This window comes from Vulpes vulpes, chromosome 3, assembly GCF_048418805.1.
Source record: "Vulpes vulpes isolate BD-2025 chromosome 3, VulVul3, whole genome shotgun sequence".
Lineage (NCBI taxonomy): Eukaryota > Metazoa > Chordata > Mammalia > Carnivora > Canidae > Vulpes > Vulpes vulpes.
Window position 1 is genome coordinate 19,856,557 of NC_132782.1, and position 144,179 is coordinate 20,000,735.

The following is a 144,179-nucleotide window of genomic DNA, read 5'->3' on the forward strand; positions in this document are numbered from 1 at the left end:
TGGTCTCTTCAGATTTCATATTTCTTCCTGATTCAGTCTTGGTAAGTTTAATGTTTTTAGGAATTTATCTCTTCCTTCTATGTTGTCAATTTGTTAGCATATAATTGTTCCTAGGGACCTTTTATGATCCTTTGTATTTCTGTGGTACTAGTTGTTGCATCTTTTTTATTTCGAATTTTGAATCTTCTTTTTTTTCTTGGTGAGTCTAACTAAAGCTTTGTCAATGTTATCTCCTCAAAGAACCAGCTCTTAGTTTTATTGTTCTTTTCTATTGTCTTTTTAGTGTCTATTTAATATATTTCTATTCATTTAAAAAAATATTTTATTTAACAGAGAAAGAAAAAGAGCAGTGGGGAGTGGCAGAGGGAGAGGGAGCAGACTCCCTGCTCAACAGGGAGCCTGAGGATGTGGGGCTCCATCCCAGGACCCTGGGATCATGACCTGAGCCAAAGGCAGACATTTAACCAACTGAGCCACCCAGGGGCCCCCATTTATTTCCATTCTGATCTTTGTTATTTAGTTCCTTCTACTAAATGTGGCTTGCCTTTGTTCTTTTTCTAGTTCCTTGAGGTGTAAAGTTACATTGTTTATTCGAGACTTTTCTTGTTTGTTGATGCAAGCATTTATCAGAATTAACTTCTCTCTTAGGACTGCTTTTGCTATGTCCCATGTTTTGCTGCATTGCATTTTCCATTTCAGTTTGTCTCAAAATGTTTCTCTTTTGATTTCTTCTTTGGCCAACTGGTTGTTCAGTGGCATGTTGTTTAATCTTCACCTAGTTCTGAATTTTTGAATTACATTTTCTGAAAAATTATCTCTTTATCAGGTTTTTAGGTTATTGTTATGGAGTTGTTATTCTACTATTTTATGTCTCTGCTAAATTTAATCCCTTCTCAACATTGTTATTTTTTTGTTACAATTTAAAAAGTTTATTGAAGTAGAATCTTATATAAGGAAAAGCACACTAACCATAACCCTTTCTTTCGATTTTTAAAAAATATCTTCCCCAGGGGTTTGTCTTTTCCTCCATTCCTTCTTCAAAAGCCAACTTTGAGCGTTGTAACTACTCTCATTTAAAAAAAAAAAAAAATCCATTTCCACTGGCATTTTCCTTTATCATTTTTTTAGTGTTCTTTGTTATTGTTTTCATAACTTTAGATTGTTAGTTCATTTTCAACCTTTCTTCTCTTCCTATTTATGAAATTCCAGCTACACACTCTATGGTCCTATTTTAGCAGGAACTCTCAGACTTTGACATCTTGGGTTTTCAAGATCTTGCACTCTTAAATAACAGTTAAATAATAGAATTCTGGTCTGTTGTTTATCTCTCAGTGTTTTTCAATTTTTAAAATGAACTTTTTTGGGTTGGGGGGGCTTCAAAAACACCATCAAGTAGAGAAAATACTCCTGTGTTAACATTTGGCAAGGATTCTTCAGCACTTTAAAGATATTATTCCCTTTTTCTTCTGACATCCATTACAAATTCATTGTCATTTTTTGGTTCTTGTTCCTCTGTTGCTCTGCTTTTAAGATGGTCTCTTGGTCTTTGGTGTTCTAAAGTATTAATGTGGTTTGTCCAGGTAGAGATTTAGACTTATGGAAACTGTTTCTTGATTTTGAGGACTCACGTCTTTATTGTAGATAATCTCCAGTCATGATCTCTTTGAAAATAATTTCTCCCATTCTTTTAGTTCTTTTCTTCTAGAATCCCTATTAGACACACATAGGAGCTTCTTAATCTAATCTGACTCACAACTTCTCTCTCTTCTATTTCCTTCATTATCTCTTCACACATTGTATGATTTTTTAAAAAAGATTTTATTTATTTTATCACGATAGACACAGAGAGAGAGAGAGAGAGAGAGAGAGAGAGAGAGGCAGAGAGAGAAGCAGGCTCCATGCAGGGAGCCCGACGTGGGACTCGATCCCTGGTCTCCAGGATTGTGCCCTGGGCCAAAGGCGGGCGCTAAACCACTGTGCCACCCAGGGATCCCCAATTTCTTCAGGTCTAATTTGAGTTTACTATTCTCTGCTTCTAGTCTACACTTAGCATACTTGCCTTTTAATTTCAACATGTATATTTTTCACTGGTAAACTTTCTAGTGATTATTTTTCAAATCTCCCTGTTCATATTTCATAGTGTCTCATTTTCTTACAGTTTTGAGTTCTTTTATTCCTTAGTCATTTTAATGTGTTTGTATTTTCTTTCAGATTATTGTTTTATTAGCTCAAGTTCTTGGTGCTCTAATCCTCCTGTTGTTTGCTAATCCTACTTTGTGGCAGTTTTGTTCGTTTGTTCCAACATACACTTATTTTTAGTCAGGCAATTTTTTCCTGATGCGACACTTGAGTATGACCTGGATTGCAGGAATGTTCACTTGTAGAAATGTTTCATTTGTCCCCAAAATTATCCTGTTAATTTTTCAGCTTGATTTCATAGATCATGTGGATGGTGCACAAGGAAACAATGGAACTCAACTGCACAGAGCAGGGGTGTTCCATTTTTCAGGGGAGACTTTCTTTTAAGATTGTATTTATTTGACAGCAAACAAGCATGAGCAGGGGAAGCAGCGGGCAGAGGGAGAGAGAGGAACAGGCTCCCCGCTGAGCAGTGGGGCTTGATCCCAGGACCTTGAGATCATGAACTGAGCAGAAGGCAGATGCTTAACTGACTGAGCCACCTGGGGCCCCCCCATGGAACACAGGCAGTAACAAGTTTTCTTTTTGTCTTTGTGCTTCCAAGGTATTCCTTTAATATAAGGGTGTAGTTTCAAAAATCAGAAAGCCCAGTATTTCTCTGCCATCCCCTGATGGGAGATAAAATCCAAGTGCCTATTGTCACTTGCTCAAACCATTGTACTGTCCCATAGGTTAAAAAAAAAAAAATCACATTGCTAAATTAAGTGGCAATTTTCATCTTCACAACCTTTGACATTTTTGTTGCATGTAAATCACTTGTTTTAAATTTTGCTTCTCGTGTCTGTGGTGGAAAACACACTTTTATTTGGGATTAGGAGATGGGTGTATATACTGATCCTGCCACTTACTGGCCGTGTGGCAGATTAAATAACAACTTTTGAGGTTGATTTCTTGTTTAAAATGAAGATGGGGCGCCTGGGTGGCTCAGCTGGTTGAGCATTCGACTCTTGGTTGTGATCCCAGGGTCGTGGGATTGAGTCTCGTGTCGGGTTCCACACTCAGTGAGGAACCTGCTTGGGATTCTCTCTCTCCTCTCTTTGCCCTTCCCCCCTATACACACTTTCTTTCTCCAAAATAAATAAATCTTAAAAATATATATAATAAAGTGAGATAATCCCATCCTCATAGGATTCAGAGGTTCTAATAAGTTAATATCTATAGAAGTATGTAATATATTGTAGAGCACCACAGAAACGAGTTATTATACTATCTGGGTTCTCTCTCTCTTATAATCATATGATAATATTCAAGACTTGATCTTCCACCTGTCTCCCATTACATCTTGTCTTTCAAATAATTCAAGATAATTCAGCCTCAGGATTTTAACAATCAACTTCTAAATTTGCTGTCAATTCTTTTTTCTTAGTAAAACCGTAGTATTATCATAGGGTTGGGATAATGATTGAGATAAATGGAGGTACCCTAGTCAATGATATACTCACTGGAAAGTATTACTACATTTTTATGTGCTTCTTGGATATTTACATTTTAAAAAATTCAGTATAATTAATATACAGTGTTTTATTAGTTTCAGTTGTACAATATGGTGATTCAACAATTCTATATATTACTGCTCATCCCGGAGAGTGTGCTCTTAATCCCCTTCACCTACTTCAACCCCCACCCCCCACCACCTCTCTGGTAAGCACCAGTTCTCTATATTTAAGTCTGTTTTTTCTTTGCCGATTTGTTTTCTCAAATTCCACGAGTGAAATCATATGGTATTTGTCCTTCACACGACTTATTTCATTTAGCATTATACCCTCTAGATCCATCCATGTTGTTGCAAATGGATGTTGCAAAAGATTTCATTCTTTTTTTACAGCTGAGTAATATTCTATTCTATTCTACACACACACACACACTACTTCACTCCATCCATTCACCTATCATCAATGACTTGGGTTGCTTCCATGACTTTGTTATTGTAAACAATGCCGCAATAAACATAGGGGTGCATATGTCTTTTTGAATTAGTGTTTTCATATTCTTTGGGTAAGTACCCAGTAGTGGAATTACTGGATCATAACCTACTTCAACTTTTTACGGAACTTCCATACTTTGTTCCATAGTTTGCCTTCCCACCAGAAGTGCAAAAGGGTTCTTTTTCCTCCACATTTTTGCCAACACTTGTTTTGATTCTTGTGTTTTTGATTTTTTTATTCTGACAGGTGTGAGGTGCTATCTCAGTGTGGTTTTGATTTGCATTTCCCTGATGATGAGTGATGTTGAGCATCTTCTCAGGTGTCTGTTGGCCATCCGGATGTCTTCTTTGGAGAAATGTCTGTTCACGTCTTCTGCCTGTTTTTTAAATGGATTATTTGCCTTTTGGGTGTTGAGTTGTAGAAGTTCTTTATGTATTTTTGGTATTATCCAAAAATGGTATATCTCATTTGCGAATATCTTCTCCCATTCAGTAGGTTGTCTTGCTTCCTTTGCAGTGCAGAAGCATTTCATTTTGATGCAGTCTCAACAGTTTATTTTTGCTTTGTTTCCTTCAACTTAGAAGACTTATCTAGAAAAATGTTGCTATGGCTGATGTCAGAGAAATTACTGTCTATGCTCTCTTCTAGGATTTTTATGGTTTTAGGTCTCTCATTTAGGGCTTTAATCCATTTTGAGTTTATTTTTTATATATAGTGTGAGAAGGTGGTCCAGTTTCATTCTTTTGCGTGCAGCTATCCAATCCAATTTTCTGAACATTTGGTGAAGAGACTGTTTTCTCCCCCACTTGTATATTCTTGCCTCTTTTGTTGTAGATTAACCAAATAACTGTGGGTTTATTTCTGGGTTCTCTACCTATGTGTCTATTTTTGTACCAATACTATATTGTTTTGATTACTATAGCCTGATAGTATATTTCTTGAAATCTGAGATTGTGGTATCTCCAGTTTTGTTCTTTTTCAAGATTGCTTTGGCTATTTGGGTTTTTTTTTTTTTTTTTTTTTTTTGTGTTCCATACAAATTTTAGTATTATTTGTTCTAGTTCTGTGAACAATGCTGTTGGTATTTTGAAAGGGATTGCATTAGACCTGTAGATTATTTGGGGCAGTATGTTAACAGTACTTGTCCAACCAGTCCATAAGCATGAAGTATCTTTCCATTTGTTTGTGTCATCTTCAATTACTTTCACTGATGTTTTATAGTTTCCACAGTACAGGTCTTTCACCTCCTTGGTTGAGTTTATTCCTAGGTACTTTACTCTTTTTGGTGCAATTAGAGATGGAATTGTTTTCTGCTACTTCATTATTAGGGTATAGAAATGCAATAATTTCTGTATGTTGATTTTGTATCCTGTGACCATACTGAATTAATTGCTTCTAGTAGCTTTTTGGTGGAGTCTGGACATTTGTATTTAATCTCCAAAATACTAATCTCCTGTCCTGCCCAAATTAGCTCCCTTTCCCAACTTATTCTTCCACCATTCCCATCTTTTAAGCTTGAAAAACGGGAGTCTTCCTCTTTTGCTTTTCATCATCTTTTAGTCTATACATTCTAAAGGTATTTCTTGCAAACTATTTCTTAGACCTATTCCTTTTGCTACCCATTGGCCCTTCTTCCCTAGCCCTTATTACAACTCATGCCTGAATAACTGCAACTTGGTAGCTGATTTTCATGTGGGCCAGCCTATTACTGTCTGTTCCTTAATCCACTTTTCTCATGTCCCTTTTCTGAAATGTCCCAGTCAACTTTGAAGACCTCTATAATCTTGACCTATTCTAGCCACACAGTATCATTTCTCATTCCCAATCTTTTTCCAGTTTCTCCATTGTCGTGTGAACATATTTCTCTAACCTCTTATCATTCCTTTCTTCTTTCAACCCCAACCTCATTCATAATTTAAGGTGAAGCTCAAATCTAATGTGGTCTGTCTCCTTTTCTGAACTTACAAAAACCTGTTTCGTAAGTTGTACACTGTGATTATTTCCTATCATATGTGTAACAAGTATGCTGTTTTTCCAAATGGATCCTACTTGAAGGTAGGATCCTGGTCTTTATTTCTACTATGGTCTCTGTAGTCCAACACCTCAGTACAAAACAGGTGTTCACTAGTACTTAACAGCCAAATTCTTCTCTTCCATGGCCTGTCATTTAGTGGGCCAATCAATGCTCATAAGTACTTCCACCAGCAAGAGAAACCTAAAATATTTTTTTATGTTAGAAATTCTAGCAAAGGGGCACCTGGGTAGCTCAGTCAGTTGAGCATCTGACTCTTTGATTTCAGCACAGTGATTTCAGCACAGGTCATAGAAGGTCATGAGATCGAGCTCTGTACTGGGCTCTTTTTTTAAAAAAAGATTTTATTCATGAGAGACACACAGAGAGAGGCAGAGACACAGGCAGAGGGAGAAGCAGGCTCCCTGTGGAGAGCCTGATGCAGGACTGGATCCCAGGACCCCAGGATTACAACCTGAACCAAAGGCAGATGCTCAACCACTGAGCCACCCAGGTGCCCCTAGTAAATATATCTTAAAAAAGAAATTCTGGTAAAAGATTGGGGTGGGGGAGAATTCTGAGAGGGTAAAATATTTTTAAATTAATATGATTTTATATATGCCTCTGATTACAGAAGCGTACAGATGTCTTTTATGCAAGTTCTTATATTACAAAACAATGTCAGTTTCAACAACAGCTATTTTTGAGGCACTCATACAGCTTCTACAAATAGGACACTTATTAATGAAAAATGATAATGGAAACATCTTTTCAAAATTGTTATCTAATGTTACCTTGTCACAAATACACTCTAGTCCATAAAAAAGAACTGCAGCCAGTTTTATTCTACCTTTAATATTATGGAAAAGATTTTAAGAGCTTTGCTTGTAATGTGTTAACTTAAGCTGTTGACAAGGATGTTTATGCATTAGCAGATTGACTCATGGTGCTGGAAGTCACCTCAGAAACCATTAGCTGAGCTGAATAAATTGAGATGTAAAATAAGTACTTTCCTAAAAATTTAGCAGTTGGGGAAAGTCAATAGTTATTGGATTAATTTTTTAAATGTCCAAATTAATTAATGCTAGGATAGTTATATTACCCCCATTTTTTCACTGATGTTAGTTAGACCCTATGACAATTTTAACAAGTACAATTTATCAAAATGGACAAAGGAACTTATTAGCTACATGTTTAAATTAAAAGATTACTAGTAGAAAAACATGAAACAATACAGTAATAATGGGTAACGCGAAAGGGTTTACTTTTGAACATAAATGTATTGACAAATTTCATTTCCTCATAAACATAATGCACTTGTTCCCAGTGGAGAAACTTACAACAAATAACTCTATCATCTTAAATTCTGCTAAGTAAACCCCATTAAATAATTATTGCTTAGATTTTGTGTCAGGCTATAGAAAATCACATCTCTAATTTACATGCTTTTAAAAAAATCAGCAAATATAATTTTAAAAGGTCCTCTTTTGGGAGAACATTCTTTTTTGGGTGGTGGTGCTGCGTCTACTTTCACAGAAAGCAAAACCTAGGATTAGTGAATAAAGTAAACCAACCTTTGACGTGACAAGTTAAAAATGAGATTTAGACTCAAATATTTTGTCAAACAATTGAGATAATGCATGATAAAGCCATGGCAACTATTTTGTGAAATTCTAGCTCAAGGAATGATCTTAAACGTAAACTTTAATACAAAATAAAGAGGCAAGGGAAAGCACTGTGACAATGACCAGGTTATACTAATGACTTCCCCTTCTCAAAAAGCCACTGGAAAAATTTTCATGTTTATTTGAGAAAAAAGATGCAGCCCACTGGCTCACTGCTGAATAACAAAACCCTTTTAGAGGGCCATGACATATTTGATATTTTACAATTAACTTTAGATTTGGTGCTTTGGACTGCTACAATACAATAAAACTGTATTTTCTTTTATTGTAGGTTCCAGTGTCACATGGCCTTTGTTATTTTAGAATATATCTTTTAGTTTTGAAACATTTTCACTGATTGTGTTTTCTATGGCAATATATATAATTGGCAACTCACCATTTACTTAAATGGTAGGATGCTTTTTCCAGAAAGGTCTTTATTCTAAATTTTATGTGTGCTTTTCTCCACATAGAAGGATGTTAACTCTCTAAGATCTTAATATTTTGCCTCAATGAACACCCATGTCTCAGTCAATTATTAGACTGGAAATACTTGTACTTTTTTTTTTTTTAAAGTGAGAATTTGTATTTAATAATAGTTTAAAGAAGAAATGATTTTCCATAACTACATCAGACACAAAATAGAACTTTCCTTCAAAAGTAACCATTATCCTATGGTCAAGGTATCTAGAAATGTCAGACTGAAAATATTTTTCTTCTAAATGTCTTTTAGAATTAATTGTCTTGATAACTGTGTTCTCTAGGCATTTTTTCCTGTGTTTCTATGCATGTGTGTATTACATAAAAGAAGGCCTAGGAGTAAACAGGGTTCTCCCATAGTTACATTCTCACAATTCTTAATGTCAAACATTAAACACTATAGTAGTCTGAGATGCAGAGTTAATAAAACTACATTTAATAGTAAGTATACACCAGAGACAAGATTATCTTTCCTGTCCTCTGAAACAAATCAATGCAAATGTGAGTTTGACCTTTTAAAATTTCACCAAATTTTGTTAGAGAAGTACATCAGATTGTCTTCATGAAATCTAATCTCACGTAATCCAGATTATGTACATTTGTTAGAATGTGTACCTTAAAGTAAAAAATTGCCATGTGATTTTTTTTTTTTTTTTGCATTTCTTTCAGATTGGCTCAATCTGAAAAAGACTGAAATACCACTTCATGTGCTCTCTAGCCTATTTCTTCACTTAGCCCTGACCACTTCTAACATAATATACAATGTACTTGGTATGTTAATTGTGTTTCCCCAACACCTTCCCACCCACCCTCTTTAGAATGTAGCTCTCCACAAAGGCAGGGATTTTTGTGTTTGGGCTACTGGTGTATCCCAAGGGCCTAGAATAATGAGCAACACACCAAGTTAGCACTCATTCACTGAATAAAACAATGTTGTACAAGAGTTCAGAGATATAACAGCACGGGGGTCGGTGAGCAAATCATGTTGCAGGCCACTTTAAGGCCTCCAGCTTTGAGAGTACAATGAGGAGTGGGCTCCAGGACTTGGGAGTAGAGACATGCTAAAAGTTGAGTCATATTTGGAGAGCACAAATGTTGTGCTTTTGTAGCTGTTGTACTGAGGATGGGCTGCAGTAGGAAGGGTGGAAGCAAGGAGACAATTACAAGGCAAATACAGTAACATGCGTGAGGAATAATGAGTGCACGGATCAAGATGATAGCACTGCGCAGGGTGAGAAGTGGTTGAATTATGGATTGTTCTGAAGGTGAAGCCAATAGCATGTCCTGATAGCCCGGAGGTAGGATATGCGAGAAAAGAGGAATCAAGGATGACAACAGAGTTGTCCTGGCTTAAGCAACTGGAAGAATGGAGCTGTCATCTGTGCCTTATGAAAGACGGCTGGAGAAGCGTACTTGAAGAGAAGGTGGGGGATGATGAAGAATCAGTGCTGGACATGTTACACTGAACTGCATTTGACATACAAGTTGGACATGTTATATTTAAGATCTTTTGTTAGGCAGTTGCCAAGAGATGCCAAAGGCTGGTGGATCTGTGTGTGGCTGTAGTTGAGGGAATGTTCCAGGCTGGGGATCATTAAAGGTTCACTGTATATGAATGGGGTTTAAGGAATGAATGCAGAGAAGAACAAGGCCTGAGCACCTTGCGGTTGAAAAATTTTTGAGAAGGAATGAATTTTATCACAGAAAGAGACTACCTGGTTCTTCTCAGGTAATAAATGTCCTGAAGGAAAAAAAACCCCGTATCATTATCAGGTGATGTTACTTTATGAAAGATAGGTAAGGACAAGCAAATTATGAACATAATTTAAAGATAGAATTTATTCTCTGATGGTTTACTCATGCAAACTGCACATAAAAGAAAGTAGTACAGTTTGTGTAACATTGCAAATATAAGGACTCAAAATGCTAGGTACAGAAGTAGTGTGACATCCTGAAAGTCAAAATGGAATTTGTGTTTATACAACTAATAATGATTTTTATTTGCTGAGTACAGACTGATTTACAATGAAAGTTTTGCTAACCTTGATAAAAGTTCATTAACCGTTTACATGACTTCTTACACCTATGTAGTTTTATTTTACAGTTGCAAGAATTCCTGTTACCAAAAAACTTTAACTTGCATAAATAATAAAATGAAAGAAAAATGTACTGAAGGACTTAGGAGAGTGAAAAATTGAGGCTTTTCCTAACCCATTCAAACTACAATAAAAAATAGCCTTCTTGCAGAATTCATATTTTGTGCCTTTGAGATCAACTCCTTAGCATAACTATGGCAAAATCACGATTAGAAATTCATTACTTTAAAATTATAAAATCAGTTAAAAATAAAAAAAAATTAGAAGTAGAATTATCAACTAAAAACGCTCACTTTTAATAAGCCAAACAATAAAAATCCTATTATCTTCATACTTAAAAGTCCTGAAATGTCATTTGTATAATTTGAATGTTTCCCAGTCTGGAACTTAGGCAGGTGGGATATTTCCTTGAATTATCAAGGATCTTCGATATAGGTTTTTTAAATGTCAGTCTCATTAGGAGATGGCACTGAGACGTTCGTAAATAGTGTAGTATAGATGCAGAACAAACTACACAACTTATTATAAATGCATTACAGATATTTACATAATGGAATCCTGCTTGAATGCCAGAAGTTGCTACTGGGTAGGACTCAACTATTTTACAAAGTTTTCTTACACACATCTACTACTTTATTTTTAACAATTTAGTCTATTTTAAAATATTGTACTGTATTTTGAACATAACTGCAGAATAAAAATAGATAATGGCACATTAGAAAACTCAGTATCCCACAGATGATTGGATAATGAGGAAAGTGTACCTACAATCATCTCATCAGAAACAAACTACATCATGGAATGTTAGTTATCCAAGCCTGCACAGTAATGACATTTTAAATTGCAATCATCTATTGGCCAGCATCACACTGAAGGCATCGTTAAACATTCAAGCAAAGACTGCTGGCATAAACTATTGAAAGAAACATACATACACACACATTCATACACTCTCTCTCATTCACTCTTGCTTCTCACATTATAATTACATTGTTCTAAAGATAGATACTGATTTTTTTCCCACGAGAAACGTTATCAAAATTTGCTACTAAAAGATGACAGTGCTTTCACAAGAATAAGTACAAGTTAGCTTGCAAGTACAAGACAATGGGGGGTAAACAGTCTTAAATTTTCTAAGTAATTTTTAGGCTTTTTCTGGCAACCATACCATACTTGATTATGCATAAACTTCTCAGTTTGTAACCTGAAATCTGCAAAAAAAGAAAACCAAAACCAAACCTAATTTCAAAAAATTATTATATCGGATAACCCTGTATCATAGATTATGTAATTTCGTATTTTATTAGCCTCAAAACATACGGTCTAAAATACTGAATTTAAGACTTGAAAAATAGTCATTTTGAAATGATAAAGGATTCCAAAATTCATGTCTACTTAAAATCTTAAAAGAAAATGCACGATTAATGATCTTGATTTAGCTTCAGAGTGTGCATAAAAGCACCGTATGTCTCTCACCATGTTTCACTCACTTAAAAAAAGTGTTCGCTAATGTTATTCCTTTTGCATAATGTGCAAAATAAAAGGCAAAAAGATTAAAAGCAAATCTCTATCTTTCTCTTGCTAGTGCTTTATGACCTTGTTATTATTACAAAGTCAATAGGGACTATGCAGAACTTTGGTATAAATGATAAACAATACTACCATCACAGCTGAGGATTAAGAGGTGGTCAAAAGAAATGGAAGTGGGAAGAGATTCAGTAACACCCCCATTTATTAAAACACCACCAAATTAAAAGTGAAATAAACCACAATGAATTATAATACAATTTACACATTGAGCACAGAAAATTAATAAATCTAACAATATTTATAAAAAAAGCAAAATCAGTCTTTTTCCAGAGACTAAAAACTGTTGTTCAGTCTATCATCAACTGCTGCTACACCAACTTTAGAGCCGAATTTAATTTCAAGTAAAAAAAAAAAAAAAAAAATTTACAACCACAGATTTCGCATAAATGGAAACTGGTCTTTCCTTGATTTCCCTTTGAAGTCACTAATGAGTATCTAAAACTGCTGCACTGCAGGTTTCTAATCAACTTCCTGAGGGCTGTGACTGGGAGGCAGGAGCCATAACAATCTGCGAAAGCGCAGGCTCTGTACTCTGGTCCGCCATCTGCGTGAGGACTGAGGTGGCCACAGCTTCGGCCTTGGAGGTTGAACTGACTCCATTGGATGTGCTGACAGAACTATGCTGTATAGCTTCTGTATGTGGACTACTTGGCACTGACAGGTCTTCTGAACTATCATCTTTATCGGCGGCTGAGTGGAAAAAAGAAAAGTTACTGTTTCTTAAAAACATCTCTAGGAATGTGTCAACAGTTTGTCAATATACAGAGTGAAAAGTTAGGCTTTTGCAAAAATTGGTTATTGAGTTAAAGTGGAATGACTGGAACTAAATAAATGAAAGGTAGCTGCAAGGAAGGAAGCAGGCAATTTCACCGCAACAGGTCAGATGAAGGTACAACCAGACACACGGAGGCATCTGTATGCCCAGTGCTTCACCGAACAGAGCTGAAGTATTTGCTAAATAGTGTTAAAATCAGGTACGAATTTAAGAGACAGCCTCTTACAGATATAATCAAACACTTATCAAGTAACACATCTAACAAAACCAGTGTGTTTGCCTACATGCTATTCTTATTGAAAGATAAAAAAATTATAACCACATGCATAAACAAAATAAATTCTTACATACAAATTACATTTTCAAATTATTCCCTCTGCATCTCCAGAACTATATTTATTCTGGCTGACTCTCCATCTACTGTAGCAATGGGTGATTACAACACCTGATTCTAATGATGCATCCACATGAGAATAAGCAATATTTAGAATCTAAATGCCACCAGCTGTTATAGCTGCATGAATTAATTGAGGTTCTAATAAAAAACTATATAAAACTCTAGACACTGCAATGGAAAAGATATTCAGAAAAGGGCTTAAGTATTTATAAAAAGCTACCAACTTTTAGGCTTGAACAATGAAATTCCTACACCTTTCTCATTTTAACAGGATAGAATCCAGTTATTTCATTTAGTGAAAAATTTGATATGTACAACACCCAAGTAGTTATAGTGTATGTAACTCATGAGATATAATGATAACACGAACCAGTAACTATAAACCCAGTGCCAAACTTAAGAGAACACTGCCAGTAACAATGATGCTTCCTAGAGAATCCTCTCATCAAAAGTAATCACCATTCTGATAGTTAACCACTCACTTAGTTTTGGTTTGAAGCTTTATCAAATGGGTGTGTGTTCCTACACAATAGCATTTGGCTTTATCTTTGAACATCCTGAAAACTGTACCATACTGGATGTATTCCTTTGTACTTTTCACTTGGCATTAAAATATTTAGTGCTTTAAAGTCATAAGCAGGCTTTCTACCAAATCTCGCAATGCATACTGGCCTGCTTACTGCACAGGTGCCTATTCTAAAAGTTAAGCATTAAAAAGACTGTGGATCCTATGCAACAGGACTTATCCCATGATCTGTAATGCAGAAGGCAAAGGGGGAAGAACCTGGCCAGCTTAACTTTAGTTCAAATAAAATTCCTCATTTTGAGAGTTTTCTGAAATACAGTACTTACAGAATTTTGACAAGTTTGCCTCAAATCGACGTATTTTTGGAAAGCAGGTTTTAAAATGTATCTTCTCTATACATCTGCTATAAATGCAAAATCACACCTCAACATAAAAGCTTGACTTCAAGATACAATTAAAAAAATCACAATAATCCTTTTAAAATTATATAAAGCAGAAAGGATACTTTTCTGATGAAACAATAACAAAGGTTCTAAAATATTTATATTTCAGTTAAACAGCCAATACAATAGTTATGTGTTCAAAGAAACCCAAACCCTGGCAATGACTGAAAAGAATACTAAAAAAAAAAAAAAAAAAAAAAAAAGGTTCTCTTTATTTCACCACTCTTCTTCCACAGGAAACAAACTGACCTTTCTCTCAATGTTAAGTTCTAGGGGATACACCAGGTTTCAAAAATAAAGAGGCTGATCTGTGACAAAAGGTATAAGTAAATATAAATACACAGTGGAGGCAAGGACTCAAAATGAAACAGTAAATTGTAATGATAAGTGCTTACCTCCAGACTTTAAGAATTAGGTAAAGCAAATCTTTAGGCTGTACAAAGCATCAGTATACAAAATATCTTTATAATGTGATATACCTGCACCTTTGTCTACTTCTAGAGGTGAGGAGAGAAAAATCACTAGTTTAAATAATAAGCACTAAAAAGATACCAGATCTTACTGCACTCTAAGAGCCATTTTCAGCCCTACTTAAAGCTACAAAACCCCCAACTGTTTGACAATTCACTCTATGAAGTTTTCTACCTAATGTTCATACATATTTTCATTAATGAAAATATAAATTCTCAATTACATTTAGGCCCAAGAAGCTTTCCTTCCTACTTATAGTTATGGAAACAAGTATAAAACCATTTTAATAATGCCCAGAGATCTACAAAATATGAATTAATGGTAGTAATAAGATCACTCTTGTGCTTATTCTTAATAGAATCCAAACATTAAAAATTTATTCCTATTTTCATTCACATTTTATACTATATCTGATTGTTAAGGTGACCAACTGTCATGGTTTTCCCCTTTCATCCTATAAGATAGGGACTTTGAGTATTAGAACTGAGACCCTATGTGTATGCTTTATACTGTCACCTTTACCTGAAGGATTTTGTAATATTCCTTAATTTTTATAAAACCTCAATTCCACAAATGCTTTAAAAGTATTAACTATTACAACTCAACACCATTAGCAACAGCTGTGTGCTACAACATGAATAGTGTCAGATATTTGTGAATCTCCCCACATTTTCTCCAAGATTTAAATATTCACTTTATCTACCTTGACCACTAAACAGAGAAGTCATATTTTTCTTCTAAGACTTCAAACTTGAGAAATTACTTTAAAATCTCTACAAAACCCAATTATCTCCCCAAGAGCTGAAGGAACTAATTTTATGCTAAAACTACACACTTTTACTTTAGTCAGTTTGTCTAGATGACTAGACAGAAAAAATGTAGGAATAACTTCAAACATCAAAAATATCTTATTCATTTCTTATAGCCCATACAATCTAGCCATAATATATATTCCCTAAAAATTTATTAATCTAGACTTTCAGGGTATTCTAAGGGTATGTATGGCACATAAATCCATACATCTAGACCTTAAAAATATCTTTATAAATTATTACTTAAAATGAAAAATTGGCTTGCCTTTCCTAAGCATATGCTGCCTTGATTACAGAGATAAAACTGTTGAGATTATCTAAGAGATTATCTAAGATTAAAAAACTGCAGATGAGATAAATTTTTAGTTGGATGTAACTGAAGAATTCATTTTCCTTCTAACTTTATAGATTCATTTGTATATTTCTTTTTGAACTATCAACATTCAAGAGAGCTCTCTTGTTAAGAAAATCATATATGCATAATGCTGAACTCAGTAGCTTCTATAGGAAATTATGTTGTTAAATCAGATGGGAGCCATAATGGCCTCATCCCCGCAGCAATCATTGTTAATACAAACCTCAAACATATTTCTATATGAGTCCAATTTACTTCACAATGTGTTTCACTATCCCGTGAAAATGACTAGATATCAAAGGACTGAGATTTATTTGCTCAAAACTGACAAAAATCAATGTTCTAAATATATATGGCAATAGAGAGTTGCTAAATCTACTGAATCTTTTAAATTAAAAAATATTGCCCATTTTGATGAAACTGCTTACAATGACTACAAGTAAAGATGGTGGCCATTAAGTTTTATCGTGAGCACCTGAGGAACTGTTTGCATCCAATACAAAATGTTTCTTTCTTTTGAATTACTGACACTGGCAAATTAAAATGAAGTGGATACATATGGTTGAAACAATCTTCACATTTACAAATATCCTGAAATATCACTAAATCATAAAAACGAAAGCTGTGGGTTATATATTATGAATGTTGCCTAATGCATCCCAGCTCTGTTATTTGTTACAAATTTGTGTACGATGGACAAAATTGGCCATTTATTCAAGAGTAACAGCTGGCTCCAATATTGTGCATCTTAACAAAAAAGAAGGACATTACAAGATGGAAAAAGCACAATTAACCTCTAAAATGCTGAAAACAGAAGAATCTCATTTTGGGGAAAACATGTAAGAGAAAATTAAAAAGCAGATAATTTAAATAGTGTTCTATTTTAGAATTTTTATGACTAAAGGACTCAATATAAAGATTCACAATAAAAATGGCACAATGCTGAGACTTAAGAAAGAACAAAAGGATCGGATACTGGAACTGGGTACTATGTATTATTAAATGAAGATAGTTAATTTTTAAAAACATTACTGAATGGAGGCTGGAACAGAAGTAGTGTTTCACTCTAAGACAAAATGTTACTCTGGAAGATAAAATACCATCAGTACTTAACAGTTTATTTTAAATTATTAACCTGTTTTGTTGATGTATAATAATCCTCAGAAAAAAAGCCAGAAATAGGAAAACTCAACTCTCTAGATTCTAAAAAGTATATTACCCATTCCATAATAATCTTGCAGAAGTTCTAATATTTAATATTAAATATTATACTCCAGTCTGTTTTTTAAATGGTAGCTTGTTCGCTCTGGCAGTATTTCACTCATGTAGCCTAAGGCTATAGGTAATGGAACATTACTCACTATGATAGCCAGATTTCTTCTGCATGGCGGTTACAGGGCAATCTTTATGAGCCAGAAGAAGCTGTTTCAGCTGTGCCACTTCATTTCTCAGCAGGGTGACTTCACTCTAGAGAAGAAACAACTTATGTACCTTAACAGCATCAGACTAAACATTTCTTACTGTTTATAACAAGTGAAAATTAAGAACATCGGATATCTTTAACAGAATATCAAGGAATAAACAAAATATACTGCTTAAATAGGTTTGTTCAGTACACATCAGTTTTCATATTTTAGCATTTATACAAAAAACTTCTATAAAAATTTAAATGAGGTAACGACATGACTGGATAACATACTTCAAAGTTTTTTACATTACCATTTGCCTTGGAACTGTTTATGTATTACAGGTTACCTGTAGAAGATACTTTACTTATGTTGCATGCTCTTTTGATTATTTGAAAAATTAGAAACATCAAGGGAGTCAGAATGAATTTTCACTGACTCTATGTACTTGAAAATGAAAAATTTATCCTAGAAACTCAATTAAGCAAGTTTCTAGTTTTCCAGAAACTATGAAAAGCCCCACAGGGGAAATCACAATAACCAAATAATCATGGATACCTAAAATGCATCAAAGTACTTACTGTCTCGGACACGGAACCAATGAAAGGAGATGTATTATTGAAATGGCTTAGTTGCCCTTGATCTAGGTAATTTGTACACATCTAAATTTAAATCTGATAAATGGTGATTTGTCCTAGTCTTTTACTTTTTAAAAAAAATTTTTATTTATTCATTTATTTTAGAGAGAGAGAGAGAGGGAGAGAGAGGGGGCACAAGTGAGGAGAGGAGCAGAGGAAGAGGGAGAGAGAAGGGGAGAGAATCCCAAGGATTCTGGCACTGAGTATGGAACCCAGCATGGGGCTCGATCCCATGACCTTGAGGATCACAACCCAAGCTGAGACCAAGAGGTGGATACCTAACTAACTAAGCCACCCAGGCACCCCTTGTCCTAGTCCTCACTAAAAGATGAGCATTTCAGCCTTTGTTTTGGATGCATATTAATCTGGTATATTCTATATAAAAGTTCCAAATTAAGAGATTTCCTTTGATTCCTTTTGGTTACCCCTAAATATTAAAGATGCAGAAATTAATGACAATTACCAATACTCAAGAGTTAGAATTAAGGGGCACCTAGGTGGCTCAGTTGGTTAAGCATCTGCCTTTGGCTCAGGTCATGATCTGGGAGTCCTAAGATGAAGCGCCGCATCAGGCTCTCTGCTTAGTGGGGAGCCTGTTTCTCCCTCTGCCCCTCTCTCTGCTTATGTGCAGTCTCTCTCTCTCACTCAAATAAATAAACTCTTTTTAAAAAGTTAGAAATAATATGAATTAATAAAATGGTTAAAAATGCTTAATTTACAAACACCTCTACTCACCTGGACTTACATTAACTTTGAGTATTCAAATTTCATCTATGAATCCAAAATTAAATAAAGAAATACAACAAGCATATGTACTTTTGTAAAAGCTCAGGCACTTTGTTTTCCATCCCTTTGTCTCTTAACAAGAAAGCTGAATATAAAATAATTTAGCAGACTAGTTTCATTAGGTCCCCTTAAGTGGTCAATGACAGAAACATAAAAATTCAGAGAATAAAAGTTAAGCAAGTCTATTGGTTCAAATAGTTCCTCGCACCCCTGTAACAACAAAATACAACAATGTATTAAAGCACAGAACAAAAAGTGATGCTCACAGTAACTCTAAACATTAAAAAAAGGTTAAATTCTGTTCACAATATTGTATTTGAGACAAGAATGGGTGTGTAGTGATCAAAAATACAAAGGGAAATTTTTAGAGTTTAGAGTTTTGCTTTAAAAAAATACGCTATTTAGAAAAAAAGCAGCTGTTTATTTCTATGGAAGACTACAGTCATTAATGTCAGTATCACTAATTACAGCTCTTTATTAGTGACATCAAAGATGAGAAAGCATGTTATGAATAATCTAATATAAATCCCAAATTTCTCCCTCTCTGCTGCGTCAGCTTGATTTTGAGATTCCTAACAAGTTTCTCTTATTAATTTCTGTGATATGAAATAGGACTGGGTATGTATTTTTAGTCCACAGTAATATTATTTTATAATCTGGTACCTGTGACCAGATTCACAGTAGTCTGAACCTATGAAAAAAATATTTAATCATTCTGACCTATACATATTGAAGTTTTATAAGTACACATTGCTGTCATTATCAAGTAAAAAAAAAAAAAAAAGATAAGTTTTCTTCTTTATCTCATCTTGCTAAGTTTTTCATTCATCTTGTCCCCAGACCCATATGCATATATGTGTGTACACTTATGGAGTATTTACTACACAGGACTGTAATTTATTTATTTGTTTGCTACCTCTGCCAGATTGGGAATTTCTCAAGAACAGGGATTATCTTGCTTTTTGTATCCCTAGACTACAGCACACAGCCTAGCACAGACTGAGTACATAGTTATATTTTAGAACCATGTAAATCTATGTCCATGAGGGTGGGGGAAAAAGTCCAAAGAAGGTGAAATTGCTTAAGTATATAAAACCAGTCAAAAAAAAAAAAAAAAAAAAAAAAAAAAAAAACCAGTCAGAGGTCCTAATTTCATTATTTAAACCAACAATCTCACCAACATAGCTTACACTATTCATTTCCTCAGACATAAAATGAAAACTGGCATATTTTACAGTATCCTCTCAATTATAGAATTTTAAAAATCACAAATGCCCTCTCTCCTATATATTCTAGACACTCAGCATAAACGATATTATGATTTATTTTGTCAAAGTAAAATATTTGTGGTAAGATAAAGCAGATGCTGAAAAAATTGTTAATGCTAATCTAAAATGAAATGTAAATTACTTTGGCAATGTCTGTATCATTGCTCCATTCCATCTCAAAGGTTAATTATATACTAACGAACAGTTTGTTTTTGTTTTTTATTACAGTTTATGTGAAGCAGATTAGGCTGATAAAATCATGACAGATTAGCCAATTGATTAATCGATGAAAGCTTTTCATGGATACTTGGCCATAGACTGAGGACCTGGTATTCCAAAAATTTATGATCTTTGATTTTCTAGTTGAACTACTACCCCCCAAAATAAATAATATTGGATAATTTCTTCTTTGGGGAGTTTCTCACTGGTAAAGGTACAGTTTTCTTTATGTTAGGTCTTTCCAAAAATCAATGATTAGGTATCAAGATTCCCATCACACAATTCCAAGGATTGTCATGGATGTAAAAATCTTACACTTGAGAAAACATTCAATTTATGTCTGTAACAATAGAAAAAGAGATAACTGGGTTCTTAATATTTTGGAAATACTTTGCCAAATGGACTCTTCTCTTACTCTCTTTAGAGTATTTTCAGACTTTGTTTAATGTCTGTCTCCTCTGCTAGACCACAAATTCTGTTAAATGCAAGGACAATGTCTTTGTCACTGTTGTATCTCCTGTGTCTAATAACATGCCCTGCACACAATAGATGCTTAATGACAGAATGAATAATAAATAACTAGCATTTGCATAGTGTAGTTATAACAGACTTCTCTATACCCTCTCTCTCATTTGATCTTCATAATAGTACTTATTCTATGAATATGACATATGGGGAAGTAAAGGCTCAAAGATTTTTAGTAAGGCCTAGTATAAAGAAGTACTAGGTCTCAGGCTCATAAGAAAATGCATCAAGTATAAGTGGCATCACTATTACCCGTTCTCCCTCTAGAGCATAGTTAAAAATCAGGGAAAAGAAGGAAGGCTGTAATAGCACAGAATACTTTTTTTTTCTTCAGGAATTAAAACCGGTGTAGCATCTTCCAATTGTCACCATTCCTTTTTATTTCAAGTGATAAATACTGAAAAATATGGTTTGGGTATCAGAAATAAAAGATTTGATCCTATTCCCTTTTGAATCAATAGAGCAATAACCAAACTTTTTCTGTATCATTAACTTATGAGTGAAAACTCCTCACGTATCCGGCTATGAGGAAATGCTTCTATTTTTTTAATTTATTGAGCTTCTACTCTACACATATTATCCACAACAAAAACTCCTAAGTTTTATATACAGACCAACTGTTAAGGGGCTACGGTTAGTAAAGAATCTACCTTTGATCACAAAGGAAACATGCTGAAATTGTAAGCTGCAAACAAAATTCCAAAATGAGTATAACTGAAAAAGCCATAAAGAGGTGAAAACTTTTTCAAGTAAAAGACAATAAAATCATGTATTACCTTGAAAAAATAATAATTTATAACCAACAGTATCCCAGTTTTGGTCTAGATTACCATGTCTCTGATGCAATTTGATGCAACTGTCTTTTTAGCAACAATTTTAGAAAGTCAAAATATAATCAATCAGTGAGTGGGCAAGAAAGTTGAATAATTAATGTTCTTTAAAACCCAATATGGGGACGCCTGGGTGGCTCAGTGGTTGAGCGCCTGCCTTCAGCCCAGGGCGCGATCCTGGAGACCTGGGAACAAGCTCCATATCAGGCTCCCTGCATGGAGTCTGCTATTCTCTGCCTATGTCTCTGCCTCTTTCTCTCTGTGTCTCTCATGAATAAACAAATAAGATCTTAAAAAAAAAAAACCCAATATGTATTTGGTAAAAATATGAACAGTTACACCTCAACACTCGTTATGATTTATCTATAATATATAAGTAACCATGGGTCATTACTGCCCACTATACAATCAGCTAAGCCTATGTCACATAAAGGATTATTAAGGAAATGTAGAATTGATGAATGTTTTCACATAAAGTAGAGTTTAATTATTTCACCGACATTCAATTTGCTTTACAAGTCATTCTGTTCTTCACAGTTAATGGTTTTGCTGTTGGCAGACTGAAATTTTTCTCCCTGAATCTATCATAAGCATGTTAACTCTTTATACTCTGAAAACAAGAATCTGTCACTTTTTTTTAAACATTTTTTAAAATCTTTATTTATTTATGATAGTCACAGAGAGAGAGAGAGAGAGGCAGAGACACAGGCAGAGGGAGAAGCAGGCTCCATGCACCGGGAGCCCGACGTGGGATTCGATCCCGGGTCTCCAGGATCGCGCCCTGGGCCAAAGGCAGGCGCCAAACCGCTGCACCACCCAGGGATCCCCGAATCTGTCATTTTTTAAAACTGTTTAATTTGATAACTAAAAAACAAAAAATAAGAATCAGATATCCACCTAAACAATAGAGAAAGTCATAATTGAAGCACACTTCCTTCCTAAACTATTCATGCCCTCAAAAGCCTCTTCATTTTCTCCTGCTACATGTCATTCCAAAATTCGATTTAGGGATTCATTCCTATATCGATTTTCATATTTACACATTTATCCATCTAATTATAAACCCTTTATTAATGAAAAAGAGCTGTGCTATTTTAGTGTACAACTATTTTTTTTGAGTAATTTATTGAGGTGACATTGCCGTGAGCTAGAATTAACCATTTTAAAGTAAACAATTCAGTTCAGTGGTGTTCAGTACATTTATAATGTTGTACAGCCACCTCCCTCAATCTGGTTATAAAACACTTCTGTCAGTCCAAAGTAAAACTCCTCACCCATTAACCAGTTTCTCCCTATTTTCTACTCACCTCCCCCTGCCACCACTAAACTGCATTTGTCTCTATGGATTTCTATTCTAGATATTTTTCTTTTTTTCTTTTTCCTTAGAGAGAGAGAGAGAGAGAGAGAGAGAGAGAGAGAGACAGACAGGAGTGGGGAGGGGCAGAGAGAGAGAGAGAGAGAGAGAGAGAGAGAGAGAGAATCTTAAGCACGCTCCACACCCAAGCGGAGCCTGATGCGGGGGGGGGGGGGGGGGGGGGGGGGGCTTGATCCCACTACCCTCAGATCATGATCTGAGCTGACATCAAGAGTTGGACATGACAGAATGAGCCACCCAGGCAACCCTCTTCTTTGTATTTCATATAAATGGAGTCATAGGTGGCTTTTTTCTGGCTTCATTTAAGCAAAATGTTCAGAGCTTCATCCATATTCTAGCATGTTCATCCACATTCACTCCTTTTTATGGTTGAATATTCTATTGTATGCATATACCATAATTTATTCATTCCTCCACTGATAGACATTTGGGCTGTTCTCAACAACTTTCCTTTTACCCCTAACAATATATTATAGGTAATTTCCCAGGTTAGTACATGATATGAACATCATTCTTTTTTTCTTTTTTTACAGAAATATTTTAAAGAATATCCTGCTAGAGGATACCTGTGTGGCTCAGTCTATTAAGCATCCGACTCTTGATTTTGGCTCAGGTTGTGACCTCAGGGTCCTGGGTTTAAGGCCCACATTAAGGCTCTGTGCTCAGGGAGGAGTCTGCCCATCCCTCTCCCTCTGCCCCTCCCCCCATGCTCACGGTCTCTCTCAATAAACAGTATCTTTAAAAAAAAAAAAAAAAAAAAAAAAAAAAAAAGAGAGCATCCCTGATAACACATCATTTCATCACCTATCTTCACATTCTGATACACAGTTCCAAAATTAATAACACTTTCTTATCTAACCATGATTCCATCATCACTTAGTGTTTTTGATTAAAAATACGGATTTTAGGGCAGCCCCAGTGGCCCAGCGGTTTGGTGCCGCCTTGGGCCTGGAGTGTGATCCTGGAGACCTGGGATCAAGTCCCGCGTGGGGCTCCCTGCATGGAGCCTGCTTCTCCCTCTGCCTCTCTCTCTGTGTCTCTCATGGATAAATAAATAAAATATTTAAAAAAAAACAAACAAACGGATTTTAGAGCCTGAGTGGATCAGTCTGTTAAGTGTCTGCCTTTGGCTTAAGTCATGATCTCAGGGTCCTGGGACTGAGCCCCATGTTGGGCTCTCCCACTCAGCATGGAGTCTGCTTCTGCTTCTCCCTCTTCCCTTCCCCTGGTGCTAAAAAATAAAATAAAAAAAAAATAATGGATTTTAATTTTGTTTATAATTTGAGGTATTAACATTACATTCAACTTTAGAGCTTAATTTAAGAATTTCTTGAATTTGATTTTTTTAGATTTCATTTATTTATTCATGAGAGACACAGAGAGAGAGAGGCAGAGGGAGAAGCAGGGTCCATGAAGGGAGCCTGACATGGGACTCGATCCCGGGTCTCCAGGTTCAGGCCCTGGGCTGAAGGTGGCACTAAACCGCTGAGCCACCCAGGCCGCCCTTGAATTTGACTTCTATTTGAAAGTTTCGTGCTTTGAAAATGATGCATTTGTTAACCTTTACCTCAAGGATGAATCTTGCCTTTATTCCTCCAATCAAGAAATTTCTACCCAGATTAGGAAACACAAAAATGTAAATATACTTTACAATAATGACATTTAATCATAGTTTGTATGGTGGAAAAAACATGAGATGAATGAAACAAAGATTACATTTATCTTGAATACTGAATTTTCCAGGGTTTTCTGAAATAACAAAGTCCTGTTGCTATTGGTAATGGGCTGCAATTAAGGAAATAACAATATCTCGTGAAAGCTGTTAATACTGCTATACCTTAGGTCAAAGCAGAAAACTGGCCCAATCTAAAGTTGAAGACTACTCTGTAAATGATACTGTACATTTCTATGCCATTGTACAGTTTTCAACCTTCTTAAACTTCCTAAAAATTACAATAAGCCAAATCACAAAGGAAAATATTGATAAATTTAAGACTTAAAATTTATGTATTTAAAAATACTTGCACTCATTCTAATTCAATTGATTTATGCAAAAAATTCTCAAAGAAGTAGGATCAACAGGTATATTCTATGGATAAGACAAATGAGGCTAACAAAGAATGACAACTAAAAAATAGCCAAGCTATTCAGAAGAATAATTTTGTTAAGAACAGAAAAGAGAAAAAGAGCTAAATCATTTTGTGAATGTAACATGAGTATCTGAAAATTTAAATGACAATACTTCATATTTTAAGAGAAACTTGGCAAAGAATAGCCATTTTTTAAGAATATAAATAAGTTAGTAACTATAACCTGTTTCATTGTATTTAAGAGGAAAAAAATCAAGTTTTTTTTACAAAGTTATAAAAATAGTTCTTGAATGAATAAGAATCTATCAGATGATAATACAATATTAAGATATCCTCATATGTATTTATTTCAAGTCTCTGATGTGATAAATCATGTTTAAATTTTTTCTAAAAAAAATAAAATAATTTTTTTTCTAAATGGTTAAAATGACTAAAAATAAATTTTGCAAGACATTTGTTCTAGAACTCATGCATCAAATATCTAAAGCACAATATAGAATCTTAAAAAAGGATTGTCTCACATATGAGACAATTTTTATAAAATTTACATTAGGTTAAGTGCTGTGTCTTATGTTAAAAACTTTTTCCTAAGAATTGAAACAGACATTTATATTGGTGACATATTTAAAGATAGATTTTTAAAAAGAGCAAGTTTCAACATCAATTATAATTATACGGAAAGATCTGTTTTTCACTGGGGATGGCTTACTCAGAAGACTGGCCAGTAACAACTACAATTCATTAACATCAATTTTCTAGTTAATGCTCATCAACTGGTTCACAAGATCTTCCTGAGAATATTCACAACATTAACAGAACAAAGAGAGGGCGCCTCGGTGGCTCAGTTAAGCAACTGCCTTCTGCTTGAGTCATGCTCTCAGGGCCCTAGGATGGAGCCCCAGTTGGACTTCCCACTCAACGGGGAGTCTGCTTCTCGCTCTGCCTTTCTTCCTTGCTCATGTTCTGTCTTTATCTCCTAAATAAAATCTTTAAGAAAAGCAAAAAACAAAACAAACAAAAAACCCACAAAAAAAATGAGGGCGCCTAGATGGCCTGCTCTGTTAAGCCTCCTATTCTTGATTTTGGCTCAGCTTCTTTCCTCCTCCTTCTGCCCCCCCCCCCCCCCCCCCCCCCCCCCCCCCCGAGCGTGTGCGCTCTCTCTCTCTCTCTCTCCTCTTGCACTAAAATAAATAAATCTTTAAACCAAACAGTAAAAATAAAAGGAAGAAAGAAAAATCAGAATGAAGAAAATAGACTTCATGCTATCTGACATAATCACTGGAAATCTTAGCAAAGACTGAACAAGAAGGAGCCTTAAAATCTGTATATCCCATGATGTTCCTAAGAAACCTATCTGAGGTGCATTTGCAGGACATTATGAAATCATTTCTACTGCCATTGGCTATATTGTACCTGTTCTGTGGATGATTAGAGCTCTTCAGTTTCCAAAACTATCAATCTGACACTTTTCCCAAGCACCTATATTCACTCCAAATAAACACAACAAAATTTATAATTCAAAGAACCAAAGAACTTTAAAATGTTACCGAAGCAACTTTACAGTTGTGATAGAGACCAAATTAGAAAAGTGAAACACCAGCCATATTTTAAATTTTAAGATTCTTTGTTTGAACTTTATACACCAGAACTTTACAAAGTTTAAGCCAAGCAGTTTTGTTACTTTTGTAGCACACAAGTGAAAACTTATATTTAGTATTTCCTCATTGTGTCAGTGTTGCAAGTTTTGTATTACTTCACCTCAGTATTCAAATAGTTTTATAAAACTATGCTTCACTACAGATCCCATACACACCCAATATTGTGTGCTAAAATGTCTAGATGGCTAAATGGGAAAAACAGGAAAGAACTAAGTTCACAATTATTAAAATTAGACAAAATATATATATATGCACCATACCTGCAGTTGACCATTTAATGAACTCAAGTCTTCTGCTTTCTTCTCTAAAGACTGAACCCACACTTTCCTTTTTTGTCGGCATCTTGAAGCTGCCGCTCTATTTCGCTCTAGAAATTTCCTCCTTTTTTCATCAGGATCTTCATTAGCTGCTCTTCTTCGACGACCACTTGTATTTTGGGTCTGTGGAGTTGTGTGAGCTGGAGAAGCCTACAGTAAACACAAATGGAAGTTTTTTATGTTTGTATCCAGTGAGAACACAGGCACAGTGAAGGGTGGCAGAAGAAAAGAGCTACTAACTTTGTTTTCTAAGTCTCACTGTATATATCAACATTTTGGGGTGACATGAAAATCACCCTGTGCTTTAACAAATTCCTTGAAATAAATAAGCACTGCTAAAATAAGATTCTAATTCACTATCATAGTGAATATATTTAAAGTCTGTATAACGTTTTCATTTATATAGAAATAATAAGAAGTTGAAAATGCAACATAAATGAACATGCATAGATCTTAAATTTTTCCAAGTGTACTTTTTAACATTACGGTATTATATAATCCTTTGAAAAATTATAAGGTACTAAAGTAAAAAATTTAATAATTTATTTAAATTCACTGTGAGAAACCATTTACTTGCTATTTTTGAAGTAAAACTTTAAAAGTAAAAATTGTAAAATTTTCTCTCAAAAACTAGTTTCTCTAAAATTGAGAAGTACAGTAGTGCCCCCTTATCAGTAGGGAATATGTATGTTCCAAGACTCCCGTGGATCCCTGAAACCACAGATAGTACCGAACCCAATATATACCATGTTTCTTCCTATGCACATATTCCTATTATAAAGCTTAATTTATAAATTATGTACAGTAAGAGATCAACAATAACTTATAATAAAATAGAACAATTATAACAATATACTCTAATAAAAGTCATGTGAATGTGGTCTCTTTTGCTTTTAAAATACTGTCTTGTACCCACACCCTTCTTCCTGTGATGGTAGGAGATACATGCCTATGTCACAATGTGAAGTAAAGTGACTGATAAAGGCATTATGACATAGTGCTAGGTTACTAGTGACCCTTCTAACAATCTGCCAGAAGGAGCTCCTTCTGGACCATAGTTGACTGTGAACAACTCAAACTGCAGAAAGCTAAACTGCAGGTAGGAGGGAACTATATAGTATGTACATATTTTGGTATACTCAGCTTTTCTTCAGTTTTTAAAATTTAGGGTCAGGGACATGTGATTATTGATGCTCATTTTCCTGGTGTCCAGATTTTAATTTTAATTGCTTCCCTTTGCCTTTCAACAGATCAGACTAGTTATCTCGGATCAGCCAGAGACAGTTTTCGGTCACTGGTAATATTATCTAGTATCTGGGATTATAGAACAGCAAGTATTTCCAAGCCTCTCTCAAATCCCAAAATTATGCCACAGAACACTTGAACTTGGGATGTAGGAAATGAACCCCTGGAAACAGTGCAAAGGAAATGGCACTTTGTGATCACAGGCTCATGACCCAAGGAAGCCTGAAGACAATCTTTTATGTATAATTATATTCCAAAATAGTGTGAATAAATAAGACTTCTATCTTCTAATCTACATAATAAGCAAAAGCCTTATATATAAGCTCAACATAAGTTCTGCAAGGAAATCATCAAACTACTTTTCACTCTACAAACTCCAAAAGACATACATTCTCATCTAATTCCTTTTCAAAATAGCTAGCATTAAAAATTCTGAGGGTAATTTAATTTATACTTTAATTGTAATAAAGATTAAGTATTAAATTAGACCAGTTCTTTTACGTACATAATTGCAAGTTAATCTTTTAGAAAAATATTTCTATGGCTTGCTTCAAGAATGGCAACCTTGAAATATTTTCTTTTCTTCATCCTCTTAACTTATTGATAATAGCAGGTTTTTTTCTTTTACTCATTTGGCTGAATAGGAAAGAACAGTTTTTAAAAAAATTGACAACTCAGTTATTACAGCAAAGGCTAATCACAAGTATTTATAAGCAGAAACCAATAAAGAGTTATATTTGTACATTTTTACAACTAACAAGGATTAAGGCTACTAAAAAGCATATAGTCCTCTCCCTTTCCCTCCTTCCACCGATTCATTCATTCCACATTATTAAAAAGAACACAGGAACTATCTTAGAAACTAGTGATATAATAGTTAACAGATAAAGTCCTGCCTTCATGAAGCTTCCATCTAATACAGTTTAAGGATATAAATAAAAGTGAGATCCAGATAAACTATAGAGTTAGTGTAAGAAAATAAATTATATATTCATTTCAAGAAAAATTATATATTCATTTATTTTAAGTTATATATTCAATTATTTTAAATAAACTTTTAAAGATGTAAAAACCACACATATAGCTTGCAGACCATATGAAGAAATTCAGAAAACATGAATTATCTCTGAATTATGACATTAAAAATAATACACTTATTTTCCTTCTCTCTTGGTCCCTAAATGGTTTAGTAGATGACTACCACAACTACATTCCACTTTATTCTAAGATCTGTGAAGGTAAAATACAGTTATTTAAAAAGTTACAATTATGAGGTAATCTAAAACTTGTGATTTACCTGTTTCTTTAATTGCAAAGTTTTGCTGTTTAATGCCAGTGGTAATATTCTTTAAGTATCCATATCTTTTATCTTGAAAGTTCTAAATAAAGTTCTAAAACACTTAATACAGTAACCCTGCCATGTAGAAATGCAGTGTAGACAAAATAGACATATCAATTATCTGATACACAGTCACAAACCAGAGATAAATGAAAAGGACCTCTAGTATTAACAGTTTCCATAAAAGCATACATATCTGCTCCTTTGGTGATGTTTCTCAAATTTTAATTCAAGTATCATTTGATTTATGTTAGTAATGTAATAAATACACACCATGTAAACATTACTCGTTGAATACAATCAACGGGAAAAAAATGATTTAAAAAGTGTCGATGTCATGTCAGGCTAACACACATGGACACCTACAGAAGCATTTATAGGGTGTTCTAATCAGCAACTTGACTATTTTATCTATTTTTGGTATCAATACTTTTACACTGAATTATCTTTTCCAAAGGTTTTTGGTACACTTTTGAATTATGACCAGAAATATTTTTTTCAAAGTATATAAAATAATCATTTAAATTACACTGTATTTGGGTTTTAAAGGATGATAACAGAGCATGAATGATAAAAACCACACACATACCGGTGTTTCTGTAGTGGATGTAGCTGGCTGTTGTAATGACTGTGGTCGAGATTCCTCTGACTGAGTTCTAACCAATCCGCTACCATGACCTTTGACAGTATCACCATTGGTAACTGGAGGATGTTGCTGGGTCAAAGCAGCTTTTAATCTCTGAAATGCAAACACCAATTTAAAATAAGAGTTCCCCCGCTTTCCATTCAAATTCAACTCCCAGCAAACTCTTTGGTTAACAAAAAAGTTAAGGAATGCGTGAATACATTTGATACCAATAGTAAGACAAACACTTGGGGGAGCTTTCTTGAGTTTTTCTGTCTGGTACTAGAGGATTTTACACTTTGCTGTTCCTAATCAATTTTAAGAAGAGTGAAAAACAAAAACACTGTTGACTGAAAATAACTAGTTCTGTTCAACTAAAATAAGCAACATAAGTTAATTATGTACACTTTTACCTATTTTCTCCCACCTCATTCCTGTATCTCCATCTTCTCAGGCTCTGCCTAGATTCTTAAGCCTAAATCTCTTCCAAATTTGGGACCAATTAATCTCTGCTTGATGGTCTGATGTCAGTGCCTATTTGGATAATGACCTGATGTTGCATTTTTTAGGCCACTATATTAAAGTCAGAATGAACCTCCTAGAATCTACAGCTAGGTTCACCTCCCTTAGGTCTTCCCTGTCTCCAGTAAGCAGATTTAGTTCCAAGTCTATCCCCTCTACTAGGTTCCATTTGCCATTAACTGAATTGCACTTGACCCACTGTCAGAGTATGAACGATCGATCTAGTGTTAGAATGAGGTCCTAAACATTTATGGCTACCTCTTAATAAAGGTACAATTTGCATAAAACTTATTATTCTACCAGCAAAAATGTATATGTGTCTTATCTCCTCAACCAGATAGTAAGGTCTTTCAAGAATAGAGACTGCCCAATCTTTCTTTGCACCCGGTTTAAGCAACTGGTACACTGATTGATTTGCTACATGGCCAAGTAACAGATGTATTTGTTAAGTGACATAAATTGGATTCTCTGACAAAAATGGCACAAGTGATATTTGGGGTAGTTTTATTATTAAAAATACATAAATATGAAATACTTAGCACAACATAATCATACTGTCTTAGAAATGAAAGGGACTTGAGAGATCTAGGACTATGATTGTTGATATTGTTTTCGTAACTGAAATGTAGTCCTTGAGCCCAAAATAAAGTTCCAGAGACAAGTGCTTTTAAAGAGGCCTCCAGATGATTTTAGTACAACTGCCTTCATTTACTCGAATTAAGAGCAACTTAGAAAACTGTACAACTGTCTTTAAATTTCTAATATCTTTGTTTTTCTCTATGCATATCTCCTTTCCATCTGTAAGAGATCCAAACCCCTTAAAAACTAAAGCATACATGAAAAAGTCACTACAACTTCCCAAGGCAATAATTATACCTAGACAAGTGTTAATGGACATTTTCTCTATACTGCTTTCATTATAGATGCTACGTATCATTTTATTTTTATTTTATTTTTAATTTTTAAAAAAATTTATTTATGATAGTCACACAGAGAGAGATGAGAGGCAGAGACACAGGCAGAGGGAGACGCAGGCTCCATGCACCGGGAGCCCGACGCGGGACTCGATCCCAGGTCTCCAGGATCGCGCCCTGGGCCAAAGGCAGGCGCCAAACCGCTGCGCCACCCAGGGATCCCTACGTATCATTTTAAAAACAAGTCAGTAGTTTAAAAAACAAGTTTTCTGGGGCACCTGGGTGGCTCAGTCAGTTAAGTGTCTGCTTTCAGCTCAGGTCACGATCCCAAGGTCCTGGGATAGAGCCCCCAAGTTGGGCTTTGTCGGACTCCCTGCTCAGTGGGGAGTCAGCTTCTCCTGCCTCTCCCCTCACTCATGTCTTCCTTCTCTCTCTCAAATAAATAAATCTTAAAAAAAAAAAGTTTACTGAAGTATAAATTACATATGGTAAAATGAAGTCTTTTTTGTGCACAGTTCTTTGAGTTTTAACAAGTGCATACAGTTGTGTAACCACCCTCTACAATCAGGATACAGAAGAGTGCTATTAACCCCCCAAATTCCCTCGCACTCCTTTCTTGTCAAAGCCTCCTCCCACCCCCAGCCCCTAAGAAACCACTTATCTGCTTTCAGATCCCAAAAGTTTTGTTTTCTCTAGGACATCATATAAATGGAAAAATACAGTATTACAGCCTTTTGAATTTGGCTTCTTTCTTTTAGCATAATACACTTGAAATTCATCCATGTTATTGGTACTTTTCCAAGGAGTTTCAACGAGGACAGTGTCCCTACTTTACAGATTAGGAAACATGAGATCATTTGCCCAAGGTCACATTAGTGGCTAAGACACAAGAAATTGAGACACCCGTAACTGCTGGGTTAATATGGACATGGATGGATTAAACTAAAGTTTGATAATGGGCCAAAGTAGTTGGCTACAACCAACAGGACTACTTAGACTAAGTGGTCAAAGAGCTCAAAATAGAAAGACAAGAGTTTAGGGATGCCTGGGTGGCTCAGTGGTTGAGCGTCTGCCTTTGGCTCAGGTCGTGATCCTGAGGTCCTGGGATCATGTCCCACATCAGGCTCCCTGTAGGGAGCCTGCCTCTCCCTCTGCCTGTCTCTCCATGTCTCTGCCTCTCTGTGTCTCTCCTGAATAAATAAAATCTTAAAAAAAAAAAAAAAAAAGACAAGGGTTTGAAAGTATAGGTCAATATAAACAGAACAAAGGAGGAAAATCAGGGAAGGTAGTCTGCATAACTGTATCTTTTAAAAACAGCGTTATACATCAAAGTTCAATAAATAGTCTACACTATTAGGCTATAGGCTTTCATTTCTGGGTATAAAATGTGTATAAATATAAGTAGTGGTTGAGATGTGAAGCTTGGTAAGTTATGTGTTGATAAAACACTTTTAAGTCCTTAGGTAGAAAACATCATAGAATTGAAGAGCATTTAAAGTTTTATAGTGAAGAGCTTAACTCTTAGAATTAATGAAATACAGTAACTGCACATAGGGGAGTCTGAAGTACATAAACATCACTCTCTTGAATAATCTTTAGTAGGGCAAGTTACTACCGTATAGAGCACTTAAAAGCAGCATCAGTATTCATTCATTATCCTCTCTTGACTGCCCTAGTGTATACAGTACTCACCTAGTGAGGAAGCTCTAATGTTTGCTTCGTGCTGTTACATTGATTACAATGGGTCTGACTTAGAAAGTGTGCCACTGGGTACAAAATTTAAGAAGAAAGATTTTCAAGGGTTAATTAACACTGCTCTGAACTGTGTGTGTGTGTGTGTGTATTTATTTTAAAGAGCAGTAAAAAAATACATGTATGCTAAAAAATTCAGAATGGGCTAGGTGAAAAAAAAGTCACTAAATAGAATTCATAAAAATTTTATAATTAATATAAGGATATCTATAATCCACCCATATATATTTGTTAGAGACATCTTAAAAAATGACAAATAGCATGGGTCAAAAATATTAATGAAAACATATATAAATACCACAGGTATTTTGGAACTAGAAGATATAATGATGATCAATTAATACAATCACCAGGTTAGAGACAGGCTAACTAAGGTCCAAAGACTGAATGAAGTTACTTCTCCAAATCAAAGAGTACGTGAGAAGAAGAGCAGGGACCCTGGTATTCTATCTGTTTACTCCGAATTCATTGAATATATCTTAAACAAAAGTTTTGCCTAACTAAAGCTTTTGCCTATATTAAGTATTCTAAGTATGTTAGCAATCAATAAGAAGAGTATCAGACATTGGTCAGTTCATTTCTCTCAATACAGAAATTTAATATAATAAAAAGATTAAGTATTCAGAGAAATTTAGTTAAGATCCAAAATGTATTCTCCAACATGTAAAATAAAACTTAAGTATAATTTTAATTTTAAACTAGAGGCATTGTTTGAAAGAAAACTAAAATATCTTTATCACTGTATTTCTAAGCAGACTAGTGTTTTAATGTTTGGAATTAACTTTTAGCAATGTAAAATTCAAGAACTATATCAAAAACTTTTTTCTTAGGTATAAACTGTGTCAAAGGATCAATAGTTACTTGTGCTGACCAATATTACTTACTCATTTTTAAGAAGTAATCTGCTAAAAATAATTTGCTATTCAAATTCTAGGTTATATTTCACACTCCTGAAAACAAATTCTATCACATCTGTCAGAACTTAGTAGGAACAAACTACTCCATCATAGTTCAAAGAAAAAACATAATGTTCTCTAGAAACAATTTATGAAAAAGTCAGATCCATATTTCATATGTGCCACAAAAGCTCATCAGAGTAATAACCCTCCTTCTCCTGGGTGTTATCCTACCATCTGCTGCTCTATTACTTATCTTTATTTTGCAACTAATTAACAGCATAATCTTCTAAATTCAGCAAGTTAATTATCATTATTGTGGTCTTTGCAGCATCATCAGTCCTCATGAAGTCTTGTCTCCCCACCCCCAGAGAACATATGAAAATGAAGTAGGTTGGGAGAGAGTCTGTTTCTTTGGAGTGGGCTCATTAGGTGTTTGCTGATTAGCCTGGCATGCAGAGGCAGGTCAGAAGAATTCTGCTGAACATGAGGTTCCATGCAGGGCCCAACTAAGTTAATGTAGGTTTCTGAACATTTGCCAAGATGCCCTCTGTCAGCTCTCAGTAGAAACCCCCCGCAGAAAACCTACTGGCTACCTACCGTGTGCAAGGATATTTCTGTTTGTCACACAAGACTTAAAGGAACGACTGTGGAGAATGCTACATAAATACTTTATTAAATCTGAACAATACTCTTAGATGATTAATATTTTCTTATTCATACAAGTTACTTTTTGATTACAAATAATACATAAGAAAGTTGTTTTATTAGAAGAGTAACACAGATGGAAAGTTAACTATGGTTTATGTGCTTAATTACAAAATTCCTAAACCTAAATTTAGTGAAGTCCACTGAAATTCTGTGGAAGACTGTAGATCCTAGGAATCTTTCTGTAGTACTAAAATTTAAAAATACTAGATAATCTTATATTTGTGGACCCCTACCTACACTTCTTTTTCTTGGCACATTCTCACTTTTACAAAGACCTAATGTTCCAAGAACAAAAAAGCTTGCTCAGGAGAAATTTCTTTAGCAAAAAAAAAAAAAAAAGGGGGGGGGGGAATCCATTTCAATATTTATAGTAGACATAGACAATGCATATCGGTCTCCCTATGAGCCGTAGGCATCTGAAAATCAGGGCCCCACAAAAACATCCCTGGCTATCTTGGAATACAAATAAGTTTCTCTTTAGCTATAGTGTGCTAGTCATTCTTAGGTATTCCAATGCCATTTCTCCTACATTTATTTTTTAAGGTATCTTCCACTATATTTCATCTTAATTTTAATGTAGTTAATAGAAAGTAGTATATTCATTTCAGGTGTACAATATAGTGATTCAACAATTCCATATATAGCTTAGTGCTCATCTAGGTAAGTGCACTCTTATCCCCTTCATCTATCTCACCACCCACCCCCTTCTCACTGGTAACCATCAATCTGTTCTTTGTAGTTAAGAGTCTGTTTGGGGGTTTGTCTTTTTTGTTTTGTTTCTTAAATTCCACATATGGCTGAGATCACACGGTATTTGTCTTTCTCTGACTGGCTTATATTGCTTAGTATTATATTATATCCTCTAGGTCCTTCATGTTGTTGGAAAAGGTAAGAGTTCATTCTTTTTTATGGTAGAATAATATTCCATTGTGTGTGTGTATACATATATACATACACACGTATGTATGTATATATATTACTTCTTTATCCATTCGTCTATTGGACACTTAGGCTGCTTCCATAATTTGGCTATTGTAACAATAATACTGCAATAAACACAGGGATGCATATCCTTTTGAATTAGGGTTTCTGTATTCTTTGGGTAAATGCCCAGTTGTGAGATTACCCTGGGTCATAGTATAGTTCTATTTTTAATTTTTTGAGGAACCTCCATACGGTCTTCCACAGTGGCTGCACCAGTTTGTATTCCTGCCAATAATGTATGAGGTTTCCCTTTTCCCCACATCCTCACCAACTTGTTTCTTGAGTTTTGGGTTTTAGCCCTTCTGTCAGGTGTGAGGTGGTATCTCACTGTGGTTTTGATTTGCATTTCCCTGATGATGAGTGATGGTAAGCATACTTTCATGTGTCTGTTTGGCCATCTGGATGTCTTCTTTGGAGAAATGTCTGTTCATGTCTTCTGCTCATTTTTTAATTGGATTATTTGTGGGGGTTTTTGGTATTGTGTAAGTTCTTGATTTATTTTGAATACTACACCTTTATTGGATATATTGTTTGCAAATATTTTCTCCCGTTCAGTACATTTTTTGTTTTGTTGTTTCTTTTGCTGTGTAGAAGCTTTAGATTTTGATATAGTTTCAATAGTTTAATTTGCTTTTGTTTCTCCCACTTCAGGAGACATACCTAGAAACATGTCATTACAGCCAATATCAGAGAAATTACTTCTTGTGCTCTCTTCTAGGATTTTTATGGCTTTAGGGCTCACATTACGATCTTTAACCCGGTACGCCTAGGTGGCTCAGTAGTTGGGCATCTGCCTTCAGCTCAGGCCATGATTCTGGAGTCCCGGGATCGAATCCCACATTGGACTCCCTGCATGGAGCCTGCTTCTCCCTCTGCCTATGTCTCTGCCTCTCTCTGTCTCTCTCTCTCTCTCTCTCTCTCTGTGTCTCTCATGAATAAATAAAATCTTAAAAAAAAATCCTTAATCCATTTTGAGTTTACTTTTTGTGTATGATGTAAGAAACTGGTCTACTTTGCTAACACCATTTGTTGAAAAGACTTTTTTCCAATGCCTCCAATGTTGAAGATTAATTTACTATATAATTGTGGGTTTACTTCTGAGCTCTCCATTCTGTTCCATTGATCTGTTTGTCTATTTTTGTGCCAGTACCATACTTTTTGATTACTACAGCTTTATGATATAACTTGAAACCTGGAATTGTGACACCTCCAGTTTTGTTCTCTTTAAAGATTGCTTTGGCTTTTTGGGGTCTTCTGTGGTTTCACACAAATTTTAGGATTGTCTGTTGTAGTCTTGTGAAAATTGCTATTGCTATTTTTGATACAGATTGCATTAAATTTGTAGATCGCTTTGGGCAGCATAGACATTTTTACCATATTGTTCTTCCAGTCCACAAGCATGGAATGTTTTTCCATTTGTTTGCATCATCTTCAATTTCTTCAATGGTTTATAGTTTTCAGAGTACAGGTCTTTCACCATTTTGGTTAAATATATTCCTAGCTATTTTATTATTTTTTTGTGTAATTGTAAAAGGGATTTTCTTAATTTCCTTCCCTTTCTGCTGCTTGTTACTTTATAGAAATGAAACCAATTTTTGTATGTTGATTTTGTATCCTGCGAACTTAATTAATTCACCAGTTCTAGTAGTTTTTTGGTGAAGTCTTTAGGTTTTTCTATATATAGGATCATGTCATCACCAAATAGTGAAAGATTTACTTCTTCCTTACTATTCTGGATGTCTTTTATTCCTTTCTCTTGTCTGACTGCTGTGACTAGGACTTCTAGTACTGTGTCAAATAAAACTTACCTTGTTCCTGACCTTAGTGGAAAAGCTGTTTTCACCATTATGATGTTAGCTGTGGATTTTCCATATAAGGGCTGTATTATGTTAAGGTATGTTCCCTCTAAGCCTACTTTGTTGGGTGTTTATCATGAATGGATGTTGTACTTTGTCATATACTTTTTCTGCATCTGTTGAAAAGATCATATGGTTTTTATCCTTTCTCTTATTGATGTAATGTATCATGTTGATTGATTTGTAAACATTACATCACCCTTGCATCCCTAGAATAAATCCCACTTGATCGTGGTGAATGACTTTTTTAAAGATTATTTATTTATTCATTCATGAGAGACACACAGAGACAGGCAGAGACATAGGCAGAGGGAGGCAGAACTTGATCCCAGAACCCCAGGATCATGACCTGAGCCAAGGGTAGACGCTCAACCACTGAACCACCCAGGTGCCTCTGAATAACTTTTTAAATGTATTGTTGGATTTGGTTTGCTAATATTTTGTTGAGGATATTTGTTCATCAGAGATAGTGACTTGTTCTTTTTTTGTGGTGTCTATCTGGTTTTGTAGCAGTGTGATACTGGCTTCCTAGAATGAATTTGGAAGTTTCCTTCCTCTTTTATTTTTTGAATAAAGTTTAAGAAGAATAGGTTTTAATTCATCCTTAAGTGTTTGGCAGAATTCATTTGTGAAGCCATCTGTCCTGGACTTTTGTTTGTTGGAAGTTATTTGATTAGTGATTCAACTTCATTGCTGGTAATCAGTCCGTTCAAATTTTGTTTCTTCCTGATTCATTTTTGGGAAGTTACACATTTCTAGGAATTCATCCATTTCTTTTAGGTTGCCCAGTTTGTTAACACATAATTTTTCATAATATTCTTACAATCTGGGAAGCCCTGGTAGTTCAGCGGTTTAGCACCTCCTTCAGCTCAAAGCATGATCCTGGGGACCTGGGATCGAGTCCCACATCAGGCTCCATGCATGGAGCCTGCTCCTCCCTCTGCCTGTCTCTCTGTATGTCTCTCCTGAATAAGTAAATGAAATCTTTAAAAAATATTTAAAAAATCTTTAAAAAATAAAGATAAAAAAAAATAAAATCTTTTTTTTTCTTACAGTCCTTTGTATTTCTGTAGTTTATGTCTCCTCTTTTGTTCCTGATTTTGTTTGAGTCCCTCCCCACCTCCTTTTTTTTTTTTTTTTTTGGATGAATCTGGCTATAGATTTATCAATTTTGTTGATCTTTTCAAAGAACTAGCTCCTGATTTCATTATTTTTTATATATTCTTTATCATTTATTTTGGCTTTAAGCTTTATAATTTCCTTTCTTCTAATGAGTTTTGTTATTTTTCTAGCTCCTTTAGGCATAAGATTAGGTTATTTGAGATTTTTCTTGCTTCTTCACAGACCAGTATTGCTATAAACTTTCCTCTTAGAATTCTGCTTCTGCTGCTTCCCAAAGATTTTGGACCAGTTTTTTGTTTGTTTGTTTTTTAAGGATTTATTTATTTTTTTCAGAGAGGGAGAGAGGCAGAGACACAGGCAGAGGGAGAAAGCAGGCTCCATGCAGGAAGCCCGACGTGGGACTCGATCCTGGGTCTCCAGGATCACACCCTGGGCTGCAGGTGGCGCTAAACTGCTGTGTCACCAGGGCTGCCCGACTTTTCATTTTCATTTGTCTCCATTTATTTTCTGACTTTCCCTTTAAATTGCTGATTGACTCATTTGTTGTTTAGTAGCATGTTTTATTTGTTCTCTTTTCAGATTTTTCCTACTGGTTGATTTCTAGTTTCACTACAATGTGGTTGAAAAGATGCACAGTATAACTGATCTTTTTGAATTTGTTGAGACTTATTTTGTGACCTAATATATGATCTATTCGGTTCCAAGTGTACTCGAAAAGTTTGTATTCTGCTATTTTAGGATGGAATATTTTGAATATGCCTATTAAAACATACGGTCTAATGTGTCATTCAAAGCCACATTTGTCTTGTTTTTTTTATCCATTCTGTCACCCTATTTCTTTTGATTGGAGCGTTTAGTCTATTTACATTCAGAGTAATTACTGATAGGTATGTATTTACTGGCCTTCTGTCATTTGTTTTGTTTTTGTAAATCTTGTTTCTTTCTCCCTTGCTCTCTTCTCTCACCATAAGTTGGCTTTCTTTTTTTTTCCAATCTATTACTGGTTTTTGATTTGTGGTTACCATTAGGTTTGTATATGACATCTTCGGAACCACATGTCATTTTAGCAGAATCACTAGTACACTATTTAGCATGGCATTGAGAGATTATGATGACATAGGTCAAATAAATCCTTAGGAGAGATGAAGAATCAAATAAGAAGGATGTTTAAATAATTTTCAAAGATTTGAAAACAACAACAAAGCAAAATCCAACTGAAGCACGAAAGAAAAAAATTTTAAGTTTTACTAAGGAAGGGTAGCAAGCAGACTGACAAAGAGAAAAATTATTTAATGTGTAACATGAATCTAAGAGATATGAGCTGGATGGAAACCGCTCATTTGGAGAGTATGGATTTGGAGTCTTATCATTAATGGAGAACAGTCATGTCCTGTGATCATTTATCTAGTCCTGCGTAGGTCATTAAGAAACCTACACATACACTGGGATCTGAATCGAGTCTCAACTTTCTTCAGGGATGATACAATTATTTCCTCATTTGTTAAGTCTTTTTTTAGCCCACAGGAACTTAATACTGTAAACTAATGACACTGACATTTAATTTAGAAAAAAACTGTAGCTATTTGGTATTTTATGTCCTAAAAGTAATTAAAATAACTTGCCACAGAGTTTAACAGGTTACCTTTGAATTTCAATTTAAAATGTTTAAGAGATCAATTTAGTCTTGTCAGTTGGAAAAGCTAAAAAAGCTAAAAGCTTTACCAATCTTCTAATACTAGACAATTTAGGAAAACCAAACCTCACTGTAAGTTTAATTAACCTTTGAAGTTATTAAAGTATTTAGGGAAGTTTGTTAGACAACTGAGTTATACCTATAGGATTTATTAAGTCTCAAATGAAGTTTAGAATGTTTTAGATTAATTGTATTTGAAGACCTTTAAAAGCAATCATTATATAATTGGATTTGTAAACTGGCCTTGAGAATTCAGGGAAGAATTAAATTTTTGAATTTGTAACTTTAATAAATCTAATGTTTTTTTGTTTTTTTTTAAAGTAGTCCCTCCAAAAAAAAAAAAGTAGTCCCTCCGGGGATCCCTGGGTGGCGCAGCGGTTTAGTGCCTGCCTTCGGCCCAGGGGTGATCCTCGAGTCCCAGATCGGGCTCCCTGCATGGAGCCTGCTTCTCCCTCTGCCTTGTGCCTCTGCCTTGTGCCTCTGCCTCTCCACGCGCCCCCCCCGTCCCCCCCCCCCCCGCACTCTAGTGAATAAATAAAACCTCAAAAAAAAAAAAAAAAAAAAGTAGTCCCTACATAATGGTTTTTGTGCACATGGGCACCAAAACCCAGAAAAAAAAAATCTCATTGATATGATATAATCCTAACTGTTGAAAAATGTAAGTAATGGCCTTCAAAGGTAAGAAGACTTTCTATGTTCACCAGAATCATTTGCAAGAAAATTTTCAAAATTTAAATTTAAACTGCTAAGTTTAAATTTAAACTAAGTTTTTTAGTACCTAAGAAATGTTTGTTAAATAAATAACAATAGAAAGAAATAATTGTTATAGAGGCTGAGACCAAATATATGAACATGAATCAAAATACAATAACCAAACTATTTTCAGGTTATTTCCTAATGTTGGTAGACTGGTTTTGTATTTATAACAATATGTAAGTATAGCTGATGATGGCATGCAAGCAATGAAAATTCTTAGTCAACAATGTTCATTTTATGTTACTAAGAGAAAATAGACTAGTAATATTTGATAAAAATATAAAACCAAAGGTGAAATGTACAGTAATTTCTGTATAACCACCACCAAAAAAACCCCAATTAATCAGAATTCCCTTAGCATACCAGGCAATTGGTAACAAATTGGTAACAAAATTGTTACCAGTTCATGTTACCTGGATAGAAATGAGCCAAACAGGTATGATATATTAGAAAACAGACAGGGCAAAAAAACAAAAACAAAACAAAACAAAAAAACAGACAGGGCAATCAAGTATACCAAAGGTGGTTAAGTTCCCAAATCACGATGTAATTAAAACAGAAATCAGTAAGATAAAAAAAAGCCTCCAGGTATTTGGAAATTATACAATATACTTTTTTATAACCCATAGCTCAAAGAAGAAATCACATATTAGAAGATAAATAATTAAATATAGCAAGTCAAAATTTGTGAATAGAAAAATTTACAGCTTTAAGTGCCTATATAGGAAAGGTAAACAGATCTAATCAATAAAATCTAAGCTTCCACTTTAAGCCAAAAAACATAGGCAAATTAAACCTGATTAAGAGAAAGGAAGTATTAGAGATAAAAGTAGCAATCAGTGATAGTACAAATATACTATTAAGAAAAATAAAGGCAGGCTACAGACTAAGAGAAAATATCTGTATGTCACAAAAGTTTTGTATTTATTATATCTAAAGAATTCCTATAACATGATAACAAGAGACAACCCAATTTAAAAAATCAGCAGTAAGATATCACAAAAAGCATCTGGAAAAATCAGAAATGCAAATTAAAACCATATGATATTGCTATAAACTCCTAAAAATGTCTACAATTAAAATGACAGATAAAACCAAATGCTGGCAAAAATGTGGGATCAACTTGAATTCCCATACTCTACTTGTGAGAATATAGACGTCTGGCAAAGGATCTGGCAGTTTTCTTACGAAGTTAAATGTGTAACTATCCTCTTACTCAGCAATTGCACTCTTCAGTAGACATACCAAATGAAAATAAACATCCACATTAAGAGTTATACAAGAATGTGTATAGCCACTTTGTTCATAAAGCTCAACACTGAAAACCATTCAAGTGTCCATCAACAAGAGAATGGATAAAGAAATTGTGGTATATTTGCACAATGGAGTATTACTCAGCAATAAAAAGCAGCAAACAATGATATATTCAACAACATGGGTAAGTCCCATAGACATATGGTTGGCTGGACAGAAGAGTATATATTAGCTCTAGAATTTCATACAAAAGGAATCAATTGCTGGCGACAAAGATCAGAACAATTGGGAAGTTGTACTGACTAGGGAGGAAAATAAACTTCCTGGGTAGATGTTAATCTTCTATACCATGATAGTAGTGTGAGTTACATTAATGCACTTATATATCAAAATTAAAGTTGGTTCATTTCAATGTATATAAATTTTACATTAAGAAAGGCCTATTAAAAGAATAATGGAGGGAATGCCTGGCTGACTCAGTGGTTTAGTGCCTGCCTTTGGCCCAGGGCGTGATTCTAAAGTCCTGGGATCGAGTCCCACATCAGTCTCCCTCTCTCTCTCTCTCTCTCTCACGAATAAATAAAATCTTAAAAAAAAAAAGAAAGAAAAAAGGAAAGAAAAAGAAGAAGAATGGAGTTGGGTAGGGAACGGTCTGAGGCACAGATAAGAATGGCAGTTATATTCCTAATAATTGAAGTTGGAGATGGGTACATGAGGGCTCATTATACCATACTGTTTACTTTGTATATGTTTGAAATTTTCCATAATGGAAAGTTGGGGGGGTGGGGAAGGAAAGACTAATTTCTGAGTCTTTCTATTTAATTAAAAAGTACAATCTTATTTACCACTTCAATTAAAATAGGCCATCACCTAAATATGGCTATTTTAACATTAGCAAAATTCTAATAAATTTAATTGGATTGTTAAATTTAAGTGTGGCAATCTGTGACTCCCCATGCTACTTTTTGGGCCTTCAACCAATGATTGTTTTCCATATATAAATTTATTAAAGTTATAGCTTTGATTTTTTTTCTAACATATAAGCACACAAAACATTTTTATTCTTCTTAATTTCCTGATGACCTAAAAGTTACTCAAGGAAGTATTAAATGTAATAGTTTCTACAAATATGGCCTACTCTTCTTACAGCCAAAAGTATTTCTTTAAATTTGAATTGTTCCTTTTGAATTAATTTGTTAGGAAAAAAAGTCCAAAAAAAAAAAAAAGTCCACTGAATATGTAAATATATTTTTAGATGCAGTGTACAACAGATCTCTTTAATTCCTACTACTCCACTCAGTTCTAATTGAATTTTTCACTAGTACAGTATGTCTATAGTAGGAAATGTAAAAAACATTCCCCATGAAGCTGTTTTGCTCTCAAGTGAAGAGGATTCATCTTGTATTTCCAAAGCTTTGAGCCAAACATGCTGTTATGCAAAAAAAAATTCCCTTTTGGGTTTTCAAAAGTTCTCTCCCCCCAATCAACGACCAGCTAATTTTCATACTTTTCAACCACTGTTCACTTAGATGTGTGTAAGTTTTACTGGCAAAGTCATCACATGCCAATTTCAGACTGATTATTTGCAATAATGGAAAACAGAGGTAAAGACTTAAAGCTTTGCAATATATTATATAATGGCTTTTAAACATGTAATTTTATATTGTTATTACAGTGCCCAGAGACAACAGGTGTCTAATAACTACTGATTTTCTAAGAATGTAGAGTTATTAATTGATGTTAAGAATTAGCCCTAAAGTAAGTTAGGATATAGAAGGGAGAATTACATGGATTAAAAACAAAAACAAAAACAAAATCAACAGCACCTTTAGGTTTTTTACCAAGGAATTTAGCATGTTTATGGAATCTGAGCTAAGAGAAACTCTAAAAATCAAAGTTTAATCTCTTTATCTTACAGATAAGGAAATAGTCTCCTCAAAGTCAAAATGGCTTAAGAGTACTAAATAGCAGTTAGGATTAAAATTAAAACACGTCTCCTAACTCCTAATCTATAGCTCATCCCTTAAACAACACCAATTTCTTAGTGTCAATACACAACCCCAAACTATGGTTTTTTTGGGATGCCTGGGTGGCTCAGTGGTTGAGTGTCTGCCTTCAGCTCAGGATGTGATGATCCCTGAGTTCCCGGATCAAGTCCCACATCGGGCTCCTGCATGGAGCCTACCTCTCCATCCTCTGCCTATGTCTGCCTCTGTGTCTCTCATGAATAAATAAAATCTTTTAAAAAAGAAAAAACTTAAATAAAAATAAAAAATTAAAAAAAAAAAGGGATCCCTGGGTGGCGCAGCGGTTTGGCGCCTGTCTTTGGCCCAGGGCGCGATCCTGGAGACCCGGGATCGAATCCCACATCGGGCTCCCGGTGCATGGAGCCTGCTTCTCCCTCTGCCTGTGTCTCTGCCTCTCTCTCTCTCTCTCTGTGACTATCATAAATAAAAAAAAAAAAAAAAAAAATTAAAAAAGAAAAAACTATGTTTTTTCTTTGTATATTATGTGTAACATTTGCTAACTTGTATATGATTTCAGAATTCTTAACATTGTTCCATAATTTGTGTCACTGTTTATGAAACCATCTGTACTGCCTTCAGATGATTACATCTAGTTTCAGCTGTAATATTCCCAGCCACCACCAGGAGGAGATTTTGTTTAAAAAGCTACAGCCAAAAAACCAAACCAACTGCAAGAGCTAGAACTTTACTCCCAAATCCATCCATTTAAGGTACCACTAACTAGTCTTTACATTTTCTGGTTCTTCTAAAGTGTGGTGCATTCCAAATTTTATAAAATGTGATCTATCTTGTATATTTGAAGCAGGCTTTAATGGAAAAACTAATTCAAAACAGGCTCAAGAAATGTACAGAACAAGTAAATCTTGCTTACCATTTTTGCTTCTGACTGTACTGGTTGAGGGGAGGAAGGACCTGGAATTCCTGGAACACTAGGCACCATGGTGACTGGTCGAACAAGCTAAAATATATTGAAAAATAATTGCTAGAGAGTATATTCAAAATGATTGTGCTATATCTGCACAATGGCTATAAAAATTTGAGAGTTCAGAACCAGAAAGCTGTAAATCTTTATTGATCTTCTGTCCTGATTTATCCTTTAAAACTTGTCAATTTCTGAGACACTTGCTTCTCCAATCTCTAATTTTCAATGTCTTTTTTTTAATCGTTTCTTCTTACAGAAACTCATAATTTTTAAACCGATGCAAAATTTCCCAAAGATCTGTCATACTGACATTTTGAATGTGAAAGGAAAAACATGTCAAAACTTGTGACAAGGAGGCAAATAACTTCACAATGAATTTTGCTCTTCTAATGCAGTTTCTAAAATACATAAAGAAAGATTTGTTTGTATATTAATATGCACATAATGACAAAGAACCTGGTTACCTCAAATAATTTCTCTAGAAATAATATGGAACAGATTTTTTTCATTTTGCATACCTTTTTAAAAAAAGCTAATATTAACATTGGTAATTAGTTATTATATAGCTACAGTAGCTCTCCTTGCATTTTAGTTTTATCATAATTATATTTAACAGGATAACTATATAATCTCAAATTCAAGGGCAAGAATGTTTCCCCCTTCAAAAATATCCTAGAAAAATAGGAAGTAGTCACCTAATATCTGAGTCCTTATAAAGTCACTCAAATAATGCATTTTGAACAGCAAGGTTCTGTTTGAAGATGATACCTCATCTTATAATTATGCCAATCAGTGCTAATTTTCAATACTTAGCAAGGCCACTTGGAAGAATGTATTAATAAAAAATATTTCATATTAATTTTAATAATTTTCCTGGGGGTATAATCTCACCAAAATGTTGGAAGTTATTGTAAATAGACTTTTAAAAATAATTTTTAGGGATCCCTGGGTGGCGCAGCGGTTTGGCGCCTGCCTTTGGCCCAGGGCGCGATCCTGGAGACCCGGGATCAAATCCCACGTCAGGCTCCCGGTGCATGGAGCCTGCTTCTCCCTCTGCCTGTGTCTCTGCCTCTATCTCTGACTATCATAAACAAATAAAAAAAAATAATAATACTTTTTAAAGGCACCTGGGTAGCTCAGTCAGTTAAGCGTCTGCCTTCAGCTCAGGTCATGATCCCACAGGTCCTGGGATCCAGCCCCACATCGGGCTCCCCGCTCAGTGGGAAACCTGCTTCTCTCCCTCTGCCTCTGCCCATTTCCCTGCTCATGTTTCTGCTCCCTCTCTCAAATAAAATCTTGAAAAAAAAATTTTTTAAGCTATATAATAAATGATTATATTGTACTGATCAGAAATAAATATCTGTAAGGTAAAAGAAAAAAACTGTCTTTTTATCATATGAAGGAGTATTAGGGCTTGGGTAAGATTTCTAGGAAGATATACATTCAGAAAGTGTTATGTTGAAATTACTTAGGTGAAAACAAAAAGTGTTTTGAAAAAAACTGTGGTAGGTGTTTTAAAAAATCCTTTTTTTTTTTTTTAAGATTTTATTCATTTATTCATGAGAGATACACAGAGAGAGGCAGAGACACAGGCAGAGGGAGAAGCAGGCTCCATGCAGGGAGCCCGACGTGGGACTCGATCCTGGGTCTCCAGGATCACGCCCTGGGCTGCAGGCGGCGCCAAACTGCTGCACCACCAGGGCTGCCCTAAAAAGTGATCTTAATGATGAAAACCTGAACACTGAAGACACATTTGAAGAAGAGTTTGAATAAAATTGTTATATGAAAAGTGAGAAAAGAAAAAGTATTTCTTACTCAAAAGAATGTGCATTTAAATATTCTCTATATTATTAAGTATTACAAGTAGGTGTTTAACTTGCCTATGACTTTCAAAATTTATATATTTATATTTAACATGCTCAAGAAACTTCTCTTTTGGATCTTACATGCTGATTTACCCTTCAAATGGTCAATTTCTCTGAGACATTTGCATTAGCAAACCGAAGGACTATCTACTGTTTTAGACTGTTTAGATTTTTACATGCCTGGGCCAGCAAAGGAATTCTGTAAACCCAACTTGACCAAGTTCAGAGAGTGTTCTTATAAACAATTCCTACAATAATCGAAGTATCATGGAGTTACTGGACATGTGTTCTAGTATAAATATCTTCTTAAAGAATAGAACTATGTGTTAATATTTTAATTCTATGAACTAGTCAAATTGAAATGGGTTAAATAAGGATAAATTTCTTAATATTAACAATTTAAGGAAAAAAATTTTTGGAAGATAGAAAAACATTTTCTAGTCAATTATGTTTCCCTTTACTGGTATATGCTACCACTAAAAGGGGAGTAAATAATACTAACTACTACTAAGTATTTTGTTGGATTCAGTTTCATAAACCAATCAAGCATCCGTAAGTGTATTTTCTGATTACAAAGATCAGTTTGGTATGAAGAAAAGATTTAGTCTAAATCTCAAACTTACTGGGACTGCAGCTGGAACATGCACATTAGAACTTGTAATTGATGCAGGAATAGCAACAGGCATGGTCTGTCCATTAGGAAGATGCAACAGAAGAGGAAATGGGCCTGGTACAGGACTAAGAAAAATAGAAGAAGGAAAATTAAAGATAAGAAATCCTTATTAGTCATCTCTAAAAATATGAATATTTTTACTATTTTTTAAAAATATATTTTAAAAATATTTTCTAACCATCACAAAGCAAATTGCAAATTTTTACTATTTTTAATTGCATCTTAAATGTATAATACATAAAGCAGTGTGGAAAAACAACAGGGGAAAAATAGGAAAAGTTAATGGATTTACTTAGGACACGCTCCAATGTTAAATGAGAAAAATTCTTATCAGAAGCTCTTGAGGGGCACCTGACTGGCCCAGTTGGTGGAGCATGCCAACTCTTGATCATGGGATTATGAGTTTGAGCCCCACACTGAATGTCAACATTACTTAAAAATAAAATCTTAATAACAAAACAAAGAAAGCTAGAGGGATATGTGTTAAGAACTGAAAATAAGAGACTGCCTTAAATTCATAAAGTTGATTTGTTTTTAAAACTAAATTTTAGTTGGGGTGCCTGAGTGGCTCATTTTGTTAAGTGTCTGACTCCCTAGATTTTGGCTCAGGTCATCATCTCAGGGTTGTGAGAGTTTAGATTCTCTTCTCCTCTCTCTGTTGTTCCCCCCTCCCCCAATTAAATTTTATATATTTGTTTTCTAATCTATTAGATAATATGAAGAAAAAAAGACAACCCAAATACTTTCCAAAAATCAAAGCATGCAGAATATGATTAACACATACCCACACATACCCCTAAGGCTACAATTTGAATAATTAAATGTCTTAAGAAAAACTGTGACAAGAAAAACTTAATTCATAAACAGTTTAATGACTAGCCCAAATCATCACTTACACGATTGGTCTGTTGGAGGATGGTGCCTGGGTGATTACAGTACTTGAGGTTGGTGAAGGTACTGCTTGCTGAATAATTACACTTGAGTCAGAACTTGTAAGCAGCACGTTGGGAACCTGTAATGATGCTGGACGAACGATAGCTGATGTGGGCTGTGCAGTTTGTGCCAATGGTACCTCCTATTTAATAATGAGATAGAGAAAGAGTAGGATTTAAAAATGTAAGTCAATCCATGACATTAGAGTGAACAGAATATAACACACTTTGAAAAGTGTCCACAGGATAAATATCCTCCCCCAAAGTAATTTCATGTTAACTTTATTTAAATAACTTAAATACAGTATAAAGAAAATTTTGGAAGTAGCTATAAAGCTTTTCAAATGCAAAGTTCATATTTTAATTTAAAGACATCAGAGTGGCTTTTTGTTTTGTTTTGTTTTTCTCAGTACAACTTGTTTTCCTATCAATCCAGAAATAGGCTGGGCAACTTGGCTATGATTCCATGAGAATTTCTGTGAAAAGTAAAAATATAATCTATTCTCATGGAATTGTAGAGCTTAAAATCCAGAGAGATTGCCTAGTCCTACTTCATCATTATACTGTAAAAACAGGAAACAGGTCCAGGGAGACTGGGTTTATGGTTGATACAAATTCAGTAATAGAAATGGTTAAAAAAATTTTAACACAATACAAATGTTTGTAAATTTCAGGTAGCTATTACTATCCCCCACTCCTGATAATTTCCCAATGTCAAAAGGGCAAGGAATACTGATTAACATCCTGAATGGAAAATAAATAATTACTAGAGTGAAATCTTTCTAAATTAAAGGAAAACACAGGGCAACCTGGGTGGCTCAGCGGTTTAGCGCTTGCTGCCTTTGGCCCAGAGCATAATCCTGGAGACCTGGAATCGAGTCCCATGTTGGGCTCCCTGCATGGAGCCTGCTTCTCCCTCTGCCTGTGTATCTGCCTTTCTCTCTGCTGCTCATGAATAAATAAAATCTTTAAAAATTAATTAATTAGAGGAAAACACAGAATCTGTGAGTTAGTCAGGACTTTAAAGATGGTTTTTCCCCCCAGTTTCACAGATTAGGAAGAGATTAAGGGCTTTACATAGAACTTCTTAACTAGTTAGAGTAAAAATTGGGTCTATTGTGTTCTTAGAATGGGTCTTTATGCTGCCTATTACCAAATCTTATTAAGCCCCTTGGAAGAAAGATCAGCTAGTACTATTGGAACTTCATTTATTCAACAGGTTTGAGAATTTATAGCATACCTTCAAAGGGCTAGGGGAAGAGACAATAAATAAGTAAAAGAAGAAAATTTCAGATAATAATATGTTACAGAGTAATACTACAGCGTAATAAATGATGAAAGATTAACTGAGGGAAGGTTAGAGTTGGCTACTTCAGAGAGCAAGTAAGGTGAGCTTCTTTGCAAAAAAAATGGTGCTGAATGAATGGATACTGAAAAAATAACAAGCGAGGGGGAGAGGGAAGCAGTACTAAGAGTAATGTCTTCGAGGTAGGAAATAACTTAGAGTATTTGATGAATGTAACACAGTGGCATGAGGTGAGGGCTGGATGAGCAGATAAGCTCAGATCAACGAGAACTTAAGAAAGGAGTATTAGTCTTTTTTTTTTCTTTTAAAGATTTATTTGAGAGAGAGAGAGAATGCACCCATGAATGGGAGATGCAGACAGAGGGAGAGGGAGAGAGAATCTTCAGCAGACTCTACGCTGACTGCAGAGCCCAACACTGGACTTGATCCTACGATCCTGAGATGAGCCTAAACCAAGAGCTGGACATCCAGCAGACTGTACCACCTAGGCACCCTTAAGAATATTTAGTTATCTTAAATGTAATGGCAAACCACTGAAATATTTTAAGCAGAAAAGTGACTCTAATGTGTTAAAAACAAAGCCATCTATAGAATATTGGAGATGGAAGCAGCAAATCCAATTAGAAGATAATTGTTACTAATCCAAGTAAAAGATGATGATGGCTTGGAGTAAGGTGGTAACACTGAAGACTGAAGATAAATTGAGGATATTTCAGAAGGTATATCTGATGTCTAAGAAGATTTGCTGTTGCTTTGGCGTAAAGAAAAAGAAGGGAGGCCCTTGAGTGGCTCAGTTGGTTGAGCATCTGACTTTGGCTTCTGTCATGATCTGGGGGTCCTGGAATTATGCCCTGCATCGGGCTCTCCACTCAGTGAGGAGTCTGCTCATTCCTCCCCTTCTTCCCCCACTTGTGCTTTCTCAAACAAATAAAATCTGAAAGAAAGAAAGAAAGAAAGAAAGAAGAAAAGAAAGAAAAAAAAGAAAAGAGAAAAGAAAAGAAAAGAAAAGAAAAGAAAAGAAAAGAAAAGAAAAGAAAAGAAAAAGATGGCACTAAGGATTCTTGGTTTGAGCAACCAGATGGGATGGAGAGAAAATTTACTGAGATAGAGAAAACTACGGAAAGAATCAAGAGCTCTGACTTAGATATATTAAATTTAAGATGTCTATTAGACATAGAAAAAGAAATGTCAAGATGGGAGCTGTAAATGAGTATGGAAATCCAGAAGATATCTTGGTTGACATAAGTTTGAGAGTCAACAGCATGTAGCTGTTTTTTTAAATTTATGGGTGTAGATGAGATCACCTAGGAAGAAAAGTGAGAAAGACAAGAGAAGGCAGCCCAGAACAGACTTTTACAAGTTGGCACAACTATGCCCTATCCAGAGAGAGGCTATAGACCTATAGACAGAAATGCAGGAAGAAGGATTACCCTAGAAAGATCTAAAATAGCAATGAAGAGGGAAAAACTGTTGAGTGTGGAGGAACTGGAAAGCTCTTTAGAAAAAAAGATATTTATATCACAGAGTTAACAGCATTTTCTATTAACTGTGATTCTGTGGAAACGATCTTTATGTCCAAAAAGAACAGGATAATACATTAAGATAATGATAAAGTGCAACCATTAAAAATTTTTCTAATGACATGGGAAAGTGTTCATTATACTACAAAAGTAAACTAGGATCAGGCTGCCTATAAAAATATTTTTTATTGTTATTTTATTTTATTTATTTATTTTTAAAGATTTTATTTATTTATGAGAGACACAGAGAAAGAGAGAGGCAGAGACACAGGTAGAGGGAGAAGCAGGCTCCATGCAGGGAGCCCGACGTGAGACTCAATCCTGGAACCCCAGGATCATGCCCTGGGCTGAAGGTGGTGCTGAGTCACCAGGCTGCCCTATTTTTTAAATGTTATTTTAAATTAGCAAGTAAACTGCCCAGCAAGAAGTCTGCTTCTCTCTCTGCCACTCCCCAAGCTGTGCTCTCTCTCAAATAAATAAAATTTTTAATTAATTTATTTATTATTTATTAAAAATTTTTTAAAAAGTAAACTATAGTTTTTGAATTTTCTTTGTATCCATTTATTCACATATATATGTACATATATATTCACTTATATATGTGAATTCTAATTACTCACTTATGAATGTGTATTTGTATAATGTTTGCATGTATCTATGAAAACTGTTTCAAAATATTGGTAATTCTTATCACTCAGTTATGGGCTAACAAGATTTTGGTTTTCTTCTTCATATTTTTCTGTATTAAAGTATTTATAATGAAACTCACTTTATAATTAGGAAATGAGGAAAACAACCGATGAAACCTCTTAGGTCAAAGCATTTATTCTTACGTAGAAAGTTACTTTTTCTACCTTACTTCTAGATCCTGTCATGACAGAAGTCCATTAATTTACAGTTTTAGAATAACATAGTATACAAAAAGAACAAGATAATACATTAAGATAATGATAAAGTACAACCATTAAAAATTTTTCTAATGACATGGGAAAGTGTTCATTATATTTCCTCTTAATTGCCATTGTCATTGCCTCTTAATTGTGCCACACGTAGCACCCCATGTATTCATTATACATGCTTATGAACAAAAAGTGATCAAGAAATACCCATGGGGACCTGGGTAGCTCAGCTGGTTAAGCATTCAACTCAAAGATTTCAGCTCAGATCATGATCTCAGGGTTGTGAGATAGAGCTCCGTGTCGGTTTCTGTGCTGGGATTGGAGACTGCTTAAGATTCTCTCTCCCTGTGCCCCTCCCCACTCCTCTCCCTCTCCACCTCTAAAAAAAAAAAAAAAGAAAGAAAGAAAGAAAAGAAATGCCCACAGTAATAGTCACATAACACACACTATAGCTCAGGGGGTCCCAAGTTACCAAGGTATTCAAGATCCAGAAATGAGGCCCTAAACCATCTACAAAAGGCTTGTACCAGAGACAGTATCATCATCTTAGTTGGTAGTACCAAAGATTCCTTGTAGAGAATGAGTAAACTACTCCTTTAGTTCCTAAAAAGCCTAAATAACCTTGGTTCAAGAATTTAGTTGTAAATAAAAAGCTGTCACTAAAAAAAAAAAAAAAAAAAAAAGCTGTCACTATTTAAAAGCAGAGAAGAATAAAATAGAAAAACCCAGAAAAATTAACTTCACTTTATAAATTCATGTAGCCTTTAAAAAAATAAATTTTATCTAAAATGACTGCTGTTTCCCCTATTATTTTTCTGCATGTAATAAAAAACAAATTATCTATAAAGGTGATGTTTTCTTTCCCTGAAATTCCTGAGTATTCCCAGGCTTTCACAAATAAGGCTATTACAACCTAATACTCAATTATGTATAACTTATCACATTAACATTTTATGTAAATGAAACATTAAACTTCACTTGGGGGTGCTGTTTTTTTTACACTAAGTTTGCATTTCTACCCAAAATACAAATTTCTAACCTTTTCATCACTGGTAGTAGACTCTGGGTGAGGTAAAGGACTATCCTGGTGAGTTGTTTCTACAACAGAGGGCTCTTCAATTTTGCTTCTTATGATAGGTGTTGCAAGAGGGGATAAATCTAGAGGCATCTAAAATGCAAACATTAAAGAAAATATCAGAAGTTCAAAAATGCCAGTCAGTATATCTAAAGTAAGAAAGCAAGAAGCATAAGCTATGATTACTACTTTGTTAGAAGTACTCTTTTAATTTCATGGTTAACATACTTTTTTAATGTCGTCTTCTGAGGCTTTCTTGAATTCATTCTCAAATGGACTTGCCAACTCATTAAATAAACCCACTTCTTCACAGTTTTTCAAGAATCTTGTTGGTGTAGGGGTCTGATCTGAAATAAATGTCAGAAGCAATCACATAGATTTAAATATGCAGGACTCTCAAATATAGCTAGTAAGTTAACAAATTAGCAGGACTGGTTCAGTCAGCTGTTAATTCTCTCTTTGGAAAGACCTCTTCCTTTAAAGCAAACAAAATTTGGTTAAGTTTTTGTTGCAATTCAAGATATTTCCTCCAACTTTATGAACCATAGAAGTATGAAAAAAGCCCTTCTTGTTCCTTAGTCCAGACCTTCTGAGTAGAGTGACCTAAGCATCTTCTACTCAGATCAACTATTATCATTATTAAGGCAGTAAGAATTTTTAAAAGTTTACATTAAAAATTATGATTGTTTAAAATACATGCAGTCTGGAGAAAACTAGGACAAGAGCATGTATATTCACTCTAGCTCAGCCCTTCCACTAGTGTTCATAATCTATTATGAAAGCAAGCTTAAGATAAAATGGAATTTTTAGTAGGTAGCCCAAAATACTACAAGGAAGAAAAAGAAGGTTAAAACAAGAGCCCTAAAACAAAAACAAACCAAAACAAAATCCTCCTTATCACTATCCATAGAAGCCAATTTTCTATTTTAATACATTTTTCAAGGTTGGAACAAGGAGCTATATTAAGAGTTATATATTTATGGAATGCTCTACCTTAATTTCTAGGCAGTAGAGGAATAGTCAACTCTACTTTCTCACGACGTGAAGTACTTTAACTATTCTTGAATATGTACTCATGCAATGTACATTAACACATGTACTGGTGATGGAATAAATGTCAATTAAGATCCATGTTGAATGAAAAATAGTATTTTTATGAATTTCTCCTTGGTCTTATTACTTTCCAGGCTATTTATTCATACTGACCAGAGCTGGGGACACATTAAAATTCTATTCATATTTTATGTATTTTAGGGCATCAAATTTGGTTTTATCAGGAATCTAGCCTAAGCTAAATAAAAGTATAAGGATGACTCCCAGTTTAAGATTTTGTAAAATTAAAATTCATATATTTGTTAAATATATGTCCCAGAATGGGCATTACTTATTGTTTCATCTTTGCCTCACATATATGTAGAGTACTAATATGCTTATTACATATAAATATATTTAATACTAAAATGACCTACTTGTCATACACACTGAATAATGTAAGCCTATCTTAAACGCTATTAGTATTACCTAAATTACTAAAGGGACTATCTTGTGTCATCATTTTACATATTAGTCTATAACATACATACCCACTAACTCTCAAAAGACTTCTAAAATTGTATTATAGTAAGGGTTCAGAGTACACATATTAGCCTAAATCCATTATAGCTGAATTAGTAAATTAAATATAAATTTGTCTCTTCTGTTCACAATCAAAGGGTTTGTCTATCTCAGCTCAACAAAAGGCTAGTGTGGTAAAGGGAGAGAAAAGTCTTAAAAATAAAATACATGTGAATAAAACACTGTTATCAGTGATTACTGGAATGACTAGGTGTGAGAAAAAAAAGTCAATATAGGCACAATTGCTTAATCATGCAGTGGCTTATGGCAATTGATCATCAAATATATACCACACACATCATGCATTATACTTATACAGTAATGTTAAATTACTAACTTCAACACGTTAGTAAAAAAATCGTCAAGTGCTGTGTTGAATGTGTTCTATTTTTTTTTTCACTGTAATAAAGGTAAACCAATAGGAAATTTCTATAAGCCAATCTTAAAATATTTTTGAGTTGAAAAGTTACAGATAATTGCTCTATGGCAGTTAAGTTTCAGACAAGCAAAGACCCTCATGCCTAGGAAAGTGAACTGTCCGGGTTGTTGTTACTTTGCTTTTTTTTTTTGGTATCAGCTCTTAATAGCTGATGTACAATATTCAAAAGAAATGCATACCTCATTCTTCTTTGCTTCCTTTTACTTATGGAATTAAAGATATGCTGAATATGCTCTTTCATTTTTCTTAGTTTTTGACAAATAACCAACTTTTTGTTCCCTCAAATTTTTTTATTACAAAAATCATGATACTGAAAGTACAGGAAAAACCCTTTGCCTCATTATCTCTCCAAAGCATTGCATATGACAATTTAATCTATTATGTTGGGTAATAATTTCAAAATACTAATAATACTCAGATTTCAGGATTATTTCCAGACTTACAAATAGTATAACCCAAACTTCAGAGGAGAAAATATTTAGGGTTGATTTTGAATACTTATGTAACTCTGTGGTTATGCCATGATAGGTTCTGAAATTTATAGAAATATATTAAGTTTTATAGAAAACGTTTTCTTATAACAATACCTATAAAATATACAAAATGCAGTAAACCTATGCATATTTTATATGTGTCCATATACATAGATGTGTGTTTATATATTTTTAAATATCAAAAAAGGGGCGACTAATATAAAGCACGAGAAGACAATAAAGAAGCATGAATTTTCTCTTTTCACATACTATGATAGATAATCATCTGCTTTATGATACTGTATGTTCATAGGATCAAACACACACAAAAAAGCACTGACTGAATTTAGGCCCCTTTATTGAGAGTATTTTTACTAACACAGATGTTTTAGTCCCAAAAGAAATATAAACAAAATTCTAGTGAACAAGTCTGCTAATTGATCTTTCTCCAACAGGAGGAGCTTGATCATTTCCTATCTTCCCACAGCATTGCAAACCAGGTGTAAAAATCTACAAGAAACATTGACTAATCATCACATTAATTCAATTATCAATTAAATGTAAACTTTGGAGATGCTATAAATGCTCCCGGGGTTCTAATTAACTTCCACAAAACATTGAAATCTACATTTGAAAACCACACAGAAAAGTGAAATGAATGGTCAGAAGGAAACATGGAAATGTAATGGGTAAAATACATGTTGCCAACATTTACTGTAAATGAAGTAACTGGAGTATCACCAGACTATATTATTTACAGAGAATACACAAAAATTGTGCACATTCCAGGTGAAATATGTATATAAGCTATTAATAAAAGCATATACTAACCAGCCACAATGACACTGTCATTACGTGCTGGACCAAATTTCAGTGTCATCTCATGTTTATGTTTATGGACAGCCAAATGATCCTCGTTGGTAAAACGCTGTGGCAAAAAGTTTTAAAATATAGTTAAGATTTTCAATTTGATCAAATAAAGTAAAATGATAAGGAAATTCATTTCCACAACATGTAAAACCACCATTAACAATGAAATAGTTTGTTAACTATAAAAGAATCTATTGTTAGTATAGATAAACATACAAGACTTCAAATAATCAGAAAAACCCATTACCCAAGAATAAGCAATACTGATGTATTATTAAGTCACATTACTCATTTAAGAGCATTTAAAAATAAAACCTGAGGCAAAGAAACTTCATATAAATTTCATCTGGACACTAAAAATAGACCACTAGTGATTTTTTTTTGCCATGTCATAGAAATATATATTTCATGGTTCAGTGATTTTTGAAGAAAGTACTGTATTTACACAGACTTCAGGTTACTTACCACTTTTAAAATGAGAGTTCTCTCATAAAAATATTACTCCTGGACAAATTAAGAAGTAAAGCAGGTTCTTTATGTTACCACATTAAAAAAAAGAATGCTTTGGTTATAATCCAGCAAAGAAATAGCAACCAATACAAAGCAGTTCATTTTAAAATAAAATTATGTCTGGACATCAACTTTTATGAGGATGCTCCTTATCAAGCAACAATTATAACTGAAAATAAGGAGCACTTAAATTTTATTTCAGAGCAATAATTATAAAATGCCAAATTAAGATATATAAGCTCTCTACCCTACCATCTTTATAAATGGGGATGTTAAAATTATAAAATATTTGAACTTGGTTCTCCCTAAACTATCATAACGGGATTCCTAGGGTGGCTGCATGGCTCAGTCAGTTAAGTATCCAACTCTTGATTTTGGCTCAGGTCACAATCTCAGGGTCATAAGACTGAATCCCGTGTTTTACGGCTCGCGCTCTGTGGGGTGAGTCTGCCTGAGAGTCTCTCTTTCTCCCCCGCCCTCTGCTCCTTCCTCAGCTCATGCACATGTTCTTAAAATAAATCTTAAAAAAAAAAAAAAAAAAGAAAACCAACAAATTCCTCCTTTTGTGGAAATATTATTCCTGGACAAATTAAGAAGTAAATCAGGTTATGTTACCACATTATAAAAAATGCTTCTTATAATCCAACAAAGAAAGAACAACCAATATGATAACAAAAGTTCATTTTAGTATAATCAAGCTCTTTCCCACTCAAGTGCTATCTTCCTACTGCTTTATCATTATAAGAATCCCTCCCAAATTTGGAATAAAAAGTAGTTGTCTTTTATAAGACTGTTGAGTAACAGCTCTTAGAGAATGGACATATGTGTAGAGTTTACAGAATAATGTAGGCATTATATCATTAGTTTCCATTAGAGTTTTAAATATATGTACATTAAATTCTACACTAAAAGTATCTTAAAGCCAGATTCACTTTATGTCCAAAGAACCTAACAATGTAGGAGGTAGTAATTGAACATTTGTGAATAAATGCATTTTGGGAGAGGTCATAATTAGTAGATAACCCGGAAAATTATCTCTTAGGAATTTATTCTACTACTATTCTCTGCTTGGAATGGTCTGACCACAAATATCCAAATCAAAGAGCAAGCACATAGGCAATTGTACCAACTGTACAAAACATGTAAAAAATGGTACCAAGATTGATCCTAAGTGAAAAGGAACAGCTATAAGGACCCTAAAAAAAAAAAAAATCACTTAGGATCATGTGAATATTATAAGAGGGAATGCAAGAAATGTGAATTTACAAAGTCTCATATATAATCTACAGATCAAATTTACCAAAATACTACTTAAAGAGATTTTTGATATATTATTGATGTACATGGATAAAATACACTGAAACTGGCACTTCATCATAGATGAGTTTAACCTTAGCTGTCAACTGAGTTAATTTATTTATCTGTAACAAGAAACTCAAAAAAGTCAAAGGCCATCTTGTCAAAAGGCAGTCACCAGGAAAAGATATATATATATATGAATGAATGAAGTTATTTTTTCAGCAAATGCTTATAAAATAGCTACTGCTACATGCCAAGATAAAATTTTTGCAGAATCTATTTGAATTGCTTTCTGAGCCAAATTAAAAAGTTCATTTTAAAAATAAATTTTGTAGAAAAATATAACGATACTATACTTTTAATAAATACATTAAATTCATAATTTATTTCTTCTAGGCAATGTACGGCACATGTCCAATGCCAACTGTTACAGATGTACACAGTATTTTGTTAAACAAGACTCTAAGTATACAGCTGAATAAACAATGGGAAAGGCAGTCAAAGGTAGGACAGGATAACCATCTCTCTTAAAAAGTTAAAAGAAAAAAAAAAGGGGGGGGAGGGTAACTTGACAGATGGGAGGGAGGTAAACCAATTGCTTTTATAATGAATTTAAGCTCTGGTATCTGAGAAATCTGTTTCTAAGGCTTGAACACTCACCAGAACTAACTTCCTAAGAAGTCAGTCATTCTGCATTTAATACATGCATTCACATCCATGATATATATATTTTTTCCTATTTAACAGACTAAATAGATACAACTAAGTTATAAAGCCACCAGGCTCAATTTACTGCTTCTTTTACTAGTTTGAAGGAAATTTATTCAACATTAGGAAGTAACACACACACATTTACACACCTCCAGTGAAACTTTAGACTAAATAAAATATCTCGTTTGTAAAAGTTTATAATGTATAAACATTCTACCAAAGAAGTGATTTTTCAATGAAAGCATCACTGAAAACAAAGATACTGCCAATAAAATAGAAGAGGTACAATATAATCTTTCATTCAATTATCTTGCTTTGTCTCTTTCACCAAATTCAATGACCCGTAACTTTAAAACAAATCCATCAACAGAACTTTCTGTAAAATACCTAATAGTGACTGAGGCATATAAAAACATTTTTAATAGCAAAAGTCAACAGCTAAAATTCTTTGTTTACACTGATTTCTATAGGTCTCTCTCCAAAATAACATTCTCAAAGTTTTAAAAAAATTTAAAATTTATCTGAAATTTTATGTCAATTGTGTGCATTAAAGCTAAAATTCAAATTTAGAATAATGTCAATACTCATGACAAAAAGTAACTTGTACTACCCACTACCAAATTGGTGATTCTAAAAATCAATTCTTATTTGAACTTTCAATTTCATAGGAAATACTATTCACAAAAAAATCTGGGAAGTATTTTTTTAACCTTTCTTGAATTTATAGAAAAATGAGTATCAAATATATCTCCAAAATATATGTCAAATCAGTCTATTTCTCTATATTGTCCACTCTTAGTACCGAGCAAAGCCACCATTACCTCTTGCCTGACAGGTCTCAGTTTCTACTCTCCATTTCCACTCTTAGTTCAGTAATGGCTTCTCACCTTACATGAATAAAGCCCACACACTTGATCACAGTCTATAAAGCTTTACAGGGTATGGACTCTTACTCTACCCGAGACAATCTCTTACCCTTATCTTTGTTGGTCACTATATACTCCAGCCACAATAGCTGTCCTTCTGTTTTTAAACACACCCAAACCATTCCCTCCTTTGAACCTTTATTGTTCCTTCAGTCTGAAAAATGTTTCCTCCAAAAGTCTGCTCCTACATTTTCACATCTTAATCCAAATGTCACCTTATCAGAGGCATTCCCTGACCAACCTATCAAAATAGCACTAATCCCAGTAACTTCCTACCTTTACCCTCGTTCAACATCTTTGGATATATCATGAAAATTAAGATCAAAATGAGATACCACTATATCCTCACTGTAATGACTAAAATTAAGAGACTATTGAGAACAATCTCACAAAGGAGAACTAAATTGATAAACTTATTACCTCACCTGACTGGAAACATTACTATACAGCTAGAGTAACCATTGTGGTACTAGCATAAAAGCTGACAGACGGATGAATGGAACAGAGAAGAAACCGCAGAAATAGACCTACACTTATACCATGATTTGATTTTTAATAAAGGAGCTGAAGCAAATTAATGGAGAAAGAAAAATCTTTTCAATAAATGATGGTGGAATATCTGAAAAACCACATGGGACAAAAATGAGCTTCGAATCCTACCTCACACGAGTATATATATATATACATATATATATATCACACGAGGGACAAAAATGAGCTTCAAATCCTACCTCACACGAGTATATATATATATACATATATATATATACACATATATATATCACACGAGTATATATATATACATACATATATATTTGTGTATATATGTATATATATACAAAAAGTAATTCAAGATGAGACAGAGGCCTAAATGAAAAAACAACTTTCAGATAAAACCAAGGAGAGTGCCTTTGTGACTTAAAGGTAGGCAAAGATTTCTTAGTCACAGAAAACAACCATAGAAGAAAAAAAAATTAATACATTAGACTTCTTTAGAATTAGATCTGCTCATCAGACGCACTTATCATGAAAATTAAGATGCAAACCACAGACAGACTTGGAGAACTTTTTGAAACTGGACTGGTATCCAGGACATAAAAAGAACTACAAGTTAGTAATTAAAAGAAAGACAATCTGAGTTTTAAAAACAGCAAAAGATTTTAAAAGATAGGTCACAAAAAATAATGCAAATGATCAATCAGCACATGAACAAGTGCTCATCTTTTCATCAAAGAAATGCAAATTAAAACCACATGATATATCAGTATACACACAATGAAAACGGCTAAAATTAGAAGACTGACAGCACCAAACGTAGGCAAATATGGCACAAGACCTCTTTATACACTCTTGGTGGAAATGTGAAGTGGTGCATCCATTTTGGGAAACAGTTTGACAATTTCTAAAAAGTAAACATATATCTAACAAATGATCCCACCACTTATTTCATTCCTATGCATTTACCCAAAAAAAAGAAAGTGTGCATCCACACCAAAGACTTGTACACAAATAGTTATACCAGCTTTATTTGTAATAAGTAAAAACTGGAAATAAGGGAAATGTTCACAATTGTATAATAGTGAAGTATTACTCCTCAACGAAAAGGAATGAACTACTCGTCAAATAACATGGGGAAATTACAAGTTAATTATAAAGAACAAAAGAAGCCAGACAAAAGTACATATGGTAGAACTCTATTCATATAAAATTCTACAAAATGCAAACTGATCTGTAAGGACATATGGCAGAGTAGTGGTTTACAAAGGCAGGAGGGAGAACAACTGGGCATAACAAAACTTTTGGGGTGATGAGTATGTTCTCTATCTTAATTATGGATTATGGCTTTATGAGCATATACATGTTAAAACTAAATTATATAAATATGTGCAGTTCATTGTATATCAATTATACCTCAATCCAAAACACCAACTAAAGAAAACAAATAAGGGGCATCTGGGTGGCTCAGTCAAGTAAAGTATCTGTCTTTGGCTCAGGGTCCTGATCCCAGAGTCTTGGGATCAAGCCCTGAGTTGGACTCCCCACTGAGGGCTTTCCCTCTTCCTCTGGTTCTCCCTCTCCCCCCACTTGTGCATTCTCACTCTCTTTCTCTCAAATAATAAATAAAATATTTAAAAATAAATAACCAATGAAACACTAATGCTTATTTATGATTTATAGTTTGAATATTTAAGTACTCTGTAATTTGTCTACACATTACATTTATTCTTTCATTTCTTGGTGTCTATAATTATTTTAAAGTTAGAATTATTACAACAGTAGATTAATAATTTAATGGCCTGTTACAAACATTGAAATATTTTTTGATATAATGTAGGAAGATTATTTCCTGCAAATGCTTTCATACCTGCTCTGAAGATGTTAGACTTAGGTACATTAAGAACATTACTGCATTAGTGATACTGTCAGAAGTAAATATTAGTTAATTTCATAAGATTTAGTAAGTAAAATAATTTTCAAACAAGATAATGTGTATCTGATTTCCAATTAAGTAATTCACAATGATTTTCAAACAATAATGGTCAAATGAAGATACTGTTAAGCTCTGGATTTTGTCTAGGTATCCATCTTTCTGTTTTAAGACTTCGAATTTTTTTTCTCCCTATTAGATTGTGTCTTTAAAAACTCAAATATGCTATTGAGGAAAAAGAATTTCTTCTCAAAATTTTTCTGGGTTATTTTTTACATTCTAACTTCAAAATTTTATAAAAAAAAATCATAGGAGAATCTTTTTGGTGACAACATAAACTATCATCAGGTTTAATGAGAAGTTACAAAATGATTTAAAGTAACTTATATATTACCTGTCCACATCCAGGGGCAGTGCATAGAAAGGGTTTGTCATCACTCATATTCCACAGGTCCTTGTACTGCCTATAATAAAACATTAAGAGATAGCTTAATGTTTGAAAGTACAGATTTTTAAACAAAGAATCATTTAAAATATAATATTATATGATTTTCACTAAGGTTATTACCTTTTACATTTCAATGTGAAATAAAATACTTTTACTGACATTTTAGCCATATTTCCTTCCATCTTTTTAAAATGAGTAGACAAATACACATAACACGTAAATTTTACACTATAGAAAAAAAAGAGAAAAAAAGTCAGGAAGCCTGGTTTATCAGGCTAAATCATTCTTATTCAGCAGTTTAAGTGAAGAAAGAATGAAATAATTTAAAAAATCACCACTTTAATACCCAAATGAAATAATGCATCTGGGCCACTATCACCAATGTTGAATTTAAGGGTTGAACATTAGGAAAAAAGGCGATTGGGAACTTTATAATGGTTTAGAGTGAACTCATAGGTCAATCTTAAATTAACATCATTAAAAGTGGGGCAGTTAGACATTATGTGCCATCTGATATGACGCAAGAGAAAGCATGAGAAATCTTCTTGGGCAGGGGTAGGGGTAGTATATGTGTGTGGACACAGTGGGAAGTCAAACCTAAATTTAATTAGGCATCCCTAGATTCAGCTACAGGAAATATAGGGGTAGAAAAACCAGCAACACTATCTGGATGCAGTCAGCCAAATTCTATAGGAAAAAGACTTGGTCACTTCAACAAATAAATAGGATGGAGAACAAAAGAAGAGAGGACGTAAGTGGAAACTGTTACAAATTAAAGGAGATTTAATAAACATACTAACCAGAGGCACCTGGGTAAGCTCAGTCAGTAAAGTGGCTGCCTTTGGCTCAGGTCATGATCCCAGAACCAGCTGAGCCAGTGTCATGCTCCCTGCTCAGCGGGGAGTCTGCTTTTCTCTTTCCCTTCCCCCTCCCCACCACTTGTGTGTTCTCTCTCAAATAAATAAAATCTTAAAAAAAAAAAAAAAAAAACCTAACCAAATGTAAATCCTTTCTGGATCCTGATTTGAACAAAATAACTATAATGAAATTTCTGAGTTAAGATTATTTTCCTATATTTGATTTAAAGTCCCCAGTCGGGACGCCTGGGTGGCTCGGTGGTTGAGTGTCTGCCTTTGACTCAGGGCGTAATCCTGGGGTCCAGGATCGAGTCCCAGATAGGGCTCCTGTGGAGAGCTTGCTTCTCCCTCTGCCTGTGTCTCTGCCTCTTCCTCTGTCTCACATGAATAAATAAGTAAAATCTTTAAAAAAATAAAAATAAAAAATAAAGCACCCAGTCATTTCTTCCAACAACTTTTAGGTTTTAATTTTGTCTTGGCTTTCTTTCTAGAAATTATATACAACAATTGTATTTGATTCAACTAAAAATCAGGTAACACTGTTCCTTTTTCAACACTGGCTTGCTAATCCTTCAAAGCAATGTTTCCCAAAGCATTTTCAACAGGGATGACAATAGCTATATAGAAAAAAAGGTATAAAATCAAACAAATTTGGGAAATGTGGAGTATTTTTTTTTGTCGGACTTTTCAGCGTCTTTAATATGTTCAAGTGAAATGACTAGATGAGCACCTAGCATATGGCATTTTTGTCACATCTGTTGGCTATTCAAAATGCTTTTTCATAGAACATCTCATGGGACTAGTTATTTAAAACTCTAGAAATCAAACCCTAAAATATGTTTGTTTGATATAGTTAAGTGTGTTTTGATGCTCAGTTTGATCATTTGAAGACATAATAGGGGCACCTGGGTGGCTCAGTTGGTGCCTGCCTTTGGCTCGGGTCTTTTTCTTGTTTTTTGTTTTGTTTTGTTTTGTTTAAGATTTTACTTATTTATTCATGAGAGACAGAGAGAAAGAGAGGCAGAGACACAGGCAGAGGGAGAAGCAGGCTCCATGCAGGGAGCCCGACATAGGACTCGATCCCGGGACTCCAGGGTCACGCCCTGGGCTGAAGGTGGCGCTAAACCGCTGAGCCACCCGGGGCTGCCCTTGGGCTCAGGTCTTGGTCTCAGGGTCCTGGGATCAAGCAAGTCAGGCTTCCCGCTCAGCTTCTCCCTCGCCCTCGCCCTCTGCCTCTGCCCCTCCCCTGGTTTGTGCTTTCTGTCTTTCAAATAAGTAAATAAAATCTTAAAAAAAAAAAAAAAAAGACATAATGGGAGTATCAGCTAAACTAATATACAGAGATTTCTTTTAAATTTATGGAAAAAATGCTGAAATATTTATCTAGAAATAACTGAGAATTTTTATAATCTAAAATATGAAAAATGGCTAACCATTCCAAATACCGCATACATACCTGGCAGAATTCACATGTAACTTGAATTTCATAAGTTGAGCAACTTATCACGTCCTCTGTTTCATGGCAAGGATACTAAAAAACAAAGTGGTTTCACACTGTTAAAAATAGTTTTGAAACACTGCTTGAAACACAGGAAATAAAAACACCTGAATAATTATACTCTTTTTAACACTGTCAACCCCAAACCTTGTCACTATTAAGAATCTTTACAGGGGAAAAAAAAAAAAAAAAAGAATCTTTACAGGGCAGCCCTGGTGGCTCAGCGGTTAGCGCTGCCTTCAGCCCAAGGCCTGATCCTGGAGACCTGGATCGAGTACCATGTTGGGCTTCCTGCATGGAGCCTGCTCCTCCCTCTGCCTGTGTCTCTGCCTCTCTCTCTCTCTCTGTGTGTGCCTCTCATGAATAAATAAATAAAATCTAAAAAAAAAAAAAAAAAAAAAAAAAGGAATCTTTATAAAGAGTAAAAATACTGCTCCTACAATATGAATACCCATATAAATGCCTTAAACACAGATATGTATATATCCAACTCAATCACAGAGGATAAAAGGAGAAAAAACATTAAATTCAGTCCTTTGGACTATGGTTGAAAGTAAAAATCCTGACCTTTGAAGTCTGATGAGAAAGAGGAGATCCAGCATTTCAGAGATCTGGAAAGTTTTTAACTTCTTAAAATATAGTCGGAGGTGATCAAGCTCTCAGTCTAATTTATCAAAATCTAATTGTCCCAAAATATAGTTGATCTATGTAAGTATCTCCCTCTTCCATACCCTTATAACTTGTTTATTTGATATTAGTTTATTTTTTTAAGATGTATTTGAGAGAGAGAGAGAGAGAGAAAGGGGCAGAGGGAGACAAGATCCAAGCAGACTCTCAGTGAGTGCAGGGCCTGATGTGGGCCTTGATTCCTTGATTTCATGACCCATGAGATCAGGACCTGAGCCAAAACTGAGTTGGATGCTTAACCAACTGAGCCACGCAGGTGCCCCTGAATATGATCTTAAAAATAAGTACGTGTTGAAACTATCCAGGTTAGTGCCCATTTTAAAAACTGCTAGGGGCACCTGGCTGGCTCTGTCCAAAGAGCATGTGACTCTCGGGGTTACAAGTCTTAGCTCCACATTGGGTTTAGAGATTACATACAAACATACATATATACATACATAATTCTCCTAATACCTCATCTTACATTAACTAAAATCCCATCCTGTGGTGAAGAGTAACTATATGTTTATTCAAATAAGATAATAATGCATAGACAAAAAATTTTCATAATTTTGCTTATACATGTGGTATTGCTCTGGACAATCTGGGAAACGTATAAATAGCCACAGTTCTGAGTCTTAGAGTTAAGGGTGAGCTGGTATAGGAGACAGAAGGTTTTTTCCCTGGTTTCCAGGAAAAACTTGTATCTGGTTCTATTCCTTGTTATCTGGGTTCTATTCTTCCATTCACATTTAACTTTGCCATGCTGTCTATGAAAAGAAGGTAAAGAATACTCGAATAAACCAAAGGAAATCTATGAAGGTTATACTTCTGTTCTTCTGTTGTTACCTATAGATGTGAGCTTAATGAGGGCAAGGAACTTATCTTTTGGGTTAACTACCTAAAACAGTGCCTACTCCACAGTAGCATGTATTCATTAAATATTAAAGAATGAATAAACAGCCATATGATTTGAACAGGTCAAAATCAGTTTACCTCAAAAAACTCTTCTAAAACTGGTAAGAAAATGTAGTTCATATTGCTATGAAAAATCAAAGCAAAATTTAAATTCAGTTAAGAAACATTTAAATACCAAATATAACCCAAGACACAAAGATGAAACAACAGTCCCTACCCTTAAGAGACTTTCAGTCTAGCAGGAGAAAGAGTACTACAGAAATATAATTTCAATTCCTTTGGTAAGAATAAGAGTTAACATACTATGAGAATACACAGGTAGTGCAAGGACCAAACTGGTAAGTTTGGTTTTCTAGAAGGCATTCTAGAAATTCCTTCTGAGGGAATTAGCCCATGGTACCCTTTTCTCTCTTATCTTTTCCACTCCCCCACAACTGCCCCCTTTCCCTATAAAAGCAGTTCCTTACCTACATATCAGCCCATTTCCTAGCTAACCAATAAAAATTCCCATTCCTTATTACTATTTTCTAAAACCTAGCTGAGGTAGTTGTAAACACAACAGTTGAAGCACCTTGAGACATAAATGATGATATTTGTTTTGGGAGGCTTAAATGCTATCTCTTCCTTAAACTGAATCTCAAGCCTCTACATCTAGGCTTATCTCTTTTTTAAAATGAAGATTTTATTTATTCGAGAGAGAGAGAGAGAGAGAGTGAGAGTACGTGTGCACACAAGCAGGGGGTGGGGCAGGAAAGCAGGAACAGGGAGCCTGATGAGGGGTTTAATCCCAGGACCCTGGGATCATGACCTGAACTGAATACAAATACTTAAGTGACTGAGCCACCCAGGCATCCATAGGCTTACAACAAGGTTGAAAAGAGGCTCTGTTCAACAATAAACTGTTGGAGAAGTCAATGACTATAGACAGAGAATTGTTAATATACCACACCACTCTGCCAAGCATCCAAACCAATACCAGTAGGAGAATCACTATCCTGAGGAATACACAAGAGGGTTCTAGGCAAAATTTAAAAGTCCTTTGTGTTCTCTAATTTCACTCTTAACTCTTCTTCTAACAGTCCTTTATCTTCCTTGCCCTCATGATCTACTACCATCAGTTTCCTCTTTTCTTCTTTCAATTAGGAAATATCTGAGTGTCCCTTCGGGCTTGGCACTCTGCCAGATGCCAGGAATGTAGCAGTGAACTAAGGTAGGTACCTGTCTTCAAGAAATTTCCAGGAAAAAAAAAAAAAAATTCCAGGACAGTGAGGGAGTTCACACCAGCTAATCAAACATGCAGTACAGACTTCTTTCCAGGTTTCTAAGACAATTCCACATGTAAACATGTATATGTTCTCCCCAAAATGTTTTTCTATTTCATTGTCCTAAGGCATTTTATTTTAGGACCCAAACTTTAAGGTATACTTTGAATTGTTTGTTACAAATAGCCAGAGCAGGATCCCTGGGTGGCTCAGCGGTGTGGTGCCTGCCTTTGGCCCGGGGTATAATCCTGGAGTCCCAGGATTGAGTCCCGCACTGGGCTCCAGGCATGGAGCCTGCTTCTCCCTCCTCCTGTGTCTCTGCCTCTCTCTCTGTGTGTCTATCATAAATAAATCTTAAAAAAAAAAAAAAAATAGAGCAATTTCCACCATTAGGTATCCCACATAAATGATCAGTCTTACATAATTCTAAAAAACCTTTAAGGCAGAAGTTCGGGATTCAGGAGGAGGTCACGTATTTCCTGATAATATGAACTAAATTCTACCTATTGAACTACGTAAGACGTAGTAAGGAACTTTAAGTTTGCTTCCATAAAAATACAGAAGAGCAAAAAGAAAAAAATAAACATCATCTAAAATCCCACCACCTACTGTTTAACATTTCACAGAGTATTGCAGTCTTATCACTGCATGGAGATATGCAGCTTTACACACTGTAAGAGCAGTGTCACAACTTTCTTTAAAATGCAACTCTCTAAATCCTGCCACATCATTAAATAGTAAGAACATGAAATATGAGAACTGGGACGCCCGGTGGCACAACGGCTGAGTGCCACCTTCAGCCCGGGGCCTGACCCTAGAGACCCAGGATCGAGTCCCGCGTCAGGCTCCCCTTGCACGTGTGTGTGTGTGTGTGTGTGTGTGTGTGTGTGTCTCTGTCTCTCTCATGAATAAATAAAATATTTAATTAAAAAAAATTAGATGCCATTTTTAATGGCTATATATTATTCTATCATACGATTATAACATATTTATTACTAATTCTCTATTAGTGAATTTTTATCATCAATAAATATTTTTGATAACAGGGGTGCTGTGGTGGCTTAGTCGGTTAAGTGTCTGCCTTTGGCTCAGGTCATGACCCTGAGATGGAGCCCTGCATTGGGCTCCCTGCCCCATGGGGAGTCTGCTTCTCCCTCTCCCCCTGCACCTTGCCCCCACGACACGCTCCACTCATGCATACTTCCTCTCTCAAATAAATAAAATCTTAAGAAAAAATATATCCTTGATAATAAATCTTTGTGCAGTATCTATAATTTTCACAGAAGAATTTCTAGAAATGAAATGAAATGACTATGTCAAGGAGGTCAGCACCTCTGTCATGTCTTCTGAGGCCAGTATGAATGCTCTGCAGTGGTGGCCTGGTGGAGCAGGTCAAGCTGGAGGCTGGCATGGAAAGGACCAAGGCCCCCACGTGGCTGCAGGGCTGTAGCACTACTGCATGCAGAATGCCTACAAGGACGTCCTGCTGCTAGGTGTTCCAGCTGGAAGCAAACCCTTTCAGGAGCCTAGATCCTGTGCCTTATTCTAAAGGCTTTTAGGGAAGTAGTCCACTGAGGAATGCACTTAAGTGCAAAGTGATGAATGACTGCTTCCAAATCTCAAGAAAACACTTTTTTCCAGCCAAATGACTTTTAGATATTTTAGACCTTTCCTGTGGTCTGGTCCTGTAGTCAAAATTCTACAGAAATTGATGAGTTTCTACTCAGATAAGAAAACTAAGAGAAGGAGTAAGCTTTAAATAATAATGACCTGATTCTTTTGGTAAAGCGCTTTTATATATAAGACAAACAAAAATGTTACCACCAAACGCAGTATTTCTATACGTGGAATATAATATTTGTTTTATTTACTAAATGTTTACATTTTGGGAAGGAAAACATTTTTGTTAAAAAACTGAATATTTGAAATTTCTTGGTCCAGAGATTTTTATACCATAGAAAAACTTCTTTTCTCATGAATTTACAGTTTTTAAATGAAGATAAGCATTTTTACAACTGGGGGAAGAATAGGTTTTATCAAATGATGTCTTGATTTTTAAAATTTTTTTTAAACATTTTATTTATCCAATTTATTAGAGACACAGAGAGAAAAGTAGAAACATAAGCAGAGGGAGAAGCAGGCTCCTTGCAAGGAGCTGGATGTGGAACATGACCCCAGGAAGGCAGTCGCTCAACCACTGAACCACCCAGGCATTCCTTCATCTTGATTTTTCTAAATGAGAAGATTGTTTTATTTTTAACACTAACATGAGAGCTGTTTCTTAGCAAACTTTTTTGGGAAGATTCATGTTATATCGGGTTTAGAATGCTTGTTGAAACAGACATGTTGTCTTAAGTTCCTCTATTTTACAGTTGTGGTCATCCTTTAAAAAATAAATATACTACATTATTTCCTATCTTTTTTTTTTTTTTAAGATTTTATTTATTTATTCATGAGAGTCAAAGAGAGAGAGAGAGAGAAAGGCAGAGACACAGGCAGAGGGAAAAGCAGGCTCCATGCAGGGAGCCCGACGTGAGACTCAATCCTTGGACCCCAGGATCATGCCCTGAGCCAAAGGCAGACACTCAACCGCTGAGCCACCCAGGCATCCCTATTTCCTATTTTAAAAAAAAATGTTTAAATGTGATCTTGAGAACACTGTAAATGATTAAAAATAATGTAAAAATACAATTTAAAATTTTTAAAATATTTTTATTTGAGAGTGCGTGTGTGAGCGCACTCCGGCGAGCATCCACACAAGTGGGAGGGGCCAGGGACGGGAGGGAGGATCTCAAGCTGACTCCACACAGAGCATGGATCCCACAACCCTGATTATGACCTGAGCTGAAATCACCAGTCCAAGGTTTAACCCACCGCACCACCCAGGTGCCCCAACCTAAATGAATTCTTAATGTCACAAGTACTTTTACTTTGATGATGTGTCTTTGATTTAATTTGGGACACTTTTAAAAGGATATTCTGTGTTTGCAATAACTTTTGATGAATTTGGAAATTCATCCAAGCAAATTAAGCAAATTTCTGCTTAATTAAAAAAAAAACAAAAAAGAAAACCAACAACAAAAAAATTACTATGGGAAAGTGAAGGCATATTTTTAAGACTTTTGATTTACACTGTTAACTGCCCTTCAATATGTAGTATTGACTTCTACTTTACCAATATTGTACAGAAAGATCTCATTTCTCAACACCCATACTAACAATTAATATTAACATTTTTTGTTTAACTGAAAAAAGACCCTAATTTTAAATTTGCAAATCCTGACACCCTAATAAGGTTATTAAACTTTTTCGTTTGTATAATGGTCATTTGTAGTTCTGAAATGCTTCCTTTGCCCATTCTATAAAAATAAAATTTTTTTTAAATTTTATTTATTTATGATAGTCATACAGAGAGAAAGAGAGAGAGGCAGAGACACAGGCAGAGGGAGAAGCAGGCTCCATGCACCGGGAGCCTGATGTGGGATTCGATCCTGGGTCTCCAGGATTGCGCCCTGGGCCAAAGGCAGGCGCCAAACCGCTGCGCCACCCAGGGATCCCTAAAAATAAAATTTTAATCTAAAATTCTCTCTTGAATATAAATAGGCTTTCTTATCACATGGATTTCTGATCATGTACCTTACTGTATTCTTGATGTAGTCCTAACTACCTAACCTACATAAGAGGTGCCAAAAGGTGACTTACTCAAGGTAAAAAATGGGACAAGAACATTTTTTTTTTTTTAAGATTTTATTTATTCATGATAGTCACACAGAGAGAGGCAGAGAGGCAGAGACACAGACACAGGCAGAGGGAGAAGCAGGCTCCATGCAGGGAGCCCGACGTGGGATTCGATCCCGGGTCTCCAGGATCGCGCCCCGGGCCAAAGGCAGGTGCCAAACCGCTGCGCCACCCAGGGATCCCGAGAACATTTTTAATGTCATACTGTGTCTGCCAGCTGGTATACCTTGCCATACACTATGTTTATCAACTGTTAAGCCTTGTTATTCTATGCCTACCAACCATACAGAAATTTTATATAAACCACCTTTTAAAAAGTAGTATAGAAAGACCCTTCAGGACTTTAAGAATTATTCAACAGACCTATTATCAAATAAAATCACACATGAGATGCCAATAAAAAAATAGTAAAGAACAAGAAGACTTCTAGGAACAATGACAAGAAGAAAATGGGAGAAATTAACTAGCAAACCATTTCTTATAGCTTAAATTAATACAAAGGCCAAGCCTCCATAAAAAACATATATAAGGGGGTGCCGCCTGGGTGGCTCAGTGGTTAAGCATCTGCCTTTGGCTCAGGTCATGATCCTGGGGTCTTGGGATCCAGCCCCACATCAGGTTCCTCGTGGGGAGCCTGCCTCTGCCTATGTCTCTGTCTATGTCCCTCTGCCTGTCTCTGCCTCTCTCTCTCATGACTAAATGAAATCTTAAAAAAATATATATATGTCTTCCTGAAAAGCAGCTTAGGGTATTGGGGAGCAAACCAGTGCAAAGTGCACGGTGAGAAAACTGTCCATGGGAATGGAGAGTGGCTGGAGGTAAGTCTAATACGGCAACTATATGAGGTGAGGAACAGAGTTGGTACTAGCCCAGCACAGGAAAACAAATCCCAGGCTGGAGAACATGTAGTTCGGGAGGAGGAGTGGGCCTGGTGGCAACAGGTGAGTCATTAAATACACACACAGGGACTGAGAGAATAAGTAGATATATCAAGGATGTATTGGGTAAAAGTAAATTCATACCACAGGTGAAGGTAATTATACAGAATGACTCTTGGTAATTAGATGAAATTTGGAGATACTGGTGTGAACTCATGACTTTCAACAGAGATATAAAGGTACAGAAATAGAGATATGAAGACAGAGAAGATAGTGAAGACAGTATGTGCATGTATATATCTGTATATATGTTCATATATTACCTTAGCTGTGTCTACTGAAGGGGAGCTGGTACACCAATACCTGCAAAGTAATATACCCACTAGGCACCCAGATCTTGATGTCTAAATACCATTCTCTACCAAAAGGTACCCGGGCTCCTTCAAGAATTGTCTGATTCCAGGGATAGGGAAGGGCAAGTACAGGATGGGCCTTGAGTGTCTTGTGCAAGAAAATAAAGAAGGACCTAGCTAAGAATCTGGCCATAAAGTGGCCGGATCTGAAACAATTTGAGAATCAAAAGAAATGATAGTTAAAAAAAAAAAAAAAAGAAAAGAAAAAAGAAATAATTATAGTAGTGAATCATATTGCAAATAAAATAGGATTTCGTTAATCCACATTGATATAAAAGAATTCAACATTCAATAAGATATCTATATCCTCTCAAAGTATCTCCTGATAAAATGTATTTTAATTATAAGAGTCTGGCAAATATCACCTTACTCAAAGGACGCAAGTTAACAAAACTAGAAGGAAAACCAATATCATGTACTCCCAATAGGATGCAACGAGAACGACACAGCATCACTTCTATGAGAGTCCTGTCAAGATACATAAACCTAAATCTAATTACGAAAAATATTATACAACCTCAAATTGAGGTAAACTCTTCAAAATAACTGGCCTTTAATCTTCTAAAGTGCTCGTCATCAAACTCAAGGGAAGATTGAAGAACTATTTCCGATTTAAAAAGATGAATGAGACATGACAACTAACTGTAATGTGAATTCTAGACTGAACTCTTTTGCTATAAAAGGACATATTGGAACAACTGGCAAACTTAAATGTGATTTGCAGATTAGATGGTAGCAATATATGAATGTTAATTTCTTGATTTTCAGGGCTGTATTGTGGTTTTGTAGGGAAAGGTCTTATTGCAGAAAATAAAGTATTTGGGGTAATGGGACATCACGCTGGCAACTCACTCTTAAAAGGTTCTGAACTATAAAATTAAAAACAGAAAAACTTACAAAAGGAGTTTATAGTAATTTGCACTATAATAATGGACTATATAACCATTATATAATTAGTGTCATTTAGTGTTTAAGAGTAGTTATGAGGAAAATACTACAAAGCATGGATTCTCTAATGATTCTCTGCTTGTTTCTGGTTTATAACTTCCATGTTATGAGATGTCAGAGTAGAAAAATCACTTCTGCTGCAAGGTTAAGAGCAAACAGAATCATGATAGAACAATGACCATACCTGAATAAAAACTTAAGAGATAATATCAGTCAATTATTTATTCTATTGGTTCCTTTTTTTTAATATAAAATGTTAATCAAGATAAGATGATTCTTTAGTTCATTATATCAGAATTTAAAATGGCATGATTCAGCTAATAAAAATATTTGCTTTTCTTCAATCTCTATCAAAAACCCGAATGGGGGGGGGAAAAAAAAAACCCCCGAATGGGGCAGCCTGGGTGGCTCAGCAGTTTAGTGCCGCCTTCAGCCCAGGGCGCGATCCTGGAGACCCTGTATCAAGTCCCACGTTGGATTCCCTGCAAGGAGCCTGCTTCTCCCTCTGCCTGTGTCTCTGCCTCTCTGTCTCTCATGAATAAATGAAATCTTAAAAAAAAAAAAAAAAAAAGTAAGAAAGAAACCAGTTCACTTCACAGAAAATAGGATGGGTAAATGAAGCTTTAAAAATGGGAGGGAGTGGGGTACCTGGCTGGCTTGGTGGGTGGAGCATATAACTCTCTCGGGGTTGTGAGTTCAAGCCCCACGTTGGGTATAGAGATTACTTAAAAATAAAATCTTAAAAAAAAAAAAAAAGGGAAGAAGCAAGTCAATTTCTGGTGACTAATTTGAAAATTTTCTAGATTCTTTAATTAAAAAGAAATTTTTTAAGTTGTTGTATTTAACTGGTAATCTATACGCCTCATGTGGGCTCAAACTCACAACTCCAGAGATCAAAAGTCGCATGCTCTTCTGACTGAGCCAGTGAGGCACCCCAAAAAATCTCTGGATTCTAAAATGTTAATTTTACTGATCCTGTAGTTAGCCATATAACTATAAATGTCATAATTTCTTACCTTTAAAGCATGTACTCAAGTTTCAAAGCAGATTTCTAAAATATGGATAACACTAAATGTTACATACAACGTATAACATTCTCAAACATTTCTAATACAAATATTTTATAAGATGTATTTGGAAAACACCTGACTGCCTATTTTGTACCTTATGCCTTGCCCTCAAAAATCAGATTAGTAAGGACAAGTAAGTATAATTCAGTGATATACAAATAATAATAAAGATATGGGACACCTGGGTGGCTCAGCGGTTAAGCATCTGCCTTCAGCTCAGGTCATGATCCTGGGGACCCAGAATCAAGTCCCACATCGGGCTCCTGGCATAGGGCCTGCTTCTCCCTCTACCTATGTCTCTGCCTCTCTGTGTCTCTCATGAGTAAATAAATAAAATCTTAAAAAAAAAAAATAAGTAAAGATATACACAGGCACAATGGGAGCATAGGGGATTAAGATTAAGGAGTATATTGGAGCTAGTCATCTCTCTTCAGCACCCATATTTCCCTCTTAGAAAGCCTGATTACCAGGGAAGGGCAATCCTATAATATCCATGACCCTGACATACCTGCCTCAGGTGAACCAGGGGAGACATCTCACCAAGTTAAGCCAATCAGATGATCTCTTCAAGAAATTTGAAAAAGAAAAAAAATCAGCTAAACAGAGGTAAGAAGCAGAGATTCCAAATCATACTCCGGACTGGTGGATATTTACTATCCTGTTCATACTGAGAAGAAATTAATGAAAACCAGAAAGGGAGTAGGCACAGAAAATAGACATGAGAAACTATGCAGCCAAGAAGAAAAGTAGTTTCTGTGATGCCTATGCTTTCTGTGACTGAATTATGCAAGTCTTCTGTATTCTGAGTATGAGCTTTTTTTTTAAACACGAATTTATCGGATTAATTTTCCAACCCCTAACTAAAACAAGTACATAGTCAAATGTGAAGAGAGGGTCTGGGAGGGCTACTACTGAAGGAAGTAATGCCTGAGTGTAGCCTCAAAGGTAGAGGCCTCAGCCAGTCAGGGATGATGTTCTCAGCAGAGAAGACAGTAAACATGTAGAATCACAATGAAGCAGAGTACATTGAGGGATCTCTAAGAACTTCTGACAGCTGAAGCATAGGATATAAGGTTAAAAGGAAGAGAGAGAAGTCCAGAAAGAGAAGCAAATCTTGAACAGCCTTTATTACCCTGACAAGGAGTTTGGATTCCACCCTCACCACCCCCATCCCACTGCTACTCTGAGGTTATAAATATAAGCCTGTGTCAAAATGTTGAGCTAAGCAAGTTTTTCACATTTTTATATGGGCGGGAGTGGGAGGAGAATAAGCAACAGGAACCATATGTGGCCCCTATAAAGTCTAAAATATTCACTATCTAGCCCTTTAAAAAAATAAGTCCGCTTAATCCTGCTGTAAAAAATGGGAAGATTTTATGTTGATTAACTAGATAAAGAGGAATTTTTGCAAGATCTAATAGAAAATGGGGAATGGACTAGAGGACAACACTATACATAAGAAAGCCAGTACAAACTACTGCTAAATTCAGAAAAGAGAATGATAATTTGCGTATCAGCAGTATCCATCAAAATGAGAGGAGAGTACTAGTTATGGAAAAAATGTTTAGGATAAGGCCTCAAATCCGTAACATTGACTCCAGACCAATGCAGGGACTGACCCCTGACTTCTACTCTGGTTTTATAGTACTCCTTAATCCCCTGGGTCTAGTTTCATGCAGGTTTTTTTTTTTTTTTCATGCAGGCTTTTAATCAGCTCTATATCAGCCTAGAATGCTCTCACTTCCCATTTATACATCTTAGTAAACACTGCTCACCTCTATCCACTCTCTACCCTGAAATTCAGATCATTCATTTACTTAGTAGTTTAGTCAATAAATACTTATTGAGTACATGCAACAGGGTAGGATAGACTCTTGGGGGTGGGGGGCACACACACAAGTGGGGATAGTAGCAAAGGAAAGAGAAGAGAGAGAAGTAAACTCCTTACTGAGCACACACAGCCAGACATGGGGCTCAATCCCACAACCCTGAGATCATGACCTGAGCTGAAATCAAAAGTTGGACACTTAGCCGACTGAGCCACCCAGGTGCCCCTGGAATTTACATTTTATGGAAAATATTTCTAACCAAATCAGGATCTGAACATTTAAGTTGGTCAAGTAGCTCAAAAATTATTCAACATATAAATATCAGTGTGCAAGAAGTTTGCCATCCTTTCCTCCTCAAGGAATTTCCTGCTTACAAATTTTTACTTTTTCAGTTGAAACAGAACTACCCTACGACCCAGCAATTGCACTACTAAGTATTTACCCCAAAGATATAAATGTTGTGATCCAAAGGGACACTTGCACCCCAATGTTTATAGCAGCAACGTCCACAATAGCCAAACTATGGAAAGAGCCCAGCTGTCCATCAACAGATAAATGGATAAAGAAGATGCAATACACACACACACACACACACACACACACACACACACACACACACACAATGGAATACTACTCAGCCATCACAAAAATGAAATCTTGCCATTTGCAAGGACATGGATAAAACTAGAGGGAAATAAGAGAAAAACAATTATATCATCTCACTCTGTGGAATTTAAAAAACAAGAGAGGATCATGGGGAAGAGAGAAAAAATAAAGATAAAATCAGAGAGAAGACAAACCGTAAGAGACTTAATCACAGGAAACAATCTGAGGATTGCTGGAGGGGAGGAGAATCAGGAGATGGGGTAATCAGATGCTGGGCATTAAGGAAGGCACTTGAAGTAATGAGCACTGGGTATTATATATGAAGAATCACTGAACTCTATTTCTGAAACTAACAATACATTATATGTTAATTGAATTTAAATTAAGAGGGAAGCCTGGGTGGCTCAGCAGTTGAGCGCCTGCCTGCCTGCCTGCCTTTGACTCAAAGTGAGAACGAGAGAGTCCCAAGAACAAGAACAAGTCCCATGTCGGGCTCCCTGCATGGAGCCTGCTTCAACCTCTACCTATGTCTATGCCTCTCGCTCTGTCCCTCTCATGAATAAATAAAATCTTAAAAAAAAAAAAAAAAAGAATTTAAATTAAGAAAAAAAATTTTTTTTAATTTAAAAGAATATATTTTTACTTTTTCAAATATGTTGTATTTTTCTAATTTCAAATAAATTTCAATTTTGTTTAGGAAATAAATTTCAAAATTTATTTTCTAAATTTTGTCAAGATTAGAAGTATATATTTACAGGTTTTGTTTTTTTTTATCTGAATCTTCAGATTCAGGTGTAACAGCATGTACTAATCTGCTTGTATATCTTACTATATCTGACAACCATGTTTTTTAAAAATTTTCTATGCCAGATCACATTTATTACATCAATATTTTCCTTCTATTTTTAGAAGCTATATCCTCAAACTTGAGACCAGAAACCACTATATTTTGTAACTCTAACATCACCACACTGGCTGACACACAGAAAATGTTCCATAAAGGTATATTTGAGAACTATATAACTTCCTATTAATATTTCTGATCAGTGTGAGTAATCTTGGAACTAAGTTTATGAATTAATCCAATCCAAAATTCAATAAATTTTGACATTTTAGTGCATATGGCCTTAAAATGGGCAGTATTTTTTGTTCAAAATATTTTTGGAATATAGAAAATACTTTGGGGCATTTGGCTGGCTCAGTCGGTAGACCATGTGACTCTTGACCTTCAGGTCATGAGTTCAAATCCCAACTGGTTGTAGAGCTTACTTAAAAAAAAAAAAAAAAAAAAAAAAAGAAGGAAAAGAAAATACTTCAAGGAGTAACTCTTGTTACTATCCTTCATAAAATTCTAGAATTGGGACTTTCATATGGGGACCCTTCACTATAGAGAATTCTCTAGTCAGTTAAGTTTAGGAGGCTCTGAGTTAAAAATTAAACAATTTAATGTTAAATCTTCAGCGTGCTTTTATAATATGTGGATATGCATTTTAGCTCCAAAAGGACATTTCCAAATTGGTGAACCTCCAATTTAAAAACAATTTTTTTCCTTTTATTTTTATTTTTTTAACAAAACACTATCAGGAAGGTAGGGCACTAGCATCCTGAGGATACTACCTAGAAGCATCTGTTGAATTCAGCAATATTTGAGACAACTGCAAAAATCAAAACCACTTTGCATTAAAAGCTTAAAATCTCTTACCTTTCTAACTGGTGGGCCATGAGGTTTATTCACTGTTGCCAGGAATCCCTCAGCTCTAATCAAGTAAGCAGTCCTTCTCAAGTCTCCATCCAAGTATCTCTAGGGCAAAGGAGAGGCAGAAAAGAGTGAACTTACTCTGTGAGATCTAAAGAAATAGGCTTGTACAGTTTAACTTCGATACAAAAATTTTTTAATGTTTACTTTATAGTTAAAAATTAGGGATGCCTGTGTGGCTCAGTGGTTGAGTGTCTGCCTTTGGCTCAGGTCCTGATCCTGGGGTCCTGGGATTGAGTTCTGCATCGGGCTCTCTGCAGGGAGCCTACTTCTCTCTCCCTCTGCCTATGTCTCTGCCCCTCTCTCTGTGTCTCTCATAAGTAAATAAAATCTTTTTAAAAAATGTGTGTGAAGTTTGCCTTCCATTTCCTTATTTTACGATACAGAAATTAAGGTTCCCTCCAAAAGTTGTAACGCTCCAGGAAGAGGTTTATCCTGTGGTCTCCTGTAACTCCTAGCAAAATGACACCTAGAGGTCTAATAGTTTTAAGGATGGAAGTACAGCAACGGTATCTCGGTGAAAGGAGAAAAATGAAGCTTTTTAATAGAAGGGAGAAGTAGCCACAGATAAAAGGTGACACAGCAGTGCATCAAAATTCTTAAGAGGAAAGAGTTTTTCATGTGTCAGTACTGCACCATACATACCATCCAGGGGGCCCAATTCAATATGCTTTTCATTTGGAAACAGCTTGATTTTTTTTTTATGCTTATATCAGTTGGATTGGGTTCAGCTATGAGGGACAGAAAACTCAAAATTAACAATGGTTTAAAAGATTCAAAAGTTTCTTTCTCTCACATACAAGCACAGGCAGTCCCAAACCATGATCATTAGTAACCCAAGCTCCTTCTATTTTGTTTTGCCATCCTCAACATGTGTCTCCTTCATGTTTAAAATAACTGCTTAAGGTCTAACCATAACATCTGCTGATCAGACAGCAGGAAGGAGAATGAGAAGATGAGCAATAGCTTCCTTTTAAGGAAACTTTTCAACAACTCACAGGAAACTTCTATTTACATTCCATACACCAGAACTTAAGTCACAACAGCTATACCTAGCTGAGAAATAAATTTTTTATTTCACCATATGCTCAGTTAAAAATTGGAGCACCTATAATAAAGAAAAAGAAGAAAATGAGTATTGGTCAACATTTGTCATCATACACTCTCATCTTAAAATGTAAGATGGTTGGGTACCCTGTAGAAATGCCTTACCATCCAGTGAAGGATGCTTTCATTTTTTTTTTTTAAGATTTTATTTATTCATGAGAGACACGGAGAGAGAGGCAGAGACACAAGCAGAGAGAGGTGCAGGCTCCATGCACCAACTCAGGACTTGATCCCAGGACTCCAGGATCACGCCCTGGGCCAAAGGCATGGTGCTAAACCACTGAGCCACCCACGGATCCCCCTGAAGAATGCTTTCAAAAATAGAAGTCCTGCCAGTGACCAAGGAGCCAGACCAGTGTCCATAAAGAACTTCTCTAAATATAAAAGGCCAATCTGTAGGTAACAGGGGAAAAGGGGGAAACCTGAAGACCAGAACACCAATGCAAAAGCAAAAAAACAAATAAGTTGTAGTTTGGGAGGATAAACTCACATATGCAGTCCACAAAACTCAGAAACTAGAACATGGAGCCATTATATTAAGTAACAGAGTGTCCAAACTGAGTATGCACAAGAATCTGGCAGAAAACCAAGTTTTCCCATTAGGAAAAGGCAGTAATCCTTGGAACAAGATGTTAAAGGGAAAGTAGACTTTCCTCTACCATTATTTAAGGACTGATTTCTCATTATTAGTCTGTGTATGAACTTGGAAGATGTCCCTATTGCAGACTGTTGAAAGAATTGCACTTTACCTTGAATAAGTCTGACTTGAAAACAGTCTTCATGTTTAAAACTTTGATGAGAATACTAGAAGCTGGAAAGGCTCTCATTTCAAAGCTGGCATCAAAATTCTGTTTTATACAGACTGTTCTTTAAAGGGAAAGGGACCTAAACAGGACAGTTAGCTATATGTATGTAAAATAGGGACTATACATGGAGCAGCAATTCAAAGGACAAATGTCTCTGTGTAAAGGTAGAGATAAGTTTCTGCAAATTGTTTCTTTCAGGGAAATGTTTATTTTTAAGTAGGGCCTCAGATTTTCCTATGGAGTGTTGTATTCTTATTTTAGCAGTTGCTCACAAAAGACCAGGAACTAACACCCTAGAAAAACAGCAAGATGGACTTCTAGTCTTCACTTCAAGTGAAAGGCAACAAGATTAAGCTAGCAAGCTGTACCTGGCCTATACAGCTAATGTTTTATGCATGCAATGTCAGATTACCATCCAGACTTTGAAAGACATTAAACAATGATCTTTGGGTTGGTTTTTTTTTTTTTTTTTTTGATAACTTGCAACACAAAGATGTAAAGAACTTCTCTTTTTTACCACTGCTACCCTACCCTAGCTACTGTATATGTACTTCTTATACAGGCGTACCTTGTTTTTTTAAGATTTACTTATTCATGAGAGACACAGAGGTAGAGACACAGGCAGAAAGAGAAGCAGGCTCCTCTCAGGGAGCCCAATGTGGGACTTGATCCCTGAACTCCAGGATCACGCCCTGAGCCAAAAGCAGAGCTCAGTTGCTGAGCCATCCAGGCATCCCATGTGTACCTTGTCTTACTGAGCTTCACTTTATTATTCTTCACAGATAGTGCACTTTTTATAAATTGAAGGTTTTTAGCAACCTTCAGTGAACTGCATTGAACAACTCTTAGTGCCATCTTTCCAACAGCATTTGTTCGTTTCATGTCTTTGTGTTACATTTTGGTAATTCTTGAAAATTTCAAACTTTTTCATTCTTATTTTATCTGTTATGGTGATCTGTGATCACTGAATTTACTATGGATAATTGTTTTAGGGCTCCACAGACTACACCCACATAAAAGTTTAACTGAGAAACGTTGGGTATGTACTAACGTTCCACCTACCAGCTCCTCCCCCATCTCTCCCTCTCTTTAGGTCTCCCGGTGCCCTGAGACACAAAAATATTGAAATCAGGCCAATTAATAATCCTACACTGGCCTCTAAATGTTTAAGGGAAAGGAAGATGGGCATATCTCTCACATTAAACCAAAAGCTAGAAATGATTAAGTTTAATGAGGAAGGCATGTTGAAAGCTGAGACAGGCCAAAAGCTGCACCACACAGGTAGTGAATGCAAGCCGTGAATGCAAAAGTAAACAACTTGATGGAAATCAAAAGTGCTATTCTAGTGAACACGCAAATGATAAATGAAACAGCTTTATAATTGAACGTTTTAGTAGTCTGAATAGGAGATCAAACCTGCTACAACATTCCCTTAAGCTAAAACCTAATCCAGACTAAAGCCCTAACTCTCTTTCTTAGAAGGCTGAGAGAGGTGAGGGCGCTACAGAGGAAAAGTTGGAGGCTATCAGAATTGGTTCATGAGGTTTAAGAAGCCACCTTCATAATTATAAAAGTATAAGGTAAGGGGGTACCTGCATAGCTCTGTCAGAGCATGCAACTCCTGATTTGGGGTCATGACTTTGAGCCCCACATTGGGTGTAGAGATTACTTTTTTTTTTTTTTAAGTACAAGATGAAGCAGCAATTGCTAATATAGAAACTGCAGCAAGTTACCTAGAATATCTAGCTAAGATCATCATTAATGAAAGTGGCTAGACTAAACAATAGATTTTCAATGTAGATGAAACAGCCATAGTTCAGAAGAAGATGCCATTTAGGACTTTCATAACTAGAGAAAAGTTCACGCCTAATTTTCAAAGCTTCAGGCTCTCTTGCTTGGGGCTAACACAGCTGGTAACTTTAAGTTGAAGCCAATGCTCCTAGATCATTCTGAAAATCTTAGTAATTAGGCTCAGTCTACTCTGTGCTCTGTAAATGGAAGAACAAAATCTGGATGACAGCATATCTTTTTACAACAGGGTTTACTGAATTTTTTAAGCCCACTCTTGATAACTGCTGCTCAGGAAAAGATTCCTTTCAAATGTTACTGCTCATTGACAATGCACTAGACACCCACAAGCTCTGATGGAGATGTATAAGATTAACGTTTCATTCTGCTAAACACACCTATTCTGCCACCCATGGATCAAGGAGTAGTTCTTTCAAGCCTTAATAGATTTTGTAGAACTGTAGTTACTGAAGATAGTGATTCCTTTGATGGATCTAGACAAAGTAAATTGAAAACCTTCTAGAAAGATGCATCATTCTAGATGCCATTAAGAGCATTTGTGATTCAAAATATCATTAACCGGAGTTTAGAAGATGCTGATGCCAACTCTTATGAATATTTTGAGGGGTTTAAGACTTCAGTGGAGGAAGTAACTACAGACACAGTGGAAACAGCAAGAGAACTAGAAGTGGAGTCTAAAGATGTGACTGAATTGCTACAATCTCACGATAAACCTTAATGGACGAGGAGATGCCTTATGAATGAGCAAAGTGATTTCTTAAGATGGAATCCACTCCTTGTTGAAATGATAGCAAAGAATTTAGAATATTAATAAAAGTAGTTGATAAAGCAGTGACTGGGTCTGAGAGGACTGACTTCAACTTTGAAAGTCCCATGACTTCATTGATGTCATATTTAAAGAAACTGCCATAGCCACCCCAATCTTCAGCAACCACCACCTGATCAGTGAAAAGCCATCAAGGGCAAAACCCTATACCAGCAAAAAGATTACAAATGGCTGAAAACTCAGATGATGGTTAGTGCTTTTCTTTAAGCAATAAAGTATTTTTAAGTTATAGTCTTTATTTTTTTAGATATAATACTAGCACAAAATTAATAGGCTATAACATAGTGAAACATAAATTTTATTTGCCCTAGGAAACCAAAAGATTCATCTGATTTGCTTTACTGTGGTCATCTGGAACCAAACCTGCCATATCTCTAAGGTATGTTTGTATGTGGATATAGTTAACCTGAGAGTAAGAGGTATGGTCTCTGCTGGAGGAGGCAAACACTGCTAATGGTATTTTGGAAAGCAGAGAACTATGCCCAAAAAACCAGAGCTCAAAAAGTACCTATTTGTGTGAGAAAAGAACTAAGTCTCTCTTGACATGGACTTAGAAGAGTCTAACATATTCAGGGGCAACTGCATAGTAGAGAATCCTAAGTGGTAGGCTTCTGGCCTTGTGGGAGGATAGGAGCTAGGCAGGAAGAGGACAGTCTTCTCAAAGCAGTGTTCAAACAGGTGTATGTATTACTTAAAGTACACTAATGCAAGGGACACCTAAGCAGGATAAGTTTAAGAAAATTTCCATATCTTTAATTTCCCTATGTTTGCTTTCCTAAGAATGATCTGCCTACTTTCCCTAAATCCTCATTCTTCCACAGTTCAAAAGAAACCCATACTTCTCACCCATAACCAAATATCATTACCATGCATTGCCCCAGGTTGTAAAACCTCCATAGAACAAAACAAGGGGATTATTTTAAAAGTTTCTTAAAACCCCTTAATCCAGGCACCACTAAACCTCAGGCTTGTGTCTTTGCCTGTCTTATAAGTATTCCTGTTAAAGCAAAGCTTTGTTTTTAAGAATGGCATTTTGCCCTGTGTTTAGGAATGTTCTGAATTCATATATATTGTTTAGAGTGATGACAGGAACAATAAAAATTCTTCATGTAATGATTGCTTCTTCCATTCTCAAAATATTGCCCAAAAATGCACTGTCCCAATAGAGTTCCATGAAATCAATAAGAAAGTTAGAAAAGTTCAATTTATATTTATTGCAGAAAAGTGTAAGTTGATCAATACTTTAAAACATTAAAATCCACTGGATTCAAATAAAAGTATGTTGAAGAAGTAGAAAAAGATTACAGATCCTAAAACAGGAAGATTATCCTGGGTTATCAAGTGGGCCTAATCTAATTATAGGAGACTTTAAGAACAGAAAACTTTCCGGCGCCTTGGTGGCTCAGGGGTTGAGCATCTTCCTTCTGCTTGGGTCATGATCCCAGGGTCCTGGGATTGAGTCTCCCATCAGGCTCCCCGCAGGGAACCTGCTTCTCCCTCTGCCTGTGTCTCTGCCTCTCTCTCTCTCTCTCTGCCTCTCTCATGAATAAATAAAAATAAAATCTTAGAAGAGAAAACTTTGTCTGGAGTCAGATTCAGCAGCATATAATTCACAGAAATTAGAAGCATGAGAGAGACTTGACATTACTGGAGTGGGCAGGACTGAAAGCCTTTTAGCTTCCATGAGCAAATACCAGCCCTGGTTGTCAGTCCACAAGGGATCTGAATTCAGCCAAAAATTTGAATAAACCTGGAAGTGGATTATCCCCCAGACATTTTAACATGGAATACAGCTCAGCCAACATTAAATTTTGGCTTTGTAAGACCCTAAGCAGAAGCCCCAGCTGAGCCTACCTGGACTTCTAACCTACAAAAACTGTGAGATAAATTTGTGTTGCTTTAAGATGCAAAGTATGTGGCAAATTGAGATGCAGCAGGAATAGGAAATAGAATGAGCAAAAATGTTAAGATACTCAGGAGGTCAGGCTTGTGTCATAAGGTTTCAGGGCCGCAATACCTTATAGACACAGAACTCTGTGCTGTAATTTCCTTCTTGTATCTTGGTCTAGAGCCACAAAATGCAAAAAGTGATCCTAGTGCAATCCTGAAGTCTTGGGAACATCATGATGGTCATAATAACAAAATTTAAACCTAAGAGCTTGAAAATCTATAACTATGAGCTAGTAGGACTATACTCCCTTTCAAAGTTAAGATATCTTAGAGTTGGGTTTTTTTTTTAGATTATTTATTTGAGAGGGTGAGAGCACAAGCCAGGGGCTAGGGAGGAGGGAGAGGGAGAAGAAGCAGACTCCCTACTGAGCTGGGAGCCAGATGTGGGGGCTTGATCCCAGAACCCTGGGATCATGACATGACCTGAGCTGACAGCTGATGCTTGACTGACCGGGCCACCCAGGCACCCCTTAATTTCTGTATTAGGAAAAATTTAAATGGTGTGATTTCACTATGATCCTAGTTCACAAGAAATAATATATCACTTTCACTGTTGTCAAAAAGAATAAAGGATAATACTATATATAAAATACATAGCACAGTATATGGCACTTACATGGTATCTATTAATTTTATTACAAGTTTTACTGTATTTTACTTTGACATTAAGTATACATTTTCCTAATGCTAATCAATCCTAATCTTACTACCTTCTTTAAAGCCCCAAACTGAGAACTACATGTTTAGTTTAACTTTTAAATAAAAGGTTTTTAATCTTTAACCCATGAATTTGATGTTATCCCATACTGTCTAGTTCATCTATGTAAGGAAATCAAATGCCTCAAAAGTGAGAAAAACAGAAGCCCAGCTTTAATGAGGAAAACAGCTTTTAATTTTGCCCCACTCACAGCAGACATGACATGTTCTTCGCACTTATCACCAATTCCCAAGAGTACAGAAGCGTTTTGACAAAATTCCTCAAAGTTGATGGCAGATATAAAGAACACCTCAGGCTTCCCAATACTGTATACATGAAAATGTGAATATGTGAATATTTAGATCAGCCCCATATACGGAGATATTCCTTAATAAAAATATCAGTTTTAAGTTAAACTTTATTTTTTAAGTGAGTCTTAATTATTCCCAGACCTCTAATCCCTGGGTGATGTAAGATAAGCAAGTTATTGTCTTACAGCTTAAAATTACAACAGAACGTTAGAAATAGACATAGGGGCACCTGGGTGGCTCCATTGGTTGGTTGGGTATCTGACTTGGTTTTGGCTCAGGTCATGATCTCAAGGGTAGGATAGAACACTATGTCAGGCTCCGTACTCAGCAGGTAGTTTACTTGAGGATTCTTTCCCCCTCTGCCTCCCTCTACTCACCTGCACGCTCTCTCCCTCTCTAAAATAAATAAATCTTTAAAAAGAACTGTACAAGACCTTGCAGATTTATGGTTATGAACATAAACAGTGCTAATACAAGGTTTTACTAATAATATCATTTTAGATTTGGTTATCTAATAATGCCCATAGCACTATTTTTCTAAAGGTAGATTAAAAAAAAAAAGCAGTAAGTACATTTTTTTACAAGATTTTATTTATTTATTCACGAGAGACCCAGAGAGAGAGGCAGAGACACAAGCAGAGGGAGAAGCAGGCTCCTCAGAGGGAGCCCAATGTGGGACTCCATCCCCAGACTGGGATCACACCCTGAGCCAAAGGCAGACACTCAACCTCTGAGCCACCCATGCGTCCCTACTTACTCCTTATTAAAAACTTATCTTTTGTAAAAGTAAAAAGAAAATAGAAATTCATAGCTCACCAAGAATTACAGTAAGTCCTAGCTATCATTGCTATTAAGAGTATATTGATATCAATTTCTCATTACGAAGAGGGCACAAATTAGATACAGTATAGGTTATGTATAATTCCCACTACAACATTAGTAAACTCCTCTCTTTCCTCCTCTCAAAGTGTATCAAAATTAAGTGAAAGAATATTACTATAGGAATAACCCTTGGGATGCCTGGGTAGCTCAATGGTTGAGCATCTGCCTTCAGCTCAGGGCATAATCCCGGGTCCAGGGATCGAGTCCCACATCCGGTTCCCTGCCAGGAGCTGCTTCTTCCTCTATGTCTCTGCCTCTCTCTGTCTCTCATGAATAAATAAATAAAATCTTTAAAAAAAAAAAAAGAGTAACCCTCAATCCAGCATATGTCAATAATCTTAAAACCTTCCTTACAAATGATAAAAGACACAGTGATTCTCAAAACTGTGATTGAGAACTGATGGTACAGTTACATTGGTTGAATAATCGTAAAAAATACAAAAGAACATTAGAAGAAGACATACGGATGGCCAAAAGACACATGAAAAGATGCTCATCGTCACTTATCAGGCAAATGAAAATCAAAACTACAATGAGGTATCACCTCACACCTGTCAGAATGACTAAAATCAAGAACACAAGAAATAATAAGTGTTGGTGAGGATGTGGTGAAAAGAGAACACCTGTGCCCTCTTCACGGGACTGCAAACTGGTGCAGCCACTGTGGAAACCTGTATAGAGGTTCCTCAAAAAGCTAAAAATAGAACTACCTTAGGATCCAGCAATTGCACTAATGGGTATTTACCCCAAGAATACAAAGACACTAATTCAAAGAGATACATGCACCTGTAAGTTTATAGCAGCATTATTTACAATGGAAGCAGCACAAGTGTCCAACAATAAATGAATGAAGATGATGTGATATAGACAGACACACAGACACAAACACCCCTCGGAATATTACCCAGCCATAAAAAAGAAGGAAATCCTGCCATTTGCAATAATATAGATGGAACCAGAGAATATTATGCTAAGTGAAATAAGTCAGAGAAAGACAAATACCATATGATTTTATTCACATGTGGAATTTAAGAAACAAAAGAAATAAGCAAACAGAAATGTGAGAGAGACAAACCAAGAAACAGACTCCTAGAGAGAACTGATGGTTACCAGAAAGGAGGGGGGGGGGGGGGGTTTGAGAAGAATGGATTTAAATAGGTGATGGGGATTAAGGCAGGCACTTGTCATTTATAATGAGAACAGGGTTATGTATGGAAGTGCTGAATCACTAAACTATATACCTGAAACTAACATATATAAACCATGACAGTCTAGCTCCTAAAACATTATATACATATTATGTACCAGAAGACGACACTAAGGAAACAACAATGCAGTCAATTTGACTATAACATACCCATTCATTTCAAAGATTACCTATATGGAAATAAATGTCATCATGAGTTTTAATAACTCATCAATCTATAGGTCAGAGAGTAGCTCTTATATTAAAGCAAACTAGCATGAAACATTCAACATGAAAGCCATGTAAAACTACATCAAATTTAAGGATTACTGTTACCAGACCGTCAGAAGTTTCAGTAATCTTTATGAGAAATAGTGAAATGACAGTAAATATATATATATAGTATCTGTCCCAGCACATGGATCACTCGTAGGCAAATAACTATAGATTGGTCTACTGAATAATTGATATGGTCTACTAAGTAAAACTGTTAAATAATGCAATTTATTTCCATTAATAATTTCTAATTAAGCAATCCTACTTTATTAATCAGCACAACTCCAAAGTTGTTGCACTCAGATTCTCTTGACAGTGTGGACTTGCTCAACATTTTGGGGAGGTAAAAATTTGGCAATAGAGAAATATTTATATCCTCTGACCTAGTAATCTCAACTGAGATTAGTATCCTACAGAAACAACTAAAAATAAAAAGATTTAAGCACAGAGATGCTCAATTCAATATAAAAATAGAAAATGAAAATTATTTTCCCTTTGGGCATTTAAATTGAGGAAAATTTAATGGTCAATGGTAAACTATCATGTAATCACTATATATTACAAAAGTTAGACAATATGGGGAAATGATAAAGCTATAAAAATAAAACATAACTGTCTCTAATGATATAATTCTGTCGCAGCTATAATTTATTTTGAAGCTATAATTTATATGCAAAAATTAGAAGGCAACAAAAATAATGAAAAGTTATTTGTCAGTAGGGCAAACTTGTAGTTGATTTCTAGTAACACTATTTTAAGTGTTCAATAAATAGAAACACACTAGCCCACACACAAGAATTAGAAAAAACCTACAAAACTAGAAGAACAAAGCTATGAAGTTGGAATGACAAAGGTTAAGGTTTAGGTTCAGGTAAGCAAACTAAAGAACATTTATGGAATTTGTAAATTAAGGTAGTATTATCAAGATAATGAGATCCACTATTAGTCAAATAACCAAAATACACTTGGTATTGTGCCAATTGGCTTTTTGCCAATTTTAAACATTCCCACCCTGTTTTCCCCTATTAATCTTGTTGAGAATCACTGTGGTAATAAGCTACTACTACTGTTGGGACTGTTTCTATTCCTTGGGTATTAAGAGAGAAAAAAATGAGAATCACTATCTTTGTTAAGATACAGAACGCAGCCATGGGTGAATAAGCCTCAGCCCAAAAACATTCTATTTACATCCCTTCTTGTTACAAAAAAATGTTTTGGGCAGCCCAGGTGGTTCAGCAGTTTAGTGCCCCCTTCAACCCAGGGCCTGATCCTGGAAACCCAGGATCGAGTCCCACATCCGGATCCCTGCATGGAGCCTGCTTCTCCCTCTGCCTGTCTCTGCCTCTCTCTCTCTCTGTCTCTCATGAATAAATAAATAAAATCTTAAAAAAAAAACATGTTTTTAATCACTCTACTACCACTGCCAAAATGCCAAGGAAAAAAAAAGCATCACTTAAACATACTTAAAAATGTAAATGAATGTTTCAAGATTGTTAAAAAGAATAAATGAAAAAGTATATATAATACGTACATAGCTATAATTATATAATACATGACACATTTATAGTAATATATGTAAAGTAATTTCAGTTATTGTTAGCCTTAAAAATCCACAAACTTCCTTAAATTTTCTGAAATTATATTTTACTCTAACTTTTTAACCCTGAGCTCAAGAAACAGAGCAAAAGAAATAAAATGTTTTGTGGGTTTTCCCTTGGATGTAAATAAGTGAATATTATCACTATATCCCTCATTAAGAATTACATTAAGAAAACATGCAGCATTTTAAGTAAGTCCTTAGTCTCATGGAATAGGTGTGAAATACTAAGTTAATGTGAAAAACTAAGTTAAACTAAAATAGTACATTTTAATAACAGTGAACAGTGTAACAAGTACTAAATGTATTAATTTCTAAGGATCAGTTGACTATCCAATTACTGTTATTCAATGAGTTTTTAAAAAGAGATTGTCAGAGAAGGATAACATTATATGGTTTCATTCATTGGGGGAATATTAAAAAAATAGGGAAAAGGATTAAAGGGGAAAGGAGAGAAAACGAGTGGGAAATATCAGAGAGGGTGACAGAACATGAGAGACTCCTAACTCTGGGAATGAACAAGGGGTAGGGGAAGGAGAGGTGGTGGAGGGGATGGGGTGACTGGGTGACGGGCACTGAGGGGGGCACTTGACGGGATGAGCACTGGGTGTTGTTTTTTTTGTTTGTTTTGTTTTGTTTTAAAGATTTTATTTTTTTATTCATGAGAGACAGAAAGAGAGAGAGGCAGAGACAGAAGCAGGCTCCATGCAGGGAGCCCGACATGGGGCTTGATCCCAGATCTCCAGGATCACACCCTGGGCTAAAGGCGGCGCTAAACCGCTGAGCCACCGGGGCTGCCCCGGTGTTATACTGGGTGTTATACTATATGTTGGCAAATCGAACTCCAATAAAAAAATATACAAAAAAAGGGGGGGGAGATTGTATTATTTGTTCAAGATGACACAGATAAAATCGACACATTTGATCTAACATAATCTAACAATTTATCAGCAGAGAACATCTAAATCATTAAAACCCAACTTTCTCAAAATACAATTTAGGTAGGAAAAAATGTAGATTATTTCTTGAGACTTAATGCTAGTTATAGGTAGTAGACATTTGATGTGTAGCATTTTTTTTTTTAAGCTTTTATTTGAGAGCGAGGAGAGAGGGAGAAGCAGGCTCCCTGCTGAGTAAGGAGTGGGGGGGGGGGCTCATCCCAGAACCTTGGGGATCATGACTCCAAGCAAAGGCAGACACCTAACCAACTGAGCCACCCAGATGCCCCTAGCATAACATTTTTAAAAATGATATTCAGATAGCTCTTAAATCCTGAATACCAAGAAAAAGCATCCCTCCAAGTTATGTTAAAGAGCTGACATAATAATCTTAATTTGTACTGTTTAAAAATATGAAACAAATACTCCAAGCAAAGAAAATACAGGAATTTCTGGATTACATATTTAATACATTATGATATAGTGCCCCAAAGATGAAATATACATTCTTATAAGGTTAAAAAGAATTTCCAGGAAATGCAATGGTATCTACAGAAGACACAGGTACCTTAAAAACACACACACACAGTTCCTGAAAGCTCCTTCCTTATTGACAAATACAAACATCTATGTTCTAAATTACAATATATTTCAAATAATTAAAAATCTAATGGCCGTAATCCTCTCGAAGCAAGATAAAACAGGTCTTCGGAAAGCAGCATACAAACAACCAAAAATTTGTAAGATTCTTATAAATTACAAAGACCAAGATTTTTGGGACGCCCGGGTGGCCCAGCGGTTGAGCACCTGCCTTCCGGCTTGGGGGCGTGACCCCGGGGTCCCGGGATGGAGTCCCAAATGGGGCTCCCTGCATGGAGCCTGCTTCTCCCTCTGCCTCTGTCTCTGCCTCCCTCTCTCTCTCTCTCAATAAATAAATAAATAAATAAATAAATAAATTTTTTTAAATAAATAAAATCTTAAAAAAAAAAAGACCAAGATTTTAATTGTTATTCAATTACTGATGACCTTAAAGATTCAAGAACACCCTTAACTAATTCTTTATCTGTAAGAGGGCATCTCTTTTTTTTTTTTTTAAACATCCTTTACAAAGATACTCTTGCAGTTCTGCAAAGTGTTTACAGCGGATTCCTCAAATCAGTGTAACAAATGTAATCACAAGAGGGAATTGCTACTGTGTTTGCCTTTCAGGTCACTTAACCGTGTAGGGCTGACTTTTGAACAAGCTTATTACCTTCAAGTTCTGGTACAACGGACCAAGGTTACATGGCTATTTAAAAACGACGCCTAGAAAGGCTATTACTTACTGACAGTGCCAGTGGTTTCTTCACACAGGACACAAAGTGCACTCAGAGAGGTACAGGTTTGTCTGGACATCAAGTGTGTATATTAAAGTCAACGCACGGTTACCGTCTCCATAATTTAAAACCCCCAAGAAATGAGGACTTTCACATTATAATTTAACTATCAGTCAACAGGGCGAAGGTCGTCCATCAGGTGTAATCCCTTTACCATATTGACGGTAGTTTTGCGCTTGGCCTCAACCAGTTTTCAACTCCCCCCCCCCCGCCCCCCAAGCGAAAGCAATTTCAGACTACCTAAGGGCACAAATGATCCCCAGCTCCTCCGCCTTCTCCTTCCTCTAGCGTCGGTTCAACGAGCTAACACAAAAAATACAGACACACACATACAGTCACTCCCTCGGCCCTGGTCCCTAGGGCATTAAAAAAAAAAAAAAAAAAAAAGGCACAGGTTATTTACCCTACAGAGGCTCTGCAGTCCGTGCGGGGAGGTTTAAAAAAAAAAGAAAAAAGAAAAGAAAATGGGGGAAAATACCAGAATCAATCTGCACCCACACCTCGGCCCCGCCCCAAAGGGAAAAAGCGGGGGGTGGCGGGAGTGTGAGGGGGCAGAAAGGACAGAACCGGCGGGGACTTCCAGCTCCCGGGCTGCCCAGGCCGTCGGTGCGGCCGCAGGCGGGGACCCCGACCCCCCCCCCCGCCAGCATCACCCACACACAGTCCCCGCACCCCCGAGTCCTGGGCGGGGAGACCCGAGCCGGCCCTCTCCCTGCAGATCCAAGGGCTGAAGGCGGGGGTCTCCCTGCGCCCCCGGGGTGCGGCGTGGGGGCGCCCTGAGACCTCCGACCTAACCGGGGAAGGGGAAGGCGAACCGGGGGGAGGGGTCTAAGAGGCGCCGTTATTCCTTTTTCCTCTTCGTTAGGAAAGCGCGCGAGCGGGGAGGGGCCGGAACGACGAACGCCAGTTCCCTATAACGGGCCCGCCCGGCCGGCCGGGCTCCCCGCCGCAGACGCCGCGCCGCCGCGCAGCTGGCGGGACGGCCTGGGTCGCCCCGAGGGCCGGGCACCGAGGCAGGAGCGCCCGAGGTGATGGGAAGCGGGGGGTGGGGACTACGCGGAGCGACGTCGCCATGTTAGCGCCTTCTGTCTCCCTCTCCCTCCGGCCGCAGCCCGGCGGCCTCCCCCCCAGCGCTACTCACCTTCCCAGGGCGCTAGTTCATGCTTCTCGCGGCCGCCCGGGAGGCCCGAGCCCAGCCGTGTTTACAAACTACCCCTGGAGGAAAGGGCTGAACCGCACTTTAAAGGCCACGGGCTCCCACAGGCTTCCGTCCTCTCTCGCGAGATCCGACTGACACCCCTTTCTCCCCGCCCCGCTCCCGGCATCCCCCCTTTCTTCTCGCGGCCCTCCCCTCCGCGCACACGCCCCTTCTTGCCTTCCTTTCGACCGAGCGCCTCCGGGTCAGGTGATGCCGTCAGCCTTCAGCGGCAGGGGGCGGGACCTGAGGAGGGAGGGGCTGGAGGGGGCGGGAACCAAAGGCCACTCGGTCGCAGACGATTGGACAAGGAGCCCAGAGGGCGGGAAGCAGTTCCGGAAGGGGGCGGGGCCGAAGGAGCCGGAGGGGAGGAGCCTCCGTAACCTGCGGAAGGCCGTGATTGGCTGGGGCTGGAGACTGGGCTGTGGATGCTGGAACAGGTGGATGTCGGGGTGGCCCAAGGGCTTGACGGTGCGCGCAGAGGACGAGGGGACCTGCGGAAGAGGCTGCGAGTGGCGGGAGAGGAGGCGCGAGGAGGCCTCCGAGCTCCGTCACGGGAGCCCGGTATTTCTGCTGCCGTCCCTTCCTGGCCCTGGGTAGGAAGGAGGGCAAAACGTTAGGCGGGCGCGCGCCTGGACCCACTTTTCTGCTGCCCTGAAATGTGAGACGGGAGGTTCCGTTGAGCTGAGATTTGGGAGAGGCGGAGTTTGCAGCAAATTGCCCCTCCCCCCCAAGGCCTCCACACGCCTGAAGCGGGAAAGAGAAGTCAGTTTTTTTTTTTTTTTTTTAAGATTTTATTTATTTATGTATAAGAGATGGAGAGAGAGGCAGAGACACAGGCAGAGGGAGAAGCAGGCTCCATGCAGGGAGCCCGACGCGGGACTCCATCCCGGCTCTCCAGTATCATGCCCTCGGGCGTCCCAAGAGAAGTCAGTTTTGCAAAAAGAAAAGAAAAGGAAAAAAAAAAAAAGCAGTTTTGCAAAAAAAAATTCAGTTTTACGAAGAAATGAAAAAGCCTTTGGATGGCATTTGTTCAAATTTTACGAAGCTATCGCTGATATTGGTTGTTCCGGCTCCTGAACGCCTGGTACCCGGAAGGATATGAAATGCAGCGCCCCCCACTATATAACTGTAAGTTGAAACAGCTCAAGGAGTTGCTTACAAGAGAAAATCTTCCTCAGGAAGGTGTATTCTATCAATTTCCCTTTACTTAGTAGTTACAGATTTTAAACGTATCACCTTTAATGCAGATAATTTCAAACTTTTAAAACATCAACTCCTTAGTAACCTTTACTGGGGACCGAAGAACACCAAATTAGAATATGGACTAGAAATGGCTCTTCTCATAATACTAGCCAGTGCTCACTGGGTTGCTACGATGACAAAGAAATGTCTGTCAAGCTTTGAAAGTAGTTGTTTAAAAAAGAGAGAAGGGAGACCATTTGATTAATTTAACTTGAGGGACAAAAGATACCATATTTACTGTTCTGCAATCGACACAGATACACTCATGAAAACACAAAGAATAGTACTGAAAATATTTCTTTTTAATGTTGCTCTATGATTCTTTATATAACTTAAATATTTCAACGTCAAGTGTGGGGATATTGATTGTTCAATAAATGGACACAATGAAAAGTATGATCAAGGGCTCCCGCAAACATTTGTTATAATGATTTTTTTAAAGTTAGATTTTCTCAGTGCCTTGGTTTTTCATGTATTATATGGCTTCTAGTCTATGACAAGTTATGAGTAAAGTTTGTGTATTAATGTAAAATGTACCCTCAAACATCCAAGTCAAAGTGAAACTGAAATTATTGGAAGTTTGTGGGATATTGTATTTGAAAAGTTAATAAATTTGCAGTTTAATAATGGTATCTGGCATAAAAGTGAAATTCTCATGGCACTGAACATTTTAGCAGGTTTCTGGCCTGTGTACACATATGTGAGCCAACTCACTCGTCTTTTAAAACTAATTTCACTGGGCAGCCCGGATGGCTCTGTGGTTTGGCGCCTGCTGTCGGCCCAGGGTATGATCCTGGAGACCCAGAATCGAGTCCCACATAGGCTCCCTGCATGGAGCCTGCTTCTCTCTCTCAGCCTGTGTCTCTGCCTCTCTTTGTCTCTGTCTCTCATAAATAAATAAATAAATAAATAAGTCTTTAAAAAAATTTTAAAAATTTAATAAATAAATAAAATCTTAAAAAAAAACAATTTCATTATTCAAGAGACCAAAAAGAAGCCAGAATATTAACACTATTCATATCCCAAATTAAAATGAAAGTACTAGTCCTATCTAGTATTAGAATTGTGGTAGTGTTTGAGTCACATAGCACAAATTATATCAGTTAAACCTCAGCAGGTCAGATTACTGACACTAAATATGATAATGGGCAGGATGTGCAATTGACAAATCACAAGTTGTTAGGTCAAGTATGTATTCACTAAAATGGTACTTCTTCACTCCATCTCTCAAAATGCCTAATTCTCTGAAAAAAAGAACTGTCAATGTTTTGGCATTTCGAGACTGCAAGTTGGTGCAGCCACTTCAGAAAACAGTGTGGAGGTTCTCAAGAAGTTAAAAACAGAGCTACCCTATGACCCAGCAATCGCATATTGGGTATTTAGCCCAAAGATACAGATGTAATGAAAGGATAGGACACTTGCACCCCAATGTTCATAGGAGCAATGTCCACAGTAGCCAAACTGTGGAAGGAGCCTCGGTGTCCACTGACGGATGGATAAAGAAGATGTGGTCTAGGGCAGCCCTGGTGGCTCAGCGATTTAGCGCTGCCTTCAGCCTGGGCATGATCCCGGAGACGCGGATCAAGGCCCACAACCGGCTCCCTGCATGGAGCCTGCTTCTCCCTCTGCCTGTGTCTCTGTCTCTGTCTCTCTGTGTCTCTCATGAATAAATAAATAAAATCTTTAAAAAAGAAGAAGAAGATGTGGTCTATATATACAATGGAATATTAACCATCAGAAAGGATGAATACCTACCATTTGCTCCGATGCAGATGGAACTGGAGGGTATTATGCTAAGTCAATTGGAGAAAGACCATCATACGGTTTCAGTAATACATGGAATATAATAAATAGTGAAAGGGAACATAAGGGAAAGGAGGGAAACTGAGTGGGGAAAAATTAGAGAGGAAGACAAACCATGAGAGATTACTAACTCTGGGAAACAAAGGGTTGCACAAGGGGAGAAAGTGGGGGGATGGGGTAACTGGGTGACCGGCACTAGAGGGCACGTGATGAGATGAACACTGGGTGTTATACTATATGTTGGCAAATTGAATTAAAATAAAATATTTTTTAAAATGTTATGGCGTTTCAAAAGAAGTTTGCGGGCAGCCCAGGTGGCTCAGTGGTTTAGCGCCGCCTTCAGCCCAGGGCCTGATCCTGGAGACCTGGATCAAGTCCCACCTCGGGCTCCCTGCATGGAGCCTGCTTCTCCTTCTGCCTGTGTCTCTGCCTCTCTCTCTCTCTCTCTCTCCCTCTCTCTCTCTGTGTCTCTCATGAATAAACAAATATAATCTTTAAAAAAAAATTTTTACATCAATTTTCTTTCTTTTTTTTTTTTTTATTTATTTATTTATGACAGTCATACAGAGAGAGAGAGAGAGGCAGAGACACAGGCAGAGGGAGAAGCAGGCTCCATGCACCGGGAGCCCGACGTGGGATTCGATCCCGGGTCTCCAGGATCGCGCCCTGGGCCAAAGGCAGGCACCAAACCGCTGCGCCACCCAGGGATCCCCTCAATTAGATTTTCTTAAAACAATTATTTTCCATTCACTTATGTCAAAAAATTGAAATTCTTTTCTCCAGTTGTGAATGAATTATTTTCAATTGACAGTAGGTTTAGTTTTAAATTTCTCCTCATCCCTACTTCTCCAGTCTGTTGTCAAGTAGCTAAATATCTACATATTGGACTACAGGAACATGTTATGTTTTTAAAGATTTTGTTTATTTATTTGAGATACAGAGTGAGAGAAATCAGAGGGAGATGGAAAAGCAGACTTGCTGCTGAGCAGAGAGCCCAATGTGGGGCTTAGTTCCAGGCCCCTGAGATCATGATCTGAGCTGAAGGCAGATGCTGAACTGATGAGCCACCCAGGCACCCTGAGGAACATGTTACTTTAAAGAAAATCTTTCAGGAGTCCTCATAGAAGAGAGAATTATTATTTAGAAATATAAATAGTACTCTGTTCTGTTGCAAGAAAGCAGTTTTAGCTACCTTTCTTTTTTAAAAAGTAAACAAATGAGAAAAAATGAAGGAGATCACAGCAAAGAAACAGGTGGAAAGGATGTAAATCTGTTCCATGTGCTTGTTGGCAACCTGGTGGTTAGAAAGTGTCTTATTTTACATATTCATAGTTCCACAACAGTTCCTTTACTATGACTTTTCCACAAATGGAGATAACATTCCGCTTAGACAAAATGAATGTAGTTCTTATTTTTGGTTCTGATCTCATGAACTTGTCTCACTATCCATATCTTCATAAAATGCTTTGCTTTTCAATTTTTTTTCCTCATTCCTCAATATCCTCTAATAGCCCTAAGATTCTCTACAACCCTAAAATTTTCTACAATCTTCTCTTCTGCAAATGCGGGAAATTTGTTCTGGATCCCTTCTTTGCCTGTCTCATCATTCCATACATGCATCTAGCCAACTTGACTCCTAAGAAAATTAGTGAGGATCTGGTAAATCTCCTTTAAGAACCCAGCATGACTTCTGAATAAAATTGGTATCCCTTAGATACAAGAGGCTATCTGAAGAAAACTATTTCTACCACAGAAATGTCCATTATTACATACTGCAAGAAACAATGGAGGCCTCTGAATGCTCTCAAAACCTTCCAAATGTCACAGAATGTGGAATTTCCACCTTGTTCAGAAGCTATTATGTGGTTGTTAATCCATTAATCTGCAATGTTTCTTCAGAATTCAACTAAAACCATGCTCCAGTGTATATACGCTTATATGTAGTATATAAATATACAGATATGTATATATGAAAAATAGGGTGAAAAGAAAGATTTAATTTGTAAGACATAGTTTCAGTTTGTAGCTAAACAAAACAGCATACTCCAGGGCATTCCTTATGTTTGGATTGGACTTAGAGAAAGCCTCTACATTTTCACAGGTATCCTCAAGATGTAGCCCAGTACAGAGTGATGAGATGGCGCTAGACATTTTAGTTGATTTTTTTGGTAGCTTCTGCCTCCTGGCAGATCTTTCCTTCCCTCTGACAACCTGGTGTTTTCCTGCAAATCCCTGAAATGGCCTATGTTGTAGTTAACCCTTCAGCATCTGGTCTCACTATGAAAATTTCCATTCAGAACATTCCAAGTACAAGGAAGGTCCTTGTCCACTTCCCACCCCGTCTTTGGGTCTCAAAAGAGTTTGTAATTAATTATGTATGGCATTATGGGGAAAAAATTAGAGAGTTCTATTTATCTTCAAATTGTACATTAGCTTATGCCAGCTTCAGTGAGACCAGTCCAAAGAGAGAGAATGGAATTTAAGGGTCTACTTTCCATCCTTCATATCAATGCCTCCTTCTACTTCTTACCCCACTCACTAGAAAAAGGGTTTATCATCATCATACTTAGCTTTCCACACACTGTTAAATTACCAATACAGGTAGATAGGACCACTCCTAGGGCAAAGAATTTTGTCTGGCATTCCAGTGTCTACCCTTGATGACTCCCCATAACTAGTCTGTCAACCTGTGGCCCACATAATACCAAAGCCATGAATTCCTTATGCCAGAAACTAAGAAAGGCCTTGTCATATGGACCCTCCTAGGCCATAGACTAATACCTTGCTCTTTCCAGTTACATTCTCATCTTGGAGACAGCCTCTTAGGTTAACTGTTAACCTAATGCTCCATTTCTATATAGTTCACTACTCATAAAATATCAATATTTATTAAGCATGCACATGCCAGGCACTGTTCTGGCCCTCCTGCTACAACTATAAACAAGACACAGTCCTAAGGAGACTTTTGTGAGAGAGGAGGGGTGTCACAACACATTTATAAACAGTAAGATAATTTAAACAGTAGTGCAATGGAGACCCAAAGCAGAAATGTGATAACATACATTATTATAAGCTTACTCCTTTTGTACAACTTTAGGGATCTTGAGAGCTAAAGATGTTTTAGATATCTCTAGAGAGGTAGATACTTTGAGCTGGACTTTAGGTAAAAGTCTTGAGAGAATAATATTGAGCTGTTCAGCATCTCAGAGATGCAGCCAAACCGTGTAAACTATTTGAGAAGGTAAACCCTGGGACTCTCCTGTAAGAGGAGCAGATCCTGGAATCTCCAAGGCTGGGAAATGCTGACTAAATACTTTTTTTAAAAGTAGCCACTGCCAACAACGGTTAGTCCTCTTAGGAGTCTCTGCCAACATCAGTTGTAGGATGTTAGCTCGTACGAATAGAACAATCAAAAGCCCTTGGATTTGTGAGTCCCAATTGATCTTAGGTCAATTCTTCTCTTCAGTAGTTAAGCTCCCTTGAAAAAGCAGCTCTAAGTTACTAACATCTGAGAGGAGATAAATTACTTGCTTCATTCAGGAAAAAGAAGTGCAGATTCTTACTAGGAATGTGAGATTTTAGAGATTATAAATAGATTGATAGCTGAAAGGATGTGACCTAGGAATAGAGGGTTACCCTCAATTTACAAAACTGATGTTTCTATAAAGTTGCAAGTGAAATGCTAATATTGGAGTCTGTTTTCTCATTGACAGATTAGATCAGTGGTTCTAATTTTTTATTTTGGGCCCGTGCACTCCATGTTAACATAAATAGCATTTTTTTGGAGAGTAACTATATTTTCCAAAACAAAAATATCACAAAAAAATAGAAGAATGGCATTGTTTTCACTTTTGTAAATAACAGTGTCACACTTAATAGTAGCTGTATCTATTTCTGTACTTGATCTGTAGCAGTATGTTGTTTGGGCTGAAGTTCTGATGACAGTCTAGCCTCATGCAGCTACGTAAGTGGAAGAGCGAAGACCTTGTGAACCCCCTGAAAGGTTCTAAGAGCCCTCAGAAGTTTTCAGACCACACTTTCAGAATCACTGGGTTAGCAATACATTCCAAAAGGGGTGGGGCAGAGAGCTGCCCAATTAATGAGTTGATAGCTTTTTAAAAGATAAGGAGCCTGAGTGAAGGCATATGGGGAATTGTATTCTAGTACATTGCCCTCAAAACTTAACGTATATACAAATCACATGCAATCCTTGCTAAAATTCAGATTCTGATTCAGAAGATTGTGTGTGAAGCTCTAGAACCTATATCTGACAAGCTCCCAAGTGATGCCAACACTGATGATCCTCGGACCTCACTTTGAGTAGCAATGCTGTAGTATATTGTGATACACACAATGCCAGAAAGCCTATAAAAGAATGTACAGGTGAGCTTCTGTGTATGTGTGGTGTGAGAAGAGAGTAGGATATGGGTGGGTGGAGGGAAAAGAAGAGTATAAACAAACTCATGCTATCTACTTTTTAAAAAAATCTATAAAAATGATACTGCTTATAAATCCTATACTATCACAAGTTTTGACTACTACTTATTAACTCTCTGTACACCAGAGCAAGCTAAGGCATAATGTTGCTATTGGCAGAGACAGAGTCCAACTGCCATGTTTGTTGAGGCAGAGGAGGATGGTAATAGCTCTGAAAAAAAATTATTGGCCCTAATAATGTAAAGAATTGGGCAGGGGCACCTGGGTGGGTCAGTTGGTTAAGCAGCTGTCTTCAGCTCAGGTCATGATCCCGGGGTCCTGGGATGGAGCCCTACATCGGGCTCTCTGCTCAGCAGGGAGCCTGCTTCTTCCTCTCCCAACTGCTCCTGCTCTCAAGTCTTTATTTCTTAAAATCTTAAGATTTGATGGACTTTGTATTTAGGTTTTAAGTCCCTATTATAAATAGAGTAATACCACAAAAGTACTAAATTAATATATGCTCAGCATGCAGAGACTTCAACAACTCATAATTTCAGATATTCAGATCGAATCCCACGTCAGGCTCCCGGTGCATGGAGCCTGCTTCTCCCTCTGCCTGTGTCTCTGCCTCTCTCTGTGTGTGTGTGTGTGACTATCATAAAAAAAAAAAAAAAAAATGTCTAAGTCCTTTGACCATTTTTAAATTGTTTTCACTGTTGAGTTTTAGGACTTCTCCATATATTGTGGATATTAATCCCTTATCACATACAGGATTTGCAAATATTTTCTTCCATTTTGTGGGTTGTCTTTTTACTCTGTTGACCGTCTTTTATTGCACAATATTGTAACTTTCATATTCAATTTATCTAAAATTTTTTCCCCTGTATCTTTGGTGTTGTATCCAAGCAATCATTGCCAAATTCAGCGTCCTGAAGGTTTTGCCGTTTTCTTCTAAAAGCTTTGTAATTTTAGGTCTTACATTTAAGTCTTTGATCCATTTTTGTTAACTTTTGTTATTAGCTAAGGGTCCAACTTCATTCTTTTGCATGTGAATAACCAGTTTTCCAGGCACCATTTGTTGAAAAGGCTATCATTTCCCCACTGAATGGTCTTGACCCTCCTGTCAAAAATTATTGGACTAGGGATGCCTGGGTGGCTCAGTGGTTGAGAGCGCCTGCCTTTGGCTCAGGGTGTGATCCCGGAGTCCCAGGATGGAGTCCCACATCTGGCTTCCTACATGGAGCCTGCCTCTCTCACTATCATGAGTAAATGAATAGAATCTCAAAAAAAAATTATCGGACTATACATGCAAGTATTTATTTCTATTTCATTGGTTTACTTTTTAAAAAAACTTATTTATTCAGGGGATCCCTGGGTGGCTCAGCGGTTTAGCGCCTGCCTCCTTGAGTCCTGCGTTGGGGTCCTGGCATGGAGCCTGCTTCTCCCTCCTCCTGTGTCTCTGCCTATCTCTGTGTGTCTATCATAAATAAATAAATAAATCTTTAAAAAAATTTATTTATTCAAGAGAGACAGAGAGAGAGAGAAGGAGAAAGAAGCAGGCTCCATGCAGGGAGCCAGACATGGGACTCGATCCTGGGTCCAGGATCAGGCCTGGGCCAAAGGCAGGTGCTAAACCACTGAGCCACCTGGGGATCCCCTATTTCATTGGTTTATTCTATCTTTATGCCACTAACACTGTTTTGATTACTGCAGCTCTGTAGGATGTTGAAATAAGGAAGTTGGTACATCATATTTTAAACTCTCTTTAGTTCTTTGATCATCTTTAAGATGACTGTTTAATAGTCTTTGTGTAGGAGATCTGCTATCAGGCCTTTTTTAGCAAGATTGTTTCTTTTCCCTTTGAATGGGCCATACTTTCCTGTTTTTTGAACATCTTGTGATTTTTTTTTGTTGCAAACTAGATGTCTGAATAATATGGTATCTCTGGCAATCAGATTACCCTCCTTCCCTAGGATTTATTTTTTATTTTATTATTATTTTTTGGTTGTACACTGTCTCTGTATCAAGGATTAGTTGATATTTAAACTTAATATTTTTTCAGGTCTTTTCTGAGCCTTTTCTTAGGTATGAGTGGTCACTTCCAAATTTTCCCAGTATATATGCAGTTACTTTTATTTTATTTATTTATTTTTTAATTTATTTTTTAATTTATTTATGATAGTCACACACACAGAGAGAGAGAGAGAGAGAGAGAGGCAGAGACACAAGCAGAGGGAGAAGCAGGCTCCATGCACCGGGAGCCCGACGTGGGATTCGATCCCGTGTTTCCAGGATCGCGCCCTGGGCCAAAGGCAGGCGCTAAACCGCTGCGCCACCCAGGGATCCCCTATGCAGTTACTTTTAAATGTCCTAGTCTTTAGCATCCAGTTCCCCAAAAGGGGAAAAAGAAAAAAGGGGGAAATGGATGCCTTTCCCTGAAGTCACTTCAGCTATAGGGGAAGGCGGTTGCAACAATAAGGGGAGGTACAGCAACAATGGCCACTCTCCTCTTTATCTACACTCCTGTAATCAGAAGTAGCAATCAGTGATCAAAGCATTGATAACCAGCATTTGGAGGACATGGTTCTTTTTGCTTACCCTGGCTCCAGAAAGCTGTATGAAGCTGCTCCAGGAAGATGGCATAGCAGCCTGCCCTGGGCCTAGGGCTGAGGGGTGGCAGCTGCTATTCTATGAAGACCTGAAATTACATTAACCCCAATTTACAGTTCAAGCCTTCTTCTGGAAGTTGCAAGCCTTCGATAGAGTCCCAATATACTTAAAATAGATTTGGACAGTACAATTGTTGTCTAGGTGGGAATCTCTCTTTCTGGTGCTTCCCACGAATACCCTTGAACTCTCTCTTTTATTCCAACTTACCACTCCTCCTATTGTGGCTTTACTCATTCCTGAGTTTGAAGCTCATAGGTTAGCTGTTGAAAAATGTGCTTGCTTGCTGTCTGCTTAGAGCTCCTTTGACCTGTCATTTCTTTTTGTCAGTAACCAGTCTTGATAACCCTCACCATTCTCTATCAGTTGGTGTTAACATTGCTGAGGAGTCATAAAACTAGGTCACAAAACTTAATACAAATTTATGGTACTACCTGGAGCTGGGTTCTTACTGTTGCTCTGCACTTCTTTTATCCTCATCTACTCCATACCCAGCATACCTTTCCTCTTTTCAAGCCTACAACGCTAAGATTATGCTTCAATTTTGTGCTTTTCAAAAATAAAATTTCTCCCAAATGAGCTTTTCCTTTTTCATGCTTTACATAAACATAGAAAATAAAGAAGTAAGGGCTTTGGAATTAAGGAAGGTCTGAATCTGGATCCTGACTTTGCCACTTATAGTTAACTAGCTGCTAATGAGATTTTCTTCCTAGAAACTCAATACTTTGTTATAGACACTTAATTACTTAATGTTGAGACTGAATAGCAAAAACCACCCCGAAACATAGTCTAACAAGGCTTCAATTCCTAAAAAGCTGACAGGATTTATTTTTAGATTTAGCTGTGTAGGACCAGCCAAGTTGGTCTTGGAAGGTAATTCTGCTCCCAGGTATCGAAATTCCTATTAGGCCTTAAAAACACAAAACCATCTTAACTATCTAAGTTTAATTAATCGTATCTCACAGAAGCTGAAAACACTCACATATTTTTCTTCTTTATAGAAGTAACCAAAAGCCCTACAAATTACAATGTGCAGAATACTGTATAAAAGAAATCTCATATAAACTGGCTCTTTTTCATAACAGGGCAACTGCTGTTGTTTCCTCTGATTTGTACAGCATCTGCCTGAATGCATATTCTTCTTTGTGATGATCTAACTTTAGGTAGGTACAAATAACAGCAAAAACTAAAGTTTTCATCTTTAATGAAATGACCTTGGAAATAATGTACATTTCCATGACACCAATAGTACAGTTTACGGAGTCACAGTAAGATACACAGAATTACATCCGTAATTAATATGAATGCCAACATTTCAAGCAGTAATTTCTGTTACATGGCAAACAAAATCAAGAAAGCAACCATCAAACAAAAGAGACCCATAGCTTCAGACAAGGCAAATCCCAGGATAGCATATGAAAACAGCTGCTGCTTCAGCGAGGGGTTTCTAAAAGAGACACAACACATATAATTGTTACTTTGAAATATTATTTGAATTCCATTGTTTGGTAAATGTTAAAAAATAATCAAATTACTAGTATGAGATCTTTGTAAACTGGCAAGTCCTGGAAAAGTATTTGCCTAGATCTCTTTTGCTTCTGCCTGTTTGATATTCCTTTCTCCTCAATCCTAATCATAGGGGGAAAAAGTAAGGAAGTGATTTCTGTATGTCAATATAAATGGTTAGTCCTCATCCATTTTGAAGGGTTCAGAGGCACTTGCTATTCCTGTGAAAGTATGTTCTATACTACTTAAGATCCGACAGTTTAGAAATAAGGTCTTAAATAAAATGGAAATTGATACTTTTAAAGACTGTGGCTAACTATAGTCCTAATATAGCTTAATAATTTAAAGTGTAGACTCTCAAGTTAGAATTAAAATTTGACACTTACTAGCTACTTGTGCAATCAGTGTAATTTCTGTGTTGCTCATTCTTCATAAATAAGCTGGAGTATATCTCCAAGGGGTACTGTGAGGGTTAAGTGAGATCATGCATGTAAAACCCTCAAAATACAAGGCAAGAAACAGAGTGGGCACTTAATACAAAGTAGTTATTATTATTTCACTAGTTTTCTAAGTTTCCAACTATGTTAAGCATGCTCTTAAAGTAGTTTATTTGGTGATAGAAAGTACCTGGCATAACCAATGATAAGGCTGCCAAAGACTGTTCCAATACCAGCACCAGAACCAGCCACTCCCACTGTTGCAGCACCTGCACCGATAAATTTGGCAGCAGTATCAATGTCTCTGCTGATTGCACTGGTCTGAAACTCCCTTTGGATTCGCTGAGACACACCATTCTGGGCCCCATTAAATACAGTAGAGCGCTAGAGAAAAGGAAATAAAGGCAAAGGTTAAATCAGTAATCACAATCAGCTATTTTAATTAGTATACTGTCAAATGTTAACTGCTTCTCTATTTTGTGATTTTGAATGGGAGGCTGTGTGGCACAATGGGAAAATCAAGAGCTTAGAATAATTGCAGCGTAGAATAGGTCTAACAAAATTTATGTCTCATTAAGGTTGTTGAAAACAGTGTATTTGAATATGCTTTTTAATAAGGTAGGCTTTTCAATAACTGCAGCTAGTATAATCTTAAATATAGGTAACTCAAGACTATAAATACATACATATATATACATATATACCTGTATATATATATTTATATACTGACTGTATTGCTGAGCCAACTCAGCCAAGTTTCTTTCATTGGCTTATCCTCTGCACTATTTTTTGGATATAAGGGTGGAAAAAGACTGCCTTCAAACCATTCACTAGTGAGGTTTCCTCCCTTTTAATTAAAACCATAAGACTTACTTGGTGGGGTTACTTAATTTCTATTATTACTGCTATTACCTCTCCAGGCCTAGCCTCTGGTCGATATAACACTGATGCAGAAATTGGTCTGTATGCAACTCTGGATCCAGCTCGGATCTATTAAAGAAAAAAAAAAAAAAAAAAACCATTCCAAATATTAAGAGTAGATAAGATTTCAATTACCCTTTTTTGTACCATGAGGTCTAAAGAAGCCCAGCAAAAAAAAAAAAAAAAAAAAAAATTATCAGAAAGCTCCTGACTTCTGTATGTTCTCCTATCTTGGCTGTTTGGTTATTCTCAGTGCACGAAAGACTTTTATTTTAAAGTTGCTAAATTAAAGTTTAAAGGGTGCTACTTCATCTATCTGCAATAACCCGAACAAAACTTCTAAGCAACTGGTTAAAAAGGAAGCATTTTTAAAATTTCAATTACCGTAACGCCACCATTCAGATCAGAAAAACCGCAATGAGCACCCCCGCACCGTCTCTGGTAGGTTTAAGGGGAGCAACAGGTTTACCAAGAGTTGCTATAAGCTGGTCGTTTAAAACAGCCCAGCGGGTCATAGGAGCCCCACAGCTCCCGAGACATTCCTCCAAGTCCATCCATCATAAAACCTAAAAAGCAGCTGAAGCGACTCCCTATCGGGGTGAGAACGGTCGCGGACACGTCTGAGCGAGGACACACTGCAGCCCAGCGTCGCTGCCCTTGAGTGTCCACTGCACTAAGGTCACGGAGAATCCCTTCGGAACCGAGACCTGATGTGTCAGACAAATGCCCCCAGCCCCTCGCTTCCCCGAAAGCCTCCATGACTGGGACCCCGGGCTCCTCCGGCACCGCCCTCCGCCCCGCGGGGCTGCGAAGTCCCTCCCCCTGCAGCAGCGAGTGTGACCTACAGACGGGGCGCGGGGACGCGCGGGGACGCCTAGGCCTCGGGCGCCCGCCTCCGGGGAGCCCCCCGACCGCGCGGCGCGGGCAGCGGGGAGGGCCCGCGGGCACCGGGGCCGCGAGGGCTTGACCTCCAGCGGGCGGCGCCCGACCGCAGGCCTCGGCGGCCCCGCCGCACCCGGGGAGGGGGCTGCCCGGGCCACGAGGAGGGCGGGCGGGGGCGAGCCGCGCAGAGCCCGGGTACGCACCAGAGCGGGGGCGCAGGCGAGCTTGGCGCAGGCCAACATGGTGCGGTCCTCGGCGCGGCGCGGCTGGCGGGCCCGGCTGACGGCGACGTGGGCTCCTGTCCCGCTTCCCTGCGGCGGAGGCAAGGTGCTTAGGGCGCGGCGCCCTCCCGGGCCTCCGGGGCGCGCCGGGGCCGCGGAAGGAGGGGGTCCCGCCCGGACGCGGCTCCGCCCGGCCCGACCCGGCCCGGCCCGGCCCTCGCGCCCTCCGCTTACCTTCCCGGCGGCGGCGGCGGCGGCGGCGGCAGAGGTCGAAGGAGCGGCGCGGGCGCGCAGGCGCGGGCGGCTCTTATCCGCGGCGCGGCACCCGGATGGAGGAGGCGGGCGGCGGGGCGGGGGCCCCGCGCTCAAGGTCACTTTGTAACAACTTTATTGGCAACCGGCTCGGGCGGACAGCGGCGGGCGCGAGCAGCGCGGGCTGGCGGCGGCGGAAACCCGGCAGCCCCGGGGCTCCGCGGTTAGCGCCGCCTGATCCTGGGACCCGGGTTCGAGTCCCGCGTCGGGCTCCTCCCTCCGCTCGGGTCTCGGCCTCTCTCTCTCTCTCTCCCTCTCTGCGTCTCTAATAAATAAATAAAATCTTAAAAAAAAAAAAAAAAAAAAAAGAGGAAACGGAAACCCGGCCCCGGCAGAGAGGACTCAACAGCAGCTGATTTCCCCCGTGACCTGAGCTGCCCTCGACGGCCCCTCTCCTGGTCATTGTCCCTGCGAGCCTGGGGAGGGAGTTGAGGCTCTGCTTGACCAGGAGTCAGGGCCCAGGAAAAACCAAAAACAGAAAAGGGGCAGCCCCGATGGCCCAGCAGTTTAGCACCTGCCTTCGGCCTGGGGCGTGATCCTGGGGACCCGAGATCGAGTCCCACGTCGGGCTCCCTGCATGGAGCCTGCTTCTCTCTCTGCCTCTCTGTGTGTGTGTGTGTGTGTGTGCGCGTCTCTCATAAATAAGTAAATTTTAAAAAAGGAAAAAAAAAAGAAGTCAGGGTCCCCAGCAAAGCGAGCACCTTTCTCTAAAGGGATCTGGAAAAATATCCCAGAGGTATGGCTTCTCCTTTGAGTAACCGAGGACCTGACCGAAAACTGCTGGGACAAAGGAATGAGCACTTGAATTGATCAGAGGGTTTTGTGACTTTTTTTTTTTTTTAAGATTTTATTTATTTATTCATGAGGAACACACACAGAGGCAGAGACATGGGAAGAAAGAGAAGGAGGCTCCCTGCAGGGAGCCCCATGCGGGACTCGATCCCCGGACCCGGGGCCACCTGGGCCCAAGGCAGGTGTTCAACCGCTGAGCCCCTCAGCGATCCCGAGTTTTGTGACTTTTTGGGCACAAAGTTGCCTCTTGGTAAAGTGAGGGAGGTAATTTTTCCTCCAGTTCTGTGCTTGGAAGAGTATCTTTGGCGGGACTTAAGAAGGTCTGAGTATTTTCAAGACCTACCCGACTTTGACACCTGGTTTTTTAGTAACTTTGGACAAGTCATTTTGCTTGATGAATACAGAAATGTCTCAGAAAAAAATAAAAAAATAAAAATAAAAAAGGCTTTTACCGAACTTCTGGTAGACCTGCAAATTCTGTACATTTTACTTAGTAGTTCTTAGTAGTTCCACTGGAAGTGATACGAGTCACCATGGATGATTAAACACCCAATATGCCCAGTTGAAGGGCTAGCAGGGGACTGAAATCCCACCCACTTGGCCTAGAGCCTCGGCATGGGACAACGTCCTACCCGGAAGATCACCCTTTTTCTAGTTAGCACAAAGGTGTGGTATTATCTAGTGGCAACCTTGGGAAGAACCTCTCAGAACTGAAACATGAAGAATGAATAAGAATTTGTCCCTGATCCAACTTCAAATGCAAATGGTTCAAAATCATGTGAAAGCTAATCATTTTAGGCTCAAACTTTAGCCCATAAAATAGACATAATTCACTTGAATTCACATGTGCAGTTCGAAGAGAGATTATTTTCTCAAGTACTCAGTTCTTACCTGAAGTATGTAATGTCCTGTGATGTCTAAAGTAGACTAAATAATGTCCTGCGTTCATCAGCATTCTCCAGAGAACCAGAACCAGTAGGAGATAGCCTAATTATTGATTTATCTGTTTATTTATTATGAAGAATTAGAACATGTGGCTATGGAAGCCGAGAAGCCCGAGGATCTGCTGTCTCCAAGCTGGAGACCCAGGAAAGCCAGTGATATGATTCAAAGTCGGAAGGCCTGAGAACTAGGGAGGCAAACAGTGTAATTCCCAGTCTCATCATCCCAGAGATGAGATGAGATGTTCTAACTCAACAATGAGATGGGGAAAAAGGGACAAATTCTTTCTTCCTCTGTCTTTTAATTTTTTAAAAAGATTTTATTTATTTATTCATGAGAGACAGAGACAGAGAGGCAGAGACACAGGCAGAGGGAGAAGCAGGCTCTGTGTAGGGAGGCTGACATGGGACTCGATCCCAAGACTCCAGGATCAGGCCCTGGGCTGAAGGCGGTGCTAAACTGCTGAGCCGCCCAGGCTGCCTTTCCTCTGCCTTTTGTTCTATTCAGACCCTCAATGGATTGGATGATGCCCACCCACACTGGGTGGTAAAGTCTACTTTACCAAGTCCACTGATTCAAAAGCTAGTCTCATCCAGAAACACTCAGAGATAATATTAAATTTAGGTACCCCATGGCCAGTCAAGTTGACCCAAAATTAACCACCACACATCCTATACTTCACTAATAGATCTTTATAAGTGAAAAAGTATACTAATTGGATTTGTGTACAGAGATGGTTTAAGGAAAGTTCTTCTCTCTTCAGCCATAAATCAGTAGCAGTAACTGTTGAATAGGAAGAGGAGGCAGGAGAGAAGCTGGGATCCCTAAGAGGATCACTTCCAGGGTGCACATGGGCTAGGTACCTATGACAGGGAGAGGTGCAGTCTAAGTCCAGGCTTTCACTGTTAGTATGTCAATAAGCAGGTGAACTGGCCTAGAAGAGGAGACAATTCTATCAGAGTTTAAATATTTACAAAGAATATTAGATGTTCAAAGAACAGATGGTGCTACCTGGGAGAATGGCTTGTGTGTGTGTGTGTGTGTGTGTGTGTGTGTGTGTGTGTGTGTAACAAAGTGGATCTTGAGTGACACCAACCCATGTTGATAGAGGCTAGATATTTGTGAAGAAGTTTGAAGAAAAATGGCATCTTCTGAGAGGAGTAAAGTGAGACCATAAAGATGTACTGGGGACTTCTTTTGAAATATTCAGTTCTGTCTATGTTTTTTTCTTTTTTTTTTCTCTATGTTTTTTTCTTAAATAGTAGAGACAATCATCTTTTTTGAAAATAAGATTTTATTTATTCATTTATTTGAAAGAGAGAGTGGGTGTGCACATGCACATGTGCCAGCAGGAGTGCAAGTGGGAGGAGGGGGACAAGCAGACTCCACACTGAGCTTGGAGCCCATTGAGGGATGGATCTCACAGCCTTTAGAACACAACCTGAGCCAAAATCAAGAGTCAGATGCTCAATTGACTGAATCACCCAGGCACCTGGGACATGATCATCTTCAGTGATGACATCATAGTTTGGTAGTATCTGATAAACCTGAGTGAAGATGGCATGGAGAAGAAAGGAATGGGGTGGTAAAGAAAAGTATGGAAAATCCTATCCCGATGTAAATGCAACATTGCGATGTGACTTTGCCACTCATCGAGCAATGGAGTCTATTTCCCTTCTTAAATCTGGGCTAATCTTATGACTTGCTTTAACCCAGAGAAGTGACACTGTGTGACTTATGGACTAGAAAGAGGTCTCCTTGTTTTCATTTTCTCCTTGGAAGCCAACCATCATATCCGGAAACATGAGTTAGACAACATGAGTGATAAGAAACCTTCTGGACAGAAAAAAAAAAAGTCTCATAAAAGAGAACTGAGGTGCCCTGGATACATGAATGAGGCCATGTTGGGTTCTCTAGCTTTAATCAAGTCTTCCTGGCCAATACTACATGGAATAGAAGTGAGTCTTGACTAAATTCCTGACTCACAGAATCAAGAGCAATGAAAGGTTATTGTTTGACGCTACTAAGTTTTAGGATGGTTTTTTACACAGCAAGATAACTGAGACAGAAGATATTCTCCTCAAAATATCCACTCTTCCTTTGAGACCTGTGTGGAGGCAGCAGCATCTTTTTTTTTTTTTTTTTTTTTTAGTAATCTCTATGTCGAACATGGGTCTCGAATCCATGACTCTGAGATCAAGAGCTTCATGCTCCACCAACTGAGTCAGCCAGGTGCCCCTTTTTTACTTTTTAAAGTAAACATTTTTTTTAAATAATCAGGAGGCAGCATCATCATAATGTAGGCAGTTTCAGTTCAGAATTCCAGGCATAACTCAGAGCAAAACAGATAGAAGCACATGTCTTGTGCACTGACTCCTCTTCCCTTGAAATTTGGGGTGGAGTAGGGTTGTTATTGTTAAAACAATTGTAAGGCAGCTCTAACTGGGAAACATGGAAAGATGCTTGATTTGTCTGCTTTTGAAAGTTTTCATTTTAACAGCCTGTAAAGTTTTCACCAGCCTTTTCACATCAGTGTGATTTTAAAAAATGTATTATTTGTGGAAATCAAAATCAGAAATGTGAATTAAAAATATTCTGGGCTTTGTTATAAAACTATTTCGCTTTTATTATTAAAAAATTAGTTTCAAAAAAGAAAGAAAAAAATTAGTTTCATATAGGGGCGCCTGGGTGGCTCAGTCGGTTAGGTATCTGCCTTCAGATCAGGTCATGATCTCAGGGTCTTGGGATCGAGCCCAAAGTTGGTCTCTGCAAAGTCAGGGATTTCTCCCTCTTCTCTGCCTCTGCCCCTCCCCCTGCTTATGCTCTCCTTCACTCAAATAAATAAAATCTTTAAAAAAATAAAAATTTTGTTTCATATTATTGGCCTTAATTTGCTATCAATTTGTCTTTTTTATGAAAATAAACCTCTAAACCTGTGCTAATTCTGTAGGATCATTCAATCGAGATGAGCTCCAAATAAATACTGTGTCTCCTCTTTGAACATAGTGAGTATACAAGAAAATGTGAGTTTACATTATAATTGGGGTATATGAAAAATTTAACTATGGTATATAAAAAATTAGAGAAAAATACAAATTAGTAACTGTTTTAGGACAAAGTTGTGTGGTGTGTGATAAGGGAAATAGCTTAAGAAAAGAGATTGGCCTGTTTAGAAAGTGCCTCACTGAGACTGACTTGAGCATGGATGAAAGAGATGGGGTGATTCATTTAGAAAACATTTCTTGGGGGGCACCTTGGTGGCGCAGTTGGTTAAACATCTGCCTTTGTCTCAGGTCATGATCCCAGGGTCCTGGGATCGAGCCATGCATCAGGCTCCCTGCCCAGCAAGGAGTCTGCTTCTTCTTCTCCTTCTGTCCCTCCCTGCTCATGCTCACATTATCGCTCTCTCAAATAAAGAAAAATTTTTAATAAAAAACAAAAGAAAGAAAAATGTTTCTTGGTGTCCCTTATATAAAACCTAACACTCCCAAGTCTGCCTAGACTAATCACTTTCTGGTGCAGAAATTTGTCCTTAATCTTCATTTTTTTACTTTGCTAATTATTTAGTTGCTTTCATGCCATCTAGTATAATGGAATAGATTATTAACTAAATGCTTCCAAAGATGTAGTCAGGAATTAAAAGTAAAGATATCTTTATGACCTTTCAGAGGTCCTGACTCAGGTCCAGGCTGAAATTTATATCAAAGAATTACATGAAAACAATATACTAATATAATAAATATTATTCCATTCTTTTTTCTCTGGTAAAACATGCTAGTAATTGAGAAAAAAAACAATTTTATGTCACAGTTGACAATTAATATACAAAGAGTGTTTACATTAGAAGAAAATGAATACGTATGTGGCTATGAGATCAAGTCTCTTTGTTACCTCTTGTCCATCAGGCACAGCATAGGGAATATAGTCAATAATATCATAATAATGTGTGGTGACATTGTGGTGGTGACAACACTTACTGTGGTGAGCCCTGAGGAATGTATAGACTTGTCAAATCACTATGTTGTACACCTGAAACTAATATAAAATTGTAGGTCAACTGTACTTTAATAATAAAGTAAGTTACCCATTTTTCACTTAATTTGTGGCAGGTACAGCTAGTTGCCTATCCAACATATGTTCTCCCTTTCTTTCTTAGTTACAGAACCCCATTCAGGGTTAAAAAATACTGAACTTCCCAAGTTTCCTTACAGTTAAGAATGATCAGTGATATGTGAGTTAAAGTTACTTGGTATTGACTCTAAGAATGCATGCAAAGCGTATAGATCTAACTGGCTCATTTTTTTTTCCTTTCCCCCCCTTTTTTTTCCTGCTTGGAAGATGGATCTGGTGTCTGGTGGTAAAGCAACAATCTTGCACCCATGAGTACAGAAACCAAACATTAAGGATGGAGAAGTTGGAAACCAAAAGAGATTGAGTTCTTAAACTTTTTTTTTTTTGAGTAGTTAGAGCTATTAACTATTTATGGATTCCATGTTTTACAAGAAAAAGCCTCTATTTGTTTACGCCACTGAAGTCCGTCTTCTATTACATGTAGCTGAACACAACACAAACTGAGATATAATGCTATGGATCTACATCTCTGGTGCTTTTTGGTCTTTGATCTGTGATTACAGCAGAAATAGCCGTGACAGAATTTTCATTAACTTGGATCTGTTTTTTTTCCATATTCCATGGTATGTCTGATAGGGACCAACCAGCAGAAAGAACCATTTTAGTAATTTGAACAAAGAAAATGTAATGTAGAGATTGTTAATCAATAAAAGGTATCTACTAAGAAGGATAGAGTAGATTCTAATTGTCAGAATAGCTACTACCCTTGGCTGAGGAAGAGTGAACAAAAAGGAAGAATTTAGAAATTTAGAGGAGAGGATATGGCTGTCACAGGCACAGAGCCCACTTGTGGTAAAGGAACTTGCTGGAGACACCAGTCACAAGTGAACCAGAAGACTGCTGAAGTGAACATAACCAGACCTCTCTTGCAAAGCAACCCATGGTCTCCGACCAGAAGAAAGAAAAGTCATTTCCTCCAGCTCTGCCCCTGCAGGATCTTTCCATTGCCCTCTCTTGGGAAGGCCTAACATTTTGCCAGTTATCAAAGCAGAAATGCCTGCAGGGTCCAGCTCTAGATAAGGAAGTAAAGCAAAGAAGGACGCATTTGTAGCTGAGAAGTCATAAGTTAATAACTGGCACAGATGGTAAGATTCTCAAGGGCAAGGATTAGGTCTAATTCATATTTATGTCTCCCATAGCACTTAAGAGAGTGTTAAACATGGTAGTCACTCAATAAATTTTTGCTCAACACATAAGGGCTTAGTATATACAAAGTAATATGAAATAATTTTTTTTTCTCTTTTGACGAAGATGTTAGTCTCTTTGGACAAATTAGGATGACCTCTAGAATGCCTTTTCTTTCTAGTATTGCAAAATTCAATCTAAGAGAAACTGAAGAATATTTTTTGATTTGTGACATGAGTTTGTTCAAACATTTTTATGTGCTTTTGAAGGACTCTGTGTTTATAATCTCATGTGCTTAATGAATTCATTGAAAAACCAAAACATTAAAGCCCTTTACTGATCCATTCTCTGATACAACTTAATATTGGCAGGAATGGAACATAAACTGAGGCAAGTTGTGAAGTAGGCAATGTCTGTCTGCAGTTCCCTTCCACTTCTTTTTTCATTGCCTTTGGTCCATTCAGAGAAACTTGCTCTTTCTGCAAGCACCTGGTATCCTCATAGTGACAAGTGACTATGCAAGTTTCTCCATGGCAGCACCTACTGAAGCCATCTCTCTCCAGGCAGTGTCCAGCTTCTGAACCCTTATCCACGGAAAATATTAATCTTTTAGTGCTTGCTTCAGTAGCACATATACCAGCATTATAATGATAGAGAAGATTAACACGGTCCCTATGCAAGGACAACACATAAACTCAAATATTCCATATTTTTACACTATACTAGCATTTACCTCAGAAGGTAGGTAGGGCAGGGGTGGTGGTGGATGTCAATGCATCTAAAAAGTTAATGCATCTAAGAAGTGGAATTACAAACGCATTTCCTATATTTAAAAACTAGAAGTTTCATAGATGGTTACCCATGGGAGAAGAAATAGGTTGGAGGGAATAATAATAGAAGCTAGACTTCTTTGAATATACTTTGCTTTGTAGATTTGACTTTGGAATTATGCAAACCATTTATGAACGTAAAGTTTTAAAAAATCCTTAAATAATTGAAAGTAAGTGAAATAGATAAATTTAACTGTGCCTAGCTGATATCATAAGTACATAGGGTAAATACAAAGAGTTTCTATAGCTGGATAAAAAGATAGCACCTTGATCACTCCACTTTATGTGTGCTGGTCTCTTTGCTATTCCTCCAACACGCCAACCATATTCCACCTCAGAGGGCTGCACGTTGATTCTTTTAGCATGGACCACCTCTCGCTGTATATTCAATTGGTTTAGGAGTCTACTTTGTTCAAGTCTTTGCTCAAGTCTCCTCTTAAAAGAGGCCTTTCTGAATCCCTTACATATCTTTATATTTCTTTATAACACTTAATGCTACTACCATTATTTGTTTGACTTTCTCATCAGTCTCTAAGTCCATGGCTGCAAGGACCTTATTTTGTTCATTCCTATAGACCACAGAGTCTAGAACACCCTTGGCCCATTAATAGAGACTCAGTAAATTTTGAGCAATGAAGTTGGGGAAGGAAGGGAGAAACTGTTAACTTTTTCTTCACATACCACTGTATTTATTTGAGAAGTTACCATAAGTGGGAATTTCTTTAACATTTTAAAACCCGTAAGTTAGGAAAGTTTTAATAATTCACAATTATTGGGCACCTTTCATGGCTGAGCATCTGCCTTAGGCTGAGGTTGTGATCCCAGTGTCCTGGGATTGAGTCTCCCTGGGGAGCCTGCTTCTCTCTCTGCCTATGTCTCTGCCTCTGTGTCTCTCACGAATAAAGAAATAAAATCTTAAAAAAAAAATCACAATCATTGATAGAATGCATTACATCATCCAGTCTGTGGTATTTGCATTAATTAACCCAAAGGGAAGCATTATTATTATTATGTTTTAAATATTTTATTTTTTAGTAATCTCCAGACGCAACATGGGACTTGAATTTACAACCCTGAGATCAGGAGTCACATGCTCTACTGACTGAATCAGCCAAGTGTCCCAAGGAAGCATTATTAAATGTTGACTTTTAGTTCTTGGTGATGGGCTTGGAGATAGCCTGACACAATGCTTTTTAAATTATACATGACTTTAATCTGTCAATGGAAGGCTATCCCTGTTTTAGTTTTTTTTGTGTGTGTGTGCCTGTTTTAGTTTTTTTTTTTAAAGTTTATTTAGAGTGTATGTGCATGCACAAGTGAGTGGGTGGAGGAGTAGAGGGAGAGAATCTCAAGCAGACTTCCCATAGAACCTGGGGGTCCATCTTCCAACCCATGAGCTCATGACCTCAGTAAAATCACCAGTCGGGCTCTTAACTGACCGAGTCGTCCAGGTGCCCCAGACTATCTCTGTTTTAAAGCACTATATATATGTGCACATGCGTATACCTCATCTATATCTTGGCTAGAGTTTTTTGTGATTATAAGGCATTATGTCAATTTCAGCTACTTTTAAGATAATCAATTACATGTCCTATTCTCCTTTAAGAAATTAAATCCATCTGTATTCAATGGACCCAGATATTCAGCTTAGTGTTAAGAGATAAGAAGTTTCGCAACACTAACAAGATGTTTGAGAGGACTCTTGCTTGTCAAACTTTTCTGCTATTCTAGCCCTAGTCTTTAAGGGCCATATTCCTAGTCCTAGTGCTGTGTGATATACATAGGGTCTTACATCAATTTTGGGAAGTTTAGGGTTTTCATACGGTACAAGTGTACCATGCTAAGTAATACTTCATTTTCTTTTGACTTTTGGATTATCATGACTCTGTGCAGCCCAGTAAGACTCATTTCAGCATTCTTTCCCTCCAAAACAGAAAAGAATTTGTGTTTGTGGTAGTTGGCCCAGTGGTAGCAACCACAGGAAACTAATATAGTCAAATTCTTGTCTGATTCCAGTCACAGGTTATCAACCTGGAGGGACAAATCAAAGATGGGGTGAGGACTTAATTTTGGAATTCAGGCAGCTGAACTGACTGGCATTGTATGGGATGGGTCATTCATAATAGATCTCAGTTTAGTACAAGGCCACGAAGATAAGCAGCAGCAGGGGTGTGCTCTGACAAATGATGGCATGATCTCCAAGAGCATAGGAGGTATACTAGACTAGTTGGCTGGCTAGGTCATAGGACCAGGTCCATTCAGGCCACCCAAAATATGGGAGGATAGGAAAAGATCCAGGTGAATGAACAGAAGTGTATCAGAAGGGAAGATTGATATCTCTGGACAGGTAGATACCAGAAGCTGATGTATAATATTGCTGAAATGCTGTTGAGCATAAAGCAACGGAATACTTTCAGAACCACACTGACTTCTAGGAGAAGAGCTAGGAATATCTCTCTAGGTTGGCCTCCATGTTGCTCTTAGGGTATAAAACCCTGTAGGAAGAGGGCAGCTAGAAGAGAGTCATCAACGATAGGGTGTTAGCCAGAATGGGAACAGAGGGAGCGCCAAGAAATGTGAGGCAGTGTCAGTCCAATGATGAATTAGTTTCATTGATAGCTCACTAGAGTGTAAAAGTCATAGGCTTCTATATTCACATTTCTTGACTATTCAGGTCTTGTCCAGGCACTTACTGGGCAGCAGGTCCCATGTATTCCTTTCTTTTCTTCCCCCACTGAAATCCTATTTAGGTCACTGTCTTACTAGTGAGTCTACTCTTACCTAGTCTACTTGTCTTCATTGCTTCTTCAGATTCATGTGTCATACATTCAACAAGCATTTTATTAATTTATTATACACAATTGTGAGACTATTTTCCAAAGAGATTTCTTTGGTGAAAACTCTAGAATAGGGCAGCCCAGGTGGCTCAGCAGTTTAGCGCCACCTTCAGCCCGAGGCGTGATCCTGGAAACCCAGGCTCCCTGCACAGAGCCTGCTTCTCCCTCGGCCCATGTCTGTGTCTCTGCCTCTCTCTATCTGTCTGTCTGTCTCTCTCTCTCAAATAGTATTGGGCAAATTTGATAACTACATGTGAAATAGTTGGACTCTTTACCTTATACCATGTACAAACATTAACTCAGAATGGATTAAAGACCTAAATGTAAGATCTAAAACATAAAACTTTTAGGAGAAAACATAAGGGAAAATCTTTATGATACTGGATCTTTAATGAATAAATAAATAAGTAAAATCTTAAAAAAAAGAAAACTCTAGAATAAAATACATACTAATTAATGTAAAATTAAAAGCATTAAAAAAAAATAAAAGCATTTTTTCCCCCTGCCCTCTTGCCAGTCTGCTATTAAAGCCCTCTGGTCTAGCCAAAACAGGCCACTTCCCATCCTCCAAAAACGATCACATAAAACGTTCTTTGTATTTTTGGCTGCTTTGGTCTGGCAAAGTTCACAGAGACCTCTTAAGTCTTCAGTTACCCCTTACATATAATAGCAAAATATATGTTATCCAAATACAGCTGAAGCTTAAAAACAAAACAAATCAGGGTGAGAGATTGTGGGGTAGGTGGAAGGTTAAGAATTAGGATCAAGTCTTCTTAACCGTCTCTGTTTGCTATTGCTACTGCCAGATTATCTGGACAAACAGCATTACCCTTGAGATCTGCTAATTTCTTCCCACGCTGCAATTCTGCTTCAGCTTTTTTTTATTTAATTTGGCCCTCTAGCTTGCCAAATATCAACCGTTGGCCTACTTGTCCCATGCTTCAACAGCCAATCAACTTTCTCTTAAAAACAGGAAAAATACCCCACTAGAGCTACCTTTTAAAAATTATGTGAGTAATATGTGAACACAGACTTAACAAAATAATCTTAAAAATATAAAATTATATAGAGCAAAAACTGTAGCTCTTATATATTATCCTCCCCAAATTATTTTCCTTCCCAGAAGTAATTAGTACTAACAATATAGTGTAGGAGTGCCTGGTTGGTTCACTCGGTAAAACATGTGATTTTTGACCTCCGGGTCACAAGTTTGAGCTCCACATTGGGTGTGGAACCTACTTCAAAAAAAAAAAAAAAAAAAGGATGGTATACTATATATATATATCCAGATCTTTCACTATGTTTTTACATGAAAGTGTATGAATATAGTTTAAAATTTTAGTAAAAATTTATGTCTTCTTTTTTTTTTTTAACAAATAGTATTGGGCAAATTTGATAACTAAATGTGAAATAGTTGGACTCTTAACCTTATACCATGTACAAACATTAACTCAGAATGGATTAAAGACCTAAATGTAAAATCTAAAACTATAAAACTTTTAGGAGAAAACATAAGGGAAAATTTTTATGATACTGGATTTGGCAATGACTTCGTGCATATGGCACCAAAAGCACAGGCAACAAGAGAAAAAAATAGGTAAATTGGACTTCATCAAAATTTAAAATTTTTGTGCATCAAAGGACACTGTCAAGAGAGTGAAAAGGTACCCCACAAAATGGAAGAAAATATTTACAAATCACATATTTGTAAAGGGATTAATATCTAGAATATGTAAAGAACTCTTACAACTACAGGATGAAAAATCCCAAACAACCCAATTAAAAAATGGACAAAGGAATAGGTGTTTCTCCAAACAAGATATACAAATGGTCAATAAGCATGTGAAAAGTTGTGCGACATCACCAGTCACAAGGCAAATGCAAATCAAATGACATACAACCTCACATCTATTAGAATGGCTATTATTTTAAAAAAGGAAAATAACAACTGTTGGCAAAAATGTAGAAAAACCAGACTCCTTGTGCATTGCTGGTAGGAATGTGACTTGGTGCAGCTGTTGATGAAGACAGTGTGATGGATCCTCAAGTTAAACAGATAATTATATGATCAGCAATTCCACTTCTAGGTAGAAGAATTTCAAAAGAATTGAAAGCAGGTACTCAAGCAGACAACTTGTGCACTAGTGCTCACAGCAGCATTATTCACAATAGCCAAAAGGAGGAAACAACACAAATGTCCACCAATAAATGAGTGGATAAGCAAAATGCAGTATACACACAAAATGGGATATTATTCAGCCTTAAGATGGAATGAAATTCTGATATGTGCTAAAAGATGGATGAATCTTGGAAACATGCTAAGTGAAATAATGCCAAAGGATAAATATCGTACAATTCTATTTATGTGCTATTCTTATTTATTTTTAAAAAATTTTATCTAGGGCAGCCCAGGTGGCGCAGTGGTTTAGCACCGCCTGCGGCCCAGGGCGTGATCCTGGAGATCCTGGATCGGGTCCGCATCAGGCTCCCTGCATGGAGCCTGCTTCTCCCTCTGCCTGTGCCTCTGCCTCTCTCTCTCTCTGTCTCTATGAATAAATAAATAAAATCTTAAAAAAAATAAAGATTTTATCTATTTATTTGAAAAAGAGCAAGAGTGAGAAATCACAGAGGGTGAGGGAGAAGCAGGCTCCCCACTGAGCAGAGAGCCCAACGTCGTCGGCTCCATCCCTGGGACCCTGGGATCATGACCCACGACAAAGGCAGGTGCTTAGCTGACTGTGCCACCCAGGCACCCATATGTTGTATTTAGAGTAGGCAAATTTATAGAGACAGAAAATAGGATAGAGGCTAGCAGGAGCTGAGTGGAGGGAAAATGGGGAATTATTGTTTAATGGGTACAGAGTTTCTGTTTCAGATGCTGAAAAGTTCTGGAAATGGATAGTGATGATGGTTGTAGACATGTGAATGTACTTACTGTTGCTTAAAAATGATACACTTAAAAATGTTTAAAATGGGGGGTGTCTCTCAAATAAAATCTTTTAAAAATGATTAAAATGGTAAATTACACATATATTTTTCCATAATAAAAAACAAACAAGTTGTACTTTGATTTTTCAAAAAAATGTATGTATTAGTAGTATTTCAATTTCAGTAAACACATAGCTACTTCAATCTTTTAAAAATAATCCTTAAGGGGATCTCTGGGTGGTTCAGCGGTTTAGTGCCTGCCTTCCGCCCAGGGTGTGATCTTGGAGTCCTGGGATCAAGTCCCCAAGTTGGGCTCCCTGCATGGAGCCTGCTTCTCCCTCTGCCTGTGTCTCTGCCCCTCTCTCTCTCTCTCTCTGTCTCTCATGAATAAATAAAATCTTAAAAAAAATAATCCTTAAAGCTTTATAATGGAAATTTCAAACACATTAATAAGTAAAGAGAATTGTATATTGATTCCCACCCATCACCCAACTTCAACAGTTAGCACATGGTCATTCTCATATCCTTTATTCTTCCTCTCAACCACTTCTTTCCCTGTCTACTCCATATGATTTTGAAACAAATTTCAAAAGTCATAACATTTATTTATTTTTAAAGATTCATTTAAAACATTTTAAAAGATTTTATTCATTTATTTGACAGAGTACACAAGGAGGGGGAGTCGGGGAGGGAGAAGCAAGCTTCCCACTGAGCAGAAGCCCTATGTGGGGCTGGATCCCCAGACACTGGGATCATGACCTGAGCTGAAGGCAGACACTTAACTGACTGAGCCACCCAGGTGCCCCCAGAAGTCTTAACATTTAAATTATGAATGTTTAGGTGTGAGTTTCTATAAGGACTCTTTCATGAAAAACATAAGCACAGTACCATTATTATACCTTAAGTATCTAACAATAATTTCTCAATATCACCAAATTATGCATCCAGTGTTCAGATATTCCTGATTGTTTCATAATATTAACAGCTGGTTGGTTAAAGTGAAGAATCTGTATAAGTTCTATGCATTGTAATTAGTTAAACAATGTCTTTTAAGTCTGTTTTAACCTGTAGATTCTCCTTCACTCTTCTTTCAGATTTATTAGTTGAAGAAACTTGGTTGTTTAGCATATAGAATTTTCTACATTCTGGATTTTGCTAACTTTATCCTCATGGTGTCATTTAACATGTTCATCCGAACTCTATACTTCCTATAAATTGATAGATGGATCTAAAGCCTTGGTCAGCTTTTTTTCTTCTTAAAATATCTTTTACAGGTGGTGTTGGGTACTTCTTATGTGCTCCATTTAGGAGATACATAATGTCTGGCTGTCTTTTTTCTGATATTAAAAAAATTGATCAATGTGGGTGCCTGAGTGGCTCAGTTGGTTGGGCGTTTGCCTTTGGCTCAGGTCATGGTCCCAGGGTCCTGGGATCTAGTCCTACGTTGGGCTCCTTGCTCAGTGAGGAGTCTGCTTCTCTCTCTGCCCTTCCTCCCTGCTTGTGATCTCTCTTTCTCACTCATTCTTTCTCTCTCAAATAAAATCTTTAAAAAAAATTGATCATTGAGGTCAGCCTGATTTATCTATTAAAAGTTTCCCATCAGCTTTTTACTTGATGATTTTAGCAGTCATTTATGATTATTTCTGAGATCCATTATTCCTTAGGATTGAAGTATGACAATATTCTTTTTCTATCATTTCTTATTCATTTTTTAGCTCAAATTATTCTATAAAGAAGAGCTTTCCCATATCATCTATTTTTATTTCCTTATATTACAGTTAGGATAGACAAGACGGAATAAATAGTTGATTTTTTCTCTTTATTTACAGATTTCAGAATAATGAGTTATATATAATTTAAATCATCAGGAAATGAATACCAAGTGATTTATCCTGTAGATTAAAAGTGGGTGCTGTATCTTTAGGGAAATCTGAATGATTTTCTGTTTTTGAAAGAAGCCTGGATTAGGTGATTTGAGGTCCCTTTGAGCTCTTACAGCTCATAATTTTTCTTCCTCATGAAAAACATTTATGCCTTAATTTTCAATTTAAAAAAGAATTAGTTAATATAGTCCAGTGGTCTTTAGAGAGTAGACGTTCCTTTAACATGTAGCATAATTTGCCAAATAATTTGCATTAATTTCGTGGGTTGGTCTCAAATACTAGTTATCAGATTTTTTTTTTTCCAAGAGAGGGAGAGGGAGAGGGAGAGGGAGAGAGAGAGAGAAAGAGTAGAGGGGAGGGGCAGAAGGAGGGGGAGAGAGACAATCTTAAGCAGACTCCATGCTCAGTGCAGAGGCTGAGATCATGACCCTGAGCCAAAATCAAGAGTCGGACACTTCACCGACTGGACCACTCAGCTGCTCCTACCAGATATTTTTTGAGGGGACTACTTCAGTGTCTTCTCAAATTTTTGTATAAAATATTTAAACCTAGATTGTTAAACTTTAAATATTGCAAAAAGAGAGCAGAAAATATTATTCTTCTGTCCTGATTCACCAATTTTTACCATTTTCTATACTTTTTCATATTCTTATTCTGTCTGTAGATATGCACACACAGAGCATATGTATAGAGTTGTCTATAGTCATAGACATCTATTATCTATATGTGCATGCACACATAGTACACATTTTTCTGAACTACTTGAGAGTAGGTTGCATGCATCATGCCCCTTAATATTTCTATGTATATTTCTTAAGAATAAGAAGATGAGATGCTCTATATACAAATATTACATCATTATGCTATACACCTGAGACTAATATAATGTTAAATGTCAACTATACAACCATGAAGATAGATTCTGTCATCACAGTTTACCTATCAAATTCAGGAAATTTAACTCTGATAAAATATTTTTATTCAATCTGCAGTCCACATTCTAATTTCATCAGTTGTCCCAGTAAGGTCCTTTATAGAATTTTGTCCCTCTAATACAGGATCCAGTCCAGAATTACATATTGCACTTAGTTGTGTCTCATAACCTGTTATAATCCAGAATATTTCTTATTCCTTCTTTGTCTCTCATGACATTGACAATTTTAAGGACTACAGGTTAACCTCACTCTTTTTCACTACTATAATCATACACATTGTTTAGTTCTCAGTCATAAGTCATAAATTGCTAATTTAAGCAAGAGATGAATTTCATTGAAAAGGTTTTTGGGAGCTCCTAGAATTTCAAATAATCTCAATAAAAATATTTTACTTTGCAAATATAAATCAAATAATATTGTTTACATGAAAAAATGATAAATGATACTTTATTAAGCACTTATAATGTGCTAGACACTCTCCGTATCACATTAAATCCCTGGGTGGTGCAGCGGTTTAGCGCCGCAGGGCAGGGCGTGATACTGGAGACCCGGGACCAAGTCCCACGTTGGGCTGCCTGCATGCAGCCTGCTTCTCCCTCTGCCTGTGTCTCTGCCTTTCTCTCTCTCTCTCTCTGTGTCTCTAATAAATAAATAAATAAATAAATCTTAAAAAAAAAAGTTTAAAAAAATAAAATAGCTCCATCAGGTAAGTTTCTTTCAAATACTCTTTTTTTTAAAAAAAAAGATTTTATTTATTTATTCACGAGAGATACAGAGGCACAGGAAGAGGTGGAAGAAGGGTCCCCACAAGGAGCCCCATGTGGGACTCGATCCTGGACCCTGGGATCCTACCCTGAGCCAAAGGCAGATGCTCAACTGCTGAGCCACCCAGGGAACCCCTTTTAAATACTCTTAACTCCCAGTTTAACAATGAGGGTAAGTGGATGGCCCAAGGATACACAATTTATTAGGCACGAAGAGTTCAAAGTGAAGTTTTGTCTGACACTAAAGTCCATCCTTTTTCTATCCCACACTTTTATTTTTTTATTTTTATTTTTATTTTTTTATCCCACACTTTTAAAAGGCAGCATAACTTGAAAATTTTCTTATATTTGCTTGAAAATAAATGATTTGTGATAATCTGATTCATTAAGTATTGCTTCAGCTAATATATAAGATACATATGCTGAAAAACATATATACTTTAATAGCTTTTATCATCCTTAAAAATACTTCACAGACATGACCTAATGTGAGAAGAGCTGACCAGAAAATCTTCAGCATGCACATCAAAATGTACCCACTTGGGGGCACCCACAATGCAGCTTTTCTGCCTGTTTTCCTGCCCAGAAGCTTTAAGCCCTGCAGAGCTGGAGTGGAGCCAGCTGATGAATTTAGTCTGCTTTCCAGGACCCAGCCAGCCAGATCTGATGTCTCAAGAAATAGCCTTCTGTATCTCCAACTTTGCAGAATATCTCACTTAGCATGTTGCCCACACAATAAACTATTATGTGCTATTTAAAACATTAATAATGAGTGCATTCGCTATAGGCCAAATGTGCTAGATATGTTAGTAAGATTTAATAACCAAGAACCAAAAATAATTTGCTGATTAAAAATGATATATTTGTCCGAAGAAGTTTTTGGATTATTGTTATGCCCAAATCAGGAACATAATCATTAACTAGCAGGGATAAAAAATGTGTCATACAATAAAGCTAAGTGTTTTATTTTTTAAAAAGATTTTATTTATTTATTCCTGAGAGACACACTGAGAGAGGCAGAGACATAGGCAGAGGGAGAAGCAGGCTCCCTGTGGGGAGCCTGATGTGGGACTCAACTTCAGGACCCTGGGATCATGACGTGAGCCAAAGGCAGAGCTCAACCACTGAGCCACCACCCAGACATCCCAAGATAAGTGTTTTAAATTGATTTTAGTACTCACCTGAGCCATGCTCTCTGATATGGGTACAACTGGTGATCCCTAGAGGAGGGGAGGTTTCTGCAGGTATCGGTGCTGATATAATCTCTAGGTCAGTCATGTGGTCTTTAGCTGCATCACATAGTAGAGATGCACCTGAAATATATGCCAAAGATGTCACTGACCCAGATGCAGTTACTGTGACTCTGCCTGGAAAGTGGTTATTATTCTAGAGCATAAGGAAAGAAGGTATAGAAATGAGGTTGTACTGGGCATGGCTATCACAGTTTCTTTTCTGCCTATCACCTCTGCCAAAGAGGCAATTGAAGGTGGATGTGTTTTGCACCATATAAGTCTGTGTCTCATGTGTATTAGAAGAGAGCCACAATGCAGGCTGGGGACATCATGTGGGGTGGCCTGGCTCAAAAAGCTCTATTTGATGAGGGACAACCAGACTAATCACAGACATACTCATGGGAACCTGATTTGGGAAACAAAATATGAGGTGGGAATCAGAAAGAACTGATAAGAAAGGATGTATAGAGGGGATATAATGTTGGATAGAAGCCCAGATCAAATCTGGGTTATAAGGAAGCCACACTCTGACGAAAGTGAGACAATAATTAAGCAGAATCTAGAAGAAGGAGAAAAGACAGAGAAGAGGGATTCAGTTTTTAGTACAAGAAGTAGCAAGACATGTGGGAGGAAGCAGGGAAGGGAGAGGCTGGGGCATGTTTGTGGTGGAGCACTTGAGAGAAGAGTAATAGCTCTTGCCCCTGAGGGTCCTTGGGTTTCTCTTCCAGTCAGGTCTCTCTTCACTGATTGCCATGTGATCCTGGCTCCAGCCTCTTACAATAAACAGCCATTACTTGTGGAAACTTGAGTGAATATTTGTTCCCTTGCTACCAAACCAACTGACTAGAATAGGAGTAAGATGAAAGAATAATATTGCTGCTTTGAGTCTTTAAAAAATTGTGATAAAATATACATAACAAAATTTATTGCTTTAACCATTTTTAAGTGTAGAGTAAGGGGCATTAGGGCCATTTGCATTGTTGTGCCACTATCACCACTATCTTCCCAAATTCGATACCCATTTTTTAAAAGTAAGCTCTATGGCCAACATGGGGCTTGAACTCACAACCCTGGGATCAAGAGTCACATGCTCTACTGACTGAACCAGCCAGGTGCCCCGGTATCTGTTAAAAAATACTGCCCACCATCCCTTCTTTGCAACTGTTGGCCGCCGCCATTCTACCTTCTGTCTCTGTGAATGTGGGCAGAGTCTTTTTTGAATAAATACTATTAGTATTAAATGGTTAGGATATTATTTATGCAGCAAACCTGAAAGTGACAAAACCACTGCCCAGAGTATTGGGAGCCGGAGTTACCCCAAATAGCCTGGAAAGTGTAAACTATTTATTGTTTGTAGTCAACTGCAGAAGGAACACAAACCAGACAGGAAACCAAACCTGAGTGGGAGGCTCCCAAGGGAGTCTGAGATGTTGGGCTACCATCTTTTGCCATGTTCTAACAAAGGGGTTGCTATGTTTAGAGGAATACTTCCTTGAAGTTTGAAGTAAAATGACCATATCTGTGGGAGTAAAGACTAAGATCTGGGAAGAGAGGAAGCCAAGGAGATTGTGGGTTAAGGTCTGTCATCTGTATATGGCTAAAATAGAATTATTGTAGCAATGACTCCTCAAAGTTATACTTTGGAAACATCCTTCTAAGAGGCTTCAAAGTGTCATGGAATATATACCTTGCCAGTGGTCATCCTGGTCCCTTAACAGTGGGCCTATGAGGAGATGGGAATAAACTTAAGCTTTTAAGGGTTTGGGGGACTGACCTCATCAATTTCCAAGGAAGCTGGACCGGAAGTCCAAATCACAAAACTCAAATTAAGGCATTAGATAAGGTGAGCTGGGATCCTGCAGCAAGACTTCCTGAGCAGGAGCTATGCTGGTGAAACTCAATGGGTGACATCATTTTGGTTCAGGTGAAAACAGGATCCTAGTGAGCATGCAGGGATCAGGGACACGGTCCTTGCAAAAATAGATCAACCAAGACTAGGTGAACTGATAGAGTCCCAGCCAAACAAATGCATTCAAGGCAGGTCTGGACAACTGAATAAACCAGAACTGGTGTCAAAAACCCATTCCTACCAACTCAATTTCTATGACAGAGATTTATGTAGGGGCTACTGTTTGTCCCTTTTAGGCAAGATTGATGAGAGAGAGAGGCAGCACCTACACATAGCCATGTTAGGTTCTCTTTAGCAGACCAGTGGAGTGAAACTAAGCCAGAAGGTTGAACATTTTAACCGCCTAACCCTGGGCTTGAGCACCCAAGAACAGAGAATGTGACAACCAGTATCTTGCTGCAGAGTCTGGAAAAATTCCATGGCTTTATTGACCAATCCCCTCTTTCAGACCATTCCAAGTAAGGCTCAGTGGGCATTGTCCTGAGAAAATGCAACTTTCCTGTGTCAGTGGCCATCAACCAAACTCTGAACGTGGGACTAATATGTTTGGTCAGGAAACTCACGCTGAAAGCTGACCTGGAAAGAGTGTTGTTGCACTTACCACTAGGATTCCACGTTATTCTACATACTTTGTCTATCCCTGTTACACACCATTCAGATTCTCTTTTAATGGAACGTATTAGCCAGCTATTAGGAGTGTGGTCAGCAGACAGCCTTCAGTTGTTAGCCTGTTTAGCAGTTACCTAACAAGGAGAATGGTCTTGCCCAAGATTATACCCTTTCCAGGGCAACCCATGTCCAGTGATTGATTAGCGGGGGATATAAAAACACTGACATCTCAGCTCAACTTGAGGACAACTTTGCAGGACCATTCTAGCTTCAGCACTTCCGTAGAATCAGCTGAGGCAGCTTGATTTCGTCCAATCTACTTCTGCCTCTGGTATGATCTGAATGTTTGTGTCTCCCCCAAATTCATATGTTGAAATCACAACCCCAGAGATACCTGGGTGGCTCAGTGGTTGAGTGTCTGCCTTTGGCTTGGGTCGTGATCCTGGGGTCATGGGATTGAGTCCCACATCAGGCTCCTCAGTCTGCCTATGTCTCTGCCTCTCTCTCTGTGTCTCTCATGAATAAATAAATAAAATTAAAAAAAAAAAAAAAAGAAATCCTAACCCCAAAAGGTGATGTTATTGGTGAGGGGTATTTGGGAGGTGACTAGGTCATTAGGATAAAGGCATCATGAATGGAAATAGTGGTCTTATAAAAGAGATCCCACGGAGCTCTCTTGTCCCTTCTACCATATTGAGGACATAGCAACAAGGTGCTGGCTATGAACCAGAAAGAGTTTCCCTTCCAGAAAAGGTTACCAAGCTGGTGTCTTGATCTTGGACTTCGAGATTCCAGGATTGTGAGAAATAAATTCTTTTGTTTAGAAGCCACTCAATTGGTGATGTTTTGTTATAACAAATAGACTAAGATAGTCCCCTTCCCTTCACAGATGTTTATCTGAAGGGTGTCCCTTTAAAAACAACCTTACCACGGGCCTCAGTTTTATTTTGGTGCTCATTCTTAGTTCTTGTTCTTATGCCTCTCTTCTGGTGACCTGCTTTATGCCTAGTCAACACACTGGGGCCTACATGGTTCTGCTCTTTGTTCTCAATGTGGCTGCTATTGCCATTTTGGTTTCCATTCATTTGAGGACATGTAGCAAAACTGGCTAAACGCTAGTAGCATTCTTGGGTTGCGTATAACCAGAAATGTTTCTAATGGCTCAGTAATATCCCATCCTATGTATAGACCACATCTTCTTTATCCATTCTTCTGTCGATGGACACCAAGGCTCCTTCCACAGTTTGGCTATTGTGGACATTGCTGCTATAAACATTGGGGTGTAGGTGTTTTGGTTTTTCACTGCATCCGTATCTTCGGGGTAAATCCCCAGCAGTGCAATTACTGGGTCATAGGGTAGCTCTATTTTTAACTCTTTGAGGAACCTCCACACAGTTTTCCAGAGTGGCTGTCCCAGTTCATGTTCCCACCAACAGTGCAAGAGGGTTCCCCTTTCTCCACACCCTCTCCAACATTTGTTGTTTCCTGTCTTATTAATCTTCCCCATTCTCACTGGTGTGAGGTGGTATCTCATTATGGTTTTGATTTGTATTTCCCTGATGGCAAATGATGTGGAGCATTTTCTCATGTGTTTGTTGGCCATGTGTAGAGACAGCCCATTTAAAAACCATTAAGTCAGAATACCACCCCAGGACCCAGGGGCTTTTGCTGAACCCGGCCTAGAACCTTTTTCTCTGAGGGCAAAGCATGCCTTATCATATGCCTGGATTTTGTTGTGCCCTGTTGTGTTCATCTGCTAGAATGGTTGAATAATCACACCTTCAGTAGGTCCATCTGTTGGAGCAGGTGAGACTAAGGCAAGGAAAATGAGGCTGAGGGCTAGTAATAGGTCCACACAACATTGTCATTACATGTAACTACTGTTAATGAGAATAGTGACCACTTAATCTTGGTTTATTCTGGGCTTTTATACATTAGTTACCCAATGAGGTAGGAACCTCAACCACCCTATGAGATAGGAACTATCATTTCTCCATTTGATGGGTAGGGAAATTAAAGTACAACATGACTGAGTTACTTGCCCAGGTCCCACAGCTGGTAGGGGGGGCAGAACCAAGATGCCACCACAAGAAGCTGGGTGCATGCATTTGCTTCAACGTGGATGGAACTGGAGGGGTAGTGGAAGGGGAGGTGGGCAGGGGGATGGGGTGACTGGGTGACGGGCACTGAGGGGAGCACTTGATGGGATGAGCACTGAGTGTTATGCTATATGTTGGCAAATTGAACTCCAATAAAAAAATATATATAAAAAAAAGCTGGGTGCATTCAATCTATCACTTCCCTTTTTTCTTTTCAGTGTTAAGTGGGACCTTAACAAAGTCAATAGTAAAGGGTTATCATCATCATTTTGCAATAGATTAGTTGCTGAAAAGTTGAAGGGAAGCCAAATATTTGTCTCATAAGATAAAATCCTAAGATTTTATTCATGAACTTGAACTGTCATCAATTCAGAGCTTCCTAACAGTGAATTTAGTGTGTGTGAGATCCTAATCTCTTGCCCTCATAGTGGCTAGGTGGCCAGCAGCCTCTTCCATTCCTCTGCTGGGATGTGCAATTATGATCATGTCTGTGTGCGCCTTCATGTGAAATAGGGAGTAAAAGCACAGAAAATTGGTGGATATTTCAAGTTTTTCTACTCTTGCCTTCTTAGTCAAATACTTATACTATTGCAAATGTGATGGGTAAGTTTTAAACTTACAGAGGCTTTTTTTTTTTTTTAATCTCAATTTAGACTGAAGCCTACATTTTTGGATACGAGGCCTCCTCCTAGCTGAGAAGATGAAGTTTCAGCATTTGAGAGACACAGAGGTGTGAGGTACCAGTAGTGAGAGTTTGGGGATATTACATTAGAAGACGTCAAGATAAAATTGAAAGAGCACACTGAAATCTGAAATCTGGAGCAACTTCAATATGGTGCTGTGAGGAAGAGTCATCTTGAAAGTGACTCACAGAACCCATAGGGCTTTGCTTAAAACCACAGATTACATAAACATCTAAGGGCTTAAAATAAAGTGAAGGGACCAATAAAAGAATTATTTAGGCTAAGATCTGTATAAATCCTCTTTCAGTGAAGACTTACCTGCATTTGCCAAGGTCTGAAGGACTCCTCAACGCTTCTGTGAGGTATTCTGAGTAGTTAGAACAACTCTTCTCAAACTTCGCTGAACATTAGAATCACCTGGGGAAATTTAAAAACTCTTGAGGCGCAGGCTTCCCCCTATGCCAACTATATTAGAATCTCTGGGCCTAAGACATAGGCATCGGTATTTAAAAAAACTTCTCGGGGGATCCCTGGGTGGCTCAGCGGTTTCGCGCCTGCCTTTGGCCCAGGGCGCGATCCTGGAGACCCGGGATCAAATCCCAGGTCGGGTTCCTGGCATGGAGCCTGCTTCTCCCTCTCCTCTGCCTGTGTCTCTGCCTCTCTCTCTATGTCTATCATAAATAAATAAAAATAAGTTTAAAAAAAAGAAACTTCTCCAGTAATTCAAACGTTTGAGAATGTGGTTTAGAGCGGTGGTTCTCAAACTTGAGTTGTGCATTTGAATCCCCCGGGAGTCTTCCCCCAGATTGCTGGGCTCCACCCCCAGAATTTCTAATTCAACAAGTCTCAGGTGGGGCCTAAGAACTTGAATTTCCAGTAGTCTGCTGAATGGTGCCAAAGCTGCTGGTCCAGGGAACCACACTTTGAGAAGTACTAATTTGAAAAATTAATTTACATATTCATTAGTGCCATTTGAAGATATGCAAGTCATAAATTTTTTGCTGGGCAGCTTAAGTAGATGCAACATCCTTGGAAAGGAATCTAACCACAGTTGTGAGCTCACTGCACACACTGGTTCTTTGGCAGGGTTACATCCATGCCCATCTGTTAGGCTGGCAGCGTGCCCATGAAGAATGTGCTATGCCAACTTCAGCAGGGCATAGGTGCTAACCAAACACGGTTGTAGAGGGGCAGCTTTCATCACACAGCAAGCGCCATTTCTTGGGCCAGGCAATCCTGCTGTTTGCAAACAGCTCCAGCCTGAGGCCACATGCTTCTTTACATCTGTAGATGCTTGAGGACATGATTAAAAAAATAAATAATCAACAAATGGTTGATTATATTTCTCCCTCAATCTGCCTTAGTGCTGTAATTTGGCATGTAGTGAAGCACGCTCTCTTCGGTGAGCTGGAAGCCATTCCTAAGGACTGCATGTGCAGTGCTTTAAAACTAAGATTTGGATCAGCTGCATTTATTTGTTTGTAGATGTTATGGTCTTTTTTTGCTTTCTTTATATTTATTTACATTTTAAAATCTATTTCTTTTTTATGATTTAAAAAAGTTTTTTTCCTTAGGTTTTCACTCTATTTCTGAGCTTGGCATCCCCATCATAAGTTTTCTGAAGTATCTGATTTGATTTTTAAAATATTGAAGAGTCCTATTAAAAAATTAGATTGGTACTGGGGAAGTTTCTGCTACAGAATTCCAATTACATTATAAATCAACTTCATTGATTATAAATCTAAGTGTATATATTATTTTATTTGGGCCATCATCAAACCTGGGCTATGAGATCTTTGAGCACTTTGAGTTAAAACGTTGGTGTTTAGGTTAAAAATTGCTTGAGCTTTTTAAAATAAATAAAAAGTAAAACACTGAGAAAGAAATCCATTGATTCACGAGACAGAAACTCTTCGATTTATAAGAACTGCAAAAATGTTATTTTCTTTTAAGAAGGCATACTGACAATGCTGGGTTTGGACATGGGAACCTATGGCTGGGAGAATGAATGTGCAAGGAAAAATGAGAAGAGGCAGCCCTCTCTCTTTACTATGGTTTGATTTTATATTGGGTTAAGTGGACTTGAAAGGGGAGTCAGTGGTCTGAAGCATTATGTACCCCAAATTCCAGGGAAAAGAACCTCTGGCTGTAAGATCTAAAGCAAAGCTGAATAATGAATTGTGACTATGGAAAACCTTTTTTATCAGTTATCCCCACTTGGTTGGATGAGGAAAGTCACAAATAAAAGTGAATTCAGAAATGAGAGAGAGGGCAGCCCGGGTGGCTCAGCGGTTTAGCGCCGCCTTCAGCCCAGGGCGTGATCCTGGAGACCTGGGATCAAGTCCCACGTCAGGCTCCCTGCATGGAGCCTGCTTCTCCCTCTGCCTGTGTCTCTGCCTCTCTGTGTGTGTCTCTCGTGAATAAATAAATAAAATCTTAAAAAAAAAGAAATGAGAGAGAATCAACTAACATTCCTCATTAGCCTCTAAAGTCTTTGAAAGTGTCTAGAAGTATCCCTCACGATTTCCACGTTGACCATTTCTCCAACTTCTGTATATAAACAAGTAGTTTCTCTTGATGGCAAGTTTTGAAGTTAAAGAAAAAAACCTCTTTAAAAAAATTAAGTGTTATTTACTTTATTAGTAATAAGTATTTTTCAAGAAATTTTTCATTCCTTTTTCTTTTTTTTAGATTTTACTTATTTATTCATGAGAGACAGAAAGAGAGAGGCACAGACACAGGCAGAGGGAGAAGCAGGCTCCAGGCAGGGAGCCCAACGTGGGATTCGATCCCGGGTCTCCAGGATCACACCCTGGGCCAAAAGTGGCGGTAAACCACCGAGCCACCCAGGCCACCCTCCTTTTTATTTTCAAGGTTGGATTTGTGGCCATATTCAAATAGAATTTGGGGAATGAGCCTATGGACTTGTTTAGCATGTGCATCATCATTCCTTTGTGAAAATATGATCCAAGAGTGGAGCACACAGCTCAGAAATAGACAAGGAACTTGGGAAGACAATCTATTCAAAACTTGTGAATCACCCGCACTTGAGTCTTATGAGTAGGTATTCAGCACACTAGGTATACTTTTTTTTTTAAGATTTTATTTATTTATTCCTTTTTTTTTTAAATTTTTTTTTTATTTTTTTATTTATGATAGTCACACACACAGAGAGAGAGAGGCAGAGACACAGGCAGAGGGAGAAGCAGGCTCCATGCACCAGGAGCCCGACGTGGGATTCGATCCCGGGTCTCCAGGATCGTGCCCTGGGCCAAAGGCAGGCGCCAAACCGCTGCGCCACCCAGGGATCCCCTATTTATTTATTCCTGAGAGACACAGAGAGAGAAAGAGGCAGAGACACAGGCAGAGGGAGAAGCAGGTTCCATGCAGGGAGCCCAATGTGGGACTCGATCCCGCGTCTCCAGGATCACGCCCTGGGCTGAAAGCAGGTGCTAAGCCACTGAGCCACCCAGGGATCCCCTAGGTATACTTTTAATACACTTCTCAGGATAGTATGCAGTTCACAGACTAAATTACTATTCTGCTACAACCTTAAAGAAACGTTCTCTTAGAACAATTTCTAATTATTTGAATAAATCCACCTTGTATACAGAAAGTCTATAGTTAAGAATCTGTTTCTTGCATTCCTCTCTCTTTTCCCCTTTGCTCATTTGCTTTGTTTCTTAAATTCCACATATGAGTGAAATAATATGGTATGATTTATGGTTTTCTATAGGCCTTTCTCTCACTGACTTATTTCACTTAGCATGATACTCTCTAGCTTCATCTATGTCATTGCAAACAGCAAGATTTCATTCCTTTTTATGGCTAAGTAATACTCTATCGTATGTATATACCATGAATCTCTATATAGGAAACCCAAAAGACCCCATCAAAAAACTACTAGAACTGATAAATGAATTCAGTGAAGTCCCAGGATACGAAATCAACATACAGAAATCTGTTGCATTTCTATACAATATATAGAATATATATAATGAATATATGAATATAATGAAGAATATGATGAAGCAGCAGAAAGAGAAATTAAGGAATCAGTCCCATATACAATTGCACCCAAAACAATAAGATATCTAGGAATAAAACTAACTAAAGGAGCGAAAAACCTGTACTCCGAAAACTGTAAAATGCTCATGAGGAGCGCCTGGGTGGCTCAGTCAGTTAAGCATTAGACTCTTGATCTCAGCTCAGGTCTGACCTCAGGGTCATGAGTTCAAGCCCCACCTTGGGCCCAATGGTGGGTGGGGAGCCTACTTAAAAAACAAATAAACAACAACAAAATACTGGTGAAAGAAATTTAAGATGATGCCAAGAAATGGAAAGACGTGGCAGGCTCATGGATTGGAAGCACAGATATGGTTAAAACATCTATACTACCCAAAGCAATCTACACATTTAATGCAATCCCTATAAAAATGCCAATAGGATTTTTCACAGAACTAGAACAAACAATCCTAAAATTTGTATGGAACAACAGAAGACGCTGAGTAGCCAAAAAAAATCTTGAAAAAGAAAAGCAAAGCTACAGGCATCACAATTTAAGACTTTGTTACATTACAAAGCTATGGTCATCAAAACAGTACGATACTGGCACAAACTAAACACAGAGATCAGTAGAACAGAATAGAAACCTCAGAAATGAACCCACAACCATATGGTCAATTAATATTTGACAAAAGATTATCCAATGGGAAAAAAATATCCAGAAAACTGGGCAGCAATATGCAAAAAGAATGAAACCGGACCACTTTCTTACACCATACACAAAAATAAATTCAAAATGGATTAAAGACCTAAATGTGAGACAGGAAACCATAAAAACACTAGAGGAGAACACAGGCATTAATTTCTTTGACATCAGCTGCAGCAACATCTTTCTAGATATGTCTCCTGAAGCAAGCGAAACAAAAGCAAAAGTAAACTATTGGGACTTCACCAAAATAAAAAGCTTCTGCACCGTGAAGGAAATAATCAACAATATCAAAAGGCAAACCACTAAATGGGAGATGTTTGCAAATGGCATATCTGATAAAGGGTTAGTATCCAAAATATATAAAGAACTTAGACAACTCAATACCTAAAAAACAAATAATCCAGTTAAAAAATGGTCAGAAGACACAAATAGACATTTCTCCAAAGAAGACACAGATGGCCAACAGACACATGAAAACATGCTTAGCATCACTGATTATCATTCATGGTTTGAAATACAAATCAAAACCACAATGAGATATCACCTCACACCTGTCTGAATGTCTAAAATCAAAAACACAAGAAACAACGAGCGTTGGTGAGGATGTTGAGAAATTGGAACCCTCTTGCTCTGTTGGTAAGAATGCAAACTGGTGCAGCCATTCTGGAAAACAGTATAGAGGCTACTAAGAAAGTTAAAAAAAGATCACTGAGCCTTTTAAAGTGCTCTTAAATTTTGTACTCTATGTGAGTGCCTCACTACTTCACTGACTATACTAAAAAGAAAGAGCTCAATAAGTAACCTAACTTTTCACTTTAAGACATTTTGAAAAGGAAGAAGAAACTAAACCTAAGCTAGGAGAAGGAAATAAATAATAAGGATGAGGGCAAAAATAAATGAACTAAAGAATAGAAAAATAATAGAGAAAAATCAGTGAACTGAAAAGTTGGTCTTTTGAAATGATCAGCAAAATTGACAACTTTTTACCTAAACTAACCAAGTAAAAAAGAGAGAAGACTCAGCTTCCTAATATCAGGATGAAAGAAGGAGTGTAACTACTGATATTAAAAAAAATCAAGAAGATTATAAGGAAATGCCATAAACAATTACATGCCAACAAATATATAATCTACATTATATATATACATTATATAATGTAGATGAAATGGATGAATTTTCGGAAAGACACAGACTATTAAAACAGACTCAAGAGGAAATAGAAAACCTTGAATAGACATACAACAAGTAAAGAGACTGAATCAGTAATCAAAAAAACTTCCTATAAAGAAAAGCCAAGGATCAGATGGCTTCACGGATAAACTCCATCAAGTTTAAGAGAAAAATTAATATCAATCCTGTAAACTCCTCCAAAAAAACAGAAGTAGAGGGAACACATTCCAACTCATTTTATGAAGCCAGTGTTACCCATATCCCCAAACCAGAAAAAGACATTGTAAGAGAAGAAAACTACTGCTCAATATCCCTAATGGATACGCATGCAAAATTCCTCAACAAAACTACCAAACTCAATGCAACAAAATATAAAAGGAATTATATTCCATGATCAAATGGTACTTACCCCAGGAATGCAAGGTTGGCTTAACCTTTAAAAAATCAATGAATATAATATACTATTTTAGTTGAATAAAGGACAAAAATCACAAGACTGCCTCAAAAGTCATAAAAAAGCATTTGACAAAATTTGCCAACCTTTCATGACAAAAACACTCAACAAACTAAGAGTAGAAGAAAACTACCTCAACCTGTTAAAGGGATCTATGAAGAATGCACAATTATGTTATACTTGATGAAAGACAGAATGCTCTTCCCCCAAGAGCAGAAACAAGGCAAAAATATCTATTCTCTCCACTTCTACTTAACATGGTACTAGAAGCTCTAAGGCAATTAAGCACGATTAAGGAATAAAAGACATCTAGTCTGAAAAGGAAGAGGTAAAAATATCTTAATATGCAGGTGATATGATCTTATGTATAGAAAATCCCATGGGATTCACTAAAAAGCTAATAGAACTAACATATGAATTCAGCAAGTTGCAAGACATGAGATTAGTATACAAATCAATTTTATTTCATATACTAGCAATGAACAATCTGAAAATGAAATTAAGAAAACATTTTCATTTTTAATAGCATCAAAAAATAAAATACTCAAAATAAATTTAACAAAACAAATGTCAAATTTGCACATTGAAAACCACAAAACGTTGAAAGGAATTGAAGAATATTTCAATAGGTAGGAAAACATTCATGCATGTGGATTGGAAGACTTAGTATCGTTAAGATGACAATACTCCCCAAATTAATCTCCAGATTCAACACAATCCATATAAAAATTCCAGCTAACTTTTTGTTGTAAATGACAATCTGATCCTAAGATATATATGAAAATGAAAGAGACTCAGAATAACCAAAATAATTTTAAAAAATAGGAATAAAGTTGGACAATTCACATTTCCTGATTTCAAAACTATAGCAATCACGCCAGTGTATTGCCAATATAAGGACAGACATATAGATTAATGGAATAGAATTAAGAATCCAGAAACAAATTTGTACATTTATGATCAATTCACGTTTCGGCAGGCGTGCCCAGACAATTCAATGGGGAAGAATATTATTTTCAACAAGTAGTGCTGGGACAACTGGATATTCACATACAAAAGAATGAATTTGGATGCATGTCCCATGCCATATACACAATTTAGCTCTAATTAGATACAAAACCTAAGTTTAAGCAATAACATTACAAAGCTCTTAGAAGAAAACAGTCATAAATCTTCATGACTTTGAATTAGTCAACAGTTTCTTAGCTATTACACAAGTAACAGAAGAAAAAAAAGATAAATTTGACTTCATCAAAGTAAAAAACTTTTGTGTTTCAAAGGACACTATCAAAAAGTGAAAAGATAGCCCACAAAGTAAGAACACATTTGCAAATCATATATCTGATAAGGGTCCTGAATATATAAAGAACTTTCACAACTCAAGAATAAAAAGACAAATAGTTCAATTAAAAATTGGCAAAGGATTTTTTTTTAAGATTTTATTTATTTGTTCATGAGGGACACAGGGAGAGAGAGCGAGAGAGACAGACAGAGAGGCAGTCATAGGCAGAGGGAGAAGCAGGCTTCTTGCAGGGAGCCCGACATGGGACTTGATCCTGGGACTCCAGGATCATGCCCTGGGCCAAAGGAAGGCGCTAAACCGCTGAGCCACTCAGGTGTCCCAGCAAAGGATTTGAATAGACATTTCTCCAAACAAGGTATACAAATGGCTAATAAGCACATGAAAAGACGCCAAATATCATTAGCCGTTAGGGCAATGTGAATCAAAACCACAATGAGATACTACTTGTGGGTTGAATTGTGTCCCCCCCTCCCCCCAAAATGTGTTGAAATCCTAACTGTAGTATCTGGGAATATGACTATTTGGAAATAGAGTCTGCAGATGTAGTTGAGTCAGAATGAGGTCATACTGGATTAGGGTCAGTCCCAGTAAGATTGCAGAAGAGACCCAGAGACACAGTGGGGAATTTCATGTGATGATAGAGTCAGAGATGAAAGTGATGCATCTATAAGCCAAGTAATGCTAAGCATTGCCGGCAACACAAGAAACCAAGAGAAATGTATGGAATGGCTTTCCGTTAAAGCTTTTAGGAGAGCATGACCTTGCTGATGTTTTGATTTCAGACTTCTAGCCCCCAACACTGTGAAAGAATAAATATATGTTATTTTATATCACTCAGTATGTGATAATTTGTTGCAGCAGCCCTAGAAAGCTAATACACCACTTCACTCCCACTAGGATGACTATAATAAAAAAGATAGACAATAACAAGTGTCGTGGAATTGTGAAGAAATCAGAACCCTCATATACTGCCAGTGGAAATGTAAAATGGAGCAACCACTGTAGAAGACAGTTTGCAGTTCTTCAAAAAGTAACCATATAGAGTTACTGTATAACCCAGCGATTCTACTTCTAAGTATGTACCCAAGAAAAATGGAAATGTGTGTCCACATAAAAACTTGTACAGGAATGTTTATAGCCGCACTCTTAATAGCCAAAAAATGGAAATAATCCAAACGTCCATCAACTGTGGATTGGATTAACAAAATGTGACGCATCCATATACTGGAATGTTATTTGGCAATGAAAAGGAATGAAGTACTGAGCCATGCCACAAAATGGATGAACCCTGAAAGCATTAGGCAAAATGGAAGAATCACAAAAGACCATATATCATATGATTCCTTTAATATGAAATGTCCAGAATAGGCAAATCCTATGGAGGCAGAAAGTAGATTAACGGTTGCTTAGGGCTGGGGGTGGGGAATGGGGAGTAACTGCTAAGGGCGATGGTGCTTCACTGGAGGCTGATGAAATGTTCTAAAATTAGATAGTGATGATGGTTGTACAACTTTGTGACTATACTAAAACCCACTCAAGTGTACCCTTTAAATTGGTAAATTTTATGATATGTGAATTATATCCTAATAAAGCTACTAAAAAGGAATCTGTTCTATGGGCACTTTTCATTTTAGTTGTGCTGAACTCACTCTGCTGTTTCCCATGTCTGAGATCTTATACATGCTCTGCCTGGAATGTTCTTTCCAGTTTTATCTACTGGTAAATCCTATTTATTTTTCAAAACCCAGCTGGTGCATCACCTCTTCTGTGAAGTGTCTGTCCTCCCAGGAAAGTAAGCACTTTTCTCTATTGCCTCTTCTTGTTTTTTAATTGATATATAATTGACATATAACATTATATTAGCTTCAGGTGTACAACATAATGATTCGGTATTTGTATATGTTGTGAAATGATCACCACAAAGTCTAGCTAACATCCATCACCACCTATGGTTACATATTTTGTTTCTTATGATGAGAAATTTTAAGATCTACTCTCTTAATATCCTGCTAAGTGAAATAAGTCAGTCAGAGAAAGACAAATACCATATGATTTCACTTATTGTGGAATTTAAGAAATAGAACAAATGAGCAGAGAGGAAAGAGAAGAGAAAAAGAGAGAGACTCTCCAAGAAACAGACTCTTAACTATAGAGAACAAACTGATAGTTACCAGAGGGGAGGTGCATGGGGGATGGGTTAAATAGGTGACAGGGCTGAAGGAGGACACGTGTGATGAGCACCAGGTGTTCTACGGAAGTGTTGAATCACTATGTTGTGCATCCGAAAAAAAAATTACACTGTATGTTAACTGGAATTTAAGTAAAAGCTTAAAGAATGAAAAAGATCTACTCTCTTAGTAAGTTTTTTTTTTAAAGATTTATTTTAGAAAGAGAGAGCACGTGTGAGCATGAGTAGGGGAAGGGGGAGAGGGAGAGGGAGAGGAGAATCTCAGACTCCCTGTTGAGCATGGAGCCAGACACTCAGCCCGACTAGGCGCTCGATCCCAAGACCCTGAGATCATGACCTGAGCTGAAATTAAGAATCGACGCTCAACTGACTGTGCCACCTGGACACTCACCTTAGTAACTTTCAAATATGTAATCCAGTATTATCAACTATAGTAACCGCACTGTAAATGACACCCCCAGGAGTTCTTTATTTTATAACTGGAGGTTTGTACCTCTTGACCACCTTCACCCATTTTGCCCACCTCCCTACTCTCTGCATCTGGCAACCACCAATCAAATATGAGTTTGTTTGTTTTAGATTCCACATGTAAGTGAGATCATACTCTAGTTGTCTGACTTATTTCACTTAGCCTAACGCCCTCGTGGTCTTGCCTCTTGATTTGGTCCTCATGGGAACAGTTGTGCGTTCCTCACTGTATTGCCACATGGGTTTTTTCTGCTTCCATTTCCCCTGTAGATTGTGTTTCTCTCTGAGGATGAGAAACGTGGGCATCTTACCACACTGTAGCTATCCAAAGTGCTTCTCACTGTGCTTGGCACATAGCAGGCGCTCAGCGCTTGCTAAATCCGATTGAATAATGTGAAAGCATATGGAACAAAGCTCAGGAGTAAACGGTAAAGAAAGGATTACGTAGCTTGTGGTCATGAATAACATCTCCTAATTAGACTGCTACGAATGTGGTAATAACATGGCACTTGAGGCATTAGCTTTCATCCCTTTCTTCCCTCCTCCTCTTCCCAGTCTCTTCCTCCCTTTTTAGTCATGAGTCAACAGATTCATGTTTTTCCTATTAAAAAAATGTTTAGAGGCACCTGGGTGGCTCAGTTGGTTAAGCGTCTGCCTTCACCTCAGGTCATGATCTCAGGGTCCTGGGATTGAGCCCCACATCGGGCTCCCTGTTCAGCGGGGAATCTGCTTCTCCCTCTCTTCCCTGCTCATGCTCTATCTCTCTCAAATAAATAAAGAAAATCTTTAAAAATTTTTTAACTTTCCATTTTGAAATAATTTCAGCTTACAAAAGAGGATTGCACGAATCAAAGAATTCTCATGAGCTCTTCATCCAGCTTCCCAAATGTTAACATCTTACAAAACCACAGTACAA

At 37.2% G+C, this 144,179-nt stretch overlaps 2 protein-coding genes, 1 non-coding gene and 1 pseudogene across 29 annotated transcripts; 2 read left to right on the plus strand and 2 right to left on the minus strand.

The window, feature by feature from the left end:
- Positions 1-10,091: 10,091 nt before the first annotated feature.
- Positions 10,092-95,088, minus strand: ATF2 (activating transcription factor 2). Of its 26 annotated transcripts, none has more exons than XM_072751987.1 (16): positions 95,038-95,078; positions 93,903-94,018; positions 80,547-80,632; positions 79,848-79,946; positions 65,776-65,850; positions 63,409-63,478; positions 57,102-57,198; positions 53,973-54,091; positions 53,709-53,837; positions 48,909-49,087; positions 47,963-48,077; positions 45,424-45,510; positions 30,030-30,179; positions 26,800-27,006; positions 17,106-17,211; positions 10,092-12,655 (listed from the first exon to the last, which is right to left on the minus strand). In XM_072751987.1, exons 5-16 carry the CDS (start codon positions 65,805-65,807, stop codon positions 12,429-12,431), a joined length of 1,518 nt encoding a protein of 505 aa, XP_072608088.1. In that variant the 5' UTR covers positions 65,808-65,850; positions 79,848-79,946; positions 80,547-80,632; positions 93,903-94,018; positions 95,038-95,078; the 3' UTR covers positions 10,092-12,428. The 26 variants fall into 26 exon arrangements, with proteins under 26 accessions (XP_072608088.1, XP_072608091.1, XP_025849780.1 ...); XM_072751990.1 differs by having other exon boundaries at positions 79,848-79,944; positions 93,903-93,965; positions 95,038-95,069; XM_025993995.2 differs by having other exon boundaries at positions 94,804-95,060.
- On the plus strand, positions 70,003-70,212 carry LOC112916385 (guanine nucleotide-binding protein G(I)/G(S)/G(O) subunit gamma-10 pseudogene; annotated as a pseudogene).
- An 11,087-nt stretch (positions 95,089-106,175) lies between the features above and the next one.
- On the minus strand, positions 106,176-109,507 carry ATP5MC3 (ATP synthase membrane subunit c locus 3). Of its 2 annotated transcripts, none has more exons than XM_072752003.1 (5): positions 109,190-109,507; positions 108,938-109,045; positions 107,844-107,921; positions 107,122-107,315; positions 106,176-106,435 (listed from the first exon to the last, which is right to left on the minus strand). In XM_072752003.1, the coding sequence occupies exons 2-5, from the start codon at positions 108,974-108,976 to the stop codon at positions 106,321-106,323; spliced, it is 426 nt and encodes a 141-aa protein (XP_072608104.1). In that variant the 5' UTR covers positions 108,977-109,045; positions 109,190-109,507; the 3' UTR covers positions 106,176-106,320. The 2 variants fall into 2 exon arrangements, with proteins under 2 accessions (XP_072608104.1, XP_072608105.1); XM_072752004.1 differs by lacking the exon at positions 106,176-106,435 and adding an exon at positions 106,873-106,957.
- A 7,362-nt stretch (positions 109,508-116,869) lies between these two features.
- Positions 116,870-116,971, plus strand: LOC112912854 (U6 spliceosomal RNA). The gene has a single exon (XR_003234333.1). It is a non-coding gene; the product is annotated as a U6 spliceosomal RNA (small nuclear RNA).
- The last annotated feature ends 27,208 nt before the right edge of the window (positions 116,972-144,179 follow it).

What these genes read in the sequence shown, in the direction of transcription:
- ATF2 (XM_072751982.1), bottom strand. Translation starts at nt 65,807, where the DNA reads ATGAAATTCAAGTTACATGTGAATTCTGCCAG. An exon ending in CAGAAGACGACATTAAAAAA is followed by an intron (nt 53,838 to 53,972) that starts GTATGTTAACCA and finishes TTTGCATTTTAG; the next exon opens with ATGCCTCTAGATTTATCCCC. An exon ending in ATGTTCCAGCTGCAGTCCCA is followed by an intron (nt 45,511 to 47,962) that starts GTAAGTTTGAGA and finishes AATATATTTTAG; the next exon opens with CTTGTTCGACCAGTCACCAT.
- ATP5MC3 (XM_072752003.1), bottom strand. Translation starts at nt 108,976, where the DNA reads ATGTTGGCCTGCGCCAAGCTCGCCTGCGCCCCCGCTCTG. An exon ending in CAGAGGCTAGGCCTGGAGAG is followed by an intron (nt 107,316 to 107,843) that starts GTAATAGCAGTA and finishes CCTTTTCTCTAG; the next exon opens with CGCTCTACTGTATTTAATGG. An exon ending in CTTATCATTGGTTATGCCAG is followed by an intron (nt 106,436 to 107,121) that starts GTACTTTCTATC and finishes TGTCTCTTTTAG; the next exon opens with AAACCCCTCGCTGAAGCAGC.